This window comes from Mugil cephalus, chromosome 18 (assembly GCF_022458985.1).
Source record: "Mugil cephalus isolate CIBA_MC_2020 chromosome 18, CIBA_Mcephalus_1.1, whole genome shotgun sequence".
NCBI lineage: Eukaryota > Metazoa > Chordata > Actinopteri > Mugiliformes > Mugilidae > Mugil > Mugil cephalus.
Window position 1 is genome coordinate 15,232,209 of NC_061787.1, and position 116,784 is coordinate 15,348,992.

Consider the following 116,784-nt stretch of genomic DNA (forward strand, 5'->3'; position numbering starts at 1 on the left):
CACACACACGCACACCTTCCACTCCTTCTCCTCTCCTCCCAGGCTTTGATGTGTGTTTGAGTCCATGGCTAATCAGGTAGCATCAGGCCTAGTCCTCATTTCCCCTTCACACCGGCCCCATTAGGGAGCAGGCTTTCTGGAGCAGGCCGATAAGGACAATATGCTCCTCTTTGGCGCTCTCTCCTCCATATATACCCCAAATCTCACACGACTCCTCTCATTCTTTCTTTTCTCTCACTCTGCTCTTTTTCCCCCCACATCTTCCCCCCGCGCTACTAAATCTCCAGCGTCTCGTCACTCCTCCACCTCACGTCCTACCCGTCGCGGACTCCTCTCACCTCTCTCGTCTTTCCAACTCGCCACCTCTCCCGTAAATGTCCCATTACTACTCCTTCTCCTCTCCTATCCTCTTTTCCAATCTTAACCTCCCTACTCTCTAAATCACACGCTGCACCTCCTTCTCTCTGCTCCCTCTGCATCCATCTCTCACTTCGCCTCATTCCCAAACTTATTCCCCAAGTCCCCGACAACATTCTTTCAGTTTCCTCTCCCTTTCACTACTGTTCCCGTTTCCCTGTAGTCCTCAACTCTTCCTCTGCGGCAAATTGCCTCGTAATCTCTCCTTCCCTTTAGGTTTACTGTCTTAAGACTGTACCGCTTCCCCCATTGCCTTTTTCCGCTTCTGGGAGAAAGTTTTAGGAGGAATTGGCCACGTGGTCAACTTGCCAATTAAGAGATGGGAACACAGAGACAAAATCTTTTATATGTTCTCTTTGTACTATCACAGCATTCAGATATACACTTTATAACAAATTGTATAAAGCTGATAGCTGTGTTTATCGTTAAATACAAATGTTGTATTTGTGGTTTCCTGGCTATTGCTGGTCATTTGTATCAGTCAGTCATGTCAGTCTTTCTCCTCTCCTTCCACTTTCATTGCTTCTGGTATTTATGATGATTTATGATCAGTTACAGTATATTATCATTTATATCAGCATTAACTGCAAGTACATTGCAGCCAATAAGTTGTACAAGCTAAGGTAACACCAACATACTACAATATCTTCTTAGGCCAGAACCCAGCTCAACTTCCCTTGACTAACATTTTTGTGGTGGAAAGTTGGTCTGGAGTTGCCCCATCGGGAAGTTCTGCCGAGCCAACTGAATCATTTAGGAGGGCTTTATGCAGTGATGGACAGAAGAGTAACAATGCCATGAAGGTCTTCTAAGCGTTGTGGAACTGAATTAGTTTACAACTAAATGGTTGTAATTGGTTGCAGGGACTTCCACTTGCATGTAGAGGATTATTTTTTTTTCTTGTAAGGGTGGAAACATGCCACATAATGAAATCAATGATGAGTAGGTGCTGCAAGTTCTCATAACATTAGGAAACACAAATGAAAGTTGGACATACAGATATTGCTAATCTATTTGGTGTCACACGTTAGCTTCCAACTAGCATATCAGGCCAGTGCCTGATATGCTAGCACTCACCACTCCTTGCTTCTGGGTAACGTAGTCCGCATCAATGAACTCCCCCTGCATTCATTTATGCAGTCACTTTCTCTCTCTGTGTTAATTTACCTACAATCCAAACAATTCTGTTATTTGCATTTGAGCATTTAATGTCATTGGTGATATGGATATGATTTACAACAAAAGCACTACTTGTGCACAAATAGTATAAGACATTATAGCTTCGTCAATGAATCAATAATGAGAAACAAAGACAATCTTACCAATAAAGGAGAACAATCCAATAACTGTGTTCGTCTATTACCAGACTCCCTCGTGTTGTAAACTGGAACATCGCGGACATATCTCTCAAGACTTTCTCACGCCTACTCTAAAAGTGCTTTACCAGTGAGAAAGGCTCTGTACTTGGTCATGGGAATTAAAAAAGTAGTATTGGATATGACTCCTTCAAGTCCTCTTTTGGGACCTTTCAGATATCCTGTTGAGACCCGAGCTTCTGTTTGATCTGCATTTTTAATTTCTCCAAGGTATTTGGGATCAAGACCAAAGATGGGGAAGAAAGCATAATCTTTGAACGGGAAGTAGTAGTTTTTGAAAAAAAAAAAAAACATGTTCTCATATGTGGACTCTGGGATTATTAAACTATTTTTATTAAATAAATAATAATAATAATAATAATAATAATAATAATAATAATAATAATAAAGTCACCCAATGTGTAACAAAATATAACACAGTTTATTTTAATACCCGAACATGGCTGTGCAGAACCAGAATGAAGTCCCAACGTCCTCAAACGTGTACTTTCGAGTACTTGCTATGTTGTAGCTAAACTGTTTGCTAAATTTAAGCCATAAGTGTCCCTATATGAGAACGCAGGGTGTCAAGAGGGTGTTTGTGGTCCTGTATGTGATTTCTGCAATACAAAGGGTTCAATTCCCAAAAGTACCAAACAGGACGCAAATTAAATCATAATCCAGCAATAAACTGGTTTTCTACATGTGTTATTTTATCACTACTGCATCTTTACTTTTTTTTTAGAGTTGTGTAATTGTGTTTTGGAAGTTTATTCAGTGTGTAACATTTAAGGTCCTGTAATGAAAATATCTAAATCAGTGTTCAGAAGGGCAAAATATTTCAGCTTCAGTCCAAAGAGATGCAGACAAAAACTGAGAAAAATTATTTTTCTTTGCTTCTAGTGTAGCAGGCGCGTTGGATTTATGTTAGTTTCTTAAGGATAAGCGAAAATTAAATTTGAAATGTAGATAATCAGCATTTGGAGGATTGGGGGATTCTTGCTGGGACATTTTGCCACCGCGCAAATGCACCTCAGCCTCCAGCTTAAATTCAACTACAACAACAAAATGTCAGCATTTTGCCAGCTGTATAGTCTATAAAAAGTAACCACATAACAAAAACCCCACCTTTTTTTAAAAGTGAACGGCTGTCTCCTTCTCCTTTATATTTCGAGCAGCCTAACTTTTAGAGGAGACATGTGCCAGCTCTCCTGTCAGTTTTATTTCCTTCTCACCCTTTCTTGCTGTTCTGTCATTTTGTGTTTGTGGTGTGACAGAGCCACCTCTCCCCACTACATGTCATTTTAAAAGTGTCACAATACTGGGCTGGTCCCATCTAAACCATTTGTCACATGACTAAAGGGCTGTTTCAGGTACTGGATAGATGGGTTGTCAAAAAAAATATGTAAAGAAACATTTATCAAATTCGGAAAATGAAAGACTTAAATGAACGAATAGCATTTCCCTACATATTTATGACTTATCTTAAGTCATTGATGATCACAGTTATGTATTTTTACTTTAGTCCAAGAAAAACAAATAATATCAGATGAAGAATGAGATCCACTTACCGTATTTGAATAACTGGAGTGAGTTTGTACGTTTGGCAAATTATAGAGATGAAGTAACGAACTTTTCTCCTTGAGCACATCATCAATGAATCTAAGTGACTTATTCTGTTCTGGTCCGTCTCCACCCACATGGTGCGGCGAGTTATACAAAACAAACACTTAAAATCATTTTCAAATGGAGCTGCTTACAGCTTGAGCCATTGTTATTAGCACGATCAAGCACACGGAGACCTACAGCGAGGCCCAGGCTGGAGCTGATAACACACACACGCACACACACGCACAAACACATCATGGACACAAGCGGCCCAATCATTTGTATCTCGAAGCGGGGATCAAATAATGCCTCGTAAACGCCGTAATGAGCGCAGGGTTGATCAACAACTTCCCTGTCTCCCGTTCTCCCTCTCTCCCGCGGTTGAGGGCCCATGCTGTTCACAAACAGCCCAACGCTAATTTGGGATACAAAGAAAATACTGACTTGCCATATTCTGACGGTTTACCACAGATTTCCAAGGGACCACACATGCAGCACTCTAGTACCACACACGCTCATTTGATGAAATTAGGTTAGGAAGGAGCCCGTTCTGTGCTTTCCGTCTTTGTGAGAGAAGCTCACGGTGTGGAAATTAAGAGCCCGCATGTGCCCGCGCGTGCGCCGACGCGCACATTTGTGTTTGTGTGCGCTTGAGAGGGAGGCTGACTAATCCCTCCGCAGAGCTGAAACGAGTTAAAAACACATCAAAGGGGAGCTTAACCTCTGTGAAACCTCACCGGGTTTTCAAGAACAACAAATGATCATTCTCCTCATTGTTTCCAGGGGGACTCTTTTCACCGCTGCGCCGCTGACTTTTCCCTCAGTCCTGGGAGTTTTCAAAAAGCCTGCGGTTTCATTTTTAATGACTGTGCCATTTCTGTAAGGGTGTTGTGTGCTAGTGAAAGGATGTACGCGTGAGTGTGCGGACGTGCGAGTCGGTACATGGTTGTTTGTTTGCACATTTAAAAAAAAAAAAAAAAAAAAAAAAATAAAAATGAGTGTGACACGGCAAATGAGGAAAGCCGAGCTAACAAGGAGACGCAAGCTCCACGCGAAATCATTAAAATGTACGACATACGATCCGGCTATGCAACAGCTACGTATAAACAGAACCAATGAAGGATGAAAAAAAAAAGGGGGGGGTTAGAAGACAGGTGGGGGGAGATGGTGACAGTGAAAGGCGAGATGAAGAAGCCAATTGTGGTCTGAGACCTGCTTTCCCCAGAATTCTCATTATCGCAGTGTAATAGTGCTCTCTGTGTATAAATTCAGATATTTGCATGTGTCTACTGCTTCTCTCCACTTGTGTGGATGAGCACCGCTCTTGTTCAAACATCTCAGACATCAAAGAACCTTGACTCACCTGTAGATGGTGGCACATGGAAACATATTCCTGTGATCCCTGTTTCTGAACCACGTTTTAAACCATTTACAAAATTACTTTACACACAGATGATATAAAATGCTAACAGGTAGCATCGCTGGCTATTGTTAGTTTACAAGTATCCAACTGACAAAAAATGAGACATTTTTGGGCACACGAAATGAAAACGACGAGGCACGTGAAGCGGCTCGCGGACGCATCCGCTTTTATTCTCCCGCCGCCGCCGCAACACCGGCTCAATCACGGCGATGGAGCGGAATCAATAAATAGTATTTAAAGTGTGAAAGATAATATAAAACAACACACCGAACAACGAATGTAATCAATCACCCGAGCGCACGCTCGCCCGCAGGCGCTCACGGAGACAGAAACACACATTTAATGCACTCGCAAGTAACGACACACAGCCGCGTTCACCGCACCAGAGCGGGACACATGGCGCACAGCTGCGGCGGTAATCAAGAGGCTGTGTTACTGCCATTTGTATCAGCGTCTGAGCCATGTCTGCGGATCCTGATGATGTGCCCCGTTTATCCAAGGCAACACTCATCTCCAAGCGCGTGAGACGCATTTCCTCGGCAAAACTGAAGACTTTACATTCAGTCATTCGCTCGGTTTAGTTAATTTGCCCCTTCAAGTTTAATTAAAATGACTATAATTCATTAGAACTGTTGGAAATATTTAAATAAGTGCCGACGTGAGGAATATTTTAGTGCTTGGTGCTACGGTTTTTGTTGCAAAACAACGTCATTATCTGTAATGAGTAACGGCTAATGCTACGCGCTAAGTTTGCTGGGAGTGCTCAAACATTTTGAGGAATCGACAGCCAGATTTTAAATCTGTGAAATAATTTCTATATGTGAACATTTTCTTGGAATAAATCTGTCCACGGTGTACTGGTAGCCGCCATGTAAATACGGCTAAGGAAATTCCATCATCCGCTGGTTCTGGAGCCCCCCTCGGGCGAAAAAGAACCGTGGGACTTGACTTTGACCCGCAGGACATTAACCTCATCCCGTGTGCGCTCCCCGGTGAGGAGCTGAAGGTCGGAGAGTCATGACAGGTCAAAGTCTTCAGGGGGCTTCATTTGGCCAGATGCCTGCTTGTCCTCCCAGACCAGGAATCCTCCAGGAAGGCGGAGACGGAGCGCTCGGCAGCCGGCCCGATCCGGAGCGCTTCACCCAAAGCCTGGCACTCACCTGGCCTCCCTACATCAGCGGCGCTCAGAATCCCGCCCGCTCCCCCCCCCCCCCGTGACAGGGCCCGGGCTCGGATGAGGAGGAGGGCGGCCGCTGAGGGAGCGGCGGAGGGGGGTGGACGGAGCGGCGGGGCTGAGAGGCGGGAGGAGGTGGGAGCAGGCGCTCCACTTGTCTGCGCATGGACCTCTCCTCCTCCAGCTTCCTACGCAGCCTCTTGTTCTCCACGCTGAGGACGTTCAACTGCAGAGGGGAAGACGGAGGAGCCGTGAGAGACGTGTGCGCAGCGCAGGACAGACAAAAGACATCGAGATTATTTTTCGAAAGAAAGCCGGGGCGAGGGAAAGCTCCCGAAACCCGGAAAACATCACACTCTTTTATTCAAATCAGCCAAATTACGGAACTTAATTCAAAGTCGCCCAATAAATATCAGCCATCAAAAAAAAAATGAACAGCTATCGCGCTCATCAAGTAGCCGACATTCCATTATGTGCTTAACTCATCTTTCACAGTTGCTTTCATGCCTGTTGAAACAGAAATGCAAATGGGAAATTGCGAGGTGGGTTGGTGGGTGGGTGGGGAGGGGGGGTGGTTGGTGTTTTCAGGAGTGTACTGTGCGCACAGTTTGAAATGGCTGCAAGTGGGAGTCATGCGACGGTGTAAATTTCTACATGAAAACAACCAATTTGAGCGATCATTAGAGGTCGATTTGACACAAAATCATCCGTGACACAAAACAAATCGCGCGTCGTCACAACATGATTGGGCTCCCTGAAACACAATTACAGGCCGACTAAATTGAGGGTGTTTTATTTTATTTATTTATTATTTTTTTTTCGACAAGGACATTTGGGTAAAGGCAGCGTGAGTTAAAAAAAGTGCCTTTAAATGCAAAAAAAAAAAAAAAGGCGTTTGCATTCGTCGTAAAGAGTGGTAATTATATGCAAAAAGTGCCAGTCTCGAAATTGTAATAAGGCAGATAAAAGCGAACAGGAGATTTGAAATAATGTATTTTTAGCCATTGACGAAGAGTAAAATAAGAAATTAAAGGACGCAAAGACAAAGAGACACGTCGGGTAATGACAGTTGCACTCATCCACATCTGCTTTTTAGCACGCCTGCGTGTGTGTGTGTGTGTGAAAGCTGCGGTTAAAGAATGATGTCACATTGACATGTCTGGCCATGACAGTGTGTATATGTGTTTCTGTGCGCGCGTGCCTGCGTGTGTGTGCGTGCGTGCGCGTGAAGAAGAGAGAAAAACACAAACGGAGATGAGACAGACACATTTCCGGACGGTTCCGCTAACATTACCCGTCCAGACGCCCGACACATGCACACACGCGCACACACACACGCACGTGCTCAATAAATCTGAGCAAATGTATTACATCTGATGCCTTGAAATACTAGCCGGGGCTCTTAGGCTTAACCCTCGAGGAGCCAATGACACGTCGATGTGTCAAAACTCTCGTAAGACGCTTACAGAGTATTTACCGGCCTTCGACGAGGCAAACATCTGACAAATGTGTTCGTTTTGTGTCACGCCAAAAGCAATGGAGTTTCTAGATGAAAAACACCGAGGTTGACACTTATAATTAACCGCATATAGAAAAGGACCTGTTTAATTTTCCTCGTCTTCGGTGGCTGTGGATGCTTTTCTAATTGCGAGGGGTGGGTGGGTGGGTGCGGGGGGGGTGAAATTAAAAATCACAGCTTGTCGCCTCAACCTTCTCATACAGCGGGGTGAACTCGCGCGCATATGTTCGGATGAAAAGGATGCGAGGATGCGTCTAAGTGGGGCTGAAAGAAAGGAGACAGGGAAAAAGACACGGGGGGGGGGTTTCCGACGCAGGCACGGGAGCGTGTGCCTCCACTTTTTTTTTTTTCTTTTTCCCCCATTTGCACAGCTCGGTTTCCGTTCGAGGGTTTTTATGCAAATGGTGAAAATTACTCAGACGGAAAAGCTAAATACAGACAGCAAACTTTGAGCAAATTTACATTTTTGAATGGAGTTTGGGCTCATTTCGAAGGGAGAGCCCCGACTGAAATTAAAAGTTTTTGTTTTTTGAAAGTGTTTCACACAACACCTGCGCATCTCCCGCTCGAGGCTGTGCCAGAACCCACGTGTTTTACATCTCCGCACGTGCGCATGAACCAACCTGGACGTCGGCTGATGAGCAATAGCCTGATGCTAATCAGGCCCGGAAAGAATCTGCGCTCCTTTTTCCGCTGAGTCTCCTCTCGGTTCACTTTGTGTGACGTTTCCCCAACGTTTGCACGGAATTAGCCTGACAGTCTGCATGTGCGTTCTGCGCGGCATCTGTGGCCGAGTGAGGGGGCATCAGCACTAAACCAGCTTGTGGCGATAACTAAATAAGACTGATGACAAGATTTTTAACCATGTCACTTATTTCTTTTTTTTTTTACGGATATTTCTGAGAGACGCATTCGTGTGACTTTCCCGACACTGAAGTGCATATAACCCGTCGTCTCCTTTCCACTTGTATGTTGTGTGCGAGTGGATTGTCCGTGATGGATCGATGTGTGTAATGATTCACACTAGAGATTAAGAGGTGCTATTACACACCTGACCTGTTCAACAACACCTCTTTCTCTCTCGTCTGCTTCCTCCCCTGCTTCAGTCCTAAAACCTGCAGCTAATGTCATTTGCTTTTTTTTTTTTTTTTTTACTGAAACAACACTACGTCAAAACTTCAATAAGTACCGGCTTTCTTCGCATACCCCGTCAATCAGCGGGCCACTCCAACAAACTAACAGAAGTCGGGTGAGCCGTTCCCTAGGCCCTCGAGTTTTGGAGAACTGAGGGGGCTGAGGAGTACTTTTGATTCGTCTCTCCTTTGGTGATTTGTTGACTCTTGTGAAGTTCAACACAGTAAAAATGTCAGCATTTCCCGAGAATATTCCTCTGTGTTTTTCCCCCCACATTGTTTTATCACAGCAGGCCATTTCCCTACGCTGTCATGGAGAGATCAGCGCGGCTGTATTGATATACATCTCTCTCTCAGTTTCATGAAAGGGAAATCATTTACCAGTGGAAAGAAACGTCACTGCTTTTTCCCGATACGAATTGCTCCCCTCCCTCCCCCTCCCCCCTCCCCTACTTCTCCACACCACACACCGCACCCCCACCCCGCTGCCGACTTTTTCACTTTTATCGTAGGAAGAGGAAATGGATGTCTGTGTGCGCCTCTGTGTAAAGTGCGCGTGTGTTTTTGAAGTTGGACGCATGAAAGCTTCCTCTTCTGTGTGAGCTCAACAGCAGGTGGGCCGTTGTGTGGGTGTATGTTTGTATCTGTCGGGTAAAAGGATTGTCAGGACCCGGTGTGTGTCTGCGTGCGTGCCTGTGTTGTGTGTGTGTGTGTGTGCGCGCGCGTGCTTACTTGTTGATTTAGCATTCCGATGGCCTCCAGGTTGCTTTGCAGTCTGGTCTGCATGTCCTCGATTTTGCTGAGATTCAGAGCGACGCAGCCCTTCTCTTCGGCGCTGTAACGCAAGCACACGCGCGTACGAGAGATATTAACTTCCTTAAAGTAGTCTTAGCATCCGTAGTGGTTTAAGAAAACTAGCTTCCTTTTTATTTTTTTATTATTTTTTTTGTATGTGATATGAATTCAACTGACAAAACCCTTTCAATGAAATGTCCTTAAAAAATCTGGGGCATGAAGAAGTTGGCGTACGTCGCCTTCATTATAACCATCTTCATTATAACTTATTACTAAACTCAGAGATGGGTGAGCAAATGGGTTCCAGAAATCATTAAATTATATAAGAAAGGACATATAAAATGGGGAAAAAAAAATACACAAAAACAAAACAAACGCGAGTGCAGCCAGGGAACATTAAGACTACAAGAAGCCATTTAAGATTTTAACTGTTTATTAAAACCGTTTTGGAAAATGACAAACAAATGTTAGGGTCTCCTATCTTCAGACCCAGGGCTGACTAAGGAATGTCTATTAAATTAACGATGGTGGATAATGGTGCTCTGTGCGGGCTGAAGAGCTTGCTGCCCCCGCTTTACGCTCTTTCTTTCATGCCCCAGTGAACCTGTCCAGTTAGCATTGGGAAAAAAACCTTCTAAATACTTTATTGAAGACTTCTTAGCCCATTAAAGTACCACCGTACCTCCCCAATGTTAATTTTCTTGTAAAAGAGCAAGCTGGGATTTTCTATCAGGAGCAGTGGATGGGAAGACAGACCCGTTTTGCTTCAGTTGAGAAGATGTATGCGCTCATCGAAACGCTAATAAATGGCAGCATTGTTCCCGTGGCTGAGGGGAGGGGGCGGGCGGGCGGGGGGGGGCACACACATAGACACACACACACACACACACACATAAACTTTTGGCCTTATTAGTCACAATTTAAAACATCTAAGATCCGAGGGGACGCATGAAAGAGGAACGCTAACATGGAAATGGACAGTTTTGTCGGAAAAGTTTATGAAATTCATTGGTGAATTTGCAGCAATCTATTCTAAACCTCAACTAAATAAATAAGAGACCAAAATAAACACGACATAAAAATGCGGCGCACTACTATCCCGACAACCGACCGGCAGCTTTCTCTTCTGACTTTTTATATGGATTTTAAATAAAAACAGAAGAAAAACAACAGCTAGCGAAGAGCCAAGGTGAAATTCTTGCGCGTGTGCACATGGGAGGAGTCTATTAGTGATGTGGCGACAACCAACCGTCAAATATTAATGGAATTTAGCGAGTTGAGGTAATTACGGACGGGGAAAAGCCTTTGGCAATGACTAGTGGGCGGGTAGGAAGATGACCCAGGCTCCACTTTGAGAACATGCAACTGAGGCGATGATCACTGAGAGCGAATAAAACAGAGTTCCCTGAAGTTTGACAGTCAGGAAACCATCCAATATAGCGTGCTGACAAAAAGCTTCAGGTGTCGGGTAAACTCAGAAGGAGCAAAGGTAAAGACGGAAGGGAAGAGTATTGATTTCAAAATTGATTCAGTTCTGGTGCACAAGGTCTTGATTCGATTCGATTAAATTCTACATCAATACATTTAGAGTTACTGATTTATATATATATATATACATATGAAACTAATGTTGTCACTGGTTTAGGAGATGTATAGTATTACACAGTATTTTACCTCTAATTGTCAGATTTTGATATATCGCTTTGCTTTGGTCCATCTGTTCTCTGTAAAATAGCCTGATCTGAGAGTTGGAACTTGTTTTGGATCTCGCCCACATGTGGTCAAATGTTGATTCTTGTTCCTGCAAGGCATCTGAAAACAGATCTACTCAGATCTGTCAAATGAAGATCAATTTGAATTGAAAAATCTTTTTTTTTTTTTTTTTTAAACCCAGCCAGGTCTTGCCTATTCATAATGCTCTGTGTAAGGCCTGTCTTTGAAGTCAAGGAAAAGTGGGTGATTGTTCACTGTTGATATCTTTGTATTCTACTTGTTTCACTGAGGTCGGAAATATATGAATGGGGTTACCTTGGCAACCAGGGCCTGGAACGACCACTGGTGACCAAATTGTCAACTGCATAGCGATAGGCGACAAGCAAATCGCTTCATGAGTGGAAAACTCTTAAAGGAGCTTAAAGGAGCTTAAAGCTTTCCAGGAAGTGATTAATTTGTCCAATTAATCACTAATCAATCACTTTTAGTCATAAAAGTTAATGACAGGCGACAAAGCTGTCACATAAATATTCAGATAACTCGAATGGTTTCGATTAGTTTGAAAACATGAAAAAAAAAAAATCCATATATACTTCATCTGACAGAAAATAAGAGTCGCTGCCTATTAGCCCACTAACTAATTTAGCTCAGCCAATGTAAAGCATTTTTTTTTAAAGGAAACTCATTTCCTGAAAATGACATTTAGAAACTGAACATAATTGCAACTGACCTTTGCAGATCTTTTAATTTCACACCATAATGATGATACAAAGAACATTAATAAGAGAAACGCTGAAATTTCCTTTGATCTTCGAAATTGTAAATGCCGTTTAAAACGCTGAGTTCCATGAGTTTCCATCGCTACAGTGGAGGAAAAACAGGAGGCATAAACTTGAAACACAAGCCAGCTCCATAAAAGCCAAAGCGCCACATCTACACAGATTCCTCAAATGATTTAAACGCCTCCTTGATGGTAATGTGGTCTTCAGCAGATCATGAATCATCACCGCTGCAGAGACAACCGTGTGAGATTTATGCGCCCGATGTGAGAACGCAGCGATGCGCTGAATGCTTGGCTTGACGCCTGTGTAAACATGTGTTTCTGTGTTTACACGCAAACACGGTTGTGTGTAATTAGCGGCCTAACCCAATCAGTGTGTGTATAATTACAGTCATTAGTGTCAAAGCCAAGCGGCCATGCTCTCTAAACCAGCCAATAAACTGCGTGGTTTCTCTCCTGCTCCAATCTCACTCATCTTTCTTATTTACTGCTCTCATTCCGCTGTAAATTTTATGCAAGACTCTCTTCTCACACAGTCTCCCTCTTATCGCCTCTTTCTGTTTTTTTTTTTTTTTGCTGTCACTTCAGTCTGTATGTTTGTACAAATCCACTGCTGTGATCACTGGGTGCTCTTAATTGGAAGCACATCGTTAGTGGTGCGACTGATGAAGCCTGATGCTTTATGAGCGCTTCCCCCCAGACTGGCTGTGTCAGACAGCCACAGAGAGTCAGCGCTGCCAAGAGCAAACAGCATCAATCTATGCTTTTCACTGCGCGCTGCATTTCGACGTGAACGCCAATTTTCATATTCCATGCTATCATTTAATAAACTTGAGGTGAAATTATTCAATTATTTGGATACTGGGGTATAAACGCCGGTAACATATTGTTCCGTGATTGATTTCAGAGCTGAATATTGCATATGCTGCTCTCTGGCAAGAACAATGCAGACTGACAAACTGGAAGCTTTAAACATTTCTGGGGGAAAGACGGGGAGGGACAGCAGGGTCAACTTGCATCCAAACATAACACACTACATATGGCATCCCGGAGAAAGGCGCAAGCCACATGGGCGGTTCTTAAAGGGAGTTTATTTGATGCCTAGGCATGCGAAATGCATTAATCGTGTAATTACGAGAGAAAGACATTTTTGCTCATTAGCTAAAATGTGCTGCTATTGTAGTACGACTCTTGTGGCATATGGACTGCACTTATAGTATATGGTGTTGCTATGCAAGACACTACTAGCATACAGCAAGCGATGTGTATAATGTAAGTAATGTGTTCAGTGGTCTAGGACAGGGGTCTTCAATGTTTTCCAGACCCAGGACCCCCATACTGATGGAGAGATTAAGTAGAGACCCCCTACCTACCTACTATATAAGTATTCTATATTAAACTCGGCCTAGTGCTATTTATAAATATACATTATTATTATCATGTTGCATTCAATATTAAGCCATCTCTATACTAAAATATGTTAGATTCATGTTAATGTGTATTAAAGCAAATTATAATTTGTGGGGGGAATGAAAAAAAAAATATAAAAAGGGTCCAATCAACCAAAGATTTTGCGACTCTCCCCTGCAGTACCTCCGCAGATCCACTAGGGGTCGCGGACCCCCTGTTCAAGACCTATGGTCCAGGAACTACCCGTTCTACTTCCAGGGCTATATTCCCACCATGAGATTGTCCTTTTACTACTGTTTCCAAGGTGTACCTCGGCTTCTGAGCCGACATGAACTAGAAACCCTTGAAGTGTTGAGAAAAAAAAAAAAAACATTATATTTGAACATCTGTCACTCTGTCACAACTGCGCAACTCCAACTGCTGCGGAGGATTACCGGATCTAGAACACACAGTTATAGTAATTTTTATTTATTTATTTTTTTTTTACTCTTATGAAGACTTTCTGATGAAACAGCCGGAGCTCACTTTATATGTATATATATATATATATATAAAAAAGCTCTAACTAAACTAAACCAAACTGTGAGCTCCAGATCTTATCCAGGCCTTGCTTGTCCTATTTGTTATGGCGTAGATTCTTAGCTTGGGGGGCGGCTGACATGTGGAGATGCATCTTTAAGCAATTGTGGTGGAATAGTTTGCTCAAATGTATTAGTATATGCTATATATATACAAACTGCAGCAACAGTGTTACACAAGGCCCAACGAGAAGATGCATAATCCGGACATTTTAATTTTGAGCCACATATATATATATATATATATTTTTATCAATCTAAAGTCATTTCTATCTACTCCCTTCATCTTGTCCTGACGTTTATGTTACCTTTATTTGTACAAAATGCCATTTGCAATGCGAAGCCTTTTGCTCGGAAAACACCTTGGAACAGTAGGTCAGATAATCAGGGTGACTTTCTTTAATAAAGGCATATCTAATGACAAAACCTTCACGCCGTGTTGGTTGCTGTCAGTGATAGTGACACTGTTAAGATATCCCCTTTGCCACCAGTAATGAGATTTATACACTGAATCTATAAGGCTGCCATGCAGATATCATGACGGATCTGCTGCCTTATAGATGTATAATTTTCATATATATGGCGTTTTTTTTTTTTTTTGGTAGATTGGTAGGTGTGTGTGTGTGTGTGTGTGTGGGGGGGGGGGTTGTAATAATGAAATGAAATAAATTAGGAATCCTCATAATAAAGAAACGGCAGGAAAAAAGAAAGAAGGGAGAATGGATGAGGAGACACTATAGAAGAGGCTTTCATTCACTGTTTTTATCTCGTTCCATGTTATTATATTCGCTCAATCAAAACCTCTCTTATGCATACGTCTATATGAACTGCCTCTCCCGCTCTGTCCCCCTCTCTTGCTCATTCGCAATTATGAGGGAAAGACAAAGAAAAGCGATTCATCTTTCTGTCGCGGCCCCTTAATGATATCATTAAAATGAGTGACAGCTTTGAATAGCATTGGAAAAACCTACCCCAGTCAAAACAAATCTGATCCGTTTTGGAAACAGAGGCTGGTGGTTTGTTAGGGGAGGGGTGCGGCGGGAACGCACGTCTGTAAAACGGGGTGAGGTTGTTAATGAGGGAGACCTTGGGGAGTGTGTGTGTGGGGTGGGGGTGGTGGTGGGGTGGGGGTGGGGGTCACACTTGGCGTATGGGGAGCGCTGCTGCAGGCAGGTGCCCCCTCGAACACCCTCACCCACACGAGCGCACCCTCCTTTCTCACTTCCAGCCCACACCCAATCCCATCTGTGCCACATTCATTTTCATTGCCTTAATGAACATAATAAATATATCTCCACTCTATTGATGAATGCTATTTGACAGCCATGGGGGTGGCAAGCAGGAGAGGATGGGTACTTGATTGGAGTGTAATCAATGTTAAAGGCCCAGCGTGAATAACGTATTCAGACTGAAGGAGAGAAATAACACGCACGCACGCACGCACGCACGCACGCACGCACACACACACACACACACACACACACACACACACACACACACACACACACACAAGTATGCACAGGTGGCCAGGCCCACAGGGTGTTTCATTCACAACTTGGCACTCCTGCTGTTATTATCATCATCAGCTTTGTTCGGGCTAGATTGTGTGTGAAAGAGCGAATCATGGTGGGCAACGTTATTCTTGGGCGTGAATGCTAAACTTTGATCAGCTGGTGAATGCGCGCAAATGTATGCGTTTAAATGTACGGTCACACACGCTCAGAGACACACACACACACACACACACACACACACACGCGCGCGCGCACATGACTCACGTTTTCCCGTCTTGCCGGATGCCCCTGTCTCGAATCTGGGCCTGCAAACAATTATGAAATGAAAAACAAACCTGTTTGTGATCGACTCTCTTTTGTCTCTCCCCATTTGTAGTTCATTGCTTTTCCACTCTGCACTTGTTCACCTTGAAGCGCTCCGCGTCTCTCTCCCTCTCATCCGACGCCTCTTTCAGTCTCTCTACCTCCGCCTTCAGCGTGTCATTAGCCTCCAGAAGATGTCTGACAAAGGGAGGAAGATGCAGAGACGGAGTTAAACAGAGAAATATACATAGAGAGGCAGACACAGGGAACGCCAGACACCTATTATCATCAAGAGACTCTTGTTAACATGGCAGACAAAATGTTCTGACACACAACAGCAATGCCGCGCGCATTCCTCTCTTCCCGGGCCTTAAACTAGCAGTTCAGGCATAATCTCCCGACACGCAAACGCACACACATCATTGTCTGTTATAATGAAATTCTTGTTGCATGGCCAGTTATGGCTTGTGGCTATTCCTTTCAGGATTTTTTTTTTTTTTTTTGTACCATGGTGAAAATAAAAAGGAAACACACAGAAAAGAAAGACTGAGGAAGAGGCAAAGAGGGTTGGGCTGCTGTAAGGACGGGAGTGAGGGATGCATGGCACTGTAGGGGGTGGGGTGTGGGGGGGTGGGGGGGGGGTAACAGGAGATGGCTAGACAGCTTTGATCTCTGGTAAGAGGAATATGTAACTGTGTGCGTGTGTGTGTGTGAGTCACAATGATGCAGACATGCAGAAAGACTGTCAGGTGTGAGTCTGTCAGACACATGCTCACACCATCTTTAGTCATCTTTCTTAATCACAAACGCTGCTCGGGGTCGGGAGAGTCACTCAGACAGACATACTCACTCTTTCTCTTCAGTGACGATGAGCAGCACCTTGTTTTGGGCCTTCAGCTGAGCAATGAGGTTCTCATTAGAAGCTCTGAAAGAGGGAGGCACATTTAAGTTACCTTAACCTACAAGAGACAATGGTGGAATTAAGTTTTTTGTTATGTTCTGTTTTTCCAAGATAAAAGACACTTAAAGAAAAAGAAAAACTATACTATTATTTCTTTATACATTTATTATTGCTGTCAAGATGATGAACGTCATTAATGGTTTTGATTCCCCGTGAACATGTTCTCTTCTCTTTGTGTTCTGTGATTTGACCCTCACAAATCGGGAGGAGATGCGGTAGGAAAAGTGTGGATGGCAAGCAGACACACGCCTCCCTGAGCAGAAATGAATAAAGAAAAGGGTGTTTTTGAAAGGCCAGTGGAACTTCAAAGCCCTGCCAGATGGTTATCTCGACAAGACGTTAGATGCATCTAGGCTGAATGTGAACTTAGTAAGTTAAGTCCCAAAAACCACCTGCTGGTTTACAGCGAGCCCTCCTTTTCTGAACATCCGGTACCTTTGAGGTTGATCTGGAGACTATCATTGTCATTGTGTTGGATCGTTACAATAATGACACCATACACAGACCAGGCATAACATTATAACCACCTTCCTCATGTTGTGTTGGTCCTCCTGGTGCCTCAAAAACCGATGTGACTCATCAGAGAACGGACACGGGCCTTCTGAGTGTGGTGTCTGGCCACAGGAGGTTTTTAGTGGGGGTCTCTGGGTTGAGGGGAGGGGCCTCTGTGGATCATCCCACAGAATTTGGAGACCAGGTCAATACCTTGTTTTTAAGTTGTTTCTAACGTGTCTTTTTTTTTTTTTTGCCTGTGTCCTGTTGGGGATGACTGCTGCCATCAAGGAGTGTCGTTGCTCTGGGGTGTGGGTGTCTGGTCTGGTCTAGGTGGGTGGTACATGTACATAATATATGGGACATCTACGTAACATCCACATGAATGCCAGGTCCAAAGGTTTTCTTTGCACTGAATTGATGGTTAATGTTACTTACTTATTCTGTCAGTGATTTTAATGTTGTGGCTGATAAGCAGATTTGTTCACTCTCATATTCCTTAGAGTAAAGTTCAAAATGTAAATTTAGAATAAAATCATAAATAATACCAGCAATCCTGAATAAATATTTCATATGATATATACAAAACATATACATATACAAAATACAATATATCAGTTTAAAGCCCCAATGTTTATGTTGAATATTTAATAAATTATGTTTTTGATCTATTTTCTGGTTGTTGACCCCACAGAGGAACATATATACTCATAATAACCCAACTGAATGTTAATGACCTAATTTCTGAGTTCATGTAAGGAGACATGCTAGGTGCTCATACTTTTGTTCAGAGATCCAAACGCTGACTTTAGTCATGACCAGCTGGCTCTCACGGCGAAGGTTCGCACTGTCAGATCGTGTTCCCTCCAGCTCGGCTCGGAGCACGTTCACCTGCGATACATAAGGAAGCACGATGCATCATTAAGTTGTATTTCAGACGCCGACCACACAAAGGGGTTCTCCTTTCAGGTTTCTCTCTTTATTGACTGGGATAGTGGCGCGACCGCCCTGAAAGAGAGCAGAGTTAACTCCATCCACGTTGTCATGTGCTTTAATTCAAACACAGGTTTGTGTCTGGAGATAGTCTCCTGTGAAACAAAAACATTAGCATTATACGCTGTTTTTACACATTTAAATGGGGTTTTAGTCTCTTTCCCATGTCACTCACACACACACACCCACACCCACACATCATATTGGGTATGAATGTGAGGTGGAAGAGGCCAAAGGTGTGATTAAAGAAAGGTAAAATGGGCATAAGTGATGCTCTAATAGAGGGGAAGCACTGAAAGGCGGAAAATAAATGTCAAAAATAGAGCATAATGGCAACACGGGAGAAAAATTAGGTAAATGGAGAATAATGGGGGATGAAAGAGATGGCATTTGCAGACGCAGGTATATAATACCAAGGTGAGGTATTAAGCAGGAAAGGAGGAGAGATGGAGGATGGGGGAGAGAGCGGGCAGGAGCTGCCTGCAGATTGGTGAAAGGGAAAAGCGATGGGTGTGGGGTGAAAACAGGCACTGGATGGCACTGGCCAAACTGCTGACTTTTTCATTCTGCTTATCAGTCAGGACCTTTCCAGGCCTAAACTCTGGGGACCCTGACATATTACCCCTTATCGCCATAGAAACACCTTGATATACCATACCATCTTCCCCACAAAGACTTGGGCAAACACAGAAAAAGTTTCCAATATGCGGGCCGCGATTTAAGTATAGAAAAATGTCAAATGATGAACCTAAAATGCCAAAATATCAACTGCCGGTGCGAGATTAATCATGTACGGTCCGCATGTGTGTCTGTCTCAGCGCGTGTATTTTCAACATCGTGCATACGCCAACCTGTTTTGCCAACTGCGATGCGTATCTAAAAAGCACGCCGGATTGCATGAGAGCACAAACTAACGGGGGAAATGATCAAGATTGAAAATAAAACAGAAGAACTGTCTGTGGTGTTCGTGTAGCCTCGCAACTCGGCGTCTGTTTTCCTTTTGTTGGCGTCTGAACGGTGTGTATCGCAAATGGGCTACAGGACTGTTGCTCGCGAATTCAGTCGGTGTGAAAGTGCACACAACATGCTTTTAGTTGCCTGAGGTCAAAAGTGTTTAAGTTATTTATAACTTTACCTAACTGAAGTCATACTTTAAAGTCTGAAGCACATCAGCCCTGGGCTACAGACTGAGCAACCAGTTCAAAAGTTGCCTACTTCAAAATTTTGTTATACTACAGGAGGAATACGTAGAACCGCAGACAAGACAACACATCTGGTTTCTTTTGCAGTCTTTTGCACAGAATCGTCGCCAAATAGAATGTACCGCTAACTAAGCTAACCAGTTCTATTGTTTGCTCCCAAATAACAAGGTCTCAACTCGTCTCTGGGACCTCCTACAACCGCACGCTTGGTTCTGGTCATCCTCAGAATCAGCCCGGATTAGAGAGATGGCAGCATTCAAACTCTGGAACTATAATAGTTTTAAAATCCTTCTCAATAATGGAAATCAAGATTCAGGACACACTTGAGGATTTGAAAATAATAACAAGGTCTATGTAGTTTTTTCTGCCACATCAAGGAGCGTTCAGGCCTCACATGATCGCACAGGGGAGACAACTTGCAAAACAACTTGCTGTAAATCTGCCGATTCACACTCCGCTCAGGTAGGTGGCTCTGATGCACTTGCGTGTTGGTTTGCAAACCGACGCTGGATCCAAAAGAAGACTAACAAAAAGCTGAGGAATTTGGAGTGACTTTGGAATACTTTGACTGAGAGAAAGAAAACAAAGCAGAATGCTACATTTCCCGTTTTTAAGGACTTGTTCAGCCTTGTGATCCGTTAGTCCCTCTTACACTAGTATTTTCAAATCTTTTAGAATGTGGAAGTTTGAGATTATAGAGAAAAAAATCTGTGAAGATTCTCATTAAGTGTGAGGTGGATGGCAGTATTCTAGCTGACATTAGCTAAGGGAGCTACCGTAGAAGTTTTACTGCACTTGAAAGCATCAAAGCTCATTGGTAACTGTGAAAGTACAGATATAATCATACAGATTTTGAATTGTAATAACAAATATGTTCGTTTTTAATCTGGGCAATGTCAGTGATGCTGCAAGTGGTTTGGGAGGTTTACAAGTAGATCTGCTAACATTCATACTGCCAGATAATCTGGGCTGAGCCAAGATCCACCATGGATTTCTCTGCCGAACGACGGGAGAAGCGAATTTACCGATCAAAGGCCTAAAACTCTGTAGTCTGAGGCTGCACCCAACATTTTCTGTTTTTAAAGTCTTTAAGCACTTTTTTCTTTGTGCTTTGCTTCTTTTGTTTGTTTGACTCAGTACCGGTGCTGGCCTTTATGTTTACAGTTCATACTTTTTGCAACTCTGGTTGTACAGAAATACATCATGTGAAATAATGTCGCACTTCAAGGAGAGACTGATCTCCCAACACAAGCGAGCGGGCTCCCTTCGATGTGAAAGTTAGCTGTCAAGATGACACATAATCAATAATTCAAATGTCTTTACACGCTGAAGAATTACGCTTCCACATTTACATTTGGATTAAGGAAGAGATGCATTTTAACAAATAAGCAATGGAGAAAAACTCCGGGATAAAAAAATGCAATTACTTCCAGCAAATCATTCAATTGTGAAGAATGAAGTGAGTCGGGGTATCAATTGTAATTACATTTATCAGCGCTGGAAAAAATATTGCGAAGTCCCCCGCTGTTTGTGATTTTATTTCTGTTTTGCCTCGTGCATTGACGCTCATTCATGTGCAGGAAGTTCAGTTGATAACTTAATGGCCAAACCCCATATTAAATCACTAATATTAATTATATACACAGAAATATCAAAACATAGCATTCAAAAGCTCAAAAAAAAAGAAAAGAAGAAAAAAAGCAACCTCACTGACAAAGCAACACCTCCACAAGACTACACACACACACACACACTGGCAGAATCTGCAACATGCTGTAATGACAGTAATTACCTGTGGTCTCACATTAACATCTCCCTCCTGACTGTCTGACTGGCTCGGCTGGTGGAGGGATGCAAATCGCAGCACAAGTCTGATGTTGTGATTAGGACTAAATTACACATCATCACTCTGTTTCCACCAGTGTCAAGGGAGGCAGTGAAAGGGTGTGTGAGAAAGGGGGGGAGAGTGTGTGTGTGTGTAAGAGACAGAGAGAGAGAAAACGACAGACATTTAGAGAAAAAGGGAAAAGGACAAGGAGGTGCGATTGCAAAACGGGGAGGGGGGGGAGTAAAGTAGCATACCTGCTTAACATTTAGATTGGTTTTGTTGCACAAATATTTTAGCAGATGATGGGGGCTAAAAGGGGCAACAAAATGCATTTATAACCAAGTTTGGTGATACCACTTGTCCTTTCAGCTGTACGCTGCGCACTGCGAGTTGACTACTGCGGTGCCGGTGAAGGATTTGAGGCGTTCCAGCCGCTGAACCACTAGTTATCACCGTGATATATTCTATCAAAATAAGACTGAGCTGACCAGCCCACGCTCTTTATTGCCAATAGATACAAGATGAACTTTCTTTTCTTTTTTTTTTTTCTACTGAACTTATACATTTGAATGAACTGTCATGACGAAGAAAAAAAAAACAAAAAAAAAACCTGCAGACAGAAAAAAAAAGAGAGAATGATTGTGGGGACTTCAGCAGTTAATGGATTTTCCATCTTTTCTATTCTCCACAGAGCCCTGGACTGGTATCACATTGCACATTAGCGGTACAGGACAAAAGTGCATTTTCACTAAAACAGACCAAACCGTCCAAGGTCAAGGGATAAACATAATTCAAAGCTGACTTTCTTGGTAACGAGAGGAACGAGAAAATGGGTATAAAATCAGAAACAGATAACCGAGCTGTTGCTTCCACCGCCATCAGACCCGGCGAGCTGAATAAGAGCCATTACTCTGTTCCACTCAGCTCATCAGAGCACATCCTCTCATCAAATTAATGAACACATTTATTGTTAAACACGTTTTTATAAAACATTCATTCATTCTGTCTAATTAAAAGACCCAACAGGCCTGACATCACTTAAATATGCATACTTATCACTCGCATGGTCTGAATTAAAGATCGACAAGCGCGCGCGCGTGTGCGCGCGACGTTATGTGTGCACGTGCGAAGGCAAAAGAGAATGAGGCTTTCTAAGCAGGTCTTCTCACTCTAGACTTAATGGTGGTAATCATGGCGTGACCCAACATTAAGACAGCGTGTGCATGTGTTTATGTGTGTCCCACTCTCCCTAATGGTGACGATGATGACATGTTCTCCATTAGACTAGTCAGTGGGCCACAGCAGATCTAGCATATTAATGATGCTGATGATGGCTTCTTTAATTACCTTCGTCTGCTGCTGCATGGCCTGACTCCTTTCCCCGATTCATCACACACTCTCCTACGCATGCTGCTGGGTTGTTTATCAGCGGCTGCCATTAGTGAAATCCCCTATCTTGCATCTAGCCGGCGTGAGCGCAGCTACATTACAAGCCTTGGCAGAACTTTCTCAAGCACTTCTCGACTAGATGAAGTCACCCAATCTAAAGTGGTGGACACCAATAAATTGCGCTTTCATTAAAAAAGGCGATACGAACGGGCACAATAAACACGCCGCACACAAAACCGCCCGAAATGTGATGAATGCGAACATAATTCTATTTACACTCGCCCCGCTTTAACACTCTGCGAATGTGAACGTTTGACCCGTGAGGTATAGCCCTGGAAACACGGGACCATTCGGCCAATCACAGGAAGCCAGCTAGCAATCATCTACTCATCCACCCTCAGATTAACAGCCGGTTCGGAGGAGGCTGTGAGGTCACCTAGCGGAATCACTGATGAAAGAAGAGCGAGATAAAATGTGGGCACACTTCAATATTTCCTTATTTATTGCTGGTCATATCACGGTTGTGATATTGGAAGCCGTTATTGGACGGCGCAGATTTTCCTCGCATCACGAGGGGATGGTTGTAGGTGTTATTTTAATCTGTACAGGGAACTGCACCAAGTATTTCTAAACATGGATTAAAGGTCCAGAAAAAAAATGTATTACACCAAGTTCCATCAAAGCTACAGAGTAAAACTATTGCATTCTCCTTCTGGCAGCAAGAGCAATAACACAAACACTGTCAACACCGTTGATGAGTGCGACGTTTACTTACTTTTGTTTTCTTCATTTGGAAAACCAGAAATTTTTGTTGCACCCTTCCCATATTCTCTAACGGCCGGAGGCAGCAAATTCACAGAACCTCAATTACATTGGTAACTTCCCAAATACCTAACTGCTGTTAGGAACGCTCACTCCCCTCCTCACCTCTTGCAAACCAGTCACTGTCGTTAGATGTAACACACTGTATGTTGCCACCAGTATGTCAGCACAGCAATGTACATCACAGAGACATTAACCTGGCTCTGATTAGTTAATGAGCATTTTGTGAACATGTTTGACAAGGGCTTAAATGTAACAGACAATGGTTTATATATAAGTCTTGTGCTGTTGCTTTAATATAAATCCATCAGACATAACATTGTGACCACCTTGTTCATACTGTGTCACTGAGTGTCATTTCTATGGGGTGGGGGCTCCTCGTCTGGTCTAGGTGGGTGATTCATGTCTATCATATCTCATCTACAGGAATGCCAGGTCCATACATTTCCCAGCAGAACATTTCATTGTCATGAGATGCTCTGTGTTATTTACCTCTCCTCTTGGTGGTTTTAATGTTGTGGCTGATGGGTGTGATGGGTGGGCATGTTAAAAAGTCCAACTTCACAGCAATATTAAACATGTTTACAGCCCGACACAAAAAATTATTTTGGTTTCAATAGTGTATTTCGCTATTCAACTGTACGGGAGGTGAATTCTTCTTCTAATTCAATCGTTTATTTTTTATTAAGGTTTAAAACTGTACATAATTAAGGGCGTTCCCGCTTTGAGACAGGTAGCGGAGAGTAAGGAGGGCGGGTCTCAATGTTCAGGCTGCTTTAGCTCCGCCCCAACATGATCCCCATGTCCATATTTGGAGTATCCGAATGTGGGCGGAATAAAGCTTACCCAATATCGCGACCGCAGGCCCCACCCACTTCGGGCTTCATTGTCAAGGTTCAGAATCCAATGGGTGACAACACGGTGTAACATCAAACTGTACCCAGTCTTTAACATAACAATAATATAATTCTGGAGATTGACAAAGCGCGTCAAGATTATTGAACAAAAGATGGAAAGTCAACTTCCAGTCCAGTACAATGCCTTTGTTAGCACTTTATGTAGAGCTGTCTTAGTTGTGTGTTGTTCTGTCCTGACTGAGCATAGTCTTATGCAGCACCCCCATATTTAAGTATGTATGTATGTGTGTGTGTGTTTTTTTCTTTTTTTTACCATCTCAGTTTTGGAAAAAAAGCCATAATTAGATGTTCAATGGATTTATATATAATAATTATATATAATAAGTATCATGGTCAAACCTTACATTTCCCCTGAGACGCAAACATTTTTATGAGATGTGAGTAATCTTATAAAATAAGAGAATAGAGTTTTGTGCCAAAGTGTTGAATTGAAAAAGAGCTTTTTTTTTATTTTATCATTAATCATATCAGTTTAAGTTAATTACCATTAATTCTTCTGTTCTGAGACTGATAATGGCATTGAATAACGTGATACTACTACGATATTTTGAAATCACTGGAGAGGAATGAAGCAGAGAAATACTTGCAGCTAAAGCCAGTAGATGTTAACCTTGGATAATTACAATAACAGCATTTCTGCTGTAAGTAATTAAGACACTCATTCAGTAAAAGAAATCATTGCCACTCTTTTTTTTTTTTTTCCAGTGACCAAGGACTGATATGGATCTCCCATGGAAAAACCAACAAAGTAAACACATATTTTGAACACTAGCAGCAGAACATTTTAGTAATCCAATAGTTTATCCATAAAACTAAACTAAACGTGCCAGAGAGGAGACAGAGATAACCTTGCATTTCACATGTTCTCTCATCCTCTTCCTTCCTTTGTGAAAGTAAACTTGTGTTGCCATGTCTTGCTTCCATGAACCTCCGCACACAGGACTGAGTCATAGTTAATGAGTTCATGCATCTGCTTCGCTGCTCAGGACCGAGGAGTTTTCTTTGACAAAGAAAAACACTGTGTGACAGCGAAGAAGGACAACGAATAAGTTATAGAGACAAGGTGACAGAAAAACGTGGTTAGCAGGACTGCTCGATTGTCCGTTCCATCTCTCGAATGAATTACGGCGCTGTAGTTTAATGAGCTGTGCGGGATGGTGATGGGACGCACACGCACGCGCGCGCTGAGCAAACACAAAGTCCATTCTATGGTTTAACAGTCAGACAATTGGACCACTTCTCTTTATCCATCAACTAAACAAATGAGCTTCATTTGTCTGTCCTCATTTCACCGTCATCATACCTGAGTGTGTGTGTGTGTGTGTGTGTGAAAATTGTGATCTAGTGCAGGTCATTCTAAGCTAATTAGGCCAGGCCCGAGGCTTCTATCATGCATAATGAGTGGCATCGGTGAACAGCAATGACTGGCTCCAACGGCCGAGATTAAAAATATTACACGCTCGTGTTTGCAAGGTGGACACGCAAAGCCACATTACAAATAAAAGCTCACTTAAGACGCCGAAAGTCGGTTCCAACAGAGCTATTTTGGGCTGTTTGAGACGTAAACAAGAAATGCAATACGTCACAATCCAAAAAAGGTCCACTCAACACATGGTGCTAGAAAACAAACAGATAAAATGATACAAGAGAAAGAGAAGTCATTCAATGTTGTTCTTTTTTTCTATTTACATATGCACCGATCAGCCACAACATTAAAACCAGGAGAAATAAATAGCAGTGAAACACTTGTGACAATACAATGTACTGGACAGCTTTTGGTATTATTCTGGTATTCATGTGGATGTTACTTAGACATGTAGCATCCACCTAGACCAGACAAGGAACCCTCACCTCATAGCATTTACACTCCTTGAAGGCTGACACAGACACACACACAAAACTGTTTAGAAACAACCAAAAAAACATGAAAAACAACAAAGGGTGTTGACCTGGTCTCCAGATTCGCTAGATCCAAACTGATTAAATATCTTTGGGATGGTCCACAGAGACCCCTCCCCTCAACCCATATGACCCAAAGACCCCCACTAACAACATTTTGTTACCAGACACCCTAAGAAGGACCACGTCCATTCTCCGATGAGTCACAACTGTTTTGGAGGCGCAAAACCAACAAAATATCAGGGAGGTGGTCATAATGTTATGCCCGATAACATCATTACTTACCCAAACATAATTACCTAACAAACAATGTTAGGCAAACCAACCCCCAAGGAAGCATTAGCAAGCGTATTTCTGTTTTGCCCCCCTCCGTGTCCAACTACTGTACCGTGTCTCTGAGCTTTTTTTCTTTTCTCCAATCCTACGTCTTTATCAAAGGATATTAACCAGGGGCCAGGCTCGTCTCTCTAATCACCAGGCCTTTCCCCCACTGACTCGGAGTGATTAAAATCGACTGTCTAATTGTATTTCTATAGAATGACATCAATAGTTGTAAAGATTTTTAGGCAATTAAAAAAAAAAAAAAAAAAAAAGTTTATAAGCCTGAAAATACGCTCGTAAACTTTGCCGAAAACTTCTCTGCAAATTCTCATTAAAACTGTTTGAAATCTTTCGCTTCATGCTAAAAGAAGCTGAGGTAAACACTCTAATGACTGTGATGTTGTGTGAGTGCGCGTGTGTGTGTGCGCACAGTAGAGTGAGGGGTGATATGATCAGTCAAAAAAAATAAAAATTAAAAAAAAAAACACACACAGCTGACTTGCATTTGAACTGGACTCATGCAGAGGGACAGGGCCGAGTGAAGTGTGCGTGTGTGTGTCTGTGTGTGCGTGCGTGACGGCTGGCACGCATGCAGGCACAAAACAAACTGCCAGATAACATGCAAATACTTTTCCCCGAACCAGAAAAGGGACTCGAAAAACAAAACACAAACAAGACAGCATGAAACACCTCACACACACACTCTCTCTGCAGCACACAGCGTGCATACAAAGACGTACACACAGAGAAAGAGAGAGCTATCCGGGGTTCAGCTTCTGTGCACCAAGGCAATTTGTAATATAGATTTCCTCTATAGGCCACTGTAGTGTACCATTTACCATTTGAAACCCTTTGATTTTTTTCACCAGTGGATAATTCATCTTCTGTTGGTCAATAACAGAGATTGGGACCTAATGAAGGAGTCATAGTCACGACGGCCATCACGCTGGCGTTTAAACACTGTTTGGAGTCAAATTCATCGAAACGCTCATCTGCTGTCGACGTGATGGAGGGCGGCGGGGATGCGGAAGGGGAGAGTTTACTGTACACGTGCAGGAGCCGGCCGGTGAACGCACAGAAACACAAACTCTCCCCCAAACTGTTTATTAGCGTCACATTGATCGATGAAATCACTTAAAACAATCAGATTAGATGCGGTTCAAACGCTGTGTCTATGCAATACTACGTACTGGGCCTTTATAGTTACAGCTAAAGAAAAACCAGAGAGGACGTCTCTTAGTGATGTTGTTTCGAAGTTTCTAAATGAGCGTAGTTTGTTAACCCTTCGACGATTTACATTCTGCCATTCACCTTCACCAGTTTAGTATCGCTGCCTATCACGGATGGACTCTAACCCAGAAGGCTCTCGCTTTGATTCATCATTGCCAACCGCCGCACCACTGTGCCGCCCAATTTTAAAGTCTCTCAAAAGATTTTTGATGATTGGGCTCGAGTTTTTTTTTTTTTTTTAGACCGGGAGGAGAAGAAAGGAGCATCGGTGAGGTGTTTATGTACTGACCCTGACACCGTTTATGTATTGATCCTTTCTCTTTCTTTTCTTTTGAATATAATTAAGTGCTCCCACATTGTTTATCCTGTTGTTCTGAGTGTTTTTTTGTTGGTGTGTTTTGATACTCTTATATGCATCTTTCTTTTTTCTTTTTTAGGGGTCACCTGGAAGAATAGTTGATATGCAATGTATCAGCTGATGGGGGCCGCATTAATAAATCTAACGTGTGTGGCTCATTGTGCCAACCTTGTCTTTATTATAAGCCTGTAACAGATTCTCTACGAGGATGATAATATTTCTTTTGTCCAAAATACGAAACTTTTTCTTTAAAAACCAGAAAACTTTCCGAGAAACGCCTATGAACAGTGAAAATGTTATACGTGGTAATGACTAATTAAAGCATCAAGCTGGAGCTGAGCGAAACTATTATTCCATTTTCTGACTGACCGTACGTCAGACGACCGACAAATCCGCTCGTCGTGACCGTGACGTTGACTTTAACCCGCATCCACTCCAAAATTCACATTTCAGCCACTGGTGCATGGAGTATCAAAGAACCAGACCTCCGCTTTATTCTCGATAATTTATACACCAGCTATTGTCATGTCTACTTGCCAGACTCCGATTTGACAGACCTCTGACAAACTCCGACATGCCACGCACACATTTTTGATCACAGACAGCAGAGAAAAAAGGGCCGTCCGTACGCACGCAGCGAAGGCAGAGATGAAAGGATTTTTCCAACAGTCGTGAAATAGATGAAGAATCCGTCGTGAGCTCCGGCTTAGCTACTGACTGACCAATCAACAGGCCTTAGCCGGCGTGGCCCTGGGCAATCACAATTGTCAAACTCGGGTGCGCCAAACAGAAAAAAAAAAAAAAAAAATAAGAGCGGTGCCGTGTGGGTTGCATTATTCACAAGGACAGAGCGAGAATAAAAGGAGTAAGGTGAAGTAAAGTGGGTGAAAGAGAAAGAAACGAGGAGAGGAGGAGACGGAGAAACACGTGAGGGGGTTAGAGAGAGCAGAGAAAGAGATCGGGGGGGAAAAGAAGAGAGACAAATGCAAAAAAGAAAAAAAAAAAAACGAGATCTCAGAGAGCGGCGCGGTGCACGGCGGCTCGAGACTGAATTCAAAGTTTGTCAAATCTAAATGAACATCACTTCCCCGCACTGGCTTTACCCTTAATTATCCATTCTGCCTTTGTACGGCGGCGGCTCAGCTCTGACAACCGTTCTCCCCTGAGACTCCCCCCGCTCGCTCCGAGCCAGAACATTAGGGAATATCAGAGAATATTACACCCAGGAATTAACGCTTCCAAATCACCTCGCGAGGTTTAGGTCCCGCACACAGCCCTCCCTCTCTTGGACAAGATAATCCGGGCTCTAGCACCGGATATATGCCACTAATCATCCAAGAAAAAAAAGAAAAAGGTGCAGGGAAGGAAAGGTAAGGGAAGACCTTGGAGGGTAGGAGAGGAAAGGAGAGGCTTCAAATTATTTGCCAGAGCTACAGTGTGTCACTCAGGTCTGCTGTGTATTTATTTACCTGCTCCTGTGCATCCTGCTTCTCTCTTTCTGCCTTGACGCTCTGATCGACAGCCTGCTGAAGGCTCTTCCTGAGCTCTGTCACCTCCTTCTCCATCCTCACAGCCATTGACCTGCACTCGCAAACACAAACAACTGAACTTGTTATCGCTCCACAATAAGGCAGTCTCCGGGTGTCATAAACTTCCTCTCGAATTCGCGCGTGTGCGTGAATTTAAAAGGACGTTCCGCCTTTAAACGTGTGCACCTCCGTTAATGTCGCCGAGAGGAAGCCCAACTCAACAATTAAGCTCACTGAGAATCCAGATGCGCGTCAAGTGTTTAACGTAGGCCCGTGAAAGTGTGCGCTGCGAGTGTGTGCGTGTGTGTGTGTGTGTGTGGCAGCCGAGTTAAGGGAATGTGAAAGGGGATCAATATGGAGGGGTCTATTCCTGCCACGCAACCGTGCGCCTGTGTGTGCGCCGGCCGGTTCGTGTGTGCGGCCGCGCGCGCGAGCGGGTCCGTGCGCGCCGGCTGCCCCGGCTACAGCGGAATCAATACGACAAATGATTACCATTTCCACAAACCTCCCTCCACAGCATCGCTTCGGCCACTCTCGAGCCTCGACACCCCCCACCTCCACACACATCCACAGACTGAAACAAACCTCTCCCACTCTTGACCCCCTTTACCTGTTAAAGCCAAAATAAAAAATGGGACATTGCAAGTTTATGAATGGTAAAAGTGTTTGGGCCTTTTTACGGGGGGAAAAGTTTCGGGACCGTGATCTGAAGTCGGCGCGTTATGGATTTCGCAGTTAAAAAAAAGAATGCAAGGGAGGACAGCAAGGTCAATAACTGTCTATTAGTTTTTATTGGCATTTGCATTAAATTGACTCGCCCCAAAAAAAAAAGAGAGAAAAATCATAAACAAGGTCCAAAATTCAGTGTTTACTTATCAAAATCATATCAAATTTGTTATAAATTTATTTTATGCTTCGGACTTGACTTAATCAATTAGTCTGTCAATTATAAAACAAAAAAAACAAAATAAAATTAATTGCAATTTTGTTTCTTTTTATTGCTATTTACACACATTCTACATTATGTGTTTTGAAGAGATTTGGAAGGTTTCAAAAAGATGCACATCAACCCAGCCTGAGTGACATTATTACAATCATATTTTATTCTGACTTTATGGGCAACAGTTTGTGAATCATTTATTTCTCTGATCAATTGTTAATCGTGGTTTTTACCGTTTCCGAGAAGAACCAAAGCACCTTTCTTCAGATTGTGTGTTTTGTCTTCTCAACGACCCAAAATACAAAGATTCAAGTCACTATGACTGAAATCTGATATTTAAGGATGTGATCTGATCCGATTTGGTTGTTTTTGGCCTCAGCTGAAAATGAATTAAATGAAAGAATAAGTAAATCTGATAAAACTTCTTTTTTTTTTTTTTTAGCAGATTAATTCATAGATTATTGCTCCACTTGCCTTACTTCAGCATTTATTAGATAGCGAGCAGCAGCGAGTTGACAGAAATTCAAGAGCAAGAGATGGCTGACACCTCTAGGCCACCAGTAGATCATACTGTACGTTTTTTCCTTTTAATAAAAATGAATTGCACAAAAAGGTATTCATCATCATATTAAATGAAAAAGTCAATCTTGGTGATTATGAAGGCAGAACCGGCGAGAGCGTGGCAACTTTAATTAATTTTTTACTGCCAAATGATTAGAAGAACGTAAAAAGTAATGTGTAAATCCTAATATAAGTAATCTAAATAAATCATAGCTGTCTGCGCGCAGATTCATTGACCAGATTTCGCAGCAGCAACTTTAAAAAACTGATGCTAATAGAGCAACTCGGCGGTAGTAAAAGCTGGAGCAGAAGCCGGAAAGCCAAAACAAAAAGGGAAAAGAAAACGCTTGATAGATTGGTCCGTGGAGAGAACATATGATAGGATGAACAGAGTGGGAGAGAGAAAGGAAAGAAAGAGAGAGAGGAGGCATCCTGTGGAGAAAGGAGGGGATTTCCCACAGCACAGATGGAAGCCATTAGCATGGTGTTGTTGCTTAAAAACCTTTCATGTCTTTGCAGTTATTAGATAATACTGGGTTAACAGTAAACAGCATGATTCTGCAAATGGAAGTAATATGCAGACACAGCGATTGTTTTACCATCCCAGTACCTAAAATTGGTTTAAATGTCATAAAATGTAATAATTCAGAATGTAACCTATAAAGTCTCCGCACTGAGTTTTAAATTGTCGGTTGACGATGAAAATGTTCCATGGCTCGACTTAACCGAGAAACTCCCTGAGACCGCTGCGACCACAGCTATGTGCGCACACGCGGACGCGCGAACGCGCACGCACAAACACACACGCACACACACACACTCTGCTGGGTGATGCATGCTTGCTGATGTCATCACCGCAGCTCTGGCGGTGACACACACAAGGGTCAACCAGGGGTCTCACCTCTGAACTCTGAACTCCGCGAACCCGACATCTGTTTACTCGCCGTGTCTCGTTAATGCACGTTTGGCCGTTTCTGTCGGGGTGGAATTGAGCGGCAGACGCAAACGGCGCGAGTCATGTCGTTTTTTTATTTATTTATTTGTTTTTCATGAACGCACGATAGAGCAAAGAAGTTGCTTTGCAGACTCTGTATAAGCGCTGAGAGTTTAGGGCTGCTCTGTCAGTCGAAAAGCCTACTGTACACCGCACGTTTAAAAAAAAAAAAAAAAAAGTCTAAATGTTTTTGATTACCGAGCTTACACGGGCGACGATGGGAAATGGGATAAGAGAGGAAGCTTCTTCCCCCTTCTTTTCCCTCTCTCCCCTCTTACCTTATTTTCTCCTCTGCTAGCTTTCCTTCACTCAGGCACCCCTCCATCCGCCTCGCCTCCTCTGCACGAGCTGCCAACTCCTCCACTGAGCAGGAGAGAGGGGAGAGAGGAGGTGGTGGGGGGGGGGGAGACAGAGGGAAGAAAAGTGTGAGATAAAGAGCAACAGTTCACTTCAGACACTCTCGGTTAAGATTCATTAGAGATCCCGGCCAAATTCGAATGACAGAACAGGGCCATCTGCTTTAATATGTAGTTAATAAAAACCCCCTCAGACGGCTCCTGGGACGGGCCTTATTTAGTTGCGTTCAAAGACTCAAATATGCAACGTGATTTTCACCTCTTCCAGCTCGGCGAGGTCAACCCGGCCGTCCGCCGGACGCGCACGCGCGCGCGCCGAGTCGATTATTGATTCTCGTCGAGTTGCCCCACGAGTGGGAAAAACATGAACCGCGAGTCACCTTCAAAGCGAGACGGAGGGAACCCGCGCCACAGAAGAGGCGCCCGGCGCCTTTCAGAGGCGGACAGAGGGAAAGGGATGCGCACGTTTGCGCCGCTTCCACTTGGACGGTGGGGAAGCAGCCCTTTTGTTGGGAGACAAAAGGAGTGCTCCCTGATTTTGTCAATAGATGGCACTCTTTACCTTGAGCAGGCCACTTGAGCGCATACCCCTGACTGCAGCCCTTCAATCACGCTCCCTTTTCAGCCGCCTCCTCCGACTACATGCAATAAAACCCCATTGTCCTACACTTAGTAGTTTAGCGCATTGAGCAGATGCATAATAACCCACTAGTCAGGTTTCTTGGTCAGGTTTGCTTTGCAGAACCCTCTCCAGTTTGAATTTTAAATTTAAGATCTTGCCTTCTTCCCCTCTTTTTTTTTTTTTTTTGTGTGTGTTGTGTGTGCTGTTTTGTGAGTCAATGTTTCTTCAAAGCTCTTAAAACCTTTTCACTAAATTCAGTATTCATTGAATATAACATAAACTGTCAGCCATCGGTGGCCAAGGCTAGTGAATATTGAGAAGGTGTGTGCACTGAATATGAAGAGGTGCGTGCGCTCCCGAAGTGCGCGCGCGCTGAATATTTACAGGACGGACCTTGACTTTGTGTGTGCGCGGACGTGTATTCGAAATGCGCGGAAACAGGAAGAAGAGAAATGTTTAGAGCATTTCTGCGGTCCCCCCTCTAAGGCCACGCGCCGTGCTGTGATCGCGGCGGCGGGGCCGAGCGAACGGGAAGGACGCTAAAAAACCAACACCACAACAGAAACAGAAAACGAAAATCCACATTTAATAAAGCCATGATTAATTTATGGTTTTGTGGCGTCGAAACTGTTTAAATTGAAGCCCTAGGAAAATTGAGGCTGCAGCTGTAATTGCTAAATATTTAATGGCGCACAAACACTTTTTATTTTTGTGTCTGCGTGCGTGCGGGTGCCCTACCTTGGCGGTGTTGCTGCACCCCCAAGGTGAAAGTTTGCCATGAATCTCAATAATCGATAAAGCAGAGATGTGAAAAAGTTGAGATGGGGATCAGATTCATATTCAGGGCGTTAGTTTTGAGGTGACCTCAGTGACACCTCCCACCAGGGGAGGCCACAGAGAGAGCAATTAGCGGCGCGGACTGACCGTTTACACAAACTCTCCTATTTGCAAGATACACACGCAGCTTAAACACACACACACACACACACACACACAAAAAAAATAAAGCGAAAACACAGTCTGCTCGATTATTTAAAACTTTTAGAAACATGAAAATGGACACAAAGTCGGCGCGCGCACGCTCGGTAACTGTAGACGCGTACGTAAGACGTGGGGTGTGTTTAGCTTTAGCGGGGATTGGTGAGCAAAGGCTGACAAAATTTGCCGGATCTGCTGAGGATTGTGTATTTCTCGACACGTCCAAAAACAGCAGCCCGCATTGTGAGGTCTGAGGTCTTTTCGCAGCCTGTTTTTAGCGGTGTCATGAGTTCAGTTGCGACAGTAGTCCACAATCTAAGATCTCAGGTCCCCCCCCCCCACCCCACCACTCTTTCACTTTCTTGACCCTTTCATTCTGGCTTCACAACTTATGGTATGACATTAGTCCATAATCTAACACTCTCTCGATCTCTCCCTCTGCCTCTCGCCTTCAGCGGGAGCTTCAAAGCCCATCATACGGCATCAGGCTATAATCACAGATCTGCGGTCAGATTACCCTGCTCTCACGGCTAACCTTTAACATGAGAAGGATGAAAACCTCGCTAACCCTGAATCAGTGGTTGGGGCTAGGCTGGGCCCTGCCCGGCCCTCATAAAAGCTTCATAAGGCTTCATGGGAGCTTCCTTTGGCTTTGTTGGGGGATTCGTATCGGGCTAAGGTGCTCCCGGGAGACGTCCCAAAGCCTCCCAAGACTCTTTCTCTCTCTTTCTGAAGTTTCATGTGCTTGCAACACTGCTTTTGGGTATAAGCCAAAAGGTGCGGGCGCACAGCCGCACACGGCCATGCACACAAATACACCGCCAGAGAGGAAAATATGCGCACAACGGTGAGCACTCACGAAGACAAAGACTAACACACACGTACGTAGACTCTAAAACTCACACTCACCCTCTTGCTCTCTCCTCTCCGCTTTATTTACAATCCTCTGGCAGCGGTACAAGGGCCCGGGGCTATAACACACGGCACCTAATGCTCAAACTGCCAGGTAATCTCATGTCTGACATCCCCCTTTGATAGAAACTGATCAATAGACTCTTGTAAAGGAGTCATTTTCTCTGATGTTTCTACCAACCACTTCTCTCTATCTCTAACTCTCTCCCATTCCCCCCCCCCCTCCCCTTCTCTTTTATTAGCCATACATTTATAATTCATATTTCAGCGGGGTTTAGTTTGCTCTGAGACAAAGGGGGAGGTGTAGGGGGTGGGGGTGGGGGGGAACTGCTTCTTTGTGTAATAAAGAACAATAGTGGTGAAATGATGGGGAGAAATGCCAGTGTTTGCTGCTGGTTCCGGTGAACAACAGTTTTGGGGATCGATAGAGTGTGAAATGGGATTATAGCTAGTAATAGAGGTGAATTGGAGGAGAGAGGCCTGTGCACGTGTGTGTCCAGGGATCCAGATTGGATAGCAGCGCACACACACGCGCACACGCACACACACACACACACGCGCGCGCGCACACACACACACACATAACTCGCGTACGCACAATAATGATTTCATCATCTTTAGGCAGATGCACATCAGCAGCTCAGAGGGGTGGTAATATCACATTTCTGTTTTTGTGGAAGTGCGGAAATAAGGATACAGTTGTTTTTTGTTTATGCGGTTATTTCATTTGTTGCCACACAGGATCACATTTATTCTGCATTACAGCCTGCCTTACAACACATCTCATTTCAGGTGTAAGATGACACCATCGGTCATATGTGAATATTTTAAAGGCTCAGGGATAGGGCTAGGGTTACGGTTACGGTTATGGTTAGGGCTAGAGCTAGGGCTAGGGCTACGGTTACGGTTACGGTTAGGGCTAGGGCTAGGGTTAGGGTTAGGGCTAGGGCTAGGGCTAGGGTTAGGGTTAGGGTTAGGGCTAGGGTTAGGGTTAAGGCTAGGGATAGGACTAGGGCTAGGGCTAGGGCTAGGGTTACGGTTACGGTTACGGTTAGGGTTAAGGCTAGGGCTAGGGCTAGGGCTAGGGTTACGGTTAGGGCTAGGGTTAAGGCTAGGGCTAGGGCTAGGGCTAGGGTTACAGTTAGGGTTAGGGATAGGGCTAGGGCTAGTTCCTGCTTGAACCTCAGAGGTTGACACCCAGTAAGATTATGTGGCACACATTCTTCTACAAACTACAGCACAAGCCTTTAATGAGTTCATGAGTCTTTAATCATCTGCACCTTTACATGTAATCTATGTTATCATCCACGTATACTTTAGTTTGCTGCATACTGCACACATCCAAGCATACTCCAAGAGATGTGGGTGACAGAGTGACAGCAAATTTCACACGTACAGCCATACGTCAAGTTTAAGGACTTTTTTTTTTCTATCCTTTTTAATCACCCCCTCTCTCTCTCCCGTCACTTCATCCGATCCTGACACAGTCTGATTGAATGCAGCTGCCTTCAAACACTTCAATCTCATCCGTGTGACACATCCCCTGGTTCATTCTCCTCTCCTATCCTCTGTTTCTGTCCTCCTATCTGGCCACAGAGGCATTTCAACTTAATATCCCTCACATCCTTGGCCGTGTTTGTGCATGCGCCCCGTAAACTGCAGAATTCACGTTGCTCAACAACTTTACAAGAAAATGCCAGTTCATATCGGTAATTGTCCAAACGCACGCAGCAAAAAATGATTGTGGAATGGCCCGAGCGTTGCTTTTTAAAGCTGATGTATTGGCCGTGACTTTCTTGATATTTCTGGGTATTTCTTTCATTTGCCACATGAATAAACTTGTAATTTTGCATAATAACATACAAACGTCTGGATATCCATGATATAAAACGGGTTGGTGGGCCAAATAAAGCGATGTGAAAACATATTTAATGTTAGAAAAATAAAAATTCTGGTGGTGAGAGCCTCCTCTTAGCACTCACTGTTTTATACTTTTCTAACATCTGTATTAATTTCCACAGTCCCGACCATCCTAGATCTACTGTTACCAAGCTGCATTCATCACCACTCAATGCAATGTTTCCATGATATACAAAGAACCTCTACAAGGGCTTCACGTTAATAAAAAGGCCCTTTGTTCATGGCAGTAATTTCTCAAGCTGACTCCTCACCCAGTTTATTCAGACCACTGCTATATACAGGTAAACAATGTCCCCTCTGTTGTAATAATGCATCTTTAGTCTTCTTAAGTCATTACAATAGGCTCTACGTTGGTGAATTGGATTTGCTGAAGGTAAAAGCGGAATAATATGTGGTTTTGTGTGGAGAGTAGAGTTGGGGGAATGCGTTTTGATCACAGACAAAGGCCAAGCTACACAGCGTTGTCCTTCTGTCTCTATCTTGTTAATGAGCAGTGTTCACTGAGCAAGCCAGCCACTGTCTGCCACAGAGAGAGACCTCAGATTCATCTCTCTGCGGACAATAGGTGATTGTGTGTGTGTGTGTGTGTGTGTGTGAGAGAGCGTGTGTTTGTACCTCGGAGAGACAGTGTGTATGTGCTAATTAAAGCAGTGGGAGTTGGAAGAAATGGCTGTGAGTGCGTGTGTGCGTGTGTGTGTGTGTGAGGTGTTTGCCTGGCGTGACCATAGATGTGTACGTTAATTCTTAATGAGACATTTCTGTGCCCGGAGAGACCCAGCCATCACCATTCCTGCACTGACACGCTACTACAAAGGCCACCGTTGGCCACGCGCTCACGTCCACGCACACTCACACACATATAAGCCAGACCATTACCATACAGCTAAAACAACGCACCATTAAATCAAACCTCTATCTATGGTGTGTGTGTGTGTGTATGTGTGTGTGTTACATTGCGTGCAGGCAGCTAGCAACTGAATCGCCACAACTACTGGCTTATTTAAGCTAAAAGATTGAGCTAACCAGTGTAGCTGTAGGTGGTTCTGCAAAAAAAGGCCAGGAGATGGTGGATTTTAGGTTGACAGTGTTAGCTTAAGGTTTAGCGGGGTACAAATGTTCACAGAGAACAGAAATATAGGGTGACGAGTGGATAAAACTAGCATGCCTTACGTATACAAATCTTGTACGTTTTTTTCAACAGTGCAACTGAGCTACTGTGACCAAGCGATTTCCCTTGTCAATAAAGAGTATCTTCGTAGAAGTATTTTATCACTGGGGTGTATTTCAACCAATATAGGATAAAAGAATGAAACATACCACTACATACAACTGAATAGTCCCAGAACCACCAGAACCAATCAAAGCCAGGACATAATCAGGTCCCAATGGAGCGAATCCAGACCACACTTTGTTGGTGGCAGAAGTTTGGGCTGGGATCCAGGCTGTAGGGGTCAAACCGACTAGTCGACTTTACTGCTGCGCCACAACGCTTTGAGCAGGAAGTCGACCAATCGCCGTTCACGTGACGATAACAACACGGACGCCTCCGAGGAAAGACAGGTGAGGAGCCCAGTGGGTCGTTTCTGGAAACTAGCGGCGGTTCACCGAGTGTGTGGAAATACTTCACTAAAGATGAAGCCCATTCTACCGTGACATGCGGAATATGTAAGTCAGTCCTGAAATACAACAGAAGCACGACTGCAATGCACACTCGTCTGAAAAGACACTCGCTCAGGCTAGCAGTTAAAAACTCCACCAGACGTCCTGTGGTAACAGACAGAAGGAGGTTGCAAAACAACAATTTGCTGGACAATGTCCTTGTCTAAAGTTATTAGGTTTTTAGCTGCTATGCACGAAAAAAACTTGTACCGTTTTTTTAATCCCAGCTACATATTACAACACGATGTGAACTACTGTTAAATGCTATTCACGGTGCCGATTTCTATAGGCTACACGTGTCTGTAGTGTATTATTGATAAGCTCATGTGTTTATGTTCTGTTCTGTTGTGTCAGACTGACGGTGTTTATGGTATTGTCTACAGTCGACTGTGGCCCACGATCAAGCTTCAATGACCTTGCAGGAAAACATTCATAGCTTCTTTTGTGAGAGATGCCACAATATATTTCATTGATACTTTCTACTGTGTTTTTATGTGTGACTTCACCACATATTAGTCCACAAGTCGTCCAACCCCTCCCAGACTGATATCAAACTCACCAATTGTGATATTTAGATTATTTTTAAAGTTATATACCTGTCATTTGGTGATTGCTGCGCAGCTCTTGCAGCTCTTGGCTGAGCTGCTTGACGTGAGCACTCAAGCTCCGATTCTCTCTGAAGGCGCTCGTCATCTTCTCCTCGACCGCCTGTAACTCCTTCCCGAGTCTCTGCGCCTCACCTCTCTCCGCATCGGCCTCCCTACATCTTCTCGCCGACTCTCTTCTGGCCTCCTCCAGTTCCTCCTCCGACTGCCTGAGGAGTGCCACTTGTACCTGCAGCATTAGTAAGAACCAAAAAAAAAAAACAAAAAAAAACAGGAAACCGTGAATAATTGGCATGTGCTTCTGTGGTTTTGTCGCCCCGGTGTTTAGAATGCACTTCAGACTTGGGCTTAAAAGGACTCTAAAATATCGAGCAACCGCTTATTGTATTGTATGATTTCGCCGGGCCGCTTGGATTAGCTTTTATCCGCAGAGAACCTTGAATGAGACAAAGTTTTTGCCTTGGATTTACTGCTAAATAAAATAGAGAAGGTGGTGAACCTGAAAGTGGACATTTAGTCCCTCGCCTCAGATACGAATTTTAAAAACTTGCACTTACGTTGGGAGCTTTTGAGAGCATGCTTTGGTCAAGTCTCCACTGCAAAGATATTAAAAAGCCCCTCATAGCAATTTATATTCATGTACAATATGCAGACAGGTGTAGTGCTCAACACGCACATTGATCAGTAAACTGCAAAAAAGGGATTTCAAGAAAGCAGAAAATCCTTGTATCAAAGAAATACATCTTATATTTTGTTCAGAGATAAGAACTCTGTGCTTACTTTAAGAATTTCTGTCAAGAAAAAAACCCTTATCCTATCGGCAGATTTTTTTTCATAATGCAAAATGATTTGATTGAATATAAGAATATTTTGCTTCGATCTAGTAATGCTGTTTTTGCAGTGTGATGTGAGCAAACAGATATATTTTTGTGTTTTTAGGTGCAATCCGATGCCTTAATCTGTAACAAAAAAAAAAACAAGTGTAAAGTATAAAGAATAACAAGACTATGATTAAATCAATTGTTAATATATGTCAATAGCTTTGATCTTTAAGCCAGAATAGGTACAACTAAGCATATATATAAATTTGCATAATGATAATGATTAACAATGCATAATGCATGTGATGAATGTAAATGCAGTCTTCAGTATATGTGTCCCTACATGACATGGACCCATTATGCCGTATTCCACAGGGGAAGGTGACTGAATGAATGGACCTCCATTGCTTACGTGCGTCCGTTTGTGGGCCTAAATGTATGTGCGCGTGCATCCTGGCAAGCATAAGATTTGTGTCAGGGGGCGCACAAATTTAATGTGCAAAAAATCAAATGTTACCACTTTTCACCTACACGTATCAGCCTACACAGACACACACACACACACACAAATGATGTGTCCAAGACTGCCAGCAATGTTGGCACTCTGCCAGGCTACAGTCACCACTTTGAGTAATTTGAATATTTAGTGTCCCATTGAGCTCTTAATTGGAGTCAATTTCGCCAGCCTTGGCACTGTTTGGTGCTTTAATTAATGGCGGGGCAATTTGTTTCTGCCAGGCAATCCTGGGACAATCGCATGAGTGGTGGGTGTGCGGTGCCCGTGGAGGTGGCTGAAGCACTCCTCTCTGGTGAAGCGAACTGCACGGAGAGCCATTTTAAGGAAAAGGCTTTGAAGGAGATGAAGGTCAAATTAATATAGTTCTCTCCTTTTAAAATAAGAGCGGAGATTAGTCACGGCTTAATACCTTCTGGGTGTTTGCCAGCTCAAGTTCTAAGCACGCTACTTCCTTTCCCAGACGTGTCACTTCCTGTTCCAGGTGGCCGCGAGCGGTCAGGTGAGCGCGGTTGGACGCGGCGAGGCTTTGCTTCAGAGCCGCCTTTTCTTTATGTCTGTGCAGAGGAGAGAGCAGAGCGTGACCGCCTCGTAAAAAATTAACACGATATGAAATAATCAAATCAGACACATTAGCTAAATAAAAGTAAATTATATAAGTAGACTGCATGTTCCGTGCAACACAATGCGTCCGCAGTGTGCGCGTGCCATTTGGTGAGAACACTGTTAAAATAATGAGAGAGCTATGGGTGGAGGCAGATGAGAAGGGCACGGGAGGAGAGACAAGGACAGAGACCAGGATCAGCAGAGGAGAATGAGAGTTTTATAGACTCCGTTATTACTGTCTCTCCAGGTCTGACTTCGTCTGAAGAATAGCCCTTTCACACTCTGCGAGGCGTTCAACCTGCTCAGTGCAGCGCTGAAACACACACATAAGTGGATGTACACGATTACAAAAAAAGGCGCGGGCGCAGGAAAGTAACTACATTTTAGCCATTTACTTTGTGCGTAATTCTACTTTCAGATGTGTCTTTTACTTCCAATGTACTTGGTTGTTATTGCTGTATATAACTGCGCTGTTTATTATGATGATAATATCCTCGATGTGTAGGAACAGTATTATCCAGGACTACCTTCTGCAGCTGTTGTCTGAGATTTAAAATGCTGAAATAGTCCTCGTCGGAATGAGAGTGGCTCTGTCGGTAGAGCCGTAGGTCGCACTCCATCGTCAGTTTCTAAAGGACAAAAGACAACGAGTGAAACAGGCAAAGAGAAAGAAAACGAGTAATATTTATCAGAAAGTTGCTTGTTTCAGTCTGATTTACACAGGACAATGCATCATGCGCCTCCACCAACAACAACAACAACCGACCTAAAACTGTGACAAACAAAAAAAACTAAGCCACAAAAGGATTTGGTTATGGATTACATTTCAACAGATTATATGTTTTCTTCGGCTGAATAATAATAATAAATAGCAGCGAGACTGATGTTCCATTATGTGGTTCCTTAACACTTGTTTGTGTATTGATTTGCGCAAAGACAGACGCGCGGCCTTGGCGGTCCAGGCACAGCTGACGAACGGCGACAAACCGAGCTCAACGCGGAGAAGAGAACAACAATGAGCAATTCACACACGGATCTGAGCATTGTTCTCTTAATTAAGGAGAAGGAAAAGGAAAAACGTACCTCATTGTTTTCTATCATCAAGAACACTGCCTAAGTCACCGCTTAACGCATCACTACCCTCAATCTTAGCCTATTAGCCGCCGTTCTTTATGCGGAGAAATTGCGCAACTAATTCAAAAGTAGACATCTTTGTAGAAAGGGAGAGAATGTACTTGTCTTATAGTGTTCATCTTAATGTTATAGTGACGTACTCCCTAGTCAGAATACAAATGAACCGGAGCAGAGATAGAATTAAGATACTATACAGTACTCACTCCAATTTTTATTTACCTCCAAATACGAGCTTCGACTGTTGCTTTTACAGCCGCGTTTTTTAACGCACAACAGTATCTCGCATATTCTACAGTTTAGATTTTCTTGTAAACAGGGAGTGAAAGCGCCACTGATTTTAGGGTTAGCTGAACTCAGCTGTGGCATGAGGTAGCGAATTAGCGGGACGTGAAGCTCCATAAGAACTCCTAACCTCTTGATAGGCGCCTCACAATCAAAGTCATTAGCCAGTGTAATAAAGGGCCTGAGATACAGCCATTCTTCAACAGCCTAACTCTTTTATAACCAACAGATTAAAGTTGATTGGATTAAAATGACATTCTGCCCGTCTGACCTTGGCGGCAGCAGTTAAGTTCATCCAAATTAAATTTCTCCGTAATAAAGATGATTCATTTGTTGCCTGACGTAGTAAATATAAAACAGAAAGAAAAAGGAGAAAAGATTAAGTGACGCACACCAGTGCACACGCACACACACACACGCGCGCACACACACATATACATGAATGCACAAAGGCCCATTATTATTGGACCTGGCAATCACCTGGGTGCACACGTGAGAATGCAAAGACATCCATCTGAGGTACACAAAAAATATATTCATGCCCTCCAAATCTTCTCGGGGATAATTTACGTTTATCTTCAAAAATACTTAATTATGAAGATAGCAACAACGCGCTCTCATTTCTAAAACGTAAAACTGTTGGCTGTGGCCACTGAACTGGTCAAGCGGCCTGCTTGTCCGCAGACTGTCTCACAAGCAGCTTCGTTGATTGATTCACACTGGTTTGAGCCATCTTAACTGATGTCGTAAAATGAATATTCCATTATTACGGCTATAATGAATCATGCTAGTAACCGAGCGAATCACGATCTCCACCGGGAAATATTGGATTAACTGTGTATTGTATGTGTCTGGATTTATGTTGTCTTGCCGCTGCCGGGCCCACACGTGGTCGTGCAATAGCAAGTTTGCCCTAACCTGCTGTTTGAGTGTGTCCATCTGCTCCTGCAGGGCTCCCATCAGGCTTTTAAAGTGGTCCACTTTTTGCTGACTCTCCCTTAGTAGGTTCTGATTAATCTGGAGCTCGTCCGCCAGCTGGTCGAGAGCCTCCTGCGAGCTCTCCCATTGGGCAGCCTTTTCCCGGTACCGCTCGTCCAGCTCGGCTAACTCGTCCTTCACCGAGTGAGTTGCTGATTGCGACTCCCTTAGCTACCGAGTAAACATTTACAAGAAGGGAGAAGTTTTAGCTTGCCAGGGCTAAAAACACATTCTTGGAAACCCGTTGAATAAGTCAAGGTCTAATGGATTCTATTTTGAGGCACCGAGCAACAAGAATGCAATTTTCTGCTAATTACATGCTAATAACAACCGTCAACCACCTGTTGCTGTGAATATCGTAGCTCCTCTTCCAGAAGCTCTACCTGCCTTTGCACCTTGTGCACCTTCTCTATCGCTGCAGCGTACTTTTGTCTAAAAATAGCGACCGTTTCTTGGTGCTCCTGGGTTTGCAAGCTGGTCGCTTTCAGCTCATCCCTGGCTCCTTTCAGCTGCTGACGAAGAACTTCCAACTCGGCCTCCTGCTTCTTCAACCTCTCTCCTGAAGTCTCGACCTGGAATTACAGTCAAATGTAATAAAAAAACCTTTTCTTTGTAATCAGGCAGAAAAAATGTGGAATTAAAGCGAAGCTGAGACAGCACTGAACAGAATGTTACTGTTAGATATAACGTAGGCATGGACAGAGAAGAATAAATGTTCTTAAATGCTCAACCTAATACGGCATCATCTTCAAAAAAATCACTACGAAACATGAATAAACGTAAAAAAAACACAACAGCTGTGTGCTAGTTTGCCTAACATGCTTCAACATACTGCGCCGCTCCACAGTAACCTCTGTCGTAATGAAAGAGGGAACCCAGGAAGTGAAACCAGGCTTAATCCCGACGCTACACTAAGAATCCTACCGTATGGCTCACCTTCCAAGGGGAGAGGTTGAGAAAGTTAAACCCGCTCTAACACTCAGCTTGAGTTCATCCACGTTAATCCCGCTGTAATCTGGATCAGAACATGAAGGTTTACGGCTAATGACAGCCAACTAGTTAGATTTCAGTGGTTCACCGCAGCTCGGTTTAACCGGGGATTAAATGGGCCCATCCAGGTCTAACGCAGGATAGAGGGCAGCGTGACTGAGCGGAGGACTCGCCCATGCGAGGGAAGAAAGAGACACAAGCCAGCGTGGAGGAGAGGAGTCATCGGATTTTTCTGTTTTAGAGCGAAAAACGGAACGACCCGCGTAGGCGTACGCCCGGCGTGTGTGGACTGTTTAAAACCACTGACTCAGGCGGCGCTCACTCGATTTTATCCGAGCGCGATGGTGGTGAATGAGGAATGTTTTAACCAGGGTTACTCGAGGTAACTGCTTTAAAATCGCACAATGTGCCAGCTTCACCTACCGTAGGTGCACGTGTCATTTTCTTTCTCCGTGCCGTTAATGAACCCAACCTACCGCCCTGCTATCAAACAGTCCGAAACACTAATGGCGGACTAAGCATGTCTCTCTGTTACTGGATGAAAGGCCCCATAACAAGGCTTAATGGAGACACCATGGCTTTCTTGTGACCATAATCAGGAGCTTGTGCTTTGAGGAAACAAACAACCTTCATTAAACATGATGAAAAACACATTTGACCCTCGTGACCTGACGAACCTCATTTCGTCCGCCGTTTGACTATTCATGGCGGTCACATGACTACCCAAGCTGACCCTCATTTGATAATAACTTATTCTTCTCTTCTTCTCTCTTCTTCTTTTTTTTTTTTTGCTCCGTGTTCCAGTGTCTGTGTTCATGTTTGGGCCCAATTAGATGTGAGAGGTTGACAAACAGAGGGTTTATTCTGTCTCGTCCAGTCATTCAGATGATATAGACGGGAATATATTATGTAAGCTGACTGCAAAACTAAAGCTTGTCCGCTGTTAATGGTTCTGATTGCTGTTCCTGGCAGAAAACTCTGACTACTTTATTGTCCACAGTGATTTAGATCACTCGCCCTCAGATTTCTCTTTTCCTCTTGTTCATTGGATTAACACAGCAGACTGTTTCTGGTGCAGGACTGCGGCTCAGCTGACTGACGACTGAACGCAACAAAAGACTCGCCTTTTTCTGTGGCTTTGTGCTTCCGACTTAAACTGTCCTTGAGCTCTCTGACCTCCAACTCTCATACCGCTGCATGCTTTATCTGGTTGAGCTCAGATTTGTTCTGCTTCAGTCGGCTGTGAAGCGGGGCCGTTTTGCCCCCCCCCTCCAGCGCTCCGCTTCAGCCTCGTGAGCGGGCGTCGCAGCTTCGCGGGTCAGGGTTCAGCTGATCTATAGATTTCACTCGAGACTTCACCTGTAGGGAGGCGAGACGAGCAAAGGTGAACGGGAGAGGGGAGAGTTCACCCTCACCTGTTGCCGGCTAATGCGGAGCCGACCGCGCAGCCGCTGTTGTTCTTCCTCCTTCTGGTCTTTAAGGAGCTCGATATCGCCGACCTTCTCGGTTAACTGACGGGCCTCTTCCTGGTGCGCTCTGACTTCGCGGCTCAAGCGTTTTACCTCTTCCTCCAGGGCTGTCACCTGAGGGAGAAGAAGGAGGAGGAGAAAACGGCGAAAAAGACGGAAATGGGAATAAGTTTACGCCAGCATAAGATGTGCACACAGACAGACAGGCAGACAGAGAGAGAAGACGGTGAGGGGGTGGCAATAGCCCCCCCCCCCAAAAAAAGTGAGCGCTTGAGTCAGAGAGTTTCCAAGTTTAGTCTGAGGACCAGGTGGGAAAATGCAGGCAAGGCAAACATGAATGAGTAACGATTCGCTTTTCCTTCGCTCCGACTTTCGAGGAGCCTTTGAGCAAGGTGCTACGCCTCCCACTGCCCTAATGGAGCTGCACAGTAGCCAACAGTAGAAGACTGTTGCCGGTTCGGGCACTTCCCTCGAGTGGATGTGGGTGTGAAACAAGGCATCGTTGGGAGAAAAAACAAAAAAAAACACATAGACACACACACAAGGGTGCTCGGTCGGCCTAGCCTCAGCATGTGAAAAGAAAAAAAACTAAAAAAATAATAGTAAGACAGGTCTAAGGCCCCTGCAGTGCTATCTAAAAGTGAATTTAAGCCCTAAGACAAACTTAAAACCTAAAAAAGAGAAACAAATCTAAAAAAAAAAAAAAAAAAAAAGAGGGACCCACTGGAAAATGGATAAGTGGGATGTTTTTCGTGAAGCGGGTTTGACTTTTAGTGGTTTTTGTTTCTGGTAAAATCTTGTAAATATTACAAACAGAAAGGTTCAACTCAACGCACCTTCTTCTGCGTTTCTTGATGCTTTTGTTTCGCCGTCTTCATCTCAGCTCTGAGCTGCACAATGAACTGATCTCTGCTTCGCACCTAAACCCAAAGAAAAGGACTTAAATGCGCATCCCGGCGAACTGCGTGGAGGTTTTGCTACCCGGCGCCGATCTGATCCCTGCGCCCACATACAGACACACATGCACACGGAGAGGAAGAGAGAGACAGAGGGAGACCTCCAGGTGTGAGGTGTGGAGTTTGTCGTGGCTCAGAGCCAAGTCGGCCTCCAGTCTCTCCTTGGCCTGGCTGAGGTGGACGCACTCTCGGCTCCGGTCCTCCATCCGGGCTCGGAGCTCGTCCCTCTCCTCGCGCAGTTTCTCCGCAGCCATCTCCCTTCGAAGCAACTGTTAAATACGAACTGGAATTAAGTCACTCCGTCAAAGCTACAATCCCACACTATTTTAGCACCGAGGAGAAAAAACTAAAATAATGATAAATGAAGAAGGAAATTTAATGAAACGATATTAATTCCAGCATCACAAAACCCACTCAGTATTATTCAACATTCAATCTACGGGGGGGGGGGGTTATTATAAACTGATTATAATTTTAATTCCATTATCAAATAAATATTAAAGTAGTTAGATTTATTCTATAATGGGATAAAAATTAATTTGGTTAAAATTAATATGAATCATGAACAGTTAAAAAAATCATTTTGGGGAATAATGGAGCCGATGTTTTTACCTCTTCTTGACAATCAGAGTGCAGCGTCTTAGTTTCTGCGAGCTCCTTCAACAGCGCACACATCTTACTCTCCCTTTTCTGCATCTGCGAGAAGAAAACCGAAGGACGTTGGACGACGCTTTTTTAAAATCCTCTGACATCTTTCCAGCGAGACATTGTGTTAAGGACGATTTATCCGCGATTCAAAGGCAGCAGAGACCGTATCTCAGGAAACAGTGGGACTTAGGTCACCGTTTACAGAACTCGAGATACAATCTAGTTTTTCATATTTGCGTTTAAGGTGATGGTGGCGGCGGTGGGCGGGAGACTGCACGTACGGAGAAACGGTTGTTTACGACTCCGTCTCTGGCGTACGCTCGCACCTCTGACTGCTGCTCGTGTTTGCCCGTTTCCTTGGTGACCTCGCCTAATTACCCACTTCAACCCTGCACGCCAAATGAGCGTACGGATGCATGTCTGCACGCGCTTTCATGTGGGTGTGATTCCTCACAAGTTTTTTCGGGGGGAAATGTTTTTAAATGTTTTTTTTATCTTGTTTATCTGTGTTTCCAGAGTCTGCAACTTGTCACGGCCTTTCTGCGTCTGAGGTCAGTCAAAACAGCCGGATGTGGGTCTGAGATATTCCAGCGTTCGTGTGTAATCTCTCAGTGTTTGAAAGATGAATCAAAGTATCAAAAAAAAGAAAAAAGAAACCATATCTTGGATAGCTGACTGATGTAATAAACAATCTCTTGACAAAACATTAGGTACACTAGCGGACATGAATGGAAGATAAAAGTTTGTGGTGCTTTATAAGCTGCATCAAAGACAAAAGTGCTTCAACAATCCAATCCAATAGTATTACAAATAAAAGATGAACCAAAATAAAATAAAACATTTGAATCTTTGTTATTTTAAACTAATGCATAACCTTCATGAAGATTTAAATGTAGAGGGCTGTTTTGTTAGAATGCATTCTGTTATTTGAACAGCTTAGTTATTGCTATTGAGCATATTTAATGTAGACTATTCAGCCGTCTTTCATGCCGAATTCAGCCACATGCCCCGTCTCTCCCTTTCCTTCTCCATCCCCTCCCCTTCCTCCCGTCCGTCCCGTATGATCCAAGGATTGTTTTGACCAGAGTTGAGGGCTCGTTTGTAACTGTCCGGGGGGATGGATGGAGTTAACTTGGCTCTTTGACCCCTCACCTCCGGCTGTCGGCTACAAGGCTCGCTAAAAACACTAAACCTGGCACACGCCGCCCGTGCACGTACAGTCCAAACCTCTTGAGACCCACACAAATAGGCAGTGCCCCAGACAGAAATATATACACAGGTTGTGCATCAGGTAGCACGAGCATGCACACTCAGGGAAAAGAAAAAAAAGAAAAAAAAAGTGACCGAAGCTTTTATTCATGTAACAAACGCAAGACACTCCACTTACCCGTGGCAAACGCGGCGCTCACTTGCTGCCAATTTTTTTTTAAATCTTACAGTGATTTATCTTTGAGTGTGCGCGAATTCCCAATGTGAGTGTGTGTGATAGGCAGAGTGGCTGTTGATAAACACCGGAGGATGTCGTGTCAAAACAGACAACTTGTCAAAACGACACGCTAACTAGGTCAATCACAAAGTTTAAGGAGAAACTTTGGAGTGGAGCTTTGGTTCATGCATATCTCCGCGCGGATGTGTGCGTGTGATAAGCTCCTGAACGAATCTGCGGGAGGGGACCTCCAATATCGAAGGTATTTTTAAATCAATGAGCTCTTAAGTGTATCTCAGTCTCAATGTGTTCACATGTAACGCGCGCACACAACACTTGGCGTAGATAGAATCCCCACTGACAGGCAATGACAAGATAAAGAGAGGGAGAAAAAAAAGGAGGGGGGGTGGGTGGGAGGGAGGGGGAGAAATAATATTTGAACAGTTGGGGATAGGGGGGTGGTGGAGAAGGGGGTGGGGGGAGGGATGAAAGGGAGAAGTGGCACGGCAAGAAAAGAAATGAGCAATAAGCGAGATCAAGACAGAAAGTGAGGAGCGGGAGAAGTCGTGAGCTACTCTGACGAGCTGTAAAGCAACGCTGGACATGTTTGTCCGTGTCTGTCCATGTCTGTCCATGTCCAACCCTGAAGGCCTGAACGACCTTCCTGCTGTACCACTCTTTCCGTCTCCTTTCATTTCTGTTTGCATTCTCGCTCCCCTCAAACCCCATTCCCATTTCAAATAACATACACTAATAACATTATGACCCCCTTCCAAATATCGTGTAGGCCAGAACAGGTGTGACTCTTCAGATGTTGGACATGGGCCTTCAGAGGGTGTTATGTGGTGTCTGGAAACAGAATGTTGTCTGTGGGTCCTGTGGGTTGAGGGGAAGGTTGTCTGTGGCTCATCCCACTGATGCTTGATCAGTTTGGGATCTAGTGAGTTTAGAGGCCAGGTCAACACCTTGTGATGTTTTCATTTTTTTTTTTTTTAAATTTGTGGGGGGGGGGGGCTGAGACAATACCAAAATTGTACCTGGTACCAGGTACTACATGATAGTGGAAACACGCAAATACCGTGCCGTGCCGTGCTGTACCATGCCAGTGGAAATGCGTCATAATCCACATTAACATCCACATTAATTTCAGGTCCAAAGGTTTCCCAGCAGAAGATTGTATTATCACAGAATGGTCAGTCAGTGTGTTTACATGCAGAATTTGACTTTCTGAATGTGGTTCTTGTCCCAGTTTACATGCAACAGAGAAAATCAAATGACTGGCGGGAACATGTCCGCTATCCCTGAGGTGGTTCTTCTACTGGCTCTGTTTACCTTCTTCTTCTGCAACTGGCTTTCTTGGATGTTGTTGTTGTTCCAGGGTCATATGCCAATGCAGCGGCCGTGGACCGTGTGCCCGTGTGTTGTCCAGTTAAAGTCCGATTAAGTATACACATGGTGGAGCAAATCGATTTCCAGACGCATTATCTGGGTGTCTTAATTGTATAAGGAGAATTCTTTTAGTTGGAGTTACGTCTTTACATGCACTTAAGTTGTCCAGTTAAAGTCGGATTAAGGCGATATTTCATTGTTTTTCACGTGCATGTAAACGTACTGTGTTATTGACTACTCCTGTCAGTGGTTTTAATCTTGTGGCTGATCAGTGTATGACTTGAAGATTTACAAAAGAGTGAGAGAGTGCGTTTGTGATGTTTGTTCCCGGCAAGATGGCGTACACCGTCTCTGAGACAAACCTTGTGATGTTAATGATTTCACTACTTTCAAGCTGCCTAGCGTGTGGAGTTTGGAGCAACACAAGATTTTAACATTGCGTTGAAATTAGAGCAACATGTGCTTATTGAGGTGAGGTGGAAAGAGCCACTAATAGAGATGAAGGGTAAGTGAAAGGGAAATCTGATTAAAAAAAGAGGTGGAGAACGAAAGGAATTACGGAGGATTTTGTGATTAAAAAATGCTACGTTATAGCAGAGCAAAATTCTAATCTACCTTTGCACGCTGAAAGCAATCAAATGAAACTGACTGACTGTTTCCAGTGGTTTCTAGAATATAAGCCTTATCCACGCCCAGGTCCAAGCAGCTTCAACTCCAAGAGGTTTTTTTTTTTTTTTTTAATAAAAGGGACTACTCATTCTCCACAGAAATGGCTAACTGCTTTCCTATTCTTCCGAGTAAAAAAGTGGAAGTGAGAGGGAGAGAGAGCAGAAGGGAGAGCGAATCAGCAGAGTACATTTAAGATGAAGGAGAGAGTGTTGACAGTATTTGTTCAGCTGTGCTAATGTTAGGACATTTAGAGCAGCAGAGGAAAATACTTAATCCAAAGTTCTCGCTTTCATTTATATTCGAGAGGGAGCAGACACACTCGCTCTCATTTATACACACCTACTACTACCGCTGTCCATACAGTGACTGAATGAAGTGTGAATGAGTGAAAGCAAAGTCAAAGTGTGTGTGCGTGCGTGCGTGCGCGTGTGCGCGCGTGTGAGCGAGAGCAGCTTGTAATAGATCAGAGAAAACCAGTTTTGGTGCATAAAGCGAGGCCAGATGTGGAGCAGAAACCAAATCCCTAGACAGGGTGTAATGGGCCATCCGTTGACTTAAACAATCCACACACAAAACACACAAGCTCGCGCACACACGTGCGCACGTGCGCACAGACGCGCTGCACAGGTAACTGCATGCTAAACAAAACGCTTTAAACCAGGTATTATACGGTTCTTCGGCGTATGAGGCAACTTGCGGGTTGAATTATATGTTTTACGAGGCATGGCGGCAGGAATTCGGATGAAAAAGTGGGCAATTTGAACAGGGCTCCTAAAACCACATTTTTTCCCGCAACATTTTTCATACTGCAGCACGCATGCAGTAGTAGGTGGTAGGGAGTCTGACCAGTTGTGATTTAGTGAGTTGGTCTTTTTTGCTAGTTTTTCCTTTCATTTCATGATTTGTCATGATGGTGAATGGTTGTGTTTGTGCAGGTTCCACAAACTGCAGGTTTCCTGCAGGTAAAGAGGCAGGCCTACTATCGTGTTTGAATCATGTACGTAAACCAGTCAGCCACATCATTATGACCACGGACAGCAGAAGTAAATAATATTGACACATGTTGTGATGATATAATGTTCTACTGGGAAACTTTTGGACCTGCCATACATGTGGATGTTACTTAGACACGTACCACCCACCCAGACCAGACCCCCCACCCCGTAGCAATGACACTCCTTGATGGAAGCAGGATACAGCCTGACACAGACAGACACACACAAAAATAGTTTAGGAACAACTCAAAAAACTTGATGAACAGCACGAGGTTTAGACCTGGCCTCCAAATTCCAAGTATCTGTGATGCACTGTAACAAGCCTGACGCACAGAGGCCCCTCACCTCAAACCATAGGACCCAAAGCCCCCCACTAACAACATCCTGTTGACAGACACCACATGACACCGTCAGAAGGCCCATGACCATTCACTGATGAGCCCCGTTTGTTTTGGAGTCACAATGGAGAACTACACAATATTAGAAGGTTGGTCATAATGTTATGTCTGATCGGTATAAGCTGATTCTCTCTTCATCTCCTCTCTTCCCCCTTTTTTTGTGTCTCTCTTCACGGTTTCTTCCTCTTAAAAGTGAGTTTGTCCTCACCACATTCGCCAAGTGCTTTCTCTGAGGCGTTCAAGTTCAGGGTTCTGTAAGTCGATTTGGGACAATTTTGATAGTTACTGGCACTATGTAAATAAAGTTGATGCTGATGCGAGCTGACGCAGTCATGAGCAGCAGTCCTTTTAGACAGAAGGGCCTTGTTCCCGAAGAAGTTTCTTAGGTTTCAGGGAGGCATGTTGAAGCCAGATCAGTTCTTTCTGTACACACAGCTGTGTTGACTGATTTTAAACAACAGGAGATACGACCGGCTGATCCTCGTGCGTTAGTTCCTATTAAATATCCATATGCAAGTGTCAAACAGCCAGTCCTAATTACAGCCTATGATACAAAATCAAGCAAGACACCTGCCCAGTTCTCCAATGATTCTCCTCTCAATGATTTCTCTCTTATTTCTCATTAAACCTCATCCGGGCTCTTCGATGCCCAGGGGGCTGATAATTATAAGGCTGCTGTTTGTCATGTGAATATGAATACACATTTTTAATCTTTACCATTGTTAGCACAGCAGCCTCACGCTAAGAAGGTTCTGGTTTTGAATCTGCCTCTCCAGCGTGTGCAGCTTTCTCCCGCAGCCAAAACACATGACCGTTAGGTTTGATCTTCATTCTTATTGTTGAATGTCTTATTGTTAGACAGAAAGAAATGAAGATGAAGTTTCTACTTAATTTGAAATTAACTCACTAGGGTCAACGGCTTGCATGTTGCTTTTTAAATCCTAGTGCAGCGTTGCCTTCCATCCTGTAGACTCACAAATGAATTTCCAAATGCAAAAGCAGTTTAATGAAAATATTATTTTTTAAACCATTCATATTATTGCGAGTGAACACGAGCTATTGAGTACACAAGTCTTGTCAATGTGAACTCTATGACGTGGGTTGTATACTGTTGCACGACCTTAACCCTCACCCTTTACATGGTGAAAAACAGTATTGTCAGTGAAGAGGCTTGTCGGTGAAAAGATTTGAACCTCATGTGTCCCCCCCCCCCTCCTTTTTTTTTCTGCAAAACCAAGCTCTTGAAATTAACCAATAGCTTGTAGATCCTTCCAACCTGGTTAATTGAAGGTTAAACGCAAGCCATTAAGTGCTAGCTAACATATGCTTATGATGTATCACAAGAAGGGCAGATCATAAAAACCTTCACAAAGCAATGTGGCATATGACCAGATGATCTTTAGGTTTTGTAGTCCCAGCAAGTAAAATCCTGTTTTTACAAGAATATTTGTCAAGTCCATCTGATCCAAAGTGTGTGTGTTTTTTTTTTAATAAGATTCTAAATATCGGAACATCCCATTACCCATTATCGAAAACCTTATTATCAGCACCATTGTAGAAATAGACAATGCCTATCGCTGTGAATACTACATCTGAAAATTTCACATTTAAATGAATCCCTCACCTACGCGACCGCTCTTATCAGCCCCATTGTAGGAAAAGACAATGCATTACATTAACGCCAATGTACTATTTAATCATCAACGCAGTGCATATTGTTTGTCTTTAGATGAACCATTTTTACCCTGACATTGTCCACTTAGGGTAGAAAATGTTTGAGGTGAGCGAGCAGATTCAGCTTAAATGTATCGTGGTCACAACAATTCACGGCCAAAGCCGGTCTGTCGTTTAAACTGTTACGATGCAACGACAGTCGAGTCAGAAAAGCAAGGTTTGATAATTAATATTCGTATGAACACCTCGGAGAGGAAACCAGTTACCTTCTTTTCAGTGGCGCGGCGCACTTGAGCCAGTTCCAGCTGCAGACGCTCCACCTCTTTGCTGGCCTGGCGCAGCTGGTCCTGAATCTTCTGCTTCTGCAGCCGGTCTGCGTTCAGACTGGTCCTGGTCTGATCCAAGGCCTCGCTCGTGTCCTTCAACGTGCACTCGCTGGTTTGTAACTGAAGAGCGAGCAGAGAAAGAAAGGGCAGAGAGACGGGCAATGAGGTCAGTATCACCTAAAGTTTGACCCTTCTTCAATGGCTGTAAGAGGAACAACAAGCTCAGGCGACAGAAGGAGGAGATGAGAGCGCAATTTAGAGATGTTTGCCTCCACTTTGTCTCCATAGCAGTGAAAGGGAACATCATAAAGGCTTTGTGCCTTGTACTCTACACATGCTGCTTTGACTCGGGAGTAATAAAGCTGCTTGACTACTCATCATAAAATTGTAGGACACTAACTTTAGAGTGGCGCTTCTAAACCCTGGAGGCAGGGCTCACAAAAAGTTGAGGTCCTGTTTCTATCCGATTCCCCGTCGAACCACGAGAAACAACGTTTTTATAGGTGATGGATAGAAAGGACGAATTACAGTCTGACTATGATGTCGTGTAGAGGATTGTGGTTCATAATGGTCCGGAATTTGCTCAAGGTCCTTGCATGTGCCGCTGGTGTCAAGGACTCCGGCTCTGCCCCTATCGCAGAGGCTGCGGAGGTTCCCTTCTTGTTAGAGCTGCCTCCTCAGCACACCACAGCGGAGAAGAGGGCACCGGCAATGAACGTCCGGTAGAACGTGTTCGGCAGCTTCTGGGAGATATTAAACGACCTCAGCGTCCTGAGGAAATAGAGACGGCGCTGACCTTTTTTTGTACGCCGAGTCAATGTTAGCAGACCAGTCCAGTTTGTGATCCAGATGTGGACCAAGTTACTTATATGTCTGAAGCACCTCTACACACTCCCCTTTGATGGTTTCAGGTAGGGCCTAGGATCAGCTGTACTGATCAGAAGGTGGTTCGCTCTGCACCCATGAGACAAACTCGTTCAAAAGATTCTTTCTTTCTAATGTACATGCATCATCACACGCAATTAACAATGGAAAAAACGGTTGATTTTTCAAACCGCTCCTAGAACCTGTGACGCTGCAAGTTTTTAAAGGGAGCCCCTTAAGGAAATGTGTCAGAATAACCGCATTTAAACTGCTGCCGACTTTTGAATACACCGGGGATGTCAAAAAGGTAAAAGGGAAATTAAGTTAGAGTTAGAAAAGTAAGGGCATAAAGTAGGCATTTAAGCGTGTGTGTTGCTTTTTATGCTGAATGTATTTCATTTAGCTGGCTGACAGGCGCCCGCGCTGGTAAAACACTAGCAGCAGACAAATGACTTGGTTTGGTCAAGGACACAGTAAATGGGTTAATTTAAGCCTAAAACACATCACTGCCACGCGCCACTCCGATATACCTGGAGGCGACGAGAGGAGGAAAAGGAGGAGAGAGAAAGAAACACAGACAAGAGGGAGACAGAGAGAGGGAGAGAATAATAAGAGGAGAGAGAGAAAGGATAGTGAGAGAAACCTAAAGGCCATTCCATTCATCATGCACACGACTCTTTAATGTTCACATTCATTACCAGTGGTTCTCATTGGGGCAAGAGCGAGGCTGGACCAGGGATATGAAAGGAGAGAGGGGACAGGAATGGAGAGAGGAGAAAAAAAAAGGAATGATCTGAAGAAAAATAATGAATGGGAAAAAAATCAAAACAATATTTAACCCCTCCCCCTGTCTTGCCCCCCTCTAATGGCTAAGTGATATTCACACAAACACGGTTCTTTATTGTACAACGAGCCAACCCTCGGCGGAGCAAAGATGGTGGCGATGAGTTATTAAATATGGAGAGAGGACAAGAGAGGGAAGGCGGAGGAGGAGGGGAAGAAGGACAGATGATTAACTGTGAGGGAAGTAAAAATGAGGAGAATTCCCCAGTGTACCTGACTGGATTTGATTTAGAGAACGCTGCCCAATTCTGTTCCTTACTTAAGAAGAGCTCCCTCCTCTGTGCGTTATGTGAGAGAGTGGGATACCTACTTTGCTCTGCAGTACGGCCAGGCTTTCTTTGAGCTCTGTGTTGTATTGGACGAGCTGTTGTGAGTGCTTCTCCTTCATAGACAGCGTTGTCCTCAGTGAGTCCTGTGTGGCTCGCAGTCCGACCACCTCCTGGTCCATGCGCCTCACTTCATCCTCTTTCTCTTTCATCTAACACACACACAGAAGAGCAGTTGGTATTATATGTACACATACACAGTATAAAGTGTCAGTAAACGTACATGGACCCCATACACCGATCAGCCACAAGATTAAAACTACTGACAGGAGAAGTAAATAACACTGACCATGATGTGGCGATTGGACCTGGCATTCGTGTGGATGTTATTTAGATGTAAAACCGACCTAGACCAGACTAGACACCCCCGCCCCATAGCAAAGACTCTCCTTGATGACAGCAGCCATCCCCAGCAGGATGCAGCCTGACGCAGACACACACAAAACAGTTTAGGAACAACGCAAACTGTCCAAGCATCTGTGGGATCCAGTGGAACAAGATGATCCACAGAGGCCCCTCCCCTCACGCCACAGGACCCAAAGGCCCCCACTAACAACATCTTGTTGGCAGACAGCACAAGACACCCTCAGAAGGCCCATGTCCATTCCCCGATGAGTCAGAAATGTCTTGGGGGAACAAGGGAGACCTAGCCTTCATTCCCCTAATGGTGACAGAGGACAGTTCATTCCTACCTAAGCTGGAGGTTAAAACAATTCATCACTCTCTTTGCATTGCTTCTTCACTCACCTGTGCTATCAATTAAAAGAAATCCTAAAAGCTTTGTGGGTGAAGCACCAACAAGTTTTTATTGCTGAATTGCTCCATTAAGGAGACCAAAGTGGATGCATGTAATGAGACTGGAAGCATCAGCGGTCGCTTGCTAACATTAGCTAATTCTTTGACATAGTTAAAGCTAATGGTTTTTGTTTTTTTTCGCAAGCACCAGGCATTCTTTTAATATTTTAACCTCGTTTGCATATTGTGACAATGCTCTGGCATCCCTCACCAGCGAGTTAGATCTTTTAGAGCGTGACTCACTGCGCCCCGTCTTTATGGTAACATCTGGTTCCAAAAACCAATGTGGCGGCAGCGAAAATGCCTGACTCAAAGCTTCAAGACGATCGTCTGCAAACCGGCGCGTGACGTCACAGCGGTTACGTCCACTTGCATAGGTCCTTTATTGTCTGGTCTTTTCTTTAAACAAACGAAAACAAAATGTGTTTGAGTAATTACCCGGCGGGGGTAGGGGGGGGCTGATCAGTTCAAAGGAAGCAGACAGTGGTTGAACTCCTCACCCCGTACGAGGCCATGGCTGTGTGTGGGCTTGTGGTTCAGAACCCCTTACCAAATCAAAGCCCCCTATTCATTAGCACTGTGTTAAATGAGCCCTGTGTTGGATTAGTAAGGAGACTCCGCAGACAGTAAACACACATCCAAACACGTCTAATACACCGGACACACATTTACGCTCTTTTGTAGTACATGTGCAAACAAGTACAGGCCTTTTTGGGGGGTTTTTGTTTATGTTTTTTTGTAATCAGGCTGGATCGTTTCACATATGTGAGAAACACACATTTATACCGGCTGCAGCATCCACTTTATCTTCTGATCACTCTCGAGCTCTATCATCATGTCCTCTACGAGCGGACTGTGTCTTGGCACCGACACAACCCAACCTCTGCCTCCCTGACAAAGCTCTCCAGGCACACTTCCTAGTATATATATCATCCGAGGCACGGGAACGGTGTTAAAGGTGGGCTTTTGTGCAGTTAAAAATTATCTACAGCATTGCTAATGGATGGTAACAGTTATAAGCAATGGGCCAAGTCACGGTATTGCGAATTAAAATCACTCTTTTATCTGGATCTTCCCCTGATTTTAGTGTGACTGTGGGGAAATAAAATAAGTTTCACAAAACTAAGACAATAATGTCTTAATTTCAGCAGTGCAGCCGAGTTCAGCATATTACACACAAGTGGGCACAAGTTCATCTAGTTTATGTTAACCCATCTATAGTGCAAGAGGGATTTCAGATGAAAAATGAAGATGAAGAAAAAGGGACTTTTTTTTTTTTTACGCATTTTAAATATTACCATAAATGTTGAACAAAGCCGAAGCGATGAGATCTCTTAAAATAAAGCTACTGTCGCTATTTTTTGCTTATGAATCACATTCATGCTATGACTCAAGATCCCATTTTTGTTATGTATGTGCGCAACTCTTTCAAAATAATTCTGTAATTTGTATAATTTATGAATGTAAAATAATATAGCGAGTCTTAGGCAGCTAACGCTAAAGAGAGCTTTAAAAAAAAAGAAGAAGAAGAAAAAGATAATGATTTAATGGTCAATGCAGCAGTGTCTGATAGCTTCTACAAAGGGAGCCATGGTAAAGTGCCCAGAGGACAAAAGAAAGGGCAATGTAAAGTGACTAATAGCACAGAGACTTTATCCCCGTCAGCTCGTGACATACAATATGTAGCTATTTGTTCTGGTGGACATGTAAAGGTCTTGAGTATTATAAACTGGGCAATATGAAGGGCTTTAAAAGTCTCTAAATGTTCTCTCGTCTGGTGAGGAATTGTGAGGACGTCAACTTTTTGCAACCGCAACTGAGCACATTTAGGTAATGCTTTAAAAGTGACATCAGCCGGGGAAACCAGAAGCATCAGTGTTACTCACTAGCGTGGAAGCAAGTCCGCAAAAGTTAACTTGGAGAAAGTTGGTCTGGAGTCGCTCCGTTAGGAACTGATTCTACACAGATTATGTCTGGATACACAGGACCAGATACTTACTCATCTAAATATAAGGCATCTTAAAGAGTGTATATGGTTGTTTCTGATTTGTCATGTCATGTAATGTTTTTCACCCATTTTTTTTTTTATAATACAGTAGGTCTTTCCAGCTAGTTAGTGTCTGTCAAAATCCCTCCTATAACTCTTTACATCATTGACTTTAAGAGGTCTATAATATTGTTACGTAATTAATACATCACTGCGATTTCCAAATCTTCCACCATCAGAGATGATTAAAAGTTCCCATGTGGTCTTTGTGAAGTCTTAATTCTCCAGTGGGGGAGTGTGGGACCCGGGCTGGAAGTCCGAAAGAAAGAATATCAGATTTGTGATTTTATTTCCAATGAGTGCTTAAGCCCGGGACTTTCATATTAGTGGAGCTCCTATTGAGAGAGAAACCTCAATCTGATCAAGTCTCATTACTTTAGCAATCAAAGTTTCGCCCCTGGGGTCCCCTCCCCGAGCTCCTGCCTCCCGCCCCCCTCCCGTCTCTCCTCTTTTCTCTCTCCTCCGAGCCATCATATGTTTTCGCCACCGAGGCAGAGCAGAAGAGAATGGGAGAGAATGGCTCGCGCAAATCCTTGATTGGCCAAAGTCTATCCTCCATCTAGGATTAGAAATGGAACATTTGAGGGCAAAGGAAGGAGGGGTGAGATGGGTAGAGACAGAGAGACAGGAAAAAAAAAAAAAAGGCGGGAGAGATTGTGTCTTAGAGAGAGATGTGAGTTGCAGAGTTATGGGCGCAGAGAGAGAGGGAGAGAGAGAGAGATAGAGGGTGGCTAATATAATTGAATTAAAAAGATGGAGCGGGGCCATTTCTAAGCAGGTGGGAGTGTGGAGTGAGAAAGAGCAGGCGAGATATTAACTTCTAATAAAAGAGAGATTAGAAAGTGGCTAGGAGGACTGCTCTGTCTTTACCTGTGGGAGCGACGGCCCCCACATAACCTTTCACTGCAATATGCACACTGATATTGGCCGCCATATTCTGAGCGTACCACACACTCGCAGGCAAAATGAATACACACAAGCGCCCGCGCACGTTTGCACCAAAAAGAGCCGCCATATATAACTATGTATATACTGTATGCGCACACACACGTGCAGAAGTATATGACGTTTGTGACAAGCACATGACGCATTATCAGCTTTCATTCAACGACCCGACAAGCGGCAGCCATCAGATAATGAAGACGCAGCTCTTTGGGAAGCCGCCGCCGTACAGACAATTAATTAACTAATTGGTCTAATGAGCTTGTTAATGCCGCGCTTCCTTTCTTTCTTTCTTTCTTTTTTTTTTTGGCAGCTTGTATGAATACATTAACAAAGCTAATTCAATTAAGCAGGTGCAGATTTCACAGCTGCCTCTCTCATGAGCGGCGCAGACACACACGCACACACGCGCTCAAATCCTACAGGTGTTGTGTACATGTTCGCTCCATTTGACTCTGATGTCTTTCTCAGTGGAACCTTGGCATCCGATCAAAAGCGTAATGATATGCAGATCAAGTGGTGTGTACTCGCGCGTTTGTGCGCGAGTGCGCGCGTAGCTCGTGTCTGTCGGCGCCTGCGCCTCAGTGGGGCCGGTGCGCCTTTGAATCAAAAGTACAGCTCAATAAGCTCCACCAGCAATGGTAATCTGTATAATTGAAAGGGTATAAAATAAGTGGGTGGAAAACTGATTGAAGCGCTATGATAGCACAGTTAAATTAGCTAACAGAATCCCAGGGGTCAACTGGTGATGTTAGCCAAGGCTCCGCAACACAATGCAATTAATTTGCTCAAAAGCTTTCCAATATTATATATTCACGCATGTACGTCTGTGTTTGACAAAAACAGCAATGAGCCGGAAAGTATGGTGTCCGTCTCCTCTTAAAAGCCTCTCGTCCTCATGTTTGGCAGCCTGGGTTCACAAACACAACCAATAGGTTAGCAGCAGTAATACGTTTTCCATCAGAGGGACACATAATTTTAAGAATTTCTAAAATTCCTCAATATTTGACACAAACACCAAAAGCATTTGAAGCATTTGTTTGTGCGCACTTATTACGTTTTGTCTCAATCCAATCGGCTCCTCGGTCAGTTGGCTAATCTTCGCCTCTTTCTCCTCCGTCCTCGCCTTAAAAAAAGCTCAAATGCACCATTTTGGCCTCGGCCTGGAACAGAGACGGCTCAGTCATTGTCACAAAGCGCCGTCAAAGCCGAGATATTTTTCAGCCAGTTTGCTTCTAATACGCATTGTCTTGACCCGGGGAGCCCTTTTGTTGTGAAAGTTGAGTCAGCCATGAGCAATACTGTGTGGAATTAAGAAAATAAAAGCTTATTGAGGCTGCTTATTACTTCAAAAATATAAATAGACTGGCACACTCATACACAAGCACACACAACCACAGCAGAACGAGTCTTCTGATGAGCGCCTTCCTAATATTGTGTAGGTCTCCCTTGTGGCTGCAAAACAGTTGTGACTCATCAGAGAATGGACATGGATCATCTGAGGGTCCGTCCTGCGCTGTCTGTAAACAGGATGTTGTTAGTGGGTGCCTTTGGGTCCTGCGGGGATCAGGCTCGTTCGCGTCGCAAAATCTTTGGTTGATTAGACTTTTTTCTAGATATTTTTCCCCACAAATTTAAATGTCTTTAAATACACATTAACATGAATCCAACATGTTTTAGTAAAGGGATAAATCGAGGTTATCTGTTAGTCAGCACTTCACTCATTCAGTGATACAGGAGCTGTCTCAACAGCCACAGTTTCACATAGAGCGGCACACATGTCAATGAAAGCCTCCTGTACACAGCAGGCCCCGCCCCTATCGCTGCTGAACGAATCAAGAGGTTGCATAATACACGCTGACTTTGTCAGGGCCGCAATTGGCCGAGAGCCTATTCAGTCCCCAGGTGAAATCCCTGAAGCACTCTGCAATATTAGCAGAGGAGAAGGTAACTGTGCATGATAAATATACTTATAATAATGTATATTATAAGCACTGTGGGAGGAGTTTAAGCTAAAACGCATACAGTAGGTAGGGGGTCCTTTGAAGACCCGCTGGTGCAAGTACACATGAATGAATACCAGGTTGAAAAGTTTCCCAGCAGAACACTGGATTGTCACAAGACGGTCAATGTCATTGCCTTCTCCTGTCAGTGGTTTTAATGTTGTGGCTGATCGGCGCGTGTCTGCACGTTCGGTATTTGTTGACGTCTGCGGGTGTGACGATTTGACGAGTTCATTTCGCAGCAGCTGCAGCAGAAGCTCGCTCACAAGGCCGACTAAAGCGCTGAGGCTGGTGGTTAGCTAAACTCCCCTGGAGATGATACCGCTGATTAATTTCCTCCATCTTCGTCGCCTCCACCCCCTTCCCCCCATCTATAGGTCTGCTTTCCTCTCCCTTCCCCCAGCCCCTTCAGCCACTGCTGAATATTAAATCAGCCCCCCCCCCCTCTCCTCCTCTTTTTTTTTTTTTTTTTTTTAATTTCCAGATAACCACTGTTCATTTTTCTCCTCGTGTCACATAACCGTGACACGGTGTAGCAGCCTATACATTAGGGGTGGCTGATGTGAGTTATTGTTATTGTTATCTTTTTTCCATTTACTGCCTGTGTGTCCTACTGTACACTATGCATGGCTAAATCATTACCTGTGCGTGCGGCGGAAATATCGAGTGACACCATTAGCAATTTGCGGCGAAATCCCCTATCTTGACAGTTAGACGTGTTGCTGTGTTTAAGAACCAAACGACACCAAAAGCCTTTCTATCACCATAGCATAAATATTGCCAGAGGTGCTTTGTGTAGTGTTTGTTTCCCGCTTGCTAATAACGAAGCCTGTGTTTGAGTGTGTGTCTGTGCGTACATGTTAGCTGGGGAAAAGGGGAAAAGAGGCGCACACGTACCGCTGTATGTTTTCAAGTGATTTAGATTTTTTTTTTTTTTTTTTGCCGTTGCGAGACTCATATTAAAGAGGCAGCTGACACAAAAGAAATACACAAGCAGCCCTGGAAGCAGACCTCTGGTTTGTGAAGTACATACAGAGTGTAGCAGATATAATTTTGTGTGACTGAATCCAGTGTGCAGATACCGTCATTAATGTGTGCACACATGAACAAAAAAAAAACAGAGAGGCACACACCATGGGTGTCATCACTCAATGTCCCAGCTGCAAATGAAATCTCATTCTCTCTAACAATCTCAGTGGCCCACTCTAAAATATCCCTCCTGTCTCCCCACCACCTCTCCTTCTTCTGCACTAAATCACGCCCGTTTTTTTTTTTTTTTTCTTTACAATATGCACACCTGTTAAATATATTTATCCGAAACACATGCTCGGGCGGCGACCGCGATCACGTACGACCTGAGAGCGGTCGTTGGTGTGTTTGTCGGCGTGATTTAATATTTATCCATTCTTGCGCATTCACCGAAGTTATAACGCCATCCCGCCACCGCCACCGCATCCGCATCCGCATCCGCGCCAGCCCCCTGCCCGCGCCAGCCCCCTGCCCGCGCCACGACGCGCGAGCGGCTCTCGGGTTTCGGCTTTTTCCCTCCCTCGCGTTTTTTTGTCGCGCCTTCCCATCGTCATATTGCTTCACATCACCTGCTTGCATAGCCTGGAACCTCGCCCTGGAAACTGGGGGAAGTGGGAAGTGATTTGGAAAAATGAGGGCAATAAAAAAAAAACACACACGCACACACACACACACGAAAACAACAACAGCAAAAGAAAAAAAAAAAAACAAAAAAAAAGAAACACAGGGATGAATGGAGAGATGCGATATAAGGTAATATGCTAACCCAATCAGCAGGCTGCTGTTTGCCGACAGTATAATCAACATATCGGGCCTAATGTCATTACGGCTATATGAGAAATAATATTGCGTGAAATGATATTGCGCGGCGCGTGCCTGCGCGCTGCACACATGAACAAGCTCACGCGTCCAGACGTATGTACCCCCACCCCTCCTTCCCGCCACCCTTCCACTTCCACTTCCCCTGACACAACAGACAGACTCGCGAACACACAAAGGGATACAAAGATGCTAAATCCTGCACTGACGCACACGCGTAGAATCCAGTTTCCCATTCAGTTCCACTTTAAAAATAAACAAATACAGAAAAGTTAAGGATTATTAAGCGATTGATTATTGATTAGACAAAAAAAAATAACAATTAATTTGTTTTAATAAAAATGTTGAACCTGCATTCACTTGAAGAGATAGATCAGTTCAAATCAATTCTTACTTTCTGCGCGCGCGCGCGCGCGCGCGTCCATACTTTCACACGCGCACACTCGAGAGTGCCCACTGGCTCTGACACAAGAGGATATTAGTTAGTGTGTGGCTTCCATATCCTCAATGCATGAGGCCGCTGATGGCCCCTATTGATGGACACTGGCGTGAAGCCATCACTCAAGTTATGGAGCTTTAATTGGAGACAGCATAAAACGATAAACCAAGAAACATGCATGGCTGAACAGCCCAATGTAAACCATTAATCATAGCATAGGCAAAGACAAGTGGCCGCCACATACACACACACACACACACACACGCTCAGTCGCCGTGTGCAGCTGCAGAAGCACGCACACGCTGCTCTCGCGCCGCACACCTTGCGTTTGTGCGCAGGGCACACACGCGCGCACACACACGCAGACACACACGCACGCTGAGCATGGCAGAGACAAGAGTCCCAGTCACATATTCTCATGATAGATGACCCATTTAACTTTGATTTCTGAGAGAAATGAGCTTGCCAGCGATACAGGGTTACCACACAAGCGCGCGCACACACATACACTTACTCACTCATTCATAATATACACAGATTCTATACACGTGCTACATATATATATATATATGAACTCATGGTGGCCATTTAGTCTATATGTAAATAACAGTTTGTTTTATTCTGCACTCTCACTCTCTTCTCACGCTCGCACACACAGCGCCGCTTATTTGCATGAGAAGGCTTATAATATGGGGATGATTTGTGATGTAAGCAATCAGAAGTGAAGTAATTCATCAGTGGCTGCGTCTCACGCACACGTCTCCGCAGGTTATAAATAAAAAAATAAAATAAAAATCTACACACGCATGCACACACACACACACGCACACCTGCTGGTAAAACCTGCACATTCCCACAGAGGGGAGAATAAATCAGGAGCACGAAAAAGTTGAGGGAAAAACTGTTAATAACGCAAACACGCATAAATGTGCTCTCACGCACATCCAAGCCTCCGTTAAACGCTTTAAATAAGAGAAAAAAAAAACTGACAGACGTATGATATGTTTTCGGAAAGTTGGAAATTCTGCGTGGCTCTCTTCGCAGCTGTAAAGCCTGGGAAACAAGTCGCTGGTCTAGTCAATGTGAGTTAGTCCAAAGAAAAGCTGCACGCAGCTCCACATATAACATTATTAACTAATTAAGTATTTTTACAATGTGACTCAAATCTTTTTATACAACTGAATCTGGCTTGGTTTGACTCAGTTTTTATTACAAGAGTAACTTATGACTTTTAAATATGCAATTCAGCAGCATCTCATCTAGCTCTGAAGCTGGGGAAAAAAAATAAAAAAATTATATATATATATATATATATATATTTTATGTCCCTTGTGGCCCCGGAATGATTAAGAGACAAGACGGAATTACCTGTACATTATGTATGTCGTGACACGTAAGTAAAAGCCGGTGAAATATTAAATAAAACGGGGAAAGTTACAGAAGCAGGTGAGGACAGACACTGTTTATTAGATGGCAATCGAGCACATCGGGATGATTAATTCGGAGAGGGGGCGGCTGCTGTGAGGAATGTCTTGAAAAGATGAATTCTCGCGTTAAAAAGGGGGGAAGATGAGAAGTGACTGCTGCCCCGGCTGGAGTTGGAAGGTTATTCTTCCAATCGGAGGAGAATGGAAGAACAGAGGCTGAACAAAGGCTCAAGGTCAGCGGGTTTATCAAATTAGTAGGCAGACATGGACTCGGAGCACGGCAGAAATTAGAAACAGTTTTTCCTGTCTGTACCGTTTCCTAATATATTTGTGCACAAGTGTGTCTACTGCCAAATACTCAGGCATTTCTGCTGCAGCTTTGGTCCCATGAGCAATTAATTATAACAGTACAATGTTCTAATCCAGATCTTTTTTTTTTTTTGTTGTTGTTGTTGTTGTTTTCCTATTTGGTCCTTGGCCGCAAATGTGAACGTCCGGCGACCAACTGCGCCCCACCGCAGCCGCTGTCCGGTGACACACGAGACAGTGTTGATATTTAGGTAGATGGATGGTCCATTAGAAGGATAAAAAACCTTCCGAATGCGGACAAACACACACAACGCGCACGTTCCATACAGTGGTCGCAGCCCCTCAGCGCTCCTCTGTCCTCACATGCTTGGTTTCCCCATCTAATTGCTGCCATTCGTCAGTGTATGCGTGCGCGTGCGAGTGCGTGCGTGCGTGCGTCCGTCCGTATCTCGCGCGCTCCTTCACTTTGTGTTTTTTGTGCTTCTTTCGTCATTCTGTCATTGTGCATTTACAAACAGCTGCGGTGAAACGGGAGGAAAGTAACGCATAATCAGGCAGACAGGTGAGATTGGGAAAAGAAGGGAAAGACAGAAGGACACACACACACACAGTCGCGCACAAACACACACGCGCACACACGCTCGCTCTCTCGCTCTCTCTCACAGAGCTGTCACAGTGCCATAGGGCATACAAAACCTGTCAGCGTTTAAAGCTGCTGGCTTGTACTCGAGCTTGCCAAGTGGAATTAGTCTCACATAATGTGCCAGCCTCTAAATCAAAAACAACAAACACCTATTTTACTCATAGCATACTAACATGATATTTTAAACCTGATCAGACTCAACAAACGCAGGTAAAAACCGGTTCACGCGCCGCTTTGTGTGACGCATGCAATGATCAGCCACAACATTATGGCCACTGATATTCCGTGGGTCTCCCTTGTGCCTCCAAAACGGCTGTGGCTCATCGGAGAACGGACATGGATGGTCTGAGGGTGACCTGGTGGTGTCTGGTAGGAGGATGTTGGTAGCGGGGGCCTTTGGGTGCTATGGGTTGAGGGGGGAGGGATCATCCCGCAGACACTTGATCAGTTTGGGATCTAGTGAATGTGGAAACCAGGTTCTGCACCTTGTGTCAGGCTGCATCCTGCTGCCATGAAGGAGTGTCATCGCTATGGTGTGGGGGTGCCTGGTCTGGTGTAGGTGGGTGCTACATGTCTAAGTAACATCCACACGAATGCCAGGTTCAAAAGAAAAAAACAAAACATTGCATCATCTCAGAAGATGATCAGTGTTATTCAGTTCACCTTCACCTGGCAGTGGTTTTAATGTTGCGGCTGATCGGTGCATAGGCCCATGTTGCTACAGTGCATACATCAGGGATGCGATTATCCATATGGCAGTGCAGTTACACGTCAGGCATAGCAGGAGGTGTAAAACACTGTAAAAAGTGGGAAAGAAAAACAGAACGCACACACACAAAAAAAATAAAAAATCCCCCACAATCATTGATCATTGGCGGAGAAGCATCCAGACGGTTTTCTGGAGTGGAGCAAATCAAAAACCTAACCGCATAAAACAAGTTAATTGCAACTTAACTTGACTTATATATGATATTGACATTTGCACATGTAAACAAATGAGACTGATTGCGCTCTTTTAAGCAATCATGGAAAAATGACTGCGCTGATGAGTGAAGCCGGCGCGCGTTCGCGAGGCCGCGCGTTTAATAAGAACGTCCGCATTATTTCGCCTTTTTTTTCCTGCATCCCTCGCGCGCGCACGCGCGCTGGTGTGTTCCCGCGCGCGTGCGTCCAACATGATAATTTGTCAGTTTATGTTGTGAGGGGGGTAAACAGATAAGCAATCCACAGCACAATCCTTCATCCTGCTCTGATTATAAATCAGCTGGAGCTCTCAGAAGCAATCAGCAAGAGCAATCTGCAGCCGGCGCAGACACCTTATCAATCAGAGGGGACCATCACACTGTCACACAAACACACACATATAACCGAGGAAACACACTCTATTTGTACCGCCCTGTACCCACACCCGCCGCTCACGCACACACACACACACACACAGCCTCAGACACGGAGGCAGGTATTGTAATTCTGCATCCCCGCCCCGCAGTCTCTTTCCTCCTTTTTAAAACTTCCATCTCTTTTCTTGTGCGTTTTGTGTATTTTATTTTTTTTTATTTTTTTTTTTTGTGTGTGTGTGTCGCGAAAACGAGATCACAACAAGTGAGTCGCGGCAAGAGTTTCATCCAGCCAGCTGCCTGGCGGCCAGGGAACGGTGCAGAGCGAGACACATCACTCCTAATTACAGTCTGATATTAATAACAGAGAAAAATATTAATCTTGGAGGTAAACACTAAGCCGCTTAAAGGAAAATTGCAAATAAATCAGATTATCTTATAGGAATATCCTCTCCAAATAGGCCAGGGGGGTAATGAGAAACCTGGGCCCAGCCTCTCTCTCCCTTCATCTCCATCTCTCTCTCTGTCATTTCCCACTCCCCGTTCTCCTGCAGGATTGAAAAAGGTGTGACTGTGTGTACGTGTCCGGGTGTGTGTTTACGAGGACGTATTTGTAAAACTGCAACGTGGCCCCCCCCCACCCCCCCACACCCCACCACCTCCACCACCTCCACCACCAGCATCACCTCCCTCTTCTCTTTCTCTCTCTCCCCCTCTACTGCTGTATTCATTTTTCACCTCCAATTTTATTTTTTCATCAGTCGGGGGGGGGGGCGCGCCGCCGAGCAGATTCAATTAGGTTCTGTGATTGGGCCGCTGGCATTCAGCGGGGTCATGGAAAGGTTAAAGAATTCAGTGGCACAAACATGATTATGGCTCTGTAGCATTTGATCAGAAGTAAGGTTTGTCACGGCAAAGTGGGGCTCTCTCTGTTTCTTGCGCCGGGACCACCGGTTTGGCCCCGGTGAGATGCGGGCGCTGGGCCCAAGTGTCGGATTACTACAGTTTTTCCATTAAATTATAATTACATGCTGAAGAGGCGGCAAGTCTGCCCTTAGGAGATTTTTCTTAATTTAAGCATAAATTCGTATTATAATAGGGTCGGATCAATAAGGAAAATAGATCGACGCGGTGTTTCATGATGGCTGTTGCACTGGCATTTTTTTCTACAAAGGTGGACAAATATGTTTTTTTGACTTATGTTTTAACCGCAGCTTTGATGGTTCTGTGCAAATATATAATTCAGCGAGGCTACAAAAGAAACACAAAACAGGGACTTTAAGTTTTAGAGCATAGGTCTTCAAAAGGGGGTTCACGAGAGTACTGCAAGGGGGTCACAAAATGTTTGGTTGATTAGACATTTTTATATATTTTTTAACCCCCCCCCACAAATTTAAATTTGTTTAAATACACATTAATATGAATCCAACACATTTTAGCAAAGGGATAAATGGAGGTGGAAGAGGTTTTCTTTCAATCATTCATTCAGCGACACAGGAGCTGTCTCAACAGCGCACAGTTTCACACACAGCCACACTAAACCTGTCAATCTAAGCCCCTTGTACACAGTAGGCCCCGCCCCCATCGCTGCTGAGCCAATCACGGGGCTGCATATTACACACTGATCTAATAATATATATTTAGAAATAGCACTAGGACGTGTTTAATATAGAACACATATAGCAGCTAGGGGGTCCCTACTTAATGGTAGTAGCTAAGCTAAACAGTTTGGGAGTCCTTCGCCTGAAAAACGTTGCTTTAGAGTGTCACTTGTTTCATATTTCAGTGGGTTTTTGCAAAAACAAACCCCTACAAAGAAAGCCGCCCGTACATGTTACATGGAGAGAAGGACGGCTCTGAAGGGGAGAGGCAGTTGGAGGCAGGGACATACACTGTACGCGCCCGAGTGCAGGATGAGTCATCAACTACTTTCCAAGAAATGATAAACTGTGAAATGCCAAAACCTGCAGCTGTTCTACATGGCATGATTCACACTGTAAGTCACCTACACTCCAGCGTTTTTAAAAACACATAAAAATGGAATGCGATTTCATGGGGGCTTTAAATGAATCACTGGCGTCGATTAACATCAGTCCACGATATGCAAACCACATTACACGGTTTCGTGGAGCTCGGCGTTGACGGCAGGGCACCGCAGATGTAGCCGAGGCTCCTCTGAAACAAAAACACCGACGTGCGCGAAGAAGAAAATGTATTCTGGACTGATGAAAGGAATGCTGAACTGTTTGGGAGGATGATGTGCAGAGGGAGGGGGGGCTATGCTATTTTTTTTGCGGCCTCTGGGTCCGGTCAGCTTCACTGAATCTTCATGGGTTTTATTGGATTTGTTCGGGCTAATCGCAGGGTCACTGTCTACCAGATGAAACACTGTAGAAGGTGGGTTGGTGGCGGTACATCTACTTGAGAATGACTGAAAAAAATAACAGCTTTTGAAACCACATTCCCGTTTGTGGCAAGTACTAACAGGAGAAGGAAATAACACTGACCATCTTGTGACAATTCAATGTTCTACTGAGAAACTGTAGGACCTGGCATTTGTGTGGATGTTACTCAGACACGTACCACCCAACTAGACCGGACCAGGCACCCCCACCCCATAGCAATGACACTCCTTGATGGCAGCAGACTGACACACACACAAAAAACAGTTTAAGAACAAGTCAGAAAACATGAAAAACAACACAAGGTGTTGATCTATCCTCCAAATTCACTAGATCAGGGGCAAAAACTGATGGAGAGATTAAGTCCCTACCTACAACGTGCTCTATATTAAACTCGGTGCTAACTGAAAGATAACATCTTCTACCTCCATTTACTGAAATATGTTGGGAAAATTGTGGGGAAAAATTAAAAAAATACATAAGAACGTGTTATCAACCAAAGATTTTGCAACCCCCCAGCAGTATCTGCACGGGCTCCCTAGATGTCGCGGTCCACCTGCTGAAGACATACGCACTAGATCGCAAACTGGTCAAGTATCTGTGGCCCCACCCCTCAACACATAGGACCCAAAAGCCCCCACTAACAACGCTATGTCACCACACGACACATGACACCCTCAGAAGGCCCACGTCCACAAGGAGACCAACACAACATTAGGAAGGTTGTCTTAACATCTGATGGGTTTGTATTGTTTGTTAGGTGAAGCACATTGTGCTTTCATCTTTGTCCCCCGTATGAAGTTCATGTGACACTTTACGACCAGTTAATGCAGAAAACTCAGTCCCAATAGTTCATATAATTTTCTTGCCATCGCACACAACTGCATGCGTGTGCGCAGGTGTGGCATGCTACGTTTATGAGCATGAAAACACACACATAAATATGGAGGAACAATCTCTCTCTCACACACACACACACACACACACACTCGGAGAGTAGCAGAGTAATAAAGCCCACCCTTGCAGTGAAATTAAAGCTAGTCAATGACACTGCGTGCTGAGCACACACTAAATCATTTTTATACCCAGATGAAACAGCCAACATAATACCAGCCCGGCACATGTATCCAATATCACCTGGAGACTATGAAACAAACAAACAAACAAAAAAAAAAAAAACAACTAATCAAATATCATATTGGATGTGTCAGATTCATGTCAGTACACGAGATTAATACTAAATATAGGAAATACGGTACAATACCAGTATGAGATCTTTTTATATTCAAAATGACCAGGCAGAGAGCACATTATGAGATATTGGATTGATAAACAGGCTGGGATGCCGTTGTTCAGTGGGTATAATAGAACAATGACACTGCTCCTGGGTTAGCAGAGATTGCAATATGATTTTAATGTGCTTTATAGACACGGGCTCTTCACCGAGAGGAAATTATGTCAATAAATAAGTGGCCGCACATTTTAAAACAAAGAGAATGATAGGCAGTGAAAAAGAGACATGCACATGTATAATTGTGCTCGGTTACACACACGCTGCTGCCGTGACATCAACCCCTAATCTTCCGTCTGACTTCTCGTTGACGTGAAACCGATTCACGCACGTATAGTTTAAATCTTAAGTTAAATATTAAAAACACGATAAAACAACAGCATCAATTTTAAGTTGCATTAAAATTTCAGCAGCTGATCCGCTGAACCGTGCCTCAGAGCCGCGCCGCACCGAATTTACGATGTTTACCCGCATTCCTGAATACTCGCGCATGCATATTTCTCTTCTCCAGTCACACATGCCCAGGAGTGGATTCAGCCTGACAGCCCGTGTCACTCATCTCATTTCGGGAGTGCCTGTCAATCATCACTTTCCCCGAAATCAGTAGATGTCACGGCCGTCAGGGAGCGTTCCCATCTGCCACTTTCAGGTGTGGAACACCGGCCGGACCCAACCAGTCAATAGACCTGTTTGGTGCTCCAGTCCCCTGCCGCGGCCTAATTGCCAGTGCAACCCTCAAATGTGTCCCTCCAACTCTTGTGATGCCGCCAATCCCCCCTCTCTCAACTAAGCAATCCCCATTCCATACTCAAGATGGGTATTTACATGCCCCACACCGTGGAGAGCAAACAAGCTCATTTAAAAGTTCACATGCTAATGTGTGACATTTAATCCAAACTTTACACGGGGAAAAGGACACGCTACAATAGATTTTGATTCCTTTCTTGTCCGTGAATCTCATCATCTTTTGCCTTCCATATTTATGAGTTGAGTAGGCGGGACACCTTGGAGGAGAGTGAAGGGAAGGGACAGGGAGTTTACTATTTGAAAATTGGGCTGGTTAGGGATAAGTACCGCAGCGTCGTTCATTATTGATATTTGTGATGTGCGCTACTCATCGATTGTTCCGTCTCGTCCGAAAGCCACGTTTCCCTAAATAGCCCCGCTCCACATGCATGTGCTATTTAATAACTACAGTAACTTTAAATGTCTCCAGGGCGCTCATTTTTTAGCCGGCTGCTTCTTCGTTTTTAGCCCCGAAAATGACAACTGGCTGCAAATATCGGCTGCGGCTAATTAATGTAGTTCATTCCGCGAGCCGGCCAGACCACAGAGTGAAACTCTTTACTCCGGCAGTTGTCTGGTAAATTCACTCTGAAAGGGGGCGTCTGCACACTCGGCCAAAGACAATTTTCCCCGAGATATACCACTCTGCGTCGTTTTGATATTTCAAAAGAGTGGAAAGAATGGAAAGTGGAAAGACCAAAAAGTCAGCCAAAGGGACTACGGTTGGGAGGGGTAGTTGACTCTCGGTGTGAGCGTGCGCGCGCTACATTTTTTTGGTTTCACCGGCTGGCTGCCGGACGCACATTTTACATTCCCATGCAGATTTAGATTTTGTTTGTAAATGCTGTGTATTTGGTGTATGAATCCTGGGTTATTTCCCGTATGTGTGTGTGTGTGTGTGCGTGTTTGTAAAGTTCTTGTAATTTTTCACTGTACCTCACAGAGAAGTGTCTCCTCCTTCTGGTGAAACTCCGACAACTGTCTGCTCTGCCGCTCCACCTGCTTCCTGCTGACCTCCAGCTACAGAAAGACCGAGAGTGGGTGATGAAAAACTATAAACACGACACAGAGAAATGTTAAAAAAAATCCCCACACGGGCTCCTTTGAAGCTTGCTGAACATGTTCGTGAATATGGATTTTGCTCGACGCACGGCACGTTTTAGACACTTGAGATTGTAACTTACTCCTGGAGCATAATTTGGGGCCAGAACAAATAGAAGTGAGCGAAACAGTGTCGAGTCAAATGAAGGGAACGCGACACAAATGGACCTACGGTGTGAATGTCTGTGAGTGTCGAAAATAAAATAATAATGAAAAAAAAAAGCAGGTTTGCGATTTACGAAAAAGCCAGGTTCTTTCCGTCTCCCCTTCTCTCCCTCTTCCTCACACACACACGCACACAAACTCAGATCGACCAGGACAGGCCAGGGATGAGCACACCCCATCTGATCTGTGGCCCGTTCATTCATTAGACCCATGCTCTCCCCTATTGATTTCAGCTTAAGTAATGAGAAAGCTTATCCAAAAATCTTTAGCATTTGGGCTCCAACTTAAGGGAATCAATGGGGCCATTTCCCATTTTGAACAGCACATACGCAGGGGTTTTATGTATGGTGAACGGGACAAATCCAGATGCTGATAAATCAATAGGCCTTTTTGTCGATGGACAGGCACGCTTGCACACACACACGCGTGCATACATGGACACACATGGCTGATAAATGGTATTTTTGAGGCAATTAAAGTGAGCTGTAAACATATGAAGGCCAATCAATTGGTCAGTGGGGTCTATTATCAAGGCTTTAACACTGATTTAGAAGGGGCTTTAAGTGTGGCACAGTCACTTATGCAGATCAGCGGCGGCAGCTAGAGAGCTGCGCCGCGCAGTGCTGCACTGTGCAGATAGAAGAAAAGTCACCATCACAGACCCCCCAAAAAACGTAGTGCAGTGAAAGAAGAGGAGACTTCTGTCATTGTCAGAGCTCCTGAGTGATAAACAAATAAAGAAAATTAATCTAAATGAGCGTAATCCTTTATAGGGCACTTATTGAAATACTTGGAAAATCAAAATTTCAGCCCTAGGGCACTTCTTTACTTTTGGGGAATTATTATTATTATTATTTTTTTTTTAATTTTCATGGAGAAAATGAATGTAAATTAATTTACCATATATGGTTCCTGGGCTTTAAGTGGTAAACAAATGTATTTAGACCAGGGGTCTTAAATGTTTCTCAGGTCAAGGACCCCCAAACTGATGGAGACATTACGTATGTGTTCTATATTAAACTCGGCCTAGTGCCATTTATAAATATACATGTTTATAATCATTTTGCTTTCAGTGTTGAGCTCTGTGTGGAACTGTGCGCTATTGAGACAGCTCCTGTATCGCTGACTGAGTGAAGTGTTGATTGAAAGTCTTCTGCCTACATTTATCTCTTTACTAAATTATGTTGAATTCATATTAATGTGTATTTAAAGAAAATATATAAAAATATCTAATCAACCAAAAAAATGTTGCGACCCCCCCTGCAGTACCCCCGCGGACCCCTTAGGGGTCCTGGACCCCCTCTTGAAGACCTGTGATTTAGACCATTAAAACATAACATTGATTCTGCATGGTACCTAATAAAGTAGTTATACTTCATGCAGAAGTGGACCTGAGAACGTTGTTTAAAATTTAAAATGTGCAGTAGTTACCATATATGGTCCCTTGCCCCATAAAGGGTTACAGGCTCATTTTAATAAAAATATATTATTTTTCGCTGCTTATCAAATCTTTAAAGAACAAACAGCGCTGTCAAGTGTGCCACTTATATTAACTCTCACATAGCCACAGGCGCTGCTGAAGAATTTATTCGTCAGAAATTGCTGTTTGCATCTAGGTGAAATAAGGAGAGGAGACGGGAATAGGAGGAGCTGTGTGCTGGACAATTCTGTTTTAGCGAGGATAGAGAGGCTTGTTAGGAGGGATACATCTGTGCCGTCCAGCCCCGCTCACCCCTCCCCACCTACCGCTCCCACTTCGCAAAAGGTGAGACGTGTGCGTTAGCAAAGCCAGCCTACAGTCAACATTTCCCTGAGGTAATTGGTTCTGCATTAATATTCATTTGACTCTGCATTCAGTGACCATGACTACACTCTCTGCTTTGATGCGCCGCGCCTGGGTCCCCTTGTCCACCACACAACATTAACCCTGTAACTATGATTTCAGATAAACGCACTGAAAGTCTCATTCTCCCAATCCCAAAGAGCGTTTTAAAGCTCAAAGCCGAAACCCTTCTCCTCGTATAATGTGTCACTTTTATCTCCCACCTCCCCGCATTTTCTCGTGTACAACATCTCCTGCTCTTTCATCCGTCTTTCAGTCTGGTTGATCTGGCGCGTGTGCATGCGTTTTGCTGAGGCATGACATTTCAATTGTGCATCCAATCAAATTGGCAGAGAGGCAGTGAGGGAGGCTGGGGAGTGATGAGGGGTGCGGGGGTGGACCGAGGGTTGCAGACCAGCCGTTACCATGGTGAATCATTTCTGTCAAAACTGCCAAGGTCACAACTGCTGACCTGCAGCGTTATGGGACTTCTGAATAGAATACTGTATATGGGCATGAGGAGTCCTCCTTTTCTTTCTTTGTTCTTCTACTTTTCTACTCTCCCCCTTCCGTCACACAGTTTCCCCTCACCTTCTGTTTTTGCTTCTCTTCTTTCTTGCCGGCTTGTTTAGATTTCTCTTCTCATCTTTTCGTACAACAAAACACGCTTCATTTAGCCTCCCTTCATTCCTTTTTATATTTAAGGCCGACTAATTGTACCGTTATGAGACCTATGGTGTTTCTGAATCCATTATGTATGGCCTGCTCTGGCAGTGAGTCTGAACACGGCCCTCTTTTGAGTCATTATAATTCAGTTTGCTAACACACAGCCATTGTGCTAGCGTGGGGTTAGGGGAGATGGTATGATAAAATATTGAGGGCGAGCAAGGCAGCCGCAGATGCTAGCTGTCACGTGTGAGCGAATGAATGTTATGACAAGCATGTTTAAACATTCATGCGGGGAGGATAGTTTAGGAGGGCTTTTCATTAACACCGATATGTCTTCGTCTCCCCGGTGCAGACACTGCTGGTGGAAGCATGACAACAACAGGGAGGAGAGGAATTAACATGTCGAGAGGGAGAGTGTCACAGACGCACACAGACGGAGGGAGAGGTGGAGGCGCTCGGTCCTTTCGCGGGGAGCGCACACCGGCGTAAGTTATGCACTGGCCGACTAACTAACTTGAACGCGCGCCAAAACAACTTCCTCTGATTTACCAGGACAGCTGTGTGAAAGTGTAACATCGTGTTCCGGGAACGATAACACAGCTTACGGCAGGAGCGCGCAACACATTCAAATGGGAAGAAACAACGGTGCAATGGGTTCTCACATCAACCACAACAACGATATAATCGAGATGATTTTTCAAAGCGAGGATGTGGGCGGTTTACGTGCCAAATGTACAGTACATCACCCTCAAAGCTGTTAGGTTGTCAGGAGATTAGACCTGGTTACAGTGCAATTTCTTGACAGGTTCTGGAGACTACAGAGAGGAAAAAGCTATTTGTGGCATTTCTTGGTAGCAGAGCAATGTCTAATCTGTTTACACAACCTTGGCAAAGCTAGATGAAGGTACATTTACAAGTAATAAGTGGGCTTGGAAAGAGCTGTAGTGTGGCGAGTGGGTCACTGCGTCCATGTAAAAGTATTTTTTCAGTCTCTTCGCATCAGCATCTCTGAAGTATGTCTGCATGTGACGAAACGGACACGGAAATTACAGTCACAGCGCTACCTCATTCTTCATAAAAAAAAAGGAGGTACATGTGGTAAAACTCCATCTAATGGAGTGCAAAATCAATACCTATGCTGATGATCTCATGAAGTCAAATCAAGGCGAAGGAGAAAAAAAAAGGGGAGCATCACGTATTCTCAACATAAGTGGCTTTGACTTGCACAATGCCTTTGCATAACATGAGCTTTAGTTAATGTCATAAATGGCTTTAAATGCTGCAGGATGCATTAAAAATATGCGCGGTCATCTGTTTTACCCACACCTTGATGCAAACATTTCGGAATTAATCTCGTTTTCACTGGTCAAGCAATTCCATTTTGATATTCAAATTCGGGCGTGTATGCGTGCCCGTGCATGTTCGTGCAAGACTGATCTAATCAGTCTTAAATCAGTTAATAAGCCAAGGACACAGAGGAGATGACTCAGCTGATGTGAGCACGAGCTAATATTAGCCCCCCCCCTCACTTCATGACCTGTACTGCGCAGCATCTACTGTTTGGTCTTCCCATTACAAAAGTGCAGGCTTTGAACATTAAGCTCCACAGTTAAGCTCACCACGGTGAATTCCATTAGCACATTAGCAAAGGTGCCATGGCCTAATGCTAAGGGTGGGCGTAGCGTTTAATATCTTATTTGTTGTAAAAAAAAAAAAAAATGGATAGACCTGGAAATGTTCTAAAAGCTAAACCAACGCTAGCACACGTAAATAAAAACAGACATGAGGACAAACAGATAGCATGTAGCTGACAGGTCTTGTCAGATGAGTGAAATATTCCTCTGTTGCCCCTCTTAAAGGGCTCCTCTCTGGGCTTTCGACACACAATGCGACTCTTATCCTCGAGTGAAACTATTCTGATGGCGTCACTCTAATTAAAAGCGTGCCACTGTCAGACGTACACACACCAGACTAGAAGAGCAGATGGGTGCTACGCTGTCAAGGCCAATTCGGATCTACAAACCACATGATCATCTGCGTGCCTAAATGCTGAAAAAGAAAGGCACATGCCACGCGGGCAGGCAGACACCAGAAGAGCACTGAATGCAAACAAACATACGCTCGGAGTGCACGCGCAGAAACTTAAACTGTCTATTAATTAAAAGCCAGAGCGTGCAGTCGACTCGGAGTAGGCGGTTTGCGACACCACAAATCTGGGAGACTTCCTGTAAGACATAAATCTGCTGTGTTCTCACTCTCTCTCTCTCTCTCTCTCTCTGGCATAGGCGCAACAAAGCCGGTCTTGTCTGGGTGTCTCCCTCCCCTCTTTCTCCTCACCATTCATTAGAAGCAAAAGCAGCTGTGGTCACGTTCAAAGACAATCTACATTCTCTTTCTTTCAGTCACTCATTAATCCCCCTCTGTCTCTTTCTTTCTGGTTTGCTCTCGTTTTTATTCACTTTCTCGCCCTCGTTCTCCCTCTCTCCCCGTGTCCCTCTCCAAGTCTCTCCCTCCCTCTCTCCCCTCTCTAAACATTGTCTCTTCCACATGGCCCGGATAATGAGTGGCGGAGCTAAACGAGAGGAAACACGGCTCACTATTAGGAGGGGAACGCTGACTGAAGGTTTTAAATAAACGGAGAGAACTTGAGGCCAAATTGTATTTCCAAGGACATAAACTAATGGAACAGGCAGACATTCTCTGAACAAATACACACTCTGTTTAAACTACCATAATAGTTGTAAAAATATACATGTCCGTGTGGATCTAGGCCGGCGGAAGGCAGACGGGGGTACGTGTAAATGCAGATGTGCGCACATATGCGAGAGCAAGAGCATAAACGCTGTTTATATGGATTCAATAGCGCTGATTTCCTTTGGCGTGCAAAGCCTATTACCTTCCAGACAAAAGCGGGAGAATAAGGACATGGAAAAACATAAATGCTTGTCTATGTCATCGAAAACTAATTAGGCAAATGTGTTTTCTTAAGTGTCTCTGATACGCTCTCAGGCATAGAAATCCACACCCACGTATAAACACACAGAGGAGGCCTCACTCTATGGGGTTAATTGGGTTATCTAGGCTGATTAGCATAACTAATTAGGATCCTTGTTAACGGATAAGTATTATTTATTCAATTAGCCCTCTGTGGGTATTTATGAAGCTGCGCGCGTGTATGGATCCCCTCCATCATTGGCATAAGTTCAAATGAAAATGAAGCAAAGCTAAGTAGGCATGAAGCGAGGCTCGTGGTGGTGTGTGCGCGTTCGTCGTTTATCTATTCTGCACACACAGATGCTCACCATCAGGTGCCAGACAGGGCCCCCCTCCTCATGCTTCCCCCACCAACACTCACACAAACACACACACACACACACACACACACACACACACACACACAAGGCTCACAATGCCGTAGCTCTTAACCCACTCATCATTATCATTAGGCTTCTGATTAGCATAATTAGCATTGTTAACCAGATGAGCTGAGTGGAGCCAGGCTGTGCCAGTCAGCGGCGGCTGACAAATGTCAAGCTCCCAGCGTCAAGCTCCGGGCTGCAGAGGAGGGCACTTGTTCGCATCAGGTGGGTTCACGGGCGCGTTTCGCGTGCCCTCGCTGATTGCCGGCTGATAACGCAGCAGCCGACGTTTGCAAGGGGCATAATGACGCAACGTGCGCAGAAACGTCCAAAGGAGAGGATTCTCCTCTTTTTTTCGAGCGGCTCGTAAAAGTGACGCCGCTCTCGAAGTCGCGTCGGTTAATGGAACGACGCCGCCCGAGACGATTCCACCCATTCGTTTTTTTTTGCCCGTGTTTGCAAATGGAGACGCCGCCTTTTGTTTGTGATGCTTAACGTGCGCTTAAAGCCGACGGTAAACACACACACACACGCGCGCGCACACACAAAAAAAAAAGAAAAAAAAAAAGCAAATCAACAGCACTCCTCCGGTCTTCAACTCACGAGTGAGAACTCACAAACACACTCCACCACTCACAAATAACCAGAGAGGGGAAAAATGAAAGAGAGAGAAAGAGAGAAGGAGCGCTACATTTACTGAAATTAAACATTTTCTCATCAGCCTGAGGGTGCAGCAGGCCCACTAATGTATTATTCATCCCCACTTCACAAAGGAACATTAATCAATTATGAAGATATGAGGATCTTAAAGTATAGAGGAGAGACGAAGAGCGGCTCGCTCGTATTAATATGCGGCCGCAATCGTGCGCCCCCCACCCTACCCCACCCCACCCCCTTGGTCCTCAAATCAATATTTTGCAGATTAATTTGGAGCGGTTGTGGTGAGATGGCAGGATGGAAGGAAGGAGAGGGAGGGGGGGTGTGAGGGGGAGAGTGTCTGAGGTCTGAATTAAGGTGAAGTGTTTTGTTGTTTTTTTCTTTAACAATGTGTAAGTGTGTGTAACTGCATCCATTTGACATTGTGAGTTAGACCCTTAATACACAAATGTAAATACTGATAGTATGAAAAAGCCCATTTTAAGCTTATAAAGTGTGTTAATAATTAACTTATTCTTGTCAAATTTGAATGGTGGATGAAGGTGTGTTACTCAGTGTGATATCCGACGGAATTTATGAAAAGTATCTTCACTGATTTTCATCACGCGACACTAAAAAGTAGAGCAGGTCAGTGCACTCACTTCAGAATTCAAAATAGCCGCTTCCTCTGCCCACTTTTTAACAGCCTGGGCGCAGGCCTTTCTGTCCTCCTCCATCCTCTCCTTCCACTCTTCCTCCCTCCTCATCGACTCCTCTCTCTTCCGCCGCTCCCGCTTTGTCCTCTCCTCCTCTCCTCCGCGCTCCTTTTCATCTCTCATTTCCCGCTCCTTCTCATTTCGCCTCAATTCCTCCTCTTTTCCCTTCAACTCCACCTCCAGCTCCTTTGTTCTTACGGACAGCTCGGAGAGCTAGAGCCGGACATGAAAAGGAGAAAAAGGGGAGAAACGGTCACATCCCTGCGATGTGTGGAACAGATCAGGTACCGGAAAACCTGAAACATCAAAAAGATCCATCGCAATTCTGTGACACGGAAAAAAATACGTTTAAACAGCCAGTGACACAAAGTGATTGGACGCATCTTTACGTTAAGATTCATTTTGTGTCAACAACAACCCCAGTGCGTGTAAGTCCGCGCGCACCTGAGCGTGCGCGTCAGCCGCCGCTTGTTGCAGCAGCTCGACACTAGCTCGCAGTTTGGTGATGCGGACGTCTTTCTCGGCGATCTCCTTCACGCTGTCTTCGTGGATCCGCCGCAGACAGGACAGCTCGCTCTGCAGGTGCACCAGCCTCTCGCCACTCTCCAGCACCTGCGTCGCAGCCTTAGCGAAAAAGACAAAAGAGTCGAAACGTGAGAAGTTGCGTCTTCTTCTTATGCAGATTACTTCTTCTGAGTACTTCTTCACAAATGTATTACAACAATCGCAATTGTATTCGGATTTGCAGATTTCCAGAGCTCAGTGTGATCATGGAAGTTTATCATTTACCTCAATTAGTCCATAAAACAGGTTTTAGTAACTTTTAGTTTAGTAATCTGTGATGTTGTCAGACTGTACAAGTGGACGGAATCCAGATTCAGATCCAGATCCAAAACAAAATTATGGTAATTCACATGTAACTGCCAAATGAAATTCAAAAGAAATAAATGCAAACATTGTTCTGTGGATTAGGAGTCTTTTCACTCGGTCTCAGATTCTTTAAACTGTTTCGGTTCATGCAGTTATCGTCTCGCAGAGCGTGTCAGCGGATCGACAGTGGTTCGGCATCTGCGCTGCAGACGTACCAGTTAAACGGGAATACATCAACATTTGTCAAAAATATGATTAACATTACAAGCTCCAGTTACTCTACTTGTTTCTCCAAGGCTGTGTAATCACACAAACCACTAATTAGCGGCGGTGCAAATGAGTCAGCTCACAAGCAGCATAAACAAATCTTAACCAGCCAACACACACATAAACAACCAACAAGCCGGGGTTTACCACAAGCACAAACGTACGTGTGTCTCAGCGAGCCTGTGTGTGTTTATGTGCGTCTTAACCATAAGCCACAGAAGACAGTAAAACAGCAGTGGGTATAATTTAGTGACACCCTGTAAGGAGGTGTGGGAAGGCCGTAAAAAACTCTCCCTTTTAATCCCGGCTGGCGATGCCATGTTTGTTACCCAGGGCTCTGAGATATGCTGGTAATTCATCACACACGCCACGGCTTCCTGTTAAACCTGGCTGCACATGGAGCGCCAGTAGCGCAGCTGCCAAACCAATATCGTAAAAAAAAAAAGAGAGAGGGAGAGAGGGAGAGAGAAAGAGAGAGAGAAGGGAGACTAACCCACCTTTCAAACAGGCTTCTAAACAATAACAACTAACAAGTCATTTCACCGGGTTGCCTTAAAACCGCTAAACTAAAAGGTGCTGCTTCTGAGTGCGTATTTTAGGAGTTAAACTGAGACATTTGGCAACAGTTTGAAGTGAGACATGCACAGATCTGTTCAGTTTTATCTGGGAACAATGGTCCTGAAATCATTTCAACTGATAAGCAAAGTAAGTCTGTTACCTTTTGATTCCGCTGTAAACTCTCGCTGAGCTCCCGCTCCAGATCAGAGACGACCATGTCCTTAGTCTGGAGCTGGACTTTCAGGTCTTCTGACTCAGATTCAATCTGGCCCAAGGAACCAAAACTAAAAAGAAAAAAAATCCCCCAAAAAAACAGAGAGATGATAAATAATTACTAGAAATTACATACAGAAACCGGTTTTACACAGACCATCACATCATTTAATTAAATGCAGTAAATCCTTATGAATAAACGGTGGCGTATAACGTTGTTTTCATCAATCTTTACACAGGTTATAGGTATTAAGATTCACACACAAGACAAGCTCTTAATGAACACTGAAGGTTAATTACATGTTCAATTAATTCCCATTCATTCATTTTCAGTAACAAGACGGTCGTGGGCGCCCAGTGACAGCCCATCCCAGCTGTCACAAGATCAATTAGTTTTGGTTTCCTAAAATAAAGGAAACATTGGGAGTGATAAGTTAGCAACGTGCGAACAGCATGCACTGTGTTATATAAACTGTAAATAGTGATTTTAAAAAAAATCTAATTCAGAAGCAGCAGAAGAGATGCTGAGCCTGGTGAAATTTGTGACAGCAACTAGAACTGATACGTGTCTGTCTGTGACTGAGTGTGTGTGTCTGTGCGTGTCTGTGTGTGTGTGTTCCCAGCGGTGAAAATACGTTAACTCTGCCCAGACACCTTTTCTGAGCCACCAGTGACAGCTGTCACACACCCAAGATGGAAAGAGGAAGAGAGAGAAAAAAAAAACAGATCATACGCTGCTGCGCGGTACTGTTCGCAAACACGCAGCCACGCACAAAGACACACACGCACGCAATTTCATATTTACCAGCCTTGTGAGATGAGCTATTCTGATGAAACTTTGCGCGGATTAAAAATGTTAAACTCAACATTTGATCAAGCGTGTCGACATTTTTCGCAGAGAGGGAAAGGCGAGATTTGACAAAAGTGACATGTGAGAGCATAGAGAGCGCTGAGAGTTAAATCTTTCACTTGAGGAGGGAAAAAATAATAAAAAATATAAAAAAAAAAACAACTTCTCAGTCAAATGGAGTAAAAGCCACAGAGAGAAGTGTGAAGAAGCCGACTTTAGATTTTTAGTTTGTCTCAGTATAAGAGAATGGGAAAGCGTGTGCGCCGCTGTGCCATTAATTCACTTGATGTTTTTTTATTCTGTTCTAACTACCGCGTTCCTCTGTTGTGAATTATCACTGCGCTGAGCAAAGATGTACAAAACTGTGCGCACACCTAAGTGCGCAAAGAAGCCTGTGTGTGTATATATTTATATATATATATATATATATGTATATGCAAATGACGGAGGAAGTCTTTTCCCTAAAAATAGGACAGAATATTTACAAATTCCCCTCCTTTCGTACAAATTTGAGAACTTTTACAAAAGGACACAATCTTGCACAGCTGCATCATAATGTGATTTTCTTATTATTTTAAGGCCTTTCAAATGGAGGGCAAAAAGCTTGGTATGGCCATTAGCAATTTGAAAACTTATTTTCCTGCCAGTTTGGTGGGGAAATGCTTAAATAACTCCAAATTTAGCAGAGATACTTTGGAGGCGAATGGCCTGAATTGGGAACAAGCTGTAAATCGAAAGAGGGTTTTGAATGAAAAGTAACAGCAGCCAATTTCATCCCTATTTTCACCTGCACAGTGGGGCAGTGGGCTTAGCGTGATGTGTGCGTGCGTGTGTGAGAGAAAGGGAGCGTGTGCGCGCATGTGACTGCTACAGAAAGCACTCACTCACTGAAATAAGGCACGTTGTTTCATCTTGGCCAAGGACTCTTTTTTTAAAAAAGAAAAAAAAACTAATACAAGCACAACAACCTCAAATGCAGTCAACAAGGATTAAAAATAAATAAATAAAATAAGCATCATTTGTATTACTTAATGGTACATAAGCTTCTATTTTCTGCACCATTAATGGATGAAGCGGAATGCATTAAACAGAGGGGGTGCCGTATTTCACAATGCTTCGCGGAAAAACGTGCCACAAATTCTGATCGGCAACAGGTCGGAATGCGAACGTGTTCGCGCCGTTTGTGGAGCGCCTGCCTGCGCGCGACGAGGCTTGTGCGCGCACGATCGCGGGTCACGATTATGCGTGTATCAAATGAGGCCGTATAACGCACTGTATCGGTGCAAACAATAAGTAGCTGCGCTGAACAAATGACACAATGTCAAACCAACAAATGAACAAGGAATTCCTATTTAAAGCCATAAGTGTTGTTATGATTACTGCGCGGACAGAAGGAAGCAGGGTGAGTGAATGTGACTGAAGAGTGTGTGTGTGTGTGTGTGTGCATGTATCACTTTGAGTGTGTGCGATATTAAAGCAGGCTCTCGATTTCTCAAGCTGTCACTCAGGCCTATTAAGCAAGCCTAACAAAATTAGTCATGAATATGCAGTAATAACATGCAAATTGCCACCACTTCCCCCCACCCTGTGCGCACGTGGGTTTGTGTGTGTGTGTGTGTGAGCATCTATGTATGTGTTTGCCCTCAGGGCTGTAGACATTGGCTCTGTAAACCCAATTCTTTCTACATCATTACAGGAACAAGGCATAATTCATAAGACTAATACAAACATGCATGTAGCCTGGCACATGCACAGGCGCACATGCATGCACTCAGACAGCTCGCCTGCGTCGCCCCCTCTTCACGGGACGGGTAGGATGCGCCCGGTCCCGTGCGGAGGGTAGCATCAGGTTGCTCGTTGGATGTTGTGGGGGGAAAAAAAAAAGAAAAAGAAAAAAGGGGTTTTACCGGTGTCCACCTTTTATGGTTAAACACACAAACGCACACGTGTTGGCGCACGCACGCACACAAACACGTAGATAGTCTGTTGCCTCCGTGTCCCCAGGGTGATGTTTAACACAGCCTGGGTGCTGCCACAGCAATTAACCTCCCTGTTAATGAGAAGAGCTCTGTCAAGCTGCCAGATGGCACCGCCTGGCACGCTGCCATGCGCAGACACATATGCACATATGCCCACACCGGTTCCTCCGCGGATGCACGCTCTCGCACATTTGCGAAGACGCACGCGCAACCCTGCCGCCTCCGCCTCCACCTCCGCCTCCACCTCCGCCTCCACCTCCTCTGCCTCCTCCTCCTCCGCCTCCTCCTCGCTGCTGCATGTCTAACTGTTGCTGGTTGTCAGCGTCCCTCACCCCTTTCCTGAGGCGGCCCCCTCCCCTCGGTCTTCACTCTCCTCCTGCATTGTCCTCTCTCCACCCCCCCACCCCCTTCCCTCCCCTGCTCCGTCTCTGGCAGCTGCTTATCCATGTCGCAGCGCTGCAGATGTCACAACTCACCAGCTGGGAGAACAGCAGGGGGAGGAGGAGAGAGGACAAGGTCTGAGAGGAGAGGAGAGGAGAGGAGAGGAGAGGAGAGGAGAGGAGAGGAGAGGACTCTTCTTGTCGCTCGACGGAGGAGCAACCGACTGAATATAAATTTAAATATTCAAATATAGCCGTGGAGGGGAATCGAACCAGTGACCCCGCGATCCCAAAGCTGCTTCTCTAAGCATTAATCAATGTAGTCATTAGATCAGTTTTGTTAAGATTTGTTAAGAACTTTTTTTTATGTCGGGATTTAGATGTGTTAAACATCCTGCATTGAAATGTTTCACCACTCAATCAGCCACAACATTAAGACCCCTGACAGGAGAAGTAAATAACATTGACAGCTGTTTTGGACACACAAGGGAGACCTACACAACAGCTTTGACATTTGGTGTTATTATTAATACACGTTATATTTTCATGAGTGTATGACTGGCTAGATATATGTGTGTGTGTGTGTGTGTGTGTGTGTGTGTGTGTGTGTGTGTGTGTGTGTGTGTGTTAATGAGTGTGGCACTTGGCCGGGGCACTGCCGGTTCGCGTGTGCCTGTCTGCGCGTCCATACAGCGGCCCACCAGGCCCGCGTATTGATCAGTTAGCTTGGCCTAATAGGAGAAAAGGAGCCTGACCTGAGAAAGTCAATATGGAGAAAAAGAGACATATCCTCTTCCCCGCCCTGAGAGAGAAGTGGGAGAGAGAGGTAAGGAGAGGAAGAAACGGAGGGGGAGCGATAGAGACGGAGGTAGAAAGTATTGTGGATCCGCAACACGACTGTCAGCGCGGAGAAGAAAAGAGAAACAGGTGGACGGGAAAATGAAAACAAGCAAAACCATGAGGAAAATAATAATGTAACCATGACGTACCGCCAGTCTCTCAAAGCCTAAATATCTTATCTTTTCTGTTAAGAGAGAAAAGTTCAGAATTAGAACAGTTACACTGAGGGATACTGTCTGAGCGTGAAATAAGATAAGTTTCTCCCTTTCCCAAATGAGAATCAGGATATTCTGTCAAAGCTTTTTTTTTTTTTTTTTTTTTTTACCTAACTAACTTTCCGCATTTGACTGCTTTTGGCAAAGGAAAACAGCACTCAAGTTAACTCAAGCGGAAAAAACTCTGCAGGAGATTATACTGAGGGAAAATAATTAAAAAAAAAAAAAAAATTGGGGGAGACTGAAACTGACACCCACTCACACATCAATACATCGATAGATCAATGCGCGCGTGTCTACGCGTGTGCGTTCTGTGCACCATTTTGGCAGAAATATATAAATAATTTTGTAGATAAACAATAAAAAAACAACAACGCAAAAAAAAAGAAAAAACCAGAGAGAACGGAAAAGCAGATAAAAGACTTAGGTTTCACCATGCACATGCACACAAATACACACACACACACACACACACCTGGCTGAGTGATGCTACCCTGGAGGGTGGCTTCAATCTGATGTGTTTAATGTTGACGCTGGTGGCAAGAAACACACACACTCACCCGCTGTTTCAACCTGCCTGTCATTTCATTTCATGAGACCTGATTTACTCATTTCATTTATTTCATTTTTTTTTTTTTTTTTTTTTTTTTATTGTTATTATATGTGCAGCCATTTAAAACGCTCAAGGTGTGATGCAAATCCCCGCGTCTCTGACAGCAAGTGCGCCGACTGAGGATCCATCACGTCCTTCGGAGCCTTTAACGGGAGTGGAAAAGAAACCCCGAGCAGCCGCAGACCTGGGTGTGCCACAACCGTGCCAGACCACTGATTCCTGCTTGGCTGGGTGATTTAATTGGCTGCACTGCAGACTGTCAAACTACCGGCCGCTTTCTTTTTGACTATGTTTGGACGTGCTTTAAAAAAAAAAAAATACAAATATTAACTGCAGCGCTAAAGGAATCAACTGACCGATTTTATGTCGTTACAAAGAAATCCAACACTTCGTTCAGGACAATGGAAAGTTGATGCGAGGAAAGAGCTTTAAAGTACATGTTGTACTTGGAGGATAGTTTTAAATGGCAGAAAAGTAAAAATTTGAATAGGCGCACGTGTCTGAGCATGTACATTTACTTTCAGAAAATCCCACTTTCATTAGTTTTGTCAAAATGTCTGAAACTTGAAATGAAAATCTGTCTTTCCAGAAAGGTCTAAAGTAGAAACGGAGCAAGTCTTTTGGGGCCTCGGAGTGCTGCATGGTGGGAAATATCATTTCGGGATTTGCATATTGCCATGGGGACAGTGGTGTTGCAGCGACTCCCCGAGGAGCTCAACTTCCCTAAGGATAGACAGAGTCCCCGAGGCCAACGCTGTTACCTTCCTCTACAGTGGGGTAACTGTGCGCGTGTGTAAAACTATGTGTGTGTGTGTGCGTGTCTGTGATCCATGAAGTTGTTAGTTATTTCAGACAAGAGTAAACTTTTCCAAGTCTGGTTGATGAGAAGGGAAGATGTAGCCTGGGAGCCAAAACCGCACATCCCACGCCCACAACATTTTTGTGGGAGCAGATTTGAACTGGAGTCACTCCCGTGCTGAATAAAACACAGCAGTAAGATAACAGCGACGTGGTCCTGCATGTCATCTGAGATGTGCAGCTCAATTTGTTTCCAACGGAACGGCTCTGATTGGTTGCAGGGTTAGTCGGTTTCCTGCTTTTGTTTTGTCCGTGAGTTGAAACACGCCCCATGATGACATTCAGATTTCACATCAGCAGACTCATATTTTAATGAGAAATAACTAAAAATCAGATATTTATCTTAACATACCTGTGTGGGACGTGAACCACAGGTCCAGTAAGATTATCCAGCATCAGATCATCCTCAAACAGCTAGAAGAGAGTGAAGAAAGGGGAATTATTAGTCACACGTAGACATGCTCATGCTCTTTCTGAACAAACCCTGATAATAACATTTTCACCCTGATACAACTTTGACACTGACTTATTAATTAGTCTCTACTCAATAAAGAAAAAAAAAAATGTTTTGTAGAAATTGATTTTCTCAAGTGCTGTAAACTGTGATCAAGTTTGACAGCACCCGGGAGTAAAGGTGTGAAGTGTGTCACCCCTGACTAATTGCCAGGAATTAGCATCTCGTTGATCACAGCAACACACACACATCGCGGGAGAAGCGGGTGAAGACGCCGATACACAAAGTGCAACCGCATAAACAAACTACAGACGGGAAGAAAAGGAAAACGACTGCGTTTCGGCTTCGCTCATTTTCAAAACGGGGCCAGCTGCACACAAATCTCCGAAATTGAATCAAAAAGCCGACAAAATCAAATACAGAAGAAAGAATCAAAGATGAAATTAGAGATACGATTACTCTAATGACATAATAACTTGGCTTCCCTCTTAGGGGAGGGGAATATATTTGATGCAATAATAGCGTAGGACATTGCTCGCTCTGAAAGGAGGACACCAAGAAAGAGGAAATATTCAGCAGGTAATTCCATCGACTCAAAACATTTTTTGACATTAGGGAGGACGGAGTGAGAAGAGCTGAGGTCAATCCGAACCGTACACGCAGACTTATTGAGGAGGGATGTGGACGGGGACAAAGGACGGGACGTAAAGAGGGGAGCTCGAAAGAGTGCGATAAAGACAGGAGGAGTGAAAGACAGGAGGCCTGAGTGAAAGAGAGAGACCCGGCGGTACTGGTGAAATATCGGCCACTCTATCGCCACGGTGACAGGGGTCACTCTGGGAAAAGGAAATCAATGCTGACAGCAATGACTCACAGGTCAACACATAGAGCCTCTGTGCCATGCATATGTGTGTGTGTCAGTGTTTGTGCGCGTGTGTGTGTGTGTGCACCTTTCAATTATGCATATGTTAAGTTATGTGCTCGGCTGTGAGTTTGCGTGCGCGCAGGCTAAACGGTAGTGAAACAGTGACCCACATATACACACAGGAAAGGTATTCATGAGCTGGTGCGCACTGGAAAAAAAAAAGGGGAGATTCAGTCCATTTAATGTGATGTTAATATTTGATGGCTAATCCTGGCAGACTGGCTTTGTTTATGTCTGCCAGATGCATTTAGGACACCAGTTTAAAATAGTGCAAACAACAAATGATGGACAGGCACTTCTGAGAAGAAACTAATTTAACTACATTTTTCAATAAAGATGACAAAAGGGTGTTTCATACTTTGTTGTAGAACTGGTTTCTGTACGAGCCTAATAAATGTATTTGTGTCTATTTACAGTATGTTGTATATTTTATAGAGCCAGCCTCCCATTACTAGTCTATATTAATAGTGAGAATAAAACAAGTAAGACTAGGCATTTACTAGCTTTGTGGCCTCTGAGTATCAATCTGGTCACTAAACCACATGCATAAAGGAACGCAATTACACGTATGTACACACACACACACACACACACACACACACACACACACACACACACACACACACACAACACGCACATCAGGCCTATCGTAAAACATTTAGATTCCAATGCGGTTGCAATGTGACAATGAGAGGACCCGGCAAACGTAGAGGTCAGCGGCTAATATAGGTAGGCTGTGTGTGTGTTTGGGAGTGTGGCTGCGCATGAGTGTGTGTGTATGTGTGTATATATGTGTGTATGAGCGCCTTATGCACCCTTGGGTTAGCAGGAGTTACGACCCGCTTACATTATTAAGGTGAGTAGTAGGCTGTGTTATGTATGCCTAAACAGCCAGTCAATTCATTACAGATGCAATCCCCTAAGTACATGAATGAGCGTGCGGCTTTCTCTTTTTTTTTTTTTCTTCTCTGCCTCCCTGAACTGTAAAGGAGACGAAATATTGGTGTGATGCGGAGGGCTTTAGATAAATCAGAAACGGGAGCAAATTAATAATAAGGAATAAAGAAACATTAGCTGATTAAGTATGTATGGTAGAGTGGCGGCTGAAATTTACAGGCAAGCTTGGTTGGGTGTCCGGAATAAGGTCTCATTACAGGTCTGTGTGTGTGTGTGTGTGTGTGTGTGTGTGTGTGTGTGTGTCCCGCTAGTAATCCGTCACCAGTGGCCTCAGCTTTATGAAAAGGCCTGCAATCTATGATAATGAGCCCTGTGAAGGTTATGACCACGGTAAACTCATTTGTTAGGAGCTTACGTAGTATGTGTGAGTCTGTCCGTGTGTGCGTGTGACACAACTATATCGTTAAAGAGAGAGTGGTGAGGAAATGTACCATATGCTATCCAATGGTCAAAATCAGCAGCGGGCATGAGTGAGAGGGAAAACAAGCGAGGCTGAGAGAAAGCGCATTACGCGACTGTTGCATCACATCAGTGTTTCTCACACAAACAGAACAGGCACGCAATGCAACACCGGATTGTCATAGAGGGTGTCGATAACAAGCAGTGTCGGCGCTTCTAAAGTCGACAATGACAGTCTCTGGTAGAGGAGGCAAAGGGTGCAGGAAGTAGTCAAACGAATCCTGTCACCACAGGTTTGTTCACTGTTAAACACCGGAGGAAAGTAGTGTCGGGGATGAAGTAGGCACTGTAGGACTGGGAATATGAAACGCAGAAATAGTAGCAGCACTTCGACTAGTGTAAGGAAGAAGCAGCCATTCACAGAATCCTTCCACGCACCGACTTCCGCCGTCGCTGCTCCCCTTTCTCCTCCCCTCTTTGTTTCCAGGCTCCAGCCTCATCACATTCACATGTCTCCTCCTGTCTCAATCATTTGCCCCTCACCACCACCACCACCACCACCACTACTACCACCACCCGTCGCCACCCTCACTTTCCCCTTTTCTTCTTGTTTCTTTTCTATCTGAAAATAGTCCTCCATTTACGCAGTCGTTCCAATTTCCCCCCCTACACACACACACAAACTCCCTTCCGATCCCCGTTGGAGGGAACGAGCGTGTGCGTGAGTCACCAGATCACAAAGGAGAACGAAGGGTGGAAGAAAAAAAAATAATAAATAGGATAATGCGACTCGTGGTGATGGTGAGTGGAAGGAACACGCCGACATCTTGTTCTGCTATGTCGAGGCCTGTATGTTCCAAGCGCATGTGTAATAAAACTGTGAACTTTAATCTTGTCCAGAGTGAGTTTGATTCAAGTTTAAAGTGATGCAACTATGATGATAGCCTGCAGGAATAGCCGCACATCTGCTGCCTTACTGCGGCCATCTGCTACGTTGAAAAGATACAGGGTGGCACCGAATGTACTTGATGAACCAATGCAAACACACACAAACATCACTAATTCTTGTAGAAGCTTTAAGTATAAAATGTACTACTGCACAATTCACTCCGGAGCGGCTCGGCGAACTGGCAAGGAAATGCTGGGCTGGTTTATTTTGCAAAAACTTATCCAGTGGAAGAAAAATGTGAACTCTGTCAGAAGCACCAGGTCTGTGAACTGTATATAAAGATGGATGAACCCTTGGTGTCGTTGGTTTCCTGTAGATCTGTTTTGAAGCTCAGCGAGGTGGTTCGATGTACTGACTTCGTCTACCTCTTAGATAATTTGAAATGGAACCTTGATGTTATTCAAAGTGAGTTGTATGAGGACAGCTAAAGAGACTAAAACTGTTGTTTTTGCACTAGGCTGTTAACATTTTAACATGGAGGTATGTGGGAGCTAGTTCTGTTTTGGTACCCGTGTCAAGTGGCTGAAGTGGCTGTTTGAGGAAACTAAAGTGTTTCTTCCTGGTTGGCTTAATATTTTAGTTCCAGTCATTCCTGATTGGTTCAGTAATTACAAGTTTAGTTTCAATACGAAGACTTGACAGCTCTGAATCTGCAGTACAAACCCGGGAGGACGGGAGGAACAGCACGAAATACATTCGAGGATCCCAAGTCCAGACTGGTTACTTACCGACATGTCCTCAATCGGAAGCCAGGGCAAGAACTTATCAAGACATTTGGTTCATACTTGGTCAGAGCAGATGTGTATGTGGAACAGTGCTTGGGCACGAATCCACAACAGCACAAGTGTAGATATTGCAAAATGTGCGTGGTCTGGAGTTGCCCTTGCACACATGTAACAAGAGTCTGTCTATATCAGATGCATTCTCACATTCTTGAATACTCATGTTATTTTAGTCGTTGGGTGTTTCGTGGAGTTGGAAAAAGACAAAAAGCTGATTACAACAAATCGATGGCAGATGAGGCTACAGACTTATAACACTCAGGGCGTTTACATGCAGAGCTAAATCGAGCTATGCTCAAAATCCGACTTTCTCACTACAGTCCTTGTCCGAGTTCACATGAAGCGCAAGAAAATCACATAACTGTTCTCCTCCTCCACACTAGGTGGCGATACATGTCTTTTCAGTGGGATAATACCACGTTAATTTCCGGCTGACCTATTACGTGATATAATAAACAAGAGTCGTTCATGCATTTCAGGCATTTCAAACAACAACCAGACGGATAATAGTACATTTTTTAATCTTGTAAGTAATGTTCGCGCTACTTCTGATGCAGGTAAGATCCGCGCTATCCCTCAGAAGGCTCAGTTTCTCTTCTTCTTCTGCAATCGGCTTTCTTGGACGTTTTTGTTCCGGGGTCACATGCCAGCGCAGCGGTGGTGGTGGAGCATGCGCACACGCATCATCCGATGAAAACTCCGATTCCAATCGCATTATCTGGGTGTCTCAATCGGATAATGAGAACTCATTATCCGTGTTTAAATGCACTTAAGTTCTCCCGTTATAGTCCGGTTAAGGCAATAATTTGTTTTTTTCACGTGCATGTAAACGCACTGACTCATAACAATCTGTTTTTAGGCACCTCAGGCCGGTGTAACAGAACGCTGTTCGCCAAAACCACCCGCCACAAAGACAGTTTCACCCCTGGGATGTCACTCAGACGAACTCTGAGCATTCACAGAGTGTGAGACCATTCACATGATCAACAAATCTACATTAAATGTACATACTCACTGTTCAACTGTTTAGTCTTACAGTCTTTAGTCCTACAGTCTTATTTTTTACGCTTTAATTTTTACGCTTATTTAAGTTCTGCGTTTTTGTACAAGTAAAGTCCTTGAGAGTGCACGCATACTTAGCCAATAAAACTGATTCTAAAATTCAGGGCTAATTTGGAGTTTCTCTCTTGGATATGCATCACAATATCAACAATCATTTGGAAAGAAATACACAGTCAAGGAGGACATATGTATGAGTGGCATGGTAAAAGTGTCATCACACCGACTCATTTACTGCAAATTCACCGGACAGCGACCTACTCTGCCCACACACAAGTGGAGCCGACAAGATAAAGTCTATTCAGTGTCTGGTCCGTCTGATTTGGACATTTGCATTCTCACATGTAGCTGCTTCAGGTATACGCAGTCATACCAAAAAGTTGGTGTCTTCAAATTGTGTTGCCCAGCTATAAAAGCTCTGTCCACTGAACTTTTGGGTTCAACTAAAACTGAAATGATTTTAAATCAAGTAAATTACCATACAGGTTAGGGAGCTGCACTCGTGGATCAGATGGACCAGTTACAGTTCCATCCTGTGGCTGATATATTAACAAAGGTTTACAAGGGCAGAGCGCTACATATGTAAGCTTGGCCTTATGGCTGACCTTACAATGCACTTAGTATCCTGTACAGGGAGTAATGCTGCAGCCACTCCTACAAGCCATTTATTCCAGCTAACGACCGTCAAGCACTCATAAATCAGCATTAGGAACCTCTTTCGCCCTCTCTCTCTCGTTTAGTTTCCCCTCTCTTTGGCTCCCTCCATTCCTCTGATATTTTCTGTCTCTTTCTCTCATGCTTCCTTGTCTTCACTCTTGTCTACTCCTTTTTATGCTTTTGTTTGTCTTACATTTGGCCATAAAAAAAAAAAAAAAAAAAAAACTTCCTCACCAGGTCAAATATCTCCTTCCTGATGTTGACATTGTCCTCGCGTCCCCTTTCTTTTCCCTCTTTTTTCCTCTTCTCCTTTCACCCCCTTTAGTCGTTTCGTGCACCGCTCCTCTAACCCCGCGCCATCCAGCCCATTTCACCCTCTCCCTCTGAAAACTCGCTTCGCCTGCTGATAGAGATGGCGGCCATGAAATGTCTAACATGGTATTGGCACCTCTATTGATTTTAATTAAGCTAATTAGTTCATTATTCCAAGGATCAAACCGGGGCATCCATTACCGCGCGGGGAGAGAGCGACTTGGGGCCCGGCGGGTGGTGTGGGTGGGGGCCCCGCGGAGTTAATATGGTAATGAAGACGATCAATTATCACTCACAGCAAAGTCATTAACAACAGCATTAGCATAGTCAACCAACGCAACCCCTTGACCTCCCCTGCTCTCTCTTTCTCACTCCCTCCAAGCAGCTGCTACACAAGCAAATGCTTAATGTTTATGCGAGTTGGAGGGGGGGGGTGATAAAGGTCACGCAGTTCAGAGACTGTTTTTAATGCAGACCTGAATTGAGTTTCCACAATCTCTCATTGACTTGAGCAGAGCAGTCACTGCTCCGCGGGGTCAGCCAGGTTTGGAGCGAATGCTTCTACGCGCCACGTCCAAAGAATACACAAGCGAGCCAGACTAATTCTGCTCTTGATCAGTTGTGGCAAATAAATTATATGAATAATGCTATTAGAATTAATCTCACCGAATTGCTGCGGGAAATTGGTATACATATATTTGTGTCACTGCTGTCACATAGAAACAGATTAAAGCTGATTTTAATGCATTTGTGTGTGTGTGTGTGTGTGTGTGTAGGGGGGGGTTCAAAAAAAAGTTGTGGTCATCCTGAAAGTGGGGATGTTTTATTAATTCCAGACAAATTCCTGTTTTGGAGATGAAGAGGTTTTTCGAGCAAACAGCTGTGGTGTAACTTACCAACTTCTTCATTAATGCGCTGTTGTCTTGAACCACAGCCCGGGAAGAAAAATGAGCCTTAAGAGTGCCACTGCGAAGGGTGCTCCACATGACGGGAAAAATTATGTTCTCATTAGCGCGGATTAAGTCATGAGACCAATTTTCTCATTTGCTTCCGCGGCCTTAAGATTTTAACAGCCGCTGCTCTGTGGTTTATGCGAGTGTCATAAATAGTCACTTTGTGAGTCACACACGTACGCACAAAATGGAGACTCTCATCACAGCTGGAGACATTCCTGGTATTCGGTTAGCGAATTTGCCGTCAACACTTGTAACCTATTTGTTCCCTCCTCGGGTAAAAATAAAACAAAGGAAATTAGGTCTGCCTCGTTAACCATGTTTTTTTTTATAAACAAGGAACATCTAACAAGCATGGCAAATGGGATTCTTCCAATTGAAGCCACCGCACAAGAGAATACTTTACATTTCCAGTGCAGGCACACCGCAATATTACATTTTCCCGTCACGTGGGTGTTTCAACTTCGATTAGGGGTAATTTTGAGAAATGTGTGAGAATGGTGAGATGTAAGGATGAGTACATCAAAGAGGAGGCCGGCGATCCCAAATGATCCGTGCTCATCGGCTCTGATCTATCCTGATCCTACCCCTCCAGCCCACAGTCCCCCCACACTGCCCCACAGGCCCAGGGCTAAACTCTGGGAGTTAAAACATAAGCGCACACAAACAAATATACAGATTCATGCAAACGCACCCAAAAAAACAACTCACTGTTAAATTTAAGTTGAACCTGAACCACTCCTGTCAGCCCCTGTATGAAATCTTGGGTAGCTCCTTCATCCAGAGACTGCTGCACCCGTAGAACAAGAAGGAGCTCTACCCGAGATCCCTTTTCCCAACAGCATTCACACTCTTTAAGATGAGCTTATCTTAACACTGCTGCTGGGTTTCCTCCTCACCTAAAGGACCACATGCACCATGCGATACCCTGTCTATCCATATTTCAGTCAATGCACTTATTCATCATTCTGTGCACTTTGTTTTTCTCAAGAGCAACACTCCTATTGATGATATTCACAATGTCCATACTGAACATTGAACCTCTACCACTTCTACGTTGTGTGTTTACTTAATTTACTTAACTTTGGTTGTTTTCCTACAGTAGCTGTAAATGTATCGCTAACCTTTAAAATATTCGACTTTATGTTGGGTTATTTAGCTGTCATCTTATTTCTATATTTTATGACATGTTAAGTTATATTATCTACTCTTACATTTCGTGATCTCCAACTGGACTTTCGAATGAAATTTTAATCTATATTCTATTCATCTGAGAAACAAATAAAAACATGAACTGACACCCTTTTAAGTTTGAGTCCGGCTATGTGCAGTTTCAGTCTCAAATTAAAGGCAAGTGCTTCATTCACCCTGTAACTGTCGTTGAAATCCAAACCTGGCCAGATCGGCCGACAAAAGTCTTTAAAGTAGAGACTGAATCCCTGCCACCTCCAGAACCTTTCCTGAATGCCTGCCTTTGACTGACTTGGAATATATTTGGAGGAAGAAAAGTATTTCTACGGGACTAATAAAATTTCTGTTTTGTTATATTGCATGATTAATAATCCTTGATCCGTCCGACCAGAGTTTAACCCCTAGAAAATAACCGCAAAGAACTATTTTCCCCCCAAAAGTCCTCATCCTTCAGAACAATGCCTTTTATTGTAACTGAGCCAGTTAGGCACTTTTTTTTTTAAACCAGAAAACGAACTGCGCATTGAATCTGACACCGCCAAGCCAACATCATAACACTAATCCTGATCTCTGTGTGAAACAATGCGGTTTAAGGGTCTAACGGCCAACCAACTATACGTACAAAATCCCACATACACGAGATATTGTCCTTTAACCCACTTGAAGGGCGCCACAAGTTAGAACAGCTGTTCGGTATTATTCACAAAGTACTGTTAATTCAGGTTTGTGCTATATAGAGGGAACACGGTGATGCTATATCGGCCCAGCCTTAGATGACAAATAGACCACAGGCTAATTGCAGCAGTCTAGAACAGAGAATACAAGCTTTGGATTTCATGACATTATGACCACAAAACAAACTCTGTTTAGTGTCCATTATAGTTCAGCCCTATTGTGCATCAACAAGACCATAGACTACGATTCAATCAGACGTTAGCCAAGCTCTTATTACAGAGCTCATTGCATCGTTTACATGGTGGAACGGTCCATAAGTAGCTCTAAATGCTCTTCATTTGATTGGATTTCACATTATGGACATCAGAGCAGAAACACACACTGTTGTCCCCTGACTACCCTAATAGACTGTTGAGTGAGGCAGTCCATTTGTTTGTATTTGTTTACCAATCCAGAGCCTGAAAACATACGAAGTAACATAAACAGACAGCGAGAGCATCGTTTAAGATGGGCGAAAATGGAGATTCACAAGCTCCGAAGATTGGGTCGATAGCGGCAACGAACTATTATGTTCTCTCACGCTCGCGCTATGTCTCTTTGGCTGCCCAACGAAGCCGTTGTCGTCGCGGACAATAGTCAAACTGTGGATGAGCAGAAGGACTCTTGGTGACCAGGTGAACGTCTCTTTGCGGAGTTTTACAAACGGCCCTTCACCTATTCCCCTTTCGCTGTACTATTAAATCAGAAGAAGAGAGACGGCGAAGTTTGAAAATTAACGAACATCGCGGCCGTTGTCACGATTCCATAGGCGCGCATTGTGCCGCAGTGTGCAACGAGCACACAAATTGTGCAGCCCGTTCACAACAAAGGTATCGGAGAAAGCGCTGCGGAAGACAAACCGCGGAGAAGCTGGTATTTCTGTTGCCAAAGCAATATGTCATTGAGGAAAATCAAGTTTCAAATTGATGAACGTTAAAGTTGGACAGCTTTGAATGCTGAGAATTGTAAAGCATTGTGTTAGAGTGACATTTGTGGTAGCAGCGCAGAGAGCACACAAAGCTAGCCCTCTGACCTTCTCCATAATAGCAAGTAAGTACCTCGATGTATAATAGACCATAATTACTTTTCTGTGTGCAAAACCCACTCAGAAAAAGAGCGAATATTGATAGAAGCCCGGCCATAGCTGAAATGGAACAAGGTCACCACATCAAGTTGTGATGATGTCTTGCCTTGTAATGATGCAGTCTTGAAGAAAATAAAATAAATAACTGCATTATGCCGTCTAAACTTCTGCAGAATGTTTTTGCACGCAGCTCTCCACCTCCAGTCCACTAAGAGCGAATTATAATTTGTGGTTTCCTTCAGAAAATGGTTAAGGCCGCAACCTTAAAAGGTAATTACAGCAGACCTTCTCCGCTTGACTCCATCTTCAGAAGAGTTCGGCCTATCTTTAACAAAGAACGCTCGCCATTATGCACAAAGCCAGAAAACAGTTGCACGGCTCCGTGCTCTTCCTAATTGCTTTTCTATGTTGCCATTATTCCACGTTGTGATATTATTCCAGTCTAAACAATGAAGGATTTTCACAGAGTTAACTGTTCGCCATTCAATATTCATCATGATCACCACTGATTGGAGAAGTGCTGGCCTCTATTAGTGTACACAAACACAAGATCCTGGAAACAAAGTGTTAGGGGGGAAAAAAGAAAGCCATGAACTTCTCTCTCACCCAATTCTTTCTTATAAGATTCTTGACAAGACTTTTTATTCTATTGACATGTAGAACTTTTCAAGACAACTTTTTTTTTTTTTTTTTGCTGTGGTGGATACCCAATAAAATGTGTAAAAATATTCTGTCTATATAAAGACTGCGTTTTGTTATACAGAGGACATTTCCTATGGGTCTCCTAAAAACATGGATATTAATCATGGGAAGAAATACCAAGTTATATTTGTTCAGAAAACAGCAATATAAAAAAAAAAAAAACTATTTGAGCCAAGCTTAAAATGTTTATAAAAAACTTACGCCCAAGGTGTTCAGCTTCACTGCCATATTGGAAACTTTGTGTCCAGCTCCTCTTTGCAAATCCTCAACGGTCTGAACCAGCGCCTGGTTCTGGTCTGCGAGGTCCTTCGCATAAGACTGCAGCAAATCCAGTTTCTTCTGCAAGGAAAACAGCACCGGCTTCAGTTACTGTAAAGCTGACATTTTAAAGTTTCATTTTACGCAGTTCCTCAAACCAAGAAAGAAAAACAGAAAATATCCAACTAGTGCATCAGATTATGTATCTGCTGCTGAATAAAGAAATGGTGTTGTTCACCCTAAGATTTAAAGAAGTGTTTAGATAATTTCGAGATGTTTCAAAAAAACCCATTTTATGAAGTTTTCCCTTTTGTTTTGATACATTGGCAACTTAGAATACAGTGCACCAATCAGGCATAACATTATGACCACCTTCCTAATATTGTGCAGGTTTCTCTTGTGCCTCCAAAACAGTTGGGACTCATCAGAGAATAGACATGGGCCTTCTGAGGGTGTCCTGTGGAGTCTGCCAACCAGATGTTGTTAGTGGGGGCCTTTGGGTCCTGTGGGTTGAGGGAAGGGGAGGGGCTTGTTCTAGTCCATCCAACATACTGGATCAGTTTGGGATCTAGTGAATTGTTCAGGTTGTGATGAGAAACTCAAAGTGTGAGTCTGTTTTTCTATGTTCACACGTTAGCAGGTCTTACCCAATCTCTTCCCCCAACGTCACCAGGGATGACTGAGGTTAAGCAGCATTTCCCTTTATGGGAAGGCAGATAAACCACAGCCTACAGCAGCTTTTTACACCAAAATGTAGAGGCAGACATGAATTGCTCTACAATACATACGCATCTCATAAGAGACGGAGACGCAAACGCGACATCTTCTCTGACCTATAAGCGTAGTACTCCCTGTTGGCAAATCAGCATTTGTCGGATGTCACTTTGGCGGAATGAAAAAAAAAAAAGAACAAGCACTATGGCCACAAATGAAGGCCTCACGGGGGAAACAAAGGAGCCAGACAAACAGAATGACAGAATCTTAAAATGTATGTTTTATTAAGTTGAATGTAACCCTTGTGTCTTTAGGGTACTTGCATTAAGACGGAGAATCCGATTTAAGGCCAAAGCACATTGGGTAGGGACTCAATAGTCTTGCAGGGCACGTTGTGATGCTTTTACTTTGTGACAAACGGAAACAAATACACATCTAAAGACAACTAGCAGAAATCGTGTTAGTGGTAAAAACCTACACCTACTGATGGCCATAGGCTCTGGTTCCACTCGGAACAATACCCGACGCCGTTTTAACATTAGGATGAACAACGCAAGAGCTTTTAAGTGAGATAGAGATGAAGTGAGGTAGTCTATTGTTTTAAAATTCAGAGTAGAATAACACATCCGACACCCACAGAACTGTTGATACCGTTCAGGAGACTATTTTTTAAATGTCTTTAGTGAAGTGATTTAGGCATCATCTTCACCGAGATACTGAATCAGTTTTGACATTCAAAACTGTATTTTCGACAGCCTCTAAATAAACTAAACACACCAGAGGAGGAGGTCAGATCCGACTGGCTTTCACACAGCAGCCCGCCAAGGATTCACAGTAGACGTTCTCAGCGCCGCATTATTAGAAAGGAATACTTCATGAGCGAGCGAGGGTAGGAAGTTGGTCAGGGGGTGAGGTCAGGCTCAGAAAGATTTTATTCCCGGCTGCTGCTTGAAGAATGACTTGAAGAATGCCTTTCAAAGTTCAAATGTTGTTGTTTACAAAAAAAATAAAATAGGTCACCCCAGTATGCTCCTCATCTGATACGACGCATTAAATCCGCGCAGTGTCTTCAGCGCTCTGTATTTCAGGTCGGAAAGACTGAAATAAATAATTAACCTGCCTGCACGCGCTTTTTCTCCTTTAAGGGATTAAAAATTAGCGAAACAGCCTAAAATAATGATTGCCGCTCCTGTGTCACAAGATTTTTAGAATTAAATCGTGAAGCACCTGTACATTCGCGTTCAAAAACCTCTGTCCCCTTCAGCCGAAAAGCAGTTCATGCCGTCCCCAGACGCATAACATAACACTGATGTATAGCTTCAGGGAAGTAACTTTACAAAGATGGCAAATGTGACAGTATCTAAGGTAACATTCTAGGGTTGACATTATTATTATTATTTTTTTTTTTTACTTCAGTATTTTTCAGCGTTGGAAAAGATATTTGTGATAACTGCCCTAAAGCATAAGACAAACATACTTTATATGAAAATGAATTCTTGTTTCTTTTTTTTTTCTTTCTTTTTTTAACATTTTAGGAAATATCATGAACCTGCAATGGGTTAATGGAAGAATGGGGCATTGTATTTTCAATGGACAAGCTTTATGATTAACTGTCCACATCAACCTTTAGGACTTGGGAGCTCCTGGGTTCTAAACACATAACCTTGTTAAGTAGGGCCTCGACTGGGGCCGGCTGACCGAAACCCATCTCTGAAACCTTGTTACCCTTGCTTTGATGCACAGTCCAGCTCGCACAGGCTACATTCTGTAGCTAAATGATGTCACATGACAATCCCGATGATTAGAAACCTCTCTTTTTTAAATATGAGTGTGGATCTGTGTTCCTGATCTCTGCTGCTCAGATGGAAACATAATGCAATTTGCCACCTGTTACAAGTGCTGCGGCTTTATGAAAGCACCGCTGCGCTTCCTCCTGTCATTTGTCTGATAGGACAGAGGTCATCTTCTGATGCTCGAGTCAAGGTGGACAGGATGCTCTTTGATTTGTAATGGATGGATGATAGCCTAATGACAATAGATGTCAGACAAAAACTACACATCCTGAACCGAGACTTTGGGTGTGCGCAATAATGCTTTGTTTAAAATACTGTTGACTGAAACCATGAATACAAGCCAGTGGCCAGAACATTTAAGGTTTAACAGGGGACTGCCGAGTCCCCAGTAAAATACAAACAATCTATTCCAATTTAGTTGTTACAGAATTATTATAGTTCCGCTTTTTATACAATATGTAAATAGACAGTTACACTTGCCTGTACGAACTTTTTCGTAAGAACAAATGACAACATGCGCAGAGTGCCAACATAATGGCAGCGGTGGGATTCGAACCCACGCCTCCAGAGAGACTGGAGCCTAAATCCAGCGCCTTAGACCGCTCGGCCACGCTACCGACGACACTAACTACCGTCACTTGTCAACTCACCTGTGACAGTTCCTCCCATGTCATGGACGTATCCAACTCCAAGCATTTTAGCCTCTGCTCGTAAAGTCCTTTAAACTCATCTACTAGCTGTTTAATGCCGTTTGCACCTTCTCCGGGACCATGGCCGGTAACTTTCAGCCCGGTTTCTCCCGAGGGAGCGGGTAACGCTGGGCTTAAAGTATCACCTCCCTGTCCCGACACATTGGCGTCTCCCTCTGACTCTGGAGTGCACGCTGTTAGCATAGCCACATTAAAGTTTTCAAATGAAGACCTAGCAGGCTCGAAAAAGCCAAAGCTAAAACTCATAATCACGGACTGTCACTCTGGTTAAACTTTGAACCGCATTGTAGTTTACATCACTGAGCAACTGCTGAGACGCCTGAAAAAAAAGTCAATTTTCTGCCATTCTAGATGTATGCAAGACATTTTCTGTGTTACTTTGAGTGAACTACCGCTGCTTTGTTGCCAATTCGGTCGCTATGTGCTGTTACTACAACTGAGAACTATGTGAATTAGTTATTTACAGGCGGACCGGCGCTTCCGCCTAAGGTTTACCGCTGCGTTGGCGCTGTGTGACTTTATTGGCTAAATTTGGTCATGGGGTTCTCAGTCATGACGTTCCAGCACACCATTGGTTATTTTTTCCCTAAGAGGCGGGACAAACGGTCACAACCCGGAAATACAGATTGTTTTCTTTCTATCAGGCATATGGTATCAAGGAGGATTTGGTCACATTGAGTTCGCCTTTCCCCTCAAAAGAAATGGGTAAATATGCATGGATTGCTTTGTTTAGAAAACATTTACTCCATATCTACGTATTTCCACAGGAAATTAAAGTACGTCATGTCTGCTTCGTTTCAAACGGTAACGTTATAAGGACTAATGCTGTCACCGTACTGTGACAGTATGATTTTGTTGCTAAATCGCCGTTTATTGTCTGCTTTTACAATATAATCGATTGTTTATGTCTGTCGGTGTGTATAGTGCATACCTCGCGCTTCAACCGACAAAATGTGAATTAGCATTCATTACAAGTATTGTGCAGGTAGATACACCAACTCAAACTTTGGATGGTAACCTTGTGACTGGGCTCCTTCAAGTGTATGTTCTGCAGCTCCGCACATAGTTCCATTATTCCCCTAAATAATCAGTGCTAGAGATCAAAACCTTCCACATTGAGATTCAAGGCAAAGTTGATCTTATTGATTTTCAGGAGACTACTCACTTCATTTCTCCCATCCCAATCATCACTGCCCTACTCTTATCAGTCTCTTGGTTATATCTCTCATTGCCAGTGGCTTTGACTGTACGGCTCTCACACTCTCTGCCAAAACCTAATCCCTGCTGTGATTATCACATAATGCTCTTGCCCTATTATCAAAATGGAGCAGATTTGGGTTTTGTTGTTGTTAAAGACTGATAGGCACGAGCTCCAAAAAAAAAAAAAAAAAAAAATTAAGCGGACAATGCCATTAAGAGGAGAGTGTGGAGCGGCTGATTGCATGAGATTGAAGTATAAACACTTAGTTTGATGAGTGTGTGTTTTTATGGGAGTTGCTGAAGTTCAATTAGGCTGTGATCTCACTCTGGGGTCATGAGGTCATTTTAAACCGTTTCCAGATGAAAGCAAGTAATAAAGGCTGTGGGATTATGTGCACACATATTTGGAAAGAATTCCACCCAAGATTAATTTGTTCCACAGTTGAAAAAGAAAAGTGTCATATTGTGTGTACGGTGTGACCTATTTCACTGAGGTCTACGACTGACTATTTACACTACGTTGCCAATTCATTAGGTACACTTGCGAATATAATTACATTCTAAAATAACAGTCCTGAACTACATCCCCTTTGTGACTATCATAATGTTTGGTTTGTGTTTAAACGTTGGTTAAGTTGGTAAGTAAATGTATGATCATTTTGAAGGGTGTAGTTTGTGGTGCTGATAAACAGTATTAAATTTAACACAAATGTATTTCTGTTATTTAGCCACTGGCTAAAAATAGGGTTGTCAAAATAATAGAAACATGTGTTGATACAACACAGTACAGTTTGAGAGTAGTCCAAACCACTGCTTCCAAAATGAAAGTTGAATCGAATACTTTAAAAAAAAAAAAAAAAAGAAAAGAAAAACATGCTAAATACCATAACCTTCATGAAGCTCACATTCAGCAAAAGACCATCAGTGGTAAGTGAGTGCAGTTTTCTCATTTAAGCAACAAGAAAAAAGGAAAAGTCGCAAATGTACACCATATTAGATGTCATTATGACTAAATTAAGCGTTTCGCAAGAGAAATAACTAATAATGTTTTGACAATCTAATGTGTCACTTCAGTACTACTCTACAATCTATATTTGATGTGCTTACATAGACTAAGAGGAAGCAGCAGAATAAAATGAGCATTTTTTTTTTTTTTTTTTTTTTTTTTACATAAGCAATGTGAGATATTTTCCAAACATGCAGTGTGCTATATTAATTGTGATTAAGTCTATTAATCATCATGAGTTGTCTCTCAGGTAGTCTTTTTTGTCTATGCTCAGGGGGAGTTCACTAGCTGAAATGTGAACAGTGCACGTGAAGGCAGACTATTTTCTTATTTCTGAAGTAAATCCAATCATTAAACCTTCAATTTGAGACGAATGAGTAAGTCTTAAACATAGTGTCCCTATTATAAAATGTCTCTTCCTGCAGTAGCCTTCACATTCCAGCAGATTATGATGAAGACAAAAAAAAGTAGCTACCCCTTCAATTTAGAATAAAAAAAAGACAAGATGTTTTTTTTTCTTTTATTATCTCTACGGGTTTTCCTGCATAAGGAGAGGTTAAGAAATGGGCTGATCAAATATTCCTCATGATAACACATTTTATTTGCATGACTTGCTCTCTCATTGACTCCTAAGAAAGATACAACTTCACTTCTCTCATTTATTAGCCGTTCTGCTTTTTCTTCCGCGTTCATTGTGCCTCTCTGCCCTCTAAATGTTTCATGACTTTTTAAGTTGTTTTCTGCATACCCTTGTACTTATTACTCATACAGCCTTAGCATACTCCACCTTCCTACTCATGAAATCAATTAATTCTTTTAAATAATTCACCTTGCGAGCAAACCAGATTAGGCAGGGCACATTCTTTGTGTGTCAAATGTGCTGTTCTAAGTGATGTGTGTGTGTGTGTGGTGTGTTTTTTTTTTTTCATGTTCAGGCATTAACTTGGCTCTCACCCCGTGGCTCGGAGAAGTCGTGGGTGATTAGAGAAAGAGGAGAGCCTTGATAAAGCATTAGTGTGTGATGCACGCGCACACACAGCCCGAAGACCCCTCTGTGCATCTGCGCACATTCATTTTTCATGAAACAGACTCATAACAATTAGTCTGGTTACCGCCTGGGTAATCTTAGTGTCCCCGTAATGCCTGTGGTCTGCTGTATGACATCACTCTCTTAAAGTTCTAAATCTGACATTCTCATCCGTTTTCATAGTGAGGACATTAGCAGGCCTCGGCTAATAGGCCCCGCACTCGTTCCTGGCGAAAGAAGGGCAATAAAGTGAGGGAGCGGGAAAGAGGAGGAGGGGGGAAAACAAGACGGGAGTGCTCAGAGGAATAGGTCTTATCCACCAGAGCTTTTACACAAATTAATTTACATGAGCGACAGAAGAAAATGTAAAGTTGTAATCCTGCGCGCTTTGCCAACGCATAGCCTATTTCTCGCTACAAGCATCATAGAAAGCCAAGTGAACATTTATGCATTATTTCAGCAAATGCATTATGCTAACAACCGTAGCTAAGTACCCAGGAATTTGAGCGGCACACTGCACGAGGAGCCAAATCGAGACTTTTGGCCACGTTGGCGTGGAGCGATGGCCTCGTGAGCGGCTCCGCGGCACGTCCGCACCGGAAAAAGAGAAATGCATTACTCCAAGAAATACTCCATCTTCTCCGCGTCCCACGGTCTTTGGTCCTTCGCCCTAAACACCCTCAGCCCCCTCCCTAGGCACCAAAGCCAAGGTCAAGAAGAAAGCGCAGCCTCCCACTGTCTATACGCTATTCCCTGGATGCCCGCACCTCAGTACGCCTGAGCCCTGTATGCTTGAGGAGTGTTCCTTCCTTCCTCCTTCCTCTTCCTCCTCTATTGTGACCGTCACTCTCAAGGTCAGCTCGTAGGGAAAGGTTTGAGCTTATCTGTTTTTCCCCACCCTCATTTTTTCCCCCCTCTCCTTAGCTATCTTCCCCTCAATTTCTCTCTCCCCACACTGTATCAGTGGACGGCAGCTCAAAGCTCCCAGCTGGCGGATTCATGACGTGGCATCTGACGTGTCCGTCTCCTTTGTCTGTCTCTTTGTCTATCCATCTTTCAGTTGGGTAGCTGTCATTAGGGCCCGTTGTCTAGTTTTGAGACAGCCCTGGTGCAGCTGCGAGGCTTTAGACTGATGCTCTGTGCACTTTCGTTGCCTCATCTCTCCTGCCTCACACTGGTCGTGGCCTCTTTTGCCTTGAAGCGATGTTGCAGTGTGTTCCCCGTTAGATTGGATATTGTTGTTGTTGTTGCCTGTACGCTATGGCAGTCAGCCTTGAGTCAGTGTGCTATCTTTGTCTGAACAAGAGTCTAAGGGAACAATGGGAGAGGAAAAAAAACTCCCCTGACCTAAATCAAAATACTCTTAAACATTCACAGGAATACGTTTACAGAGAGCGCCATACAGCTCTGATGGAACAGCACGACTTCCAATTTTTCAGGTGATTTTGTGTTGATTTTCATTGAACTCCTCTAACCTACTTTGTTGCCAGCCACCAACTCTCCAAAAAGAGGACATTCTGTCTCTCAGCAGTCTCAGCAGGTTGCTTGGCTGACCCGCGAGTGAATTTTCAAGTCAATATCAGCTGGTCATATGCATATGAATACGTCAGCTTGTATGGCTGCGTTCGCGCGTGCGCGTGCGTGTGCGTGTGTGTGTGTGTGTGTGTGTGTGTGTGTGTGTGTGTGTGTGTGTGTGTGTGTGTGTGTGTGTGTGCGTGCGTGCAAATGATGCACTGTCTGGTCTCTAACACACACCGTGTCATTACTCTGTAAACACTGGCATTGACTGTGACTTTTGACTATTACATAAGGAACATGGATTTCCAGCTGTCCACAGTAAAAGCCCTGTAAATTCAAATGCTTAATTTTTATAGGCAGCCTGGCATTGACTGAAGTGTCCGCTTGTTGTATATTTGGCAAGTGCTGCAAGTCTGAAGGGAAGCTGTCAATAGCAATCCCAGCTATTGATATAGCAGTGGGCAGGAGATGTTACTTGGCCCCCGACTCCAGCATCCCTCTGATCCCTCTACATCATAATTACATTAATATTGACAGACCCTTGACAATAGTCACATTACTATTGATAGGTAGTTGTCAATACCGTGTTTCCCCAAATAAAACATATTCATTCATAACTTGTAAACTGCTCGATAAAAGGCTTTGAAAAGACTATTGGACCCGGCCGGGTTTACTCTCCCGAGAGGGCTGCTGCTGTGACGGGGATTTCCACCACCTGGCAGTGTGTGTGTGACTGTGCGTGTGTGTGTGTGTGTGTGTGTGTGTGTGTGTAACTACGGACTGATAGATTAACTTGGCGCTGCATTAGAGCTCTGCATAGATCAAGGCTATCCTTGACATACGTACACACAGGCGTATAATCTCCACATTTTCTCCCATCAAGAAGAAACTTTCAGATTAAACTAAACAAATAGAGTCTGTTTATTGGTTAGCAAACACATTCAAAGTACCTCTCTTTTTTTCCCCCCCTAATCCAAACTCTACTCTCGTCGCAGGCGAGGTTCCCATCACTAAACATGGCAGCATTTCAAACGCAGCTCAATGAATTTGTCATACCTGCTTACTTCGGCGTGAATTCACTCCTTTTTCATTCATTTGCTAATTCTAACTTCGTCGGTCGGTGCATCCAGGCTCTATTGAAACACCTTGAATACGCAGATGGTCCTGTGCGCCGCGGTATAGACTCAGGCATTGCCGCTGCATGTTAGAATATGGGTTTTTTTTTTTTCCTTCCACCTCCTCGAGAGACGTCTAAAGTGACCATCATCTCTCTCTCTTTCTGTCAAAACTGCCATATTTAACCGGCTGAAATCTCTTTTAAAGCTTCGTGACAAATCCTGTTCAGGGAGACACAAAAGCCACTGTCAAAAGAAGGCCTCTCTCTCTCTCTGTCTCTCTCTGTGGCCTTCTCGCTCTGTCTCTCTCTGCGGTAGTTAGTCTTCCACTTCTTAAGCATTTCATTTGAGGAAAGGGCAGATAAAACTGAGGGAACTGCGAGCAGTTTGGAAACCGCAATCGGCACAAAATAGCCCAGCCGTCACAATGGCGAGATCCCACATGGAGTCGAATCTGGGGGGAGGAAAATTGTTCCACATTTGGCAGATGTTTACGGTGTACCAGAGACTGTGCCGTTAGCCTAATCCCTGGTGATGTGATTTGTACACACACCCCTATCTCCAGAGGGAGCAGGCACCAAGAGCCCCTGGGCTTCTGCTCTTGTGCGTGCATGTGTGTGTGTGTGTGTGTGTGTTACAGTGGAGAAAGCAGTCTAAGACTCCCTGCTCCTCTGCATGGCGCAGCTCAAAGGTTGCATTAAGGACGGGTTTTACATGTGAAAAGTGATTTCCGTTCCTATGTGTAAAGAAAAAATAACCTTCCTAACAGGATGGGCTTCACCTCCGGGGCCTCATTCCTCACAGCAACCAGGATGCCCTTTTAATAGGTGTCCCTCTGCATATATTTAATTCATCACTTAAATAGAGCAGAAATGCTGTAGCCTATGTGTTATTAAGATATTTAATAGTCTCAAGTCATGAGACATTAATGTACTCAGTAAAAAGTTTGCTTTGTCAAAAATATACTCATTGCATATAATATCATGATGTCCAGGAGTAAAATAAGATTCTGTCCCTCATGGTTAACGTGTACCTTGTTGTCTTCTATTTTTCCGGCAGGTTCGGAAACCGAGAGCAGGCAGATAAGAAGACCTGGGAGGACGGAACCGGATCTTGACTCGCAGATCCCCGTACTGCGCATCAGCCAGCTCGATGCCCTCGAGTTAGACTCCGCCCTTGAGCAGCTGCTATGGACTCAGTTCTCCCAGTGCTTCCTGAACTTCCGTCCGGGCGTACTCACCCCTCTCGAGCCTGAACTCAAAGCCCTGCTTCATCTCCTCTTGTGGAGGTTCACGCTGTACTCTAACAGCGCCACCGTCGGCCAGTCTTTACTGAGCCTGCGCTATCACAACGCATCCTCCTCGTCTCCCGGTTACAGACCTCTGACCTCCAGGCAGAAGTTGGGTCTGGCTCTGCTCACCGTCGGCCCCCGCTGGCTCCAGGAGCGTTCCCACAACCTGCTGTCTGGCTTGGGCTTCGGTGCAAGAGGACCCGTGCCCGAAAGCAGTGGCGGTTTTCTCCGGCCGAGTCTCCGCAATGCTCTGACCCTTGTTTCTGGTGTCGCCAAGTTCGCCAGTCTCATCAACTTTTTTGTTTTTCTAAGGAATGGACGGCATCCTGTAGTAGCTGAGAGGATCACGGGAGTCCGGGCTGTTTTCAGTAAGCCCAACGTTGTCAGAGATGTGACCTACCAGTACATGAATCGGGAACTGCTGTGGCACGGCTTTGCCGAGTTCCTAATCTTCCTGTTGCCACTGATCAATACAAGGAAACTAAAAGCAGCAATTTCTTCAGTAGTGTTTGGAGGAGTTCGCGATGATGGGCAGGGATCAAAAGAAGGTCAAAAAGTGTGGAAGGAGTGCGGACTATGCGGAGAGTGGCCAACGATGCCACATACAGTGGGCTGCCAGCATGTTTTCTGCTACTACTGCATTAAAAGCCACAGCATTGTAGACGCTTACCTGACTTGTCCGAAATGTGGTGCGGAAGCTGGGCCGCCCCAGATGGTCAAGATGGAGGTGGAGATGGAGATGATTGCCAGGTGATGACCACATCTTGCTTTGTAGAAGCTGCAATACACAAGGGAACACCCATGTCATTGTGTAAATGATAAGTGAAAGTGTTTTGATGAAATAAATATTTTTGAACTAATCACAAGATGCACTTATGTTAAAGCATGGAGAACACGTAACTAAGAACGAGTCACTCATGTCTGAGGGTGTGACCGGTCTTTATGATGTCTGTCTCTTTTCTGAACACACATTGACCTCCTATGTTTAATGTATGTGCGCATATATTGACAGTCGTCTGCCCCTTCCGTTTCTCTGGCTGGACTTTGGACAGAACTATTTGTCTTTGCCGCACTGGACAGACTACAGAGAACCGCGCAGAGCATATATTTGATGAGCGAACGTGTTGATTTATGCTCCAAATTGGCTTAGTGTTTGCGCCCGTCTGTGTGTATGTATGTGTGTGTTTGTTGAAATGGGAATATTTGTTCTGATGAAAAATGCAGAAAGTCAGCTGAATAAATAATGGGAGGAATTTCTGATGCCTCTCATCATGGCCAAATTAGCATTTGTTGTGTATTTTGTGCCTAAATTGTATTTCAACATCATTAAAATTGATAGAGTGCTACCTCTTGGGTGTTTATTTAGTTAAGTGGAGGAGAGAGAGATGAGGGAAAGTTATAACAATCAGCACACTTCTCTCTAGACAGGCCCGGTCGTTCTTACTCCCATTATCCATTTTCACAGCACCCCAACATGCTCAAGATCAAGGGGGCAGCCGGGGGCTTGGATTGACTCACGCACACACACTTGACAGCCAGCCTCTCTTTTCCCTTGGCCTTTCTCTCTTTTGCTGCCTTTCCATCTCCCTCCCTCTGTAATCTCCTGGGCCCTCGCCCCTATAAGACTGTAGTAAACTGTACCAAAACCCTGGCAGTCGTCTCCTTCCTCGCAGGCGAATTACTCTCTAATCCCTGTAATGAGTCCAAAGATGCTTATTTATGCTGGAGTTAACCTCCACCAGTGAGTCCAGCCCCGGGCCAAACTCACCCCAGCTGAGTGAAGCCTTTCCTGGGCTGACAAGAGAGGAATGGGGCGGGGTGTCGGGGGGCTACCTCCTACCTCTCCTTCCCACTCCCCCTCCTCCGTTCTCCCGCTCTGATCACTACTGCTTAATTGCTGATTGCCAAGACGATCAATCGGAACTGCAGGCGTGATAGAAAGCCTATCGTGGGGGAGCCGGTCTCAGATCTACTCGCACAGAAACACACTTTTGCACTCAAATGAGGTTAATGTTCCTGTCGGTCAGAGAGGATAAAGCGTGAAATATTTGTCCTCGTGAGGTACATGAATGCCCCGAAGAATACTCTGTGTGTGTGCACCAGGAGAGCTGACCTTAAATTATTTATGTTACTGACCAATGTGATCTTTATTTCTCCTAGAACTTCTGCAGGTCTGTCATGTGTACGTCCTTGGTGGTAATGCAAGGCTAAAATTAATAAAGTGCATGGTTTAAAGCAGCTATGGATGTATTGAAGTAACAAAACGTATGCCTTGAGGTGGGAGATACAAACCCAGATGATGATTGGTTCGACATTATGTAAAATACATACATACCTCTCTTTCACATCAAGGACATTTTGACTAATGAATCGTGCACTAATGCATATAAAGCCACAGACAGAAAAGGCTGGTTGTCAATATTTTATGCAGTACATTACTTTAATGCGAAGCAAGTCCCAGAAAGTGAGATTAAAGAGATGTTTGAGATTAAGGATGCATATATGATCAACCTTAATGCCACTGGGACATGTCATTGTCTTAACATTCAGACAGACTTACAATCCAAACCTTTTGCTGATATTACTCTGCAACTCTTAATTGAAGTCCCCAATCCCCAGGAAAGAGAAAAGATAAAGAAGAAACATTGCATTAAAGTCTATTAATTGAGTTAGGCCGTGGATTGAATTAGCTGGAAGTTGGAACGGGGCTCTGGACTTAAAGAAGGTAGCTGGGGCTCAGTTAAGCCTATCTGTCTTTGGATCTTTTCTAATTCACAGGCTCCGTGTGGAGAAGAAAAAGAGGAAGAAGCCCAGATTCCCAGCGGCTATGTAAAGCAATCTGCACATTCACACGCAGCCATTTAGGGAGCAAATTGGCCCTGTGCCCCCTCTGACGATGGTTTTAAGAGAAAGGGAATTAGGGCGTTGAATCCCTAACTAGATCTCCTTCTTTGATGAGCCTCTTTATCCGCCTGTCCCTCATCTCCATTTCTTTGATGTGAGGCGTTGATTTTGCTGATTAAATAGTTTTTAAAGTAAAAAGCTCTTCTCTGGGCTGAGTAATACAGGGTACTTTACTGTACCTATTGTAGGTTGGTATGTGTGCATGCTTGTTGAATGGTCCGTCTGTGGTGGTATACTTTAATTGGAACCAATTAAAGTCACATAATAATACGGATAGTACATGCATATTTTTCTCTGAGAAAGAATGTTATCATTTAAGCTTATGCCTGGCTTTTACCTCTTCATTTGAAATGGCTAGAACGACTCAGGGAGACCTATGAATCTCTAATGTAATTAAAGAGTAAAAACACCTGTGCTTTTTCTCTTCAACTAAATTCCATCTCTGATCCGTGTAAGCTTTACCTACTTTTCAACAGGAAAGGGAATTACATCCCTCTTGAATTGGAGAGATATTTCCAACAACTGGCATCACTTTCAAAGAGCAAATGACATTATTTTCATTCCAAGTAAAGATGAAACAAAAATGCACCATCTATTTGTTGACACCTCAGAGGAGTTTTGACACCTGTATATATATTTTTTCTTGTGGTATGTCCAATACGTCAATAGGAGTTACGAGTATCTCATATTTCATCTATTCAATAAAAGACATGCCAAACATAAAACGCCAAAATTCCTCCAAGGTAGTGAAATCCTAGGTGTGCTGAGGTTCAGGGCTGCAGCCGCTGCAGGTACCTGTATTATGAGAGTTCTTTCAACACCTGCCGGGCTTTGGATACCACCGGGCCCAATTATCTTAGTCTGCCTCTTCTTCTTAACCACCTCTTCAGTCTAACAGGTCAGGGGAACAATCAATCACACCTAAAATAAGGAAGTAATTTCCTGAGCTTTTATCACAGTGTTGAGGTTTTGTCTGGTTGCATTTCACACCTAGAGAAAGATGGAGCGGTGCCGGCTTGGGAATATATAGAATTTGGCCTTTTCTTTTTTGGACATAAGAGGCAGGATAATTTGGGATTTATACGTGATCTATATGTTCACCTCAATACGTGCAGCCAGGAAGAGCAAATACAAAGATCAAGAGAAAACACAAAAAGAGTGTTGTACCTCATGATGCATGTCGATAAAGGTTGTGCTACTCTATAACTTTAAAAAGCTGTATCCTCCTCCGCCACATCAGAAACAAACATATTGCTTACAGCATGCATACAGTCAGAGATGGTGGTAGGAGTATTATACACCTTGATATACTGAATATCTATTTATTTATATTTGCCCACATCTAAACCATCTTCTCAAACGTCTTGGACTGTTCATCCACATCATCCTTTTTTTCTCACTGAGCTGACTGGTTAATTTCATTCAGCATGTGTCTGTACAGAACATAACGCACACCGTGCAGTTTGATTTGGCAATATATTATACATTTCACATAATCTTGCTAATACAGGAATAAAGGGATCGAAGCAAACTTTACCTGACCTGTGTTCTGATTGGATGAACTAGGGGATAGGACAAACGACCAGAGGGCATCATGGGGGGATTACACTCAGGTGTGTTGTGTGCGCCCGGGGTAACATCTGCCAAAGCTTTGCCTGTTTGTGTGTGCGTCGGCATCTTCCCGCCTGTACGTGCGTTTAGCCCTCTCAGTCCTCTCCCTACTGATGTCTAGAACAGACTAAATGAGCAATAATCTGCACACATCCCTCCAGATGTCCCAGTGAATTTCCTGTGGCTTAAGGCGCCAGCTGAGCTCTTTGAAAGTTTTGATAACTTCTGCAAATGTGATTGAACCTCTGCTTGTTCAGGAATGTGGTGCAGGACACAATGCGCTTACTCCTATTTCCTCTTAAAGAGATGAAAAAAGAAGGCATGTGCTCGGCTCCGGTGCCAGCGCACCTTTTCGTACAATGTAGCCGTTAGCTCTTTTTAAAAGGAATTTGACTGAGGGATGTTAAATGTATGGTGTGGTTTTGAAATATACTGTGATATTCAGCATCTCTAAAATTGTTATTATAAGTTGAATATCAGCAATATTGTTGTATGATACAAATGTCTATCTGTCCATCTCTTTTTCTTTAGATCTTTTGAAACCAGCTGGGAGACTTCAGATTTTTTTTTAAGTCAACTATTGAGTGGCGAAAGTCGAGTTGACTAGTATCTGATGACGTCACTAATAAAAGCACAGTAGAAAGTAATGCTTTGCAACAATGACATTTAGATTCTTGGCCTGGACGCACATAGTAGTGTCTCATACAAAGGAAGCTACAGAGGCTTTTCTGCAAGATTACTGAAGCCACTTCTAATATGCTTTACCATAACTTCCATCTCTTGCATGGTGCATTCACTGACATCAAGGATAAAATAAACAAAATAACACGCTCTGCAACCACAGTCACAATGTAAACGAATAGAACACAAAACATTTGAATATAATCACACAAGGTTATCAATACTGTGTGCTGCAGATAAGCTGCATAAATTGTCACCGTCAATAGCATTTAATAGTACTGTTGTCAGATAAAATAATATAGCCGAGATTTAAAAAGCCTCCTTCCTGTACGGTAGCTAAAGGTCTACTTACATATCAATACTTCTGATACCAGGTCTTTATGCTTTAAAATTGATTTTCAAATCAAAATATCGATACTTTCAATACTTCAGTCCTTGGAGGTTATGTTGGAACAAAGTGGAAAGTAACCAAATTACTGACAACACACCTTGTAAAACACATCAGGTTAAACCACAACACAGAAGAGGAGAGCACAGTGTCACAATTAAGATGCAAGTTTTCATTTTATAGTAGTTCTTACGTAACAATTTATGTCAGTGGTTTGATTATTTTACTCATTCCCTTTGTTAGTGTTTGAAGCAGCATTTTCACATTTTTTTGTATGATTGGTTACATTTCTTGTATTAGCTGGCTATATAGTAAATGACGCAACTACCTGAAATACATGCTACTTCCAAGTTTAAAATAACTAAATAAATTACTCCGATGTCTTATATTCTTTGCAAAGCTATGGTTTGAAATACGCTACTTTTTTTTTTTTTTTTTTAGGTTTACCAGACACATTAGAGTGTATTTACACAAAGGACCGGATCGGTATCGCCAGCGTAAATTGTAATCGTTATCGGATCGGAGAGGAAA

General features: G+C 43.9%; 2 protein-coding genes and 1 non-coding gene across 3 annotated transcripts; 1 reads left to right on the top strand and 2 right to left on the bottom strand.

The window, feature by feature from the left end:
- Nucleotides 1-4,943: 4,943 nt before the first annotated feature.
- LOC125024372 (trichohyalin-like) lies at nucleotides 4,944-104,051 on the bottom strand. The gene is made up of 27 exons (XM_047612093.1): nucleotides 103,453-104,051; nucleotides 100,239-100,376; nucleotides 89,252-89,313; nucleotides 83,112-83,235; nucleotides 81,701-81,880; nucleotides 81,203-81,469; nucleotides 73,725-73,808; nucleotides 56,504-56,671; nucleotides 54,427-54,606; nucleotides 47,574-47,657; nucleotides 47,063-47,230; nucleotides 46,842-46,925; nucleotides 45,952-46,119; nucleotides 43,888-44,118; nucleotides 43,487-43,717; nucleotides 41,680-41,781; nucleotides 41,389-41,465; nucleotides 40,959-41,103; nucleotides 39,203-39,440; nucleotides 32,438-32,522; nucleotides 29,605-29,716; nucleotides 17,958-18,067; nucleotides 16,574-16,648; nucleotides 15,828-15,921; nucleotides 15,685-15,725; nucleotides 9,362-9,464; nucleotides 4,944-6,203 (listed from the first exon to the last, which is right to left on the bottom strand). Exons 1-27 carry the CDS (start codon nucleotides 103,756-103,758, stop codon nucleotides 5,988-5,990), a joined length of 3,873 nt encoding a protein of 1,290 aa, XP_047468049.1. The 5' UTR covers nucleotides 103,759-104,051; the 3' UTR covers nucleotides 4,944-5,987.
- trnal-uag lies at nucleotides 103,338-103,419 on the bottom strand. Its single transcript has one exon. It is a non-coding gene; the product is annotated as a tRNA-Leu (tRNA).
- A 70-nt stretch (nucleotides 104,052-104,121) lies between the features above and the next one.
- pex2 (peroxisomal biogenesis factor 2) lies at nucleotides 104,122-112,015 on the top strand. The gene is made up of 2 exons (XM_047612131.1): nucleotides 104,122-104,217; nucleotides 110,438-112,015. Exons 1-2 carry the CDS (start codon nucleotides 104,214-104,216, stop codon nucleotides 111,421-111,423), a joined length of 990 nt encoding a protein of 329 aa, XP_047468087.1. The 5' UTR covers nucleotides 104,122-104,213; the 3' UTR covers nucleotides 111,424-112,015.
- Nucleotides 112,016-116,784: the final 4,769 nt, after the last annotated feature.

What these genes read in the sequence shown, in the direction of transcription:
- LOC125024372 (XM_047612093.1), bottom strand. Translation starts at nt 103,758, where the DNA reads ATGAGTTTTAGCTTTGGCTTTTTCGAGCCTGCTAGGTCTTCATTTGAA. An exon ending in CGGCTGACGCGCACGCTCAG is followed by an intron (nt 81,470 to 81,700) that starts GTGCGCGCGGAC and finishes GTCCGGCTCTAG; the next exon opens with CTCTCCGAGCTGTCCGTAAG. An exon ending in ACTCTGATTGTCAAGAAGAG is followed by an intron (nt 47,231 to 47,573) that starts GTAAAAACATCG and finishes CGTATTTAACAG; the next exon opens with TTGCTTCGAAGGGAGATGGC.